Raw genomic sequence first — 144,179 nt, forward strand, 5'->3', positions numbered from 1 at the left:
GGACTTGTAAATTTCGAATCCTGAAAACAATGGAACCAAATAATGAGTCAGCCATGCAATTTATCAAAATCACAATCGTATCCATCATCATCATCATGAGAAGTCATTCGACATTTACTGACCACTGAACGTATTCTTTAGATTTTACCATTTATTAGAGTCTTCAGCTATACACATCCCTGTCGCCCTTGCGAATTTTCTATTGTCTACTAACCACGTTAGGTCTTTTCTTTTTTAATGGAATCCAACAAAGAACTTCCTTGGATCGTATACCATCCTTTAATTAAATTACACTCCCATCTACCGTTATTTGAATTACATTACGATCATAATTACCTGTTCCAGACCAGTCTGTTCTCTGATCAACTAGTTCCATTAATATCCATAATGCATCTTTACATTAGTCTTACTGTGATCCTGTTTTCCAGCAGTATTTTAATTTAAAGTTCATTTACCACTTCGGAATCTTAGTTTAGAAAAAAATTTTGTTTGCCAGAGCGCTCTCACATATTTTGACTCATCTGTTTATTCCTTTAGTTTTCCGTCCAATAAGAAATAAAGAGCTAATAGAAGCACTATCAAAGACATGAGTAGACATACCAGTAGGAAGGACAGATCAGTTGGGAAGTCGCATTCAGGTGATTTCCATTTTTCATCGAGATAAACGCTTATGGTTTTGTTATTTAAGTTCAACAATTATTGTTGAGGCCGTTTGGTTGCACTATTTACTATTTTTCCAACCATTTTCTTACAGCTAGGCAGAGGTTAAAATCGTATACAGCACTGAAGGACATCTTCCCCAAGGAAAAAGTATAGTCCTCATCTTCGATAATCCGTGTCCTCACTTAGTTCATGCAGAAGTGTGGAAGTAACACGAAGGACTTGCTTGCAGAATTGTAGCAACCCCCTGCAATGTTTTGAGACAGCATGCTATTCTTTGTTGTGTCGTGGGGCTGCACTCTCTTCGGAACACAGCAGTTATCTTTCCTCTACTCCGGTCTCGGCACCGCTCGTCGTCGCAGCTTAATTAGGACAAAAGATTTCGTGACAGATCGGTTGGCGTGTGGTCACGAAGGTTAATAACATGCCAGCGATGACGCTGGAGAAGTCTTAACGTGCAGAGCCAACCGAGGTCAACAGCAATGACGTTACGGTGTCCTTCTTTAACTCCTCTGCGTGGGAAATGTCAAATGTTACGAATATAAACAGAAAAACCCCGTTTCATCCTGATTAAGCAGCTTGTAATTACTCTTGTAGTGAAAAATAAAAAGAGACGGCGAATAATACAATATTTCTGGTTGTCGGAGAGTAACAGACTCCAAATTACTGCAACAAATTTCAATTACATTGCTCCTTCACTGAACAGCTCAAAAATAGTTCACCTTACATCTAGAAATTAGGAACAGGAGAGTGTCCTCGAAAAACAACAAACAAGAAACGGATCTGAATGTGACTGTGGTCCTGTATAAAAAGGGGTAGGCGGTGCCACAGGTCTCATGTGCGTTTGTTTGTTTTCTTGGTGTATATCAATGACCTGCTGCCACTAAACATGACAGAAAAATCTTTTTTCTTTTTACAGACGACCAAATCTTATTGAAAGACACGGAATTTAATTTAAATATTCTTGATAATAGGATAGTTGGTAAAACCAGAACATAGCTTTCAGAGAACAGATGAACGCTTAACTGCAATAAACTGCAATGCACACAGTTGTTGCATAGGATTTGGGTTGGTTGTGTTGAATTTTCTGTCTGCTAAGTCAGTCCTTCTAACAATCTCTTATTTACCGATTTCATCACGTTTTTCATGCAGCCAATTCACTTCAGCTTCCCTGCACGTCTTATTTATTTCATTGTGGAAGTTCTGCCAACATGTGGTTCAATTTAACAATTAATTTATTAAACATGAGAATACTTCTGGATAACAAAATAATAATAGATTGCCAATGAAACAATATAGCCTTATTTAGGGCTACAGTTCCCTAATCAGGGTGCAAAACACAACAAAATATCTTCCTCGTAACAAACATAATTAAAACCCAATCTTTGCCCTAAGGCACATAGGCGGGCAAAAATGGTTCAAATGACTGTAAGCACTATGGGACTTAACATCTGAGGTCATCAGTCCCCTAGATTTAGAACTTAAATCTAACTAACCTAAGGACATCACACACATCCATGCGCGAGGCAGGATTCGAACCTGCGACCGTAGCATCCGCGTGGCTGCGTGCACCTAGAACGGCTCGGCCACAGCGGCCGGCTACGGAAAACAACATTAACACTTAACAGTGCATGGCGTAGGCAGTAAACAACAATAATGACGGAAACAATTTCAATACTCAAATGTAAGATGCAAAACAGCTCTCATCATTAGCCAGGATCAACTACATAAGACATAAACACACTTAGGTCTACTACTATCGTTACCAAATGGCCGTCACAATAAGCTGACCACAACGCTCTAACGAATTACCTACCCATGTACATTGTCGAAAAAAGTAGTAGACCTGGAAAGACGACGTCGATTTAGATCCGATGACGGCATATTCTAACTGGGGGACAGTAGATGTACTGGTTCCAACGTCGTCCGCCAATAGATAGCGCAATGGCACAGCTACCACAGTGCCATCTGCGTCTGCTCTTTAATAGAGAATGCTCACAACCAGAAGGCTCGGTGCGGTGCAACGTGTGAAGCAAGCAGGCAAGCAGACCGCGGAGACGCACTCGTGCTTCCTACAGCTAAGTCCGCAACTCGTGGTCTAGTGGCTAGCGTTGCTGTCTTTGGATCACGGGGTCCCGGGTTCGATTACCGGTCGGGTTTGAGATTTTCTCTGCCCGGGACTGGGTGTTTGTGTTATCCTCGTCATCATCATTCGCGACAGTGGCTAGATTGGACTGTGAAAAAATTGGACTGCGTGAACACTGGGACTTTGTACGGGTGTTGATGACCGCGCAGTTAAGCGCCCCACAAGCCAGCCATCATCATCATCATCATCATCATCCTACAACCAACTCAGCGAGTAGTCAAATTCTGGCCTACCGAGTGGCGGGACATTCCGTTCGGAGAGATGGCACACAAGTTTGGCTGTTGCGTCAGTTGTGCAACAAAGCTGGTATCAGTGGTCACGTAAACGTTTTCACACCGGTAGATGAGGTTTTGGAAGTCCACGCAGCACAGACACCCGCCAAGATCGTCGTATTGTAAGGGCAGCAGTGGCAGATCGCACAGCTGCCATAGTACAGATAAGAGGGCTTGTGTCAAACGAATTGTTACAAACTGGTTATTCGCAGTGGGACAACCGTCCCGTCTTTCACTCACGCCACAGTATCGATGACACGGCTCGACTGCTGCTGTCAGAGGATCACCTGGAAGATAGAATGGCGCGCCATGGTCTTCAGCATTAAAACAGATTATACCTGCACGGAAGTGACGGTCCTATGCACGTACGACGTAGACCTGGTGAGCACTGTCTCGTAAAGTGCAATTTTGCAAGACTCACTGGTCCCAAAATGGTTCAAATGGCTCTAAGCACTATGGGACTTAGCATCTGAGGTCATCAGTCCCCTAAACTTAGAACTTCTTAAATCTAACTAACCTAAGAACATCACACATCCATGCCCGAGGCAGGATTCGAACCTGCGACCGTAGCAGCAGCGTGGTTCCGGGCTGAAGCGCCTAGAACCTCTTGGCCACAGCGGCCGGCTGACTGCCCTCATCCAGGCCTTATGGTGTGGTGTGTGATAAGCTACAATTCTCACAATTCTCATTCACCTTTGGTGTTTCTGGAAGGGGCACTAACCAGCACTCGGTACTCACAGAATGTTGTTAGACCCGTTCTTTTGCCGGTTATGCAACAGGAAGGTGATGTTTTGTTCCAACAGCATAATACTCACCCATACACTTCCCGTGAAATTCAACGAGCTCTGCAAGACGTGGAGAAACTTCCCTGCCCAGCACGATGTCTCCAGTCTATATGTCTACGTTTACATAGATTTTCCGCAATGTGTGGCGGAAGGTATCACGTATCACTACTAGTCATTCCCTTCCGTGTACCACTCGCAATTAGAACGAGGGAAAAACGACAATCTGAATGCTTCCGTACGAGTCCTAATTTCTCGTATCTTATCTTCGCGGTCCTTCCGCGCATTGTCTGTTGGCGACAGTAGAATCATTCAGCAGTCAACTTCAAATGTAAGTTCTCTAAATTTTCTCAATAGTGTTCCTCGAAAAGAACGCCACCTTTTCTCCAGGGATTTCCATTTGAGTTCCCGAAGCATCTCTGTAACATTTACGTGTTGTTCGAACATACCGGTAACAAATCTAGCAGCCGGCCTCTGAATTACTCCGATGTCTTCCTTCCATCCTACCTGGTACGGATTCCTAACACTCTAGCAGTATGTAAGAATAGGTCGCACCAGAGTCCTACATGCGGTCTCCATTACATGTGAACCACACTTTTCTAAAATGCTCCCAGTAAGGCGAAGTCGACCATTCCACTTCCCTACCAAAGTTCTCACACGTTCGTTCCATTCCATATCGCTTTGTAACGTTAGCCCAGATATTTAAACGACTTGACTGTGTCAAGCATGGCACTAATAATACTGTATTCGAACATTACAGGTTTGTTCTTCCTACCCATCCACATTAACTTACATTTTTCCACATTTAGAGCCAGCTGCCATTCATCACACCAACTATAAATTTTTTGTATCTTCCTGCAGTCACTCAACTTCGACACCTTACCGTACATCACCGGCATCATCGGCAAAAAGCCGCAGATTGTTGCCCACACTGTCGACCAAATCATTTATGTGTATAAAGAACAACAGCGGTCCTGTCACTCTCCCTGGAGCACTCCTGACGATACTCCTGTCTTGCTTCGGTCCATATTATGTACTTATTAGACTTCTTTCGTTGCAACAGATCCTGTAATTCTCCTTCACTTTCACTGAGGATAGCAATATCACCAGCGAATCTCGCCCTTAATATCTTCTCAAACTGAATTTTATTCTCACTGTTGAATCTTTCCTTCATTTCCGTAATTGCATCTTCGATGTGTAGAATGAATAGCAAGGCCAAAACACTACTATTCATCTAACACCGCTTTTAGTCAGAGAACTTGGTTCGTGGTCTACTAGTATAATTGTTCGTTTTGGTGCTTGTACATATATTATTCGTCTTTCGCTACTGCTCAACCCTATTTTTTGTAGAATTACGACTATCTTGCATCATTTGACATTCTCAAATGTTTTTCTAGGTCGAAAAAACCTATGAAGGTGTCTTCATTTTTCTTCAGCCTTGCTTCCTTTATAAACAGCAATGTTAGAACTCCCTCTCTGGTGCCTTTACCTTTCCTAAAGACAAACTGATCGTCATCTAACAGATTCTCAGTTTTCTTATCCATTCTTCTGTATATTATTATTATCAGCAGCGTGGATACATGAGCTATTTAGTTTCTTGTGCGATAATTCTTGCAATTGTCAGGTATTACTATCTTTGGAATGAGTGGGTGGTTTTTTTCCCTGATAGTATGATGGTATGTCACCAGTTTGGTAGATCTAAAGTGAATAGTCGTTTGTTGTCACATCCTCCAATGATTTGAAAATTCCAATGGAATGTTATCCATTCCTTCTGACTTATTTGCCATTAAATCTTCCAAAGTTCTTTTAAATTACAGTACTGGTCCTCCTATTTCTTCCACGTCTACTCTTGTTTCTTCTTCCACCAAGTTGTCAGATATGTCATCCCTCTGATAGAGGCCTTCAGCATTGAAATGCGGTAGGGAGCTGATGCTGAGTGGAAAGGTACTGAACCATAATGAATTTATTAACGTTTCTAAAAAACACTAATGAATGTATTATTTAAAAGGCAAAAATCCAAGAATAACATTTACTGAAAAGACTAAATTTCAATAACTAACTCATGGCAAACACGACAAAACATTAGCAGTATAAAATGACTTCCTTTTTGTAAAGATTATTAAATGAAGTAAAAAAATAAATACATTTACATTACAAACAGCAAAACATATGATCAAATCAATATGTAACAAATATCAACCATCGACTATTGCCAGGAATTATCAAAACGCCATTGCCTTCGAAGTAGCCAAAATGACTAATTCTTCCTTCTCTACTAACATAGGCGGCAGTTGCCGCTACCACAGTACTAGAAACGTTTATTAAAAATTTCAGTCATGGTACTCAAGCATCATTAACAAGATCATTCACAAGAGATACACTCACCTATCCTGTAACACAGACACAACTCGTTAATTATTTAGTAAAAACATGCCTCAGAAAAAAGGTAGCTAAATTCAACAAGTTTCACTGACTATAAATACAATTCGTAAGTCAGAAGAATTACATCTGCATTCTATACCCCTTAGATTCTAAAATTGTTTTGGAATAGTGACAGCCACAAGCCCACACACATTGACAGAACTGGACTCACGTAGTACCAGGCAAAACCTTCATAAATAACACATTTATATACATAACAACGGGCAACCAGGATACAGAGTCACAACAGCCACCACACGACACCAAGTGACGTGCACACTAATCGGATGCTCACCGTGATTTCCCGGAAAATCCGGCGCCCATTGACAAACGCTTGCTTAGAGAGGGCCGAGAGAAGGATGTAACGAATAATAGTCGCAGTCGGAAACCCACGGGTATCATCTAGCAGACGCCACCGGGTCCAGTACTTGGAAAGGGCAGACCGGACTCCAATCCGGCACCACAATGGACACAAACTGCTTGCAACTTCAATAGCAGAGGACTCTACTGTCCATCCTGCGGAAGTAGCTGTTAACGAGCCATGTTCACGGCTGCGACCTACACTCGATCCCGCCAAACTCGCAGTGAGCAAAAGCACCACTGTTACCAGCGGGCCACTGCAGACCTTGGCCACGACAACGCGCCACCTCACTTGCGCTCTTCGTCGCCCGTGTCACACTCTCCTCTTCTCCCGGTCGCTGCAGCCCTTAACTACCTTCTCCTCCGACCTCCCCTCTACCGGCGACAGTAACGCTCCATGCGCTCTTGTGGCCAGAGGGATTCCAAATCGGCGGGAATTACACGAAATTAAATGCAGGCACACGGCACAAATATACTCTTCCACCTGTCCGTTCTCTTCTGTGCAACAGTGGAATTCTCATTGCACTGTTATTATTACTACCTTTACTTTTAATTCTACCAAAGGTTATTTCGATATTTCTGTGTGCTGAGTCAGTCCTTCCGACCATCAGTTTTTTTCGATTTGTTCAAATTTTTCGTGTGGCCACTTTTCCTTAGCTCCCCCGCACTTCTTATTTATTTCATCCGGGAGTTACTTGTATTTCTGCATTCCTGAATTTCCCTGAACGTTTATGTACTTCCTTCTGTCGTCTATCAGCTGAAGTATTTTTTCTGTGACGCATGATTTCTTCGCATTTGCCTTCCTGGTACCTATGTTTTTCTTTCCAGCATCTATGATTGTCTTTTTTTACAGATGTCCGCTCCTTCTCAACTGATCTGCCTACTGGGCTACTCATTATCGCAGTTGCTATAGTCTCAGAGGACGACAAGCCTTTCACTTCATTCCTTCCCAATTCTTGCGCATTGGTTCTTCCTGTTTAGTCTCTTAAAATTCAGCCTACTCTTCATCATTACTAAATTGCGATCTGAGTCTGTATCTGCTCCTATGTATCCCTTACAATCCAATATCCGATTTCGTAATCTCTGCCTCAACACGATTTAATAGAACTGAAATCTTGGTATATTTCCCGGCATTTTCTGAGCATTCCTTCTCCTCTTGCGATTTTTGAACTGAGTATTTGACATTCCTCGCTGAAGTTTCTTGCACAACTCAGTTAAATTTTCTCCTCTCTCATTCCTAGTACCACGCCCATATTATCCTGTAACCTTACCTTCTACTCCTTCCTCTATAACTACATTAAAATCACTCATGACTATTAGATTTTCGTCTCCTTCTACATACTGAAGTACCCGTTCAGTGTCCTCATATACTTTCGCTATCTCTTCATCTTCTGCAAAAAAAAAAAAAAAAAAAAAAAAAAAAAAAAAAAAAAAAAAAAAAAAAAAAAAAAAAAGTTCAAATGTATGTGAAATCTAATGGGACTTAACTGCTAAGCTCATCAGTCTCTAAGCTTACACACTACTTAACCTAAATTATCCTAACGAATCTAATGGGACTTAACTGCTAAGCTCATCAGTCTCTAAGCTTACACACTACTTAACCTAAATTATCCTAACGACAAACACACACACCCATGGCCGAGGGAGGACTCGAACCTCCGCCGGTTCAAATGGCTCTGAGCACTATGGGACTCAACTGCTGAGGTCATTAGTCCCCTAGAACTTAGAACTAGTTAAACCTAAGGACATCACACACATCCATGCCCGAGGCAGGATTCGAACCTGCGACCGTAGCGGTCTCGCGGTTCCAGACTGCAGCGCCAGATCCGCGCGGCCACTTCGGCCGGCTAACCTCCGCCGGGACCAGCCGGACAGTCCATGACTGCAGTGCCACAGACCGCTCGGCTAGTCCAGCGTGGCTCATCTTCTGCTTGCGTCATTTGCACGTATACCTGAACTACTGTTGTCAGTGTTGGTTTACTATCGATTCTGAGGAGAACAACCGTAGCACTGAACTATTCTCAGTAACTCACTCTTTGTCTTGATTTTCTATTCACAATGAAGCCTGCTCCCGTCACACCATTTTCTGCTGCTGCTGATATTACCCTATACTCGTCCGACTAGAAATTCCTTGTCTTCTTTTCATTTCACTTTACTGACCTCCACCATATCTAGACTGAGCCTTTGCATTTCCTTTTCAGATTTTCTAGCTTCCCTAAGACGTTAAAGCTTCTGAAATTTTGAGTAGATATCATCTTTCAGACGTAGAAAAACTAAGTTTCTTCTACGTTGCACAAATCCTTACTGTTGTTGCGATTTTTTTCCGTCAGTGTGTAATGAAGTAATTTTAATCAGCCTGTCCTACAGAGATGGAAATACTGAAGAACCATGTATGAAGCTTTTGATCAAAGTGTTTATGGTGTAACACTGCCAACATCCCACACTGAAAGAATATTATTTCTGGATCGACTATGCGACAGCAGTGGGTTTGGGCTAGACAACGTCTATTTGGCAAGGTCTTAACAAGCGAAGGGGAGGAACACGCACCGTTTGCTAACATCATAGACGGAAATCATACTGGTATAAGACAAATTCAGAATCCGTGTAATGTCAAGTCGGTGCTCGCGAGTTACCAATACAGCTAGGGAGTAATACAACAGGAAATCTCCATGGCTGAGTTGATCGCAAGAGCAGACGGTGGTAGAGTCAGTCAGCAGCAGCAGGTGGAACCAACAACATCTTCCGGAGGCCAGCGCCGTCGCCACGCTGAAAATGGTGCACAAGCGTGTATGTGTGTGTGTGTGTGTGTGTGTGTGTGTGTGTGTATGTGTGTGTGTGTGGTAAGGTCTTATGGGACCAAACTGCGGAGGTCATCGGTCCCTAAGCCTACACGACACTTAATCTATTAAACTAACTTACGCTAAGGACAACACACACACCCATGCCCGAGGGAGGATCGAACCTCCGACGGGGGCAGCCGCACGGACCGTGACAAGTCGCCCAAGACCGCGCGGCGGAGCAGAAGCCTACGTTACGTCGCTAGGGGCCAGACGGCTGCGGCCAAGGTGTCCGTAACAGCAGGCTGATCATGCAGGTGTTGGGAGAGTAGTCAGTCGCAGCACGGAGACGAATAAACGTGTTCTGGGAAGAGCCAAGAGCGAGACCCTCGAGAAGCTGCTGCATTACGAACGGTCAACTGAACATTCCTACAGTCAGCACGGGGCTTGACCACTATGTGGACACAATAGCCTGGTACAGTCTATGTGCACTGTGTCTGAACACACAGTGCACCGAACACTCCCAGCTGGCGACCCAGTCATGTGTCAATGTTAACGCGATGACATTGGCAACTACTCCTGAAATGGGCATCTGACCATCTGCACTGGGCGCTGGTGCAATGGCGGAGCATTGCATGATCCGATGGATACCGATACCTTCTTCATCACACCGACGGGGGGATGCGAATTCGTTGCTTTCTAGGGGAACAGCTCCTTCACACCTATACTGCAGGACGGAGACAAGCTGGCGACTACTTCATTGTACTCTGGGAAACATTCACGTGGGCACCCATGAGTCCAGTGTATCTCGGGAAGGGCACCATCATGACGATCGAGGAGTATTGTACACTGGTTGCAGACGACGTGTACCCTTCATGACGATCATCTTTCCCGACGCCTGTGGCATTTTTCACCAAGATAATGCGCCATGTCACGAGGTGAAAAGTGTGATGCAGTGGTTCGAAGAACACAGTGGCGAGTTCCAATTGATGTCCTGGATCCCCAACTCTCCAGAACTGAACCCGATCGAACACATCTGAGATGGTGCTGAACGTGGCGTCAGAGCTCACTGCCGCCTCTCAGGAGCTTACGGAAATTAGGTAACATATATGTGCAGACTTTTGGTCAGGTGATTACAGGGTTATAAATACAAAATCAAATAGGGGTAATGCAGGAGTAGGTTTAATAACGAATAAAAAAATAGAAGTACGGGTAAGCTACTACAAACAGCATAGTGAACGCATTATTGTGGCCAAGATAGACACAAAGCCCATGCCTACTACAGTAGTACAAGTTTATATGCCAACTAGCTCTGCAGATGATGAAGAAATTGATGAAATGTATGACGAGATAAAAGAAATTATTCAGGTAGTGAAGGGAGACGAAAATTTAATAGTCATGGGTGACTGGAATTCGTCAGTAGGAAAAGGGAGAGAAGGAAACATAGTAGGTGAATATGGATTGGGGGGAAGAAATGAAAGAGGAAGCCACCTTGTAGAATTTTGCACAGAGCATAACTTAATCATAGCTAACACTTGGTTCAAGAATCATAAAAGAAGGTTGTATACCTGGAAGAATCCTGGAGATACTAAAAGGTATCAAATAGATTACATAATGGTAAGACAGAGATGTAGGAACCAGGTTTTAAATTGTAAGACATTTCCAGGGGCAGATGTGGATTCTGACCACAATCTATTGGTTATGAACTGCAGATTGAAACTGAAGAAACTGCAAAAAGGTGGGAATTTAAGGAGATGGGACCTGGATAAACTGAAAGAACCAGAGCTTGTATAAAGTTTGAGGGAGAGCATAAGGGAACAATTGACAGGAATGGGGGAAAGAAATACAGTAGAAGAAGAATGGGTAGCTCTGAGGGATGAAGTAGTGAAGGCAGCAGACGATCAAGTAGGTAAAAAGACGAGGGCTAGTAGAAATCCTTGGGTAACAGAAGAAATATTGAATTTAATTGATGAAAGGAGAAAATATAAAAATGCAGTAAGTGAAGCAGGCAAAAAGAATACAAACGTCTCAAAAATGAGATCGACAGGAAGTGCAAAATGGCTAAGCAGGGATGGCTAGAGGACAAATGTAAGGATGTAGAGGCTTGTCTCACTAGGGGTAAGATAGATACTGCCTACAGGAAAATTAAAGAGACCTTTGGAGACAAGAGAACCACTTGTATGAATATCAAGAGCTCAGACGGCAACCCAGTTCTAAGCAAAGAAGGGAAGGCAGAAAGTTGGAAGGAGTATATAGAGGGTTTATACAAGGGCGATGTACTCGAGGACAATATTATGGAAATGGAAGAGGATGTAGATGAAGACGAAATGGGAGATAAGATACTGCGCGAAGAGTTTGACAGAGCACTGAAAGACCTGAGTCGAAACAAGGCCCCGGGAATAGACAACATTCCATTAGAACTACTGACAGCCTTGGGAGAGCCAGTCATGACAAAACTCTACCATCTGGTGAGCAAGATGTATGAGACAGGCGAAATACCCTCAGACTTCAAGAAGAATATAATAATTCCAATTCCAAAGTAAGCAGGTGTTGACATATGCGAAAATTACCGAACTATCAGATTAATAAGTCACAGCTGCAAAATACTAACGCGAATTCTTTACAGACGAATGAAAAAACTGGTAGAAGCGGACCTCGGGGAAGATAAGTTTGGATTCCGTAGAAATGTTGGAACACGTGAGGCAATACTAACCTTACGACTTATCTTAGAAGAAAGATTAAGAAACGGCAAACCTACGTTTCTAGCATTTGTAGACTTAGAGAAAGCTTTTGACAATGTTAACTAGAATACTCTCTTTCAAATTCTGAAGGTGGCAGAGGTAAAATACAGGAAGCGAAAGGCTATTTACAAATTGTACAGAAACCAGATGGCAGTTATAAGAGTCGAGAGGCATGAAAGGGAAGCAGTGGTTGGGAAAGGAGTGAGACAGGGTTGTAGCCTGTCCCCAATGTTATTCAATATGTATATTGAGCAAGCAGTAAAGGAAACAAATGAAAAATTCGGAGTAGGTATTAAAATTCATGGAGAAGAAGTAAAAACTTTGAGGTTTGCCGATGACATTGTAATTCTGTCAGAGACAGCAAAGGACTTGGAAGAGCAGTTGAATGGAATGGACAGTGTCTTGAAAGGAGGATATAAGATGAACATCAACAAAAGCAAAACAAGGATAATGGAATGTAGTCAAATTAAATCGGGTGATGCTGAGGGAATTAGATTAGGAAATGAGACACTTAAAGTAGTAAAGGAATTTTGCTATTTAGGGATTAAAATAACTGATGATGGTCGAAGTAGAGAGGATATAAAGTGTAGACTGGCAATGGCAAGGAAATCGTTTCTGAAGAAGAGAAATTTGTTAGCATCGAGTATAGATTTAAATGTCAGGAAGTCGTTTCTGAAAATATTTGTATGGAGTGTAGCCATGTATGGAAGTGAAACATGGACGATAACTAGTTTGGACAAGAAGAGAATAGAAGCTTTCGAAATGTGGTGCTACAGAAGAATGCTGAAGATAAGGTGGGTAGATCACGTAACTAATGAGGAGGTATTGAATAGGATTGGGGAGAAGAGAAGTTTGTGGCACAACTTGACTAGAAACGGAATCGGTTGGTAGGACATGTTTTGAGGCATCAAGGGATCACAAATTTAGCATTGGAGGGCAGCGTGGAGGGTAAAAATCGTAGAGGGAGACCAAGAGATGAATACACTAAGCAAATTCAGAAGGATGTAGGTTGCAGTAGGTACTGGGAGATGAAGAAGCTTGCACAGGATAGAGTAGCATGGAGAGCTGCATCAAACCAGTCTCAGGACTGAAGACCACAACAACAACATATGTGCAGACGTGGTGCCAAGTTCCTCCAGCGACGTACGAAGGCCTCATTGCTTCCATGCCACAACGCATCGCCGCTGTTATCCGTACCGCAGGTGGACATGCCGGATGTTAGGTATAATTAGGTAGATATTATTCTGGATGATCAGTGTTTATGCGTAGGTAGTTTATTACAGTGTTGTGGGTAGCATGTTGTACTAGCCGGCTGGTGACAGTAGTAATACTAGACCTATGAATAGCTATGTGTTATGTAACTGATCCTAGACAATTCTAAGAGTTGTTTTGGCTTCTTGTTTTTGAATGCTGAAGTTTACAGCGTACGGATATTCATTGTAAATTACTAATGTTGTACCCGGGTTATGTATCTTGGAGCAAAGATTGAATTTTAATTCTATTTACTATGCGGAAGAAATTTTGTTGTGCTGATTGTCTTGCGCTTATCCAAAGTATTTTTATGCTTCATAAATTAATATTTAAATTGAGCAACACGTCTGCACAGCCTCCAGCCTGAACCACACTCCATTTAAATCCCACTCAAGATTTGGTAGAAGAGCGCCGTTGTGTGTTGTGCCATTTGAGATGTAGCCTGCCACTGTTAGAACATAGAGAAAAGGTTGTATCTTTCTTTCCTGTGTGGTATTTCAGTCATGTCTGTGAAGGATATGCCGGGCCTGGCGTGGTTTAGGAAAGAAGAGCTCGCTTATGAGGTGACAGTGCAGGGCCACGGTCCTGTGAGTATGGATGCAGAGCTATCTCAGCAGCTTCGACAGGTCAGAAGTGAACCATTGCGGCTGACGGAGGTGCAGTGCAAGAATGTGAGTAAGGCTGTCTGTGTCATTAGTTCACCACTCGCAGAGTTGGAAATAGTGGTTCAATTCTTTCTATGTGAGTCACTTTCACAGGGATAGGTGCGTAAGCGTGAACTATGCATTAAAAGAAAAGAACTGGTGAACTGTAACGAATACTTTGGGAAGATAATAGTTTCATATTAGATGTGTTGTACGAAAGGTCGTCAAGGGCAGGTGTAATAACACCTGAATTTTTAATAGGGTTTCAGTCAAGATAGCCAGACTAACTTGAACATAGTGTGGAACATGAGGTTACACAACTTGAAGTGATTAAGTTACCGATAAACATGATAGTGTTAAGCTACCGATAAGGAAAGACAAAGTGCAGGAGATGCAGTTTTCTAGGGTTCCCCACATGTTAACCGTAACGTTCAATAATAAAGAATTCTCTGTTGATTCCGTAACTGATACTGTGAAGGGCTTGAATAAGATGGTTTCATTGACAGACCACAAGGACGTATTTGGTCTACAGGACGTGGACGTTTTGCAGCTAACGAATCCATATTCTAGGCGTGGTTTGGCAAGAAGGATAGGGGATACTATCCTTCAACAAAGACTATGTAAGAAAGCAGTTCCTGCGTGGGCAATGTGGACGTTAACTGAGTTAAATCACAGATGGGAAAAGGCTATAAATCAGCAGTTGATAGAGAAAATTAAGGGGATTTGCACAGCCGTGCGCATATTTCGTATTCTAGCCATAGAGACGGAGGTGGCGGCTAACACAGATTCAATATTAGAACAACAGACTGGTCCTGGGTGTCGTTCGCCCTGTCCCTTTTTTCATTCACTGGTTTAGAAGATCTAGAGTATCAGATTGAATAGTTTTGGTATTAGGATCAAGGTAGAGAGTGTGAACCTCAAATGAGCGCCCAGAAAAATATTTTGGCTGCCCATGAACAAGGGGCTCAAACTCACAATAAGTTAAGATATCCAAATCCATTGAGGGTAGGGGATCAGGTACACCTTAGAAATTTCGACAAGTTGAGCAGGGGTCAGGTTGACAGAAAAGCTCCTGACACACTTTAGGGCCCTTTCGAGATTATTATATTGTGACTCTATTCTCTGTATTAATTAAAGATGTGTCGACAGCTAAGGAATCCAGAACGCGCGTTTCCCATCTCAAATAATGACCAGTGAGTTATTATTGTGTATTTGTGGCCTTGGTTATCGCTGCCGTGGAAGGAGGCAAGAGATTCGAGAAGGAGAATTGTGCCGTTTCGAGTTTTGTTTTCATCGTCACAAGAGGAGAATCAGCAACATCACCCAGAAGCCAGCGCCATCACTGAGGTGGACGAGCCTGCAGCACGTCACCAGGAGGGCCAAATTGTCGCAACTGGGCAAGTGTTCGTGGGGCCTGAAGGTGTTGGAATAGTCAGCAGCTGTAGGAGACGAACAACCGAGTTCTGAGTGGAGCTAAAAGCGAGGCCCTCGAGAAGCTGGAGCATTACAGATGGCCAGCCAGACGTTACTACAGCCAGCTCGGAGGAGCAGTTTGTGCCCTTTCCTGGCCGGATGGATAGCAGACCCAGTGGTGTTGGAGAGAGTGGCTTCTGCATGCTAAGACGTGCACTACCAGACGGATTTCCAGGCTGACGATTGCAGCCTAGTGGTTTTGTGGTTGTTACAGTGCACAGGTTATCCACCCCTGGTCTACGGGTAGCGTCTTTGATCAGTAATCAAAACGTCCTAGGTACCAGGTTCGAACCTGAGTCCTGGAATCATGATGTTAGAAACTATTAGATATTACTGATTTGGTGATTGTTGAACGTAGGATCAATGCCTGCCAGTATGTGACGACAATGGTAAATCGTCTTGTCATACCCTTCCTGAAAGAGCACGAAATGCTATATTTCATCAGAATAACGCAAGCTGCCACTCTGTAGTTCATATCTCAAACGCTTTGAGGAATGTACGGATTCACCACTGACCTTTGCGGTCCCTGATTTATCACTCATAAAGCATATCGAGTATGTAATGTAAAGACGTACAAAGTCATACCAGCCAGCAGCCTTAAGTCTTAATTAACTTAACATGACATTTGAAAGCCGTTTAACTCCATTCCACAACGAATAAAAATGTATTTGTGCCTGTAGGAGTCACATCTCATACCGCTCTGATGGCGGACCTGTTGCAAATGGATGAAAGTTAAATCAATCTGTACATGCTATGTGATGAATATTTTCAAAAGGGTTGATAAATATCGGACTGGTGTTTCATGGTGTAACGCTTTCCATTTATGTCGGCGTATTTTTATGAAGTCGCAGATACGAGGGAGAGAGAGAGAGATAGTCGTTGGCGTTTGCAGGCGTGCAATGCCGCTCCAGGTTCTACCGGTACGGCGCTATCTCCGTGGCGAGCACGGGGTCCGGACAGTAGCGTGTCGCTCGTCCTTCCCCCCAGGCCTCCCACGGTGACTTGCTACAGATCCCTTTAAGTGGCTGGGCAAACAACGGCCATTCTCGCGTGTGTTTGCAGGACAATTTGTCCGCCGCCGGTTCCCCGCCTCTGCCCACGAGGATAGGGGGACGGCACCCCACCCCACGTGCTCGTGTGCGCGTGTGCTGCTCTCCCATTCACGCAGGCCATGCATACGAGACCCCACATTAGCGGAGAAAGCGCACCGCTGCCCCCCCTCCACTCCCCCTGAGGTTCTCTCCAGACCCACAATCTTGGCAGCAACGTCTCGAATCCATCTCACGCAGGCTCCCAGTGGCCACTCGTATCTTTCTGCAGTGGCAAGAGAAAGTCATGTAATGTGCTGTACGGTACGGTATCTTAGTACAGGGTGTTCAAAAAGCGAGTTGCAGCCAAAAGTGGTCGACCTAAATCGCTTACACTAGACAAGTTTATAGCCATACAAGCATCGTTTCATTGAATGCCACGAAGCCTGTGCGACGTCTGTATAACCAGTCTAGTCTCTCTCTTGGTTCTGCGCAAGTGACTCTGAATTTAGTAAAGTCCGAAGCGACTGGAAGAAACACAGGTGACTCTTGTATATAAGAAGGGTAAAAGAACTGACCTGCGAAATCATAGACCTATAATCTTGCATAGGTTTTCTGCAGAATTCTTGAATGTATTCGCAGTTCAAATAGAATAAATTTCCGTGATGTCGAAAAGCTTCTGTTCGCAAATCAGCATAGATTTAACGAGCATCGCTCGTGCGAAACTCAGCTTGCGCTTTTCTAATATACTGCGAACTGTGGATGAAGGGTAACAGACAAATTCCATATTGCCAGATTTCCGGAAAACTTTTGACACAGTGCCCCACTGGAGACTGTTAACGAATGTGAGGGCATACGGAATGCATGTCAGATATGTGAGTTGCTTAAAGACTTCTTAACTTACAGAAACCAGTATGTTGTTCTCGACAGCGAATGTTCATCAGAGACAAGGGTATCATCAGCAGAGCCCCAGGGAAGTGTCATAGGACCGCTCTTAGTCTCTATATACCTTAATGATCTGACGGACGGGGTGAGCAGCAGTCTGTGACTGTCAGCTGACGACGCTGTGCTGTACGGGAAAGTGTCGTCATTGAGCGACTGTAGGAGGATACAGGATGATTTAGACAAAATTTCTAGTTGGTGTGAATGGTAGCTTGCTCTAAATCTAGAAAAATGTAAATGAATACAAATGAGTAGGAGAAACAATCCCGTGATGTTCGAATACAGCGTTAGTAGTGCGCTGCTTGGCACAGATACGTCGATTAAATATATAGGCATAACGTTTCAAAGCAATGTGAAATGGGACGAGCACGTAAGGACTGTAGTGGGAAGGGCGAGTGGTCGACTTTGGTTTACTGAGAGACTTTTGAAAAAGTGTGGTTCATCTGTAAAGAAGAGCGCTTGTAGAACACTAGTGCTGCTCATTCTTGAGTACTGCTCGATTTTCGGATTAAAGGAAGACACAGGTCATAGAATCAATTCAGAGGTGGGCTACTAAATTTGTTATAGGTAGGTTCGATCAACAAGCAAGAATTACAGCGATGTTTCGTAAAGTCCAATGGAAACCCCCGAAGGGAATACGACGTTATTTCGCGAAACAGTGTTAAGAAGCTGTCTACAGAACAATTCTACTGCCCCTCCCCCCCCCCCCCCCCGCGTACTTTACGACTAAGGAATACGAAGATAAGAGAAATTAGGGTTCCTACCGAGGCATATAAACAGTCGTTTTTCCCTCGCGCTATTTGCGACTGGAACAAGAAAGGAAATGCCTATTAATGGTCCTAGATACCCCCCGCCATGCGCCTGCTGAGTATCGAGGTAGATCTAATGAGGCATCCAAGCGACATTAGTGAGTAGTTATCTGAAGACAGTGGAAAACATCTGACTTTTTTCAGTAGTCCATGTCATCTTTAGTGCCAAATAGTGAAAAACTCTATAATTAGTTTTATTCTTGTGAGTCACGATTACAACTTGATGGATATGTAAATAACAAAATTCATGCACTTGAGATATGGAAAATTGACTGCTCGACATCAGCTGCACTGTCCTTCGTGGTGTAGGGTGTCGAGATGGCAACTGTTTACAAGAATGCAGCAGTCTGTGCTCTTCTTTGAGCGAAAAATGCCGGTGTGGCAGCTGGCGCTGCGTGGGGTGTATCTGGCCAGAGAGAGCAGGCGGATTTCAACAAGGACGAGGTGCGTTATTTACTCTATGGATCCGCTACATAATGGGAGTACCTCACCTCCATCCTCCCCCTCCCTCTCTTTGTGTTCAAGAGTGAAGTGGAAATTTTGAATCAACAGAGAAACTGTGGAAAGACACTATGACACGAAACAGCGAATCTTAAATTATCAATTATTTTCGCAGTTAGCGATATGAAGTAAAAAGAAGTTTCAAAAATAAAAAGACTCCTACTAAAAGGAGTTTCGTACACAATGTAATGGGTATGAGTATAGATATTTTTATTGATGACTGAGGACGATACACTGAACATTACTTCAGTATTTACTTAATTTGCAGACTAATAATTGCAGATTTTAGAAGCAGCATCTTTCTAGGTTGGTTAGTACCTCCAAGCAACTGTGGGAAGAATAAGCCATGAATGCTTATATTCCCCTCGGCAGCAGGTTTGGTGTTGAGGTGTGCACGTATTGCTGCAAAACGGTTAGTCTATACTGAAAGGCGTAGTCCACTTAGGGCGCAGTTCGGACTGTGCAGGAAACATCAGGTCATTATTTGTGGGACGTGTTAGCGGGAAGATTGTTAGATACAGAGAGAAAACAACTAACATGCTGAAGTGGGTACTTATTAATGTACCAATGACCACAGTATCTGCACTTATTCTGATAACACCCTGTATTTTACGAATATTTTGCAGTAAGTCGGCTGTGGTGGCCTGCCATGTAGAGAGACTCCAGGTCTAGGAACCCCGTTTGGTCTCGTGAAGGAGTGAGGAATTTTCCTCTTTTCACGGTTTAAGTGCCATAAACTATCTTTTACATAACAAGTCAGTATTTGCAACAAGGGTAGGTGGATTTCCTTGTGGTACGGAATCTGGTGAACGCCAACTGGATCACTTCAAAATGGTACAGTTAAGTGTGATGATGACCCCAGCCCGACCTCATTCTCGGCTGCGATCTGACAGCAGGAATACGTGCTCTGGGTGCTACATGAGGTTGTCTTAGTACAGCCGAGGCTGAGTAAAAATTACTTAGAACTGTGACAGCACACAAAGGTAAGAATCTAGGATTTGTGGTGTAACAGTCTGCTGCTGTTTATTTACCAGTTTCGTTATATCTAAGATGTTTTTGTGTTGTAGTAAATTTATTTATATCGGCGCTAATAATAAAAATGTAAAACCGTCGCGTCTGTTTGTCTGTTTGAACGTGATAATCCCCAAATCTGCTGGACAAATTTTCATGGGATTTTCACAGGCGGTTTGAACGTAGCTTGGGACAACGTACAGGCTTTGTTTCATCAAAACGAGATCACCAAAAGAAAAAAGATATCGTGATTTAAAGTTTTACATAAATCCATCGCGTCTGTCTGTTTGAACGCAATAATTTCCAAACCCGCTAAACAAATTTTCGTAGGGTTTCCACAGGTAACTTGAGCGTAGCTTGGGGAAACATGTAAGCTTTATTTCATCAAAACCAGACCACGAAAAAAAAAGGTATCGTAATTGAGCCCAAGAACATTAAAGGGGGGGGGGGGGGGGCATGTTACATTGTTACTAAACCATCATAAATTTGACTTCTCTATATTTTACTCACAGCAAGTCATAATTTAAAGTTTATGCAGGAGTTAATTACAAAGTATAAGGTCTGCAGTGGTATGTCACATACAAAATAAGTTCAAAATGTTTGTTTTACGCCCTGTACTGACACTACCAGATTGGAGAGAACTGCGAATTGGTACCAGCTCGAATCGTAAATTTTACGAGGGTTTAGTGATTTAGGATTAAATTTTAGGAATCTGCTTAGCTTAGTAGTTCGGATGTTTACCTTAGTGACGGCGTAGTACACCAAAGAATCAATTGATGGCGCTGTTAGCTTCGTAGTACAACAAAAATGGTTCAAATGGCTCTGAGCACTATGCGACTTAACTTCTGAGGTCATCATCGCCTAGAACTTAGAACTAATTAAACCTAATTAACCTAAGGACATCACATACATCCATGCCCGAGGCAGGATTCGAACCTGCGACCGTAGCGGTCGCTCGGTTCCAGACTGTAGTGCCTAGAACCGCACGACCATTCCGGCCGGCCGTAGTACAACAAAGACCCGATAATGGCGCTGTTAGCTTTAATGTGTTTACCTTACAACGTGTTACGATACAACATGTGCTGCAGACCATGTAACACCGTATTCAATTACGTGAATTGCATATGGAGGCAGCTTTGAACGATTTTTTTACCATAGTCAATATCTCATAAGGTTGCGTTAACTTCTGATCATCCCGTGCTTAGTATCTGAATGGCTCTTGTAGAGCGACAGAGAACTGTTTTCAGATTTTATTGAATCAATTACACATGCAGACCAGCATCGCTTGAGTCATAGACAGTCGGAATGTTACTTCATAGATGAATGGAACGGAAAATTGATTGCAGATTAGGTGAGGACGAGGGGAACTCTAGGAATAGTTTTCGAACTTTATTTAACAATAGATGTCATATTAAGGAGACACAGGGAATCATACAACTCATTGATAGTTTTAGAGAAGGATTTTGATAATTTGGAAGGGAATAAAATGTTTTTCATTCTTAGACAGTGTGGTACCTATTACAGGAGCAGAATGATAATCCCTTCTATTTGTGCGAAGTAGGCAGAACAACAAAGAATGTAAGGCAGGGTAGTTCACTGTCACCACTGATAATTAGTATACTATGGTGGCAATGAGTAAAGCAAAGGCCTATAACGACATCGGAGTTGTTTGTCACGGGCAGAAGATCATCGTTATATAGTTTACTGACTAAGTGAACAGTAACTGACTCGGATGCATAACGAAATGAATCAAATGTTGTCTCACGGCTTAAATGAGCAAATAAATAAAAAGGAAAATGGAAGTAATGGTGCGCGCAGTAAATAAATGGATGGATGGCTATATCTGAACAATTCACTCAGGAAGAGAATTTTGCACTGTATGACATGACATTCCCAGGCTCAAGACGCTGCCCCAATTTGTGCCTTCCAGGAACCTCCAGCAACAGACTGCTCTGTAACAAACAGCACTGGGGGTGCCGTACTTTCACTGTTCGGATAGCACACTCTTCTTGTCGGCTATCGACTGTACCACATCTGCCATGGCGTCTGGCCAAATCCGACCTATTCGGCTGCTCGGTGGTACTCCACGGTTGCCTCTCATGTTATTCGCTAGGTTGTACTCCCATTTTTGTCCGATGTAGCCGTCTGGTCTTGCACATCGACTCGTGCCAGTGTTGGCGTCGCGGCGCCTTCGCTGACAGCAACCTAATGCAATCGCCCTTTAGCAGACCACAACTCTTTTTGCGTGGCTTTTCAAACTGCTGCTGCTGAGTGACGTCTTGTGAGGCATAATGGTCACTGACGTTTTTGAGGCAACTGGGTGACTTATGTCTCTGCGTGATCAATTTGGACTCCAGGCGCCCGTTATAAACAACAGTACAAACCGTGTAGCAGCTTGGTTCACGGCGAATGCAATTAATGGTAGGCGTGAAATGGAGCGAGGATCTGTGGCGTACTTTTCTTTTATTGAAGAGTTAAGCGTTTGTCTGATCGTCGTAGAAGAGCGTGGAAGTTGCCAGGGGAAATGACAAAGGCATGGTGTCCCACAGGTTCAACAGTGATGTGGTTTCGTCATGTTTTGGGCCACTACCATGTGTGGACATCGGACGCCTTTCATCACTATCGAGGGTAATTTGCGAATAGGACCCTTCAGTCAATTGACCTGCCCTATGGTCAGTCTACCTGCCATAGGTTCATTTTTCAATACGATAATGCACGAGCTCACTTTGTCCATCTCGTGAACACCGTCCTTCAAGAGGCAGGAAACAACTATATGAAATGTTCTGCAATATGTACTGATAAGAACCAGCTGAAACTTGCAATATATCTGTGTACCTCACTGGACAACCTTGAAAGGTTGGAACAGGGCTTGAGCAACAAGGTCTCGACCGCATCATGGACATCATGTCCAGGAGCATCGAATATTTTACACAACATGGGTTGGCGCAACACGGTACTAAATGTCATGCAGCAGTAAATTATTATTTAAAAAATGTGACACTTTCGGAGTGGCTGCGTCTGTTTTGGTTTATTTTATGTTCACTCCACAGCAAAGTATCCTTTCAGTTGCAAAAGACTTATTCTTTCATTTCTTACACCCTTTGAATTTCATCCCATTCACACGCATGCAAATGGCGCAAAACATTTTTGGATCAGTTTACGATTGTAAATTAATGAATTGTAAGCTAATGAAAACTTCCCGAAGCGACATATAAACCCAATCCTATTCGTTGAAATAGACAAGGAAAGTTAGAGTAGTACTGGACACTGGATTGTATCGTGCAACAGTTGTTTCTAAGCTCAAGCGACAGTGGGAGCACTTGTTACGCTATTTGTTCATGAACTATGAAGGAACAAACGCAATTATGAATCAAAATAATGTTGCATTTTGGAGTGGTAACAATTTACCTGTTCCTAGTGAGTTTTTCGATGCACAAACTTAAATTTGGAGTGTTGTGTTGTGTGGTATTTATATTGGTTGTGACAATGTCCAGCCAAAAAAATAACAATGGTGTGCCATAAGTTTTTTGGAAATTTTCATTTCTCCTCCTACAGACTTAGCACTCTGGCAATCAAACACAAATCTCTGCTTTTCGTTGGGAAGGGTGCTCGGCGCTTCCCATTATGAAATTCCTCAGAGGTCAGCTCGTTTGTGACCCCGTGCATTTCTTCACAAATAAAGAGATGTCTTTTCGCCTTGTTCCGTCCCCCAATGCTCTTTCTCGAGGTACGCTATCCCAAAATTTGTTTGTCTCACCAGAATTCAAACTCTCATCCACACTGTTTGTGCTACGGGGTTTCCGCAGCCTCCACTGTTGTAATCCGCAGCTTCCTCAGTCTGCTCTCTCTCAGGGCAGTAAATTTCAGCCCTGTATAACAATTCTCTTCCCATTCTCTCTTTACCCGATAGTAGCTTCTGAGGAATGCATAGCAAGCATCACCATTTCAGTCAGTGCTCAGTTCTAATTAACTCGCATACATGTAGTACTACTGACATTGTTAGTACGTGGTGCCAGCCAGCATCAGCCACTGATTAACAATCCAAGTGTGCATTGTAAACATTGAAATATGTACAACATATGTGGATATATATAAATCGAAAAGAATTTATGGAATATTACATATCTACGGCAAAATCTTGCCGCTTTACAATGAACTGAATGCAGCCAGTTGCTGGATGGCCAGGAACGAAGAAGTGGCTGCAGAGCCAGGTAGAGGAAACCTCTACAAGCTGGTAAGCTGCGTAGCTGTGGATGGGACACCACAAACAGTCAGGGTTGAGTGTGGCCGCCGTGTGGACACAACCGCCTGGTGGAATGGATGGTGTATTTTCCCTGGGGAGTGGACAGTGATTCCAGTTGAGGTGCAGAAAGGGGCACTACCCACATGCTTTGGTAGCTGACAGTTGCACCCTACTGTTAAGCCTTATCAAAGAGCGCTCCATGAGCGTGAGCGCTCGACATGGCGCTGATGCCTAGCACTCCAAGTGCAGCGTCAAGTGGGGCCGAGGGTCAAGGAGGGAGAGGAAAATAAAGGCTGCTGTCGGACACCATTAGACAAAAGCATTCGCCATGTCAGCAGTTTGCTAACCAACCTGCGTTAAATTAGATTTAATTTCTGCATTAGTAGTTCTATGCACTTGTCCAAAAAAGAAGAAAATGGAGAAGCCACTCCTTCAATGCCAGATGGGAGTAACCTTACTTTTCGTATCGTTTAAGGGCCAAGAAAGAGGTTTAATATGCCACCGCACTATTGTGAGCTGGTAAAACATATATTGGCAAGTCACTACAACACGTCACAAATATGATACGATCCACTTTTTTTTCTGATTAACAATGGTGAATGCTGGTCAACTGAAGGCGGCCATGAGTGAATAAAACTGAGTTCAGCTTGAGTAGATTGGTGACAAAATCTTTTATTGTCAACATCACATGTTATTTGATTTCTTTAAGTGTTTTAATGAAAGGGAAGAATGATTTGTTAACAGATGTGGTGGACAAGGCTGATGCTATCAAACAAAACTTAATCCTATGGAAAAAAAATCAGCTTCACGTTCATGACATGAAACATTTCCGATAACTCAAGGCAGTCATTTGTGAACTACACATGACTGAGTACATTTAAGTAACAGAAACATTCCATCAAGAGTTCTCAGTGAAATTGCATGACATTGCATGACTGAAGATTAATTTCGATTTGTCAGACGATTTTCGTTTTTCACTGCTAATGTAACACATTATTCCGACTTGAGGTGATAAATTTACAGTGGAGCACCCAGCTCAACGACCTGTTTGTCCATTCCAGGAATTCACAAGACTTTTATAAAATGTCGCACCAAGAGCAATAACCTCGACTGCACAGACAAAATTTTTGTTCTCTTATGAAACTTGAAAGGTCGAAAGCCACTCTCTCACTTTAACTACTCTGTCTGTCAGATTAATATTTATTTTAGTTCATAATCTCTGTGTTCCCCAATATTACATTTGGTGTATATGGCTTATGACTTTGTTACATGAGAAGATTGTGAGCAGAATGTTCTTATAACTGCACATATAGCCTGTAGGGAACTTGTACCTGAGGGGCCGTAGTGATGTGGGCCATTAATGTTGTGTCCAGCCTGTGCTCGTGATTCGGGGAAGCAGCGCTCTGTGAATTGTACCTGCAGAGGGACCTAGGGCTGTGGCACCTCACTCTTCCCGCTTAGGGTCAGAGCAGGAGGATGCCGGCTCGGGAAGCACTTTACCTGGGCCAGGCGACAAATGGCATAAATTGGGTGGAGGAAGCCATATAAGAGAATGCTGCAGTCTGAGCCTTTGTGCAAGCAGTGGGACGGTCATAAAACTATAAGCATTCTCATGTTAGAATCTGGGACGATACAATCAGAACGGCTGATGCACGTGTTTAGTGGAGGCAGGACTTTAATTCCCCTGACGTCAGGAATTCGCCTATATATATATATATATTCAAAGGCATGACTGTCTGGGCAGCTTAATAGCCTTCTTTTATAAATTGGAAATAGTTGGCCCGGAAAGATTAAATCTCTTCGTAAATGAAGGACTGTGGTCTCGTTTTTTGCTGAAACATGGCCATGCTTACCGCGAGAATGACGCCACCCTAGTCTAAAACTTTCTTCTTTCACAAGCTGTGACATGGTCTCGAATTGATGAGTGACCCAAATATAGAATAAATTTCCTTTACTTCACGACTATGGTCACAAATTTTTTGTGATCGAACTACTGGTTTAGATCGATAATGACCATTCTCAGATCTGTTTTATAAAAACATGTCCTAATATACTGGATCCATAGAATTTGACAATGCCTCTATGGCTCCAGTATATTACGGTAACTTTTATAAAACAGATCATTATAGACGGAAACCGGTAGTCTAATGACAAAAAATGTCTGATCATAGACGTGAAGTGAAGGAAATTTACTTCTTTTTTCAGACAAGAGAGATTTTGAGTCGCTGATGGGCTCCCCTCAACATGTGCAATGCAGAGGATTACTTCCCCAGTGTGGGAACCCCGGTGCTGTGTCTGGATTGACTACCACGCCAGCAGAACAGTCAAGAGGGGAGATTCAATGAGGGGAGGATAGTTCGATTGCTTTGTACAACTTGGAGGCGGTTTTTTTCCACCATTTGGCTCCTGTGAGAGGCTTGGTGGAAACTGATTGTGATTCTTTGCTTCTTCAGCTTCTGGTCCTCCCCGAGTCACCACAGGTCACCCTAGTGTGTGACACTTGTGGTATGCAACTTGTGGTGGACTAAGAGCCAGTGGCAGTTTCCAGATGCATCGACAATGGAACTTCTAATCATCTCTGACGTATCGTGTGTCACAAGGGTCAACTTAATCGTCCTGAGTTGGCCGTCTGACGTTTGACAATTCCAGCATGCGCCATCGTACCTGTTAATCATACTGGTTGGCCAGACCAACAAATGGGTGCACCTCACACTGAAATCTGCCGGGATTTCAGGGCTCTGAGAGGGAAGTTCCCCGCGTTCTAATAACGAGAACATCTGTCCGCGTAGTCTGCAAGTTTTCGTGGACGCGTCAGAACACCACAGCTGCTGCCGCGCTCCGACCCTCGCCCACAGCGTGCCTTTTCCTGCTGCCTCTAGAGTCAAACTGAAAGGGTGAAGTATTGCTGCACCGGTGTAGGGTTGTTCAGTGATATTCACAGCTTCCTGTTCTCTGTGAATCATGGTTTGTGATGTGACTGATTGTAGTTGATTCCATTTGAATAGAATTTGGCCTCAAGTGGATTCATGTAAACAAAGTCTGATTGCGTCGCAAAGGTGATTAATTCAGGGGAGAACTTGTATAGTCTCTACCCCAATGAATGATTTGCCAATCAAGCACCGTTCCTTTCCTGATTTATGTTTGTCATTTTTTTTGTAAGATTTATAAGCTCAAATTAGAATTATATATTAATATCTTCAGCTGCTGACGGGCATCGATATACATCAACGGGGATAGGGGAAAATGTGTGCTCCGACCGGGACTCGAACCCGAGATCTCCTGCTTACATGGCAGACGCTCTATCCATCTGAGCCACCGAGGGCAAGAGGATAGTGCGACTGCAGGGACTATCTCGCGCACGCCTCCCGCGAGACCCACATTCTCACCTACTATGTCCACACACTACATTCGTAGTGTCCCACCCCAACACATTCATTATTCGTGGAAGAGATCCTTACCAAGTCCCATAAGAGTTCGGGGAATATGTGTGCATCCGCACAGAAGAAGGTCATGGCCGGTATTGCCAGAACTATAAACTTATATGGGTAGGATGAACAAAAACTTCTCATTATTTTTGCAAACTTAAATATGCCACTGTTCTCATTCATACTACCCCATACATTCACTGTTTTTATTTTATTGCGGTGATTAATGGATACACCAGCAATTCAGAATGCAATCGCACTAAATTAGTTAATCTGATGATTAATTTGAGTTCTGAAAGTGATCGCAGACTAAGGCAACAAAAGTGCCATGAGTAAGTTCACTAATTTCATGTATAAAAATTAAGGGTGTAGCCCACGATTTGAAGATTGTAAAGAAGACAATACTGTTCTATATGTAAAGATAATAACATTTAGCATCAATTGGTCATATATTAATGATAAATCAAGTGATCTCTTCCAAACTGACGAAGTTCCGCCAGCTTTCAATTTTAACACATTGTAATGAGTGTAACTCCATATGTTTGCCGGCCGGTGTGGCCGAGTGGTTCTAGGCGCTTCAGTCTGGAACCGCACGACCGCTATGGTCGCTGGTTCGAATCCTGCCTCGGGCATGGATGTGTGTGATGTCCTTAGGTTAGTTAGGTTTAAGTAGTTCTAATATCTAGCCCGGGTTCCCGGGTTCGATTCCCGGCGGGGTCAGGGATTTTCTCTGCCTCGTGATGGCTGGGTGTTGTGTGCTGTCTTTAGGTTAGTTAGGTTTAAGTAGTTCTAAGTTCTAGGGGACTTATGACCACAGCAGTTGAGTCCCATAGTGCTCAGAGCCATTTTTTTTTTCTAATATCTAGGGGACTGATGACCTCAGATGTTAAGTCCCATAGTGCTCAGAGCCATTTGAACCAACTCCATATGTTTGACTGTCTCATGAACCACAGTTCCAAAATTATTACATATTCTAACATCGACATATGTATCAGTTTATAAACATCAGAATGTAATGTGAGATGCCTGTATATAATATTTTTCGCAGTTCTGTTCACCATATTAGCACCATATAATGTACTAATTTAATCAAATAATGGAAGTAATTACTTTGTCAGAGAAATAAAAAAGTTTAAAATAAATCCACGGGAGAAACATCTGCTCATAAACGTAAGTAAAGAGTAAGTACATAAGTACTCTGAGCACTATGGGACTCAACTGCTGTGGTCATAAGTCCCCTAGAACTTAGAACTACTTAAACCTAACTAACCTAAGGACAGCACACAACACCCAGCCATCACGAGGCAGAGAAAATCCCTGACCCCGCCGGGAATCGAACCCGGGAACCCGCGCGTGGGAAGCGAGAACGCTACCGCACGACCACGAGATGCGGGCCCCGTAAGTACAGAAAGAGAAACTTCTCTTAGAAGTAGATGCACTGTGTTGCCAACATGTATTCCTAATCTTCCCACGTGTGCAGCCTTTGGCATACAGGCGTCTCACTCAGACACCTGCTTGTATTAGGGCAGTGGAGTGTTGAGCAGACTCGACTGCACTCTCAGAGCGTGAACGCGCTCCAGCGACGCAAATGTTGGCCAAGTCTGTGTTAAGCGATTCACTAGAGTATGCAGCGTTGACTACAAGCAGTCCGTTGAACGTACTGGTTAGCAAGCAAGGAATAACGCACTTGGAGGTCCAAGGCTATTCTATGACAAGTACTGCTTGTTGATGGCGCAATGTGCTTGCAAGTGTGTTTGTTCCGAATTTTGATTTTGCTAACAAACACACTGTGAACATGATGATTGTATTATACAGGAAGTGGTGATGTTTGTATTACGCTGTGAGTGAGCCTGAGTTGATAACGCTGTTTGTGCAAAGAAAGTCATCTTGTTATTTTCTGCATACCAATGTTCAATTTCAATGTTTTAGTGTACAGGGGTTTATTGAGGTATATGCGTAGGTAATTTTGTAAAGAGTTGGTTATGGGTTGTCATAGTAGCTAGTTGGTGATGGTAGTAATAGAAGACCAATATTTAGTTACGTGCTATCTTAATTAGGCGTAAGAGTTGTTTTAGTGCCTTATGGTTAGTTGCAGGAGTTACATGCATTGTATTTCCCATCTGTGACCAAAGGGCCTTATGTAGTAATTGTTACTGTTGCTGCCTGATTCGGTGTGCTGTGACAATGGTTTGACTTTAATTATCTTTATTTGTATTCTTTGTTTGAGCCCTGCTTTCAGAAACTATAAGAAGAATATTATGTTCAATAAATTAATTGTTAAACTGTGTTCACACATAAGCAACCCCCCAGCCTAAATCCGATTCCACTGAAATCCTGCCCGACAATAGGAAGGTTAAAGTATCACAATGGTACGTTCTGTTTATGTCGGACCTAGAATTCAGGTTGTACCGGACAAAACAAATACCATGATAACATAAATTTTTACTATTCATTTTCCTTAACAGAAGAGGGTGCAGAAGTCAGGACACAAATGGGATGAAAATAACACGAAAGAAGCTGTAGGAAAGTGCAGACGCTTTGATATAACAAACAGAGAAGGAAGTGAGAAATATTTAGTTCCAAGAAGTAAATTAGTTCATAGAGATAAGGAAAAACAATGAGGTGGATTTGAAAGCGTGATTAGAAAATAATGTTATTCTCAGAAAATACGGTGCTATACCAGAAACAGTACTGTACGATCACGTAGAAACTTGAGTTAGCCAGCTTACACATATTAGTTCTTAAATTTTGTGTATTAAATGTACAGAGAAACAGAAAATAAAACTGGGCAGGTATGAGTGGGACTCGCGCACAGAAGGTTCCGTACAAAATTAATGATGTATGTAGACGGTTCATCCATTCCAGAAATCGAGAATATCGGCGATTTTTGTCTGTTATCGACATTGATACTGGCAAGATATTGGTTCCAGGGATTCCAAGACTTTCGAGAATGTTTTAATTTGAAGTTCTACGTCAAGGGGAAGTACCCTATAGGTTTTAACGAGTGAGTTTGCGAGTATAAAAATATGTGACATAAATGACCATATGTTTTGACTGAATTGACTTAGAAGTTTCACATATTTACATCTCCAAGGGACCGTAGACCTTAATACGTGACATAAATTTCAACTTCGTGCGTTTACTGGTTCCTGAGAAACAGGGTTCTCAACAGCCGGACACTCAGACGGACTGTCAGACAGAGGGATAACATACTGATCCTACAAGGGTTCCGTTTTCAAGGATTGAGGTACGCAACCATAAAAACTAAAGCGTGGAAAGAGTGCCACAGTGGTTTTATGAAAATACGTAAGGCTTAAGGCTGAGGGCAACGAGTTTGCAGCAAGCAGCATGTTTCAGGAAGGAACAGTTTGACATAATATTTAACAAATTAAGTGAACCGATGAACAAGTTCAAGTTTATGACCGTTTACGTTATAATTAAAACTTTTTTGTAACAAAAGTGATTTTTTTGCTCATTACACATTCACATGCTGTGAATTTCAACGACCAAATTGCAAATGGTGAAAAAATATTTAAAAGATTTATGTGTGCCTAGTTCCGGTCCGCGCCATAGACTTTTCGCGAAAACTTCGAATTAAAATAGTAAGAAGTGTTTCGTACTAAAATGTAATTTAATTATCTATCTTTCTAATAAAATGGTTACACAGAGTAGTAAAATTATTAAAGAATACATAAACCATAAGTTTGGTGCACGCCCGATTTGCCAGCTACGTAATCTCTTTTCGCAATTTTTTCGTTTCTTTTCCGACACTGCCATACCTCTTTAATTCGCTCGGCACTGTCATTCTAAGGCTTTTTGGTTTCATTTCGGCGCGAGCCTTCTTGTGACCTGTTTTATGTATTTGTCATTTGAGGCAACATCTATTGTTATGTTGAAATTTTTAGTTCAAAATGGTTCAAATGGCTCTGAGCACTATGGGACTTAACATCTACTGGACTCACATTCGGGAGGATGACGGTTCAATCCCGCGTCCGGCCATCCTGATTTAGGTTTTCCGTGATTGCCCTAAATCGCTCCAGGCAAATGCCGGGATGGTTCCTTTGAAAGGGCACGGCCGACTTCCATCCCCGTCCTTACCTAATCCGATGAGATCGATGACCTCGCTGTTTCGTCTCTTCCCCCAACCAACCAACCAACCAAAGTAACATCTGAGGTCATCTGTCGCCTAGACATAGAACTACTTAAACCTAACTAACCTAAGGACATCACACACAGCAATGCCCGAGGCAGGATTCGAACCGGCGACCGTAGCAGCAGCGCGGTTCCGGATTGAAGCGCCTAGAACTGCTCGGTCACAGCGGCCGGCCAACTTATTAGTTAAAATGTCGTTTTTCATTTATATTCCAACGAATACATTTAGTGTCTCACTTTGGGACCTAGTATTACTCCGCAAGCTCTTTACAGCAGATGATGACGATGATGTTTGGTTTGTACGGCGCTCAACTGCGAGATCATCAGCGTCCGTACAAAGTCCCAATTGTTGTCCAATTTTTACACAATCCAATCTAGCCACTGTCACGAATGATGATGATGATGATGAAATGATGAGGACAACACAAACACCCAGTCCCCGGGCAGAGAAAATTCCCAACCCGTCCTGGAATGGAAACCAGGAAATCGTGATCCAGAGGCAGCAACACTAGCCACTAGCTAAAGACGTTTCCACGGTACACCAATTTATTATAACGTTTTACAAAGATAATTCGTAACAATGATGTCGCAGGCAAAACAAAAACTGCTCGACAAACACGTACACACTGGAGCCATATGTTGTGGGATCAACCTTTGTTTACGTAGGCCTGTTATTATTCCAGTATTTATTACCAATTCAGGACTGACTCTATTTTATCAACAAAGAAAGTTTGTTCGACGAACGAAAAGCCGTTTTCACGTCAGAATCGACGAACTTATATTCTTATGACATGGAGCTTTATAATTCTGTTAAGTAATGTTACATGATATTTTTAGTGCAAGTATAACCTTCATAAAATATTACATTTAAGTGTTCGATACTATCCGAAATTTCCCTAGCTGAAGAATCACCTGCTACAAGAGACGGGAGTTGGATGTGCTTATGAGAAGCAGCCTGGCTTTAGGAGCTACAAACAGGTCACGAAAGCGAGTAGATTAATAAGTAAATTAATACGCGGCTGCATTATCTGAGCTCCGCGTGGCGGAAGCCCATGCTTGGGAGGCTGCAGGATGGCAGTTAGCGGGGCCGCAGCCATTCAGTCGCCCTCTTTCTCAGGCTCCCCCCTCCCTCCCTATCCCCCCCCCCCCCCCCCGCCTGACGGCCTCTTTCCAGACCTGCAATTACACGCAGTGCGCACGCGACGCCGCCTCAATGCCGGAGACGTATGGTATCTTCTTCCCATTGAGGGCCATCGCTGCGGGCACGCGACCCGCCGCATCCTCCACTCGGCTGCCTCACGCTCGACCGCAGCTCTAACGAGCCTCGCCTCCCTGGCTCATACCCGTGATTGCCTACATTTCGCCTATGAAATTATGTGCTGTCACCTTACACCTGAGTCGCTACGAAAACTCCAGTGGCATACTGAGAATGTAGCTTCACCCCACACGTCTAATTGGTGGCTGATGCTAAAAGTAAAAAACATGTTGATCTAACAGTTCTCCTCCCCCCCCCCTTCCCCACCGCTCCACATCCCCCCCCCTCCCTGCCATCAGGACGCCGAATAGACTAATCGTTGGCGCCAATATTGATGAAGAACGCTCGTTTGCTGTTTACGAGGTGCATTAAAATTGTCAGGTGGGTACGCAAGTTCGTAGTGTTTTTTCCATAAGTTTAAAGAAGACAACACGTACACAAAACAGAGACATTAGTCATCAAAGATATCCTTTAATACACTACTGGCCATTAAAATTGCTGCACGAAGAAGAAAATGGTTCAAATGGCTCTGAGCACTATGGGACTTAACTTCTGAGGTAATCAGTCGCCTAGAACTTAGAACTACTTAAACCTAACTAACCATGACCGAGGCAGGATTCGAACCTGCGACCGTAGCGGTCGCGCGGTTCCAGACTGTAGCGCCTAGAACCGCTCGGCCACTCAGGCCGGCACACCAAGAAGAAATGCAGATGATAAACGGGTATTCATTGGACAAATATATTATACTAGAACTGACATGTGGTTACATTTTCACTCAGTTTGGGTGCATAGATCCTGAGAAAGCAGTACCCACAACAACCACCTCTGGCCGTAATAACGGCCTTGAAACGCCTGGGGATTGAGTCAAACAGAGCTTGGATGGAGTGTACCGGTACAACTGCCCATGCAGCTTCAACACGATACCACAGTTCACCAAGAGTAGTGACTGGCATATTGTGACGAGCCAGTTGCTCGGCTACCATTGACCAGACGTTTTCAATTGGTGGGAGATCTGGAGAATGTGCTGGCCAGGGCAGCAGTCGAACATTTTCCGTATCCAGAAAGGCCCGTACAGGACCTGCATTATGAGGTCGTTCATTATCCTGCTGAAATGTAGGGTTTCGCAGGGATCGAATGAAGGGTAGAGCCACGGGTCGTAACACATCTGAAATGTAACGTCCACTGTTCAAAGTGCCGTCAATGCGAACAAGAGGCGACTGAGACGTGTAACCAATGGCACCCCATACCATCACGCCGGGTAATACGCCAGTATGGCGATGACGAATACACGCTTCCAATGTGCGTTCACCGCGATGTCGCCAAACACGGATGCGACCATCATGATGCTATAAACAGAACCTGGATTCATCCGAAAAAATGAGGTTTTGTCATTCGTGCACCCAGGTTCGTCGTTGACTACACCATCGCACGCGCTCCTGTCTGTGATGCAGCGTCAAGGGAAACCGCAGCCATGGTCTCCGAGCTGATAGTCCATGCTGCTGCAAACGTCGTCGAACTGTTCGTGCAGATGATTGTTGTCTTGCAAACGTCCCCATCTGTTGACTCAGGGATCGAGACGTGGCTGCACGATCCGTTACAGCCATGCGGATAAGATGCCTGACATCTCGACTGCTAGTGATACGAGGCCGTTGGGATCCAGCACGGCGTTCCGTATTACCCTCCTGAACCCACAGATTCGATATTCTGCTGACAGTCATTGGATCTCGACCAACGCGAGCAGCAATGTCACGATACGATAAAGCGCAATCGCGATAGGCTACAATCCGACCTTTATCAAAGTCGGAAACGTGATGGTACGCATTTCTACTCCTTACACGAGGCAGCACAACAACGTTTCACCAGGCAACGCCGGTCAACTGCTATTTGTGTATGAGAAATCGGTTGGAAATTTTCTTTCCTCATGTCAGCACGTTGTAGGTGTCACCACCGACGCCAACCTTGTGTGAATGCTCTGAATGCTAATCATTTGCATATCACAGCATCTTCTTCCTGTCGGTTAAATTTCGCGTGTGTAACACGTTATCTACGTGGTGTAGCAATTTTAATGGCCAGTAATGTATTTACAGCAGTCTGCCAACGCTGGGATAATTTTTCGATTCCGCGACTGCAGAAATCACTTGGTTTTGAGGCAAAGAACTCGCCGAGCCACGTTCGGAGCGGAATTTCTTCCGGGAAGGAAGTTCCTTGAAGACTGTATGACAAAGAGAGGGAAAGGTGAAAATCTGAGGGCACGAGAACAGGTTAATAAGATAGCTGCGAAGTGACTTACCAACCCAATTCGTGTACAGTGTTTTTTTGTCACTCTAGCAGAAGGCGGGCGGGTGTGCGTCATCGTGGAGTAGCATCACTTTACATTGTCTTCCTGGTCACTGTTCTTCGACTGCGGCTGTAAGACGTTTCAGATGTTCACAGTAAACGTCAGAAGCGATGGTTACACCTAGGGGAGCTATTCGTAGTACACCACACTGTCGCTGTTCCACAAGATGCATTACATTATCATTTGTGGATGCGCGTTAGGTTTCGTACGGAGACTTGGAGACTCAACTATTCCTTTCTTTTCCTTGTATTAGCATAAAAACGCAATTTCTCGTTACCAGTAACGATACAGGATAGGAATGGCGAGCAAGCAGAGATGCAGATGTGATCACCCACTGATTTGTGTTATTTTGGCTTAGATCATGCAGTACCCATACATCGGATTTTTGAACCTTCCCCATTGGTTACAAACATCGCTCGCCGGTGGAATAACCACAGTTCGTCACATCTATCAGTTCTCGAGCACACAGCTGTGGATCATTGTGGATTAATGCGTTTTAACGATCTTCGTCAAATCCCGAAGGTCTTCCTGAGCGAGGAGAGTCACTAACCTAAAAAAAAAATCCTCCTTAAAACGTGAAAAATATTTCCTTGCCATGCTTTATGCAATGGCATTATCTCCATATATGGCGCAAATGTTTCTGGGTGCCTCCACTGCTGTCACCCCTCTACTAAACTCAAACAGAAGAACATGTCGGAAATGTTCCGATTTATTCACTTGGCTCTCCGTTGCCTAGCGTTCACAGTTCCACTCACTATCTCCAAATGGCAAAATGACAGTATTTAAACTCGAACAGTGAACTACAAATAAAAAATGATAATCGATAAACAAAGCCTTATCAACCAGAATAGCAACATGCAAAACAGAAACGCTACGAACTTACGCACCAACCTAATATAACACCCCCGACTATTCCATCAGGACTGACAACAAAGCAAGACAGCCTCATCCTCGCACCAACCGGTCTGAGGACATTATCGAGCGAGTAGAGAAAGTAGTTTTGGAGGATCACTGAATAAGTGTGGAACACATCGCATAGAGAGTTGGCATTTCCCTCTCTTTACATCGATTGTGACAATGAGTGAGACACGGATGTCAGTTTTCAATCCTGAAACGAAGTGCCAGTGAGTGCAATGGAAGCACAAACACCGTCAGAAAAAATTTTCAGGTAGCTGCCAGCGTTGAAAAAATAATGGTTTCCAAGAGGCGCTAAGGTGACAGGTGCAGCTACCAATACGTTTCAAAGAACAAACTTCCTTCAGTGTTGCGCGAAAAACGGCCGGAAAAGGCTGCACATGTGCTCTTTCATCAACGCAACGCACCATTGCACACGGCGTACGCGAAGCTGCAGTTACTTCGTGACAACTGTGAGGTGATTTATCATGTTCCCTAATCTCATCACCTGGCTCTTACCAACTTTTTGCTGTTTCCAACGAAGAAAGACACTCTCCGTGGTCGCACATTCACTAGCTGTGCCGCTGTTGTATCAGCGATTTTTCGGTGGTCAAACCAGACTCCTAAAGAAGCGTTAGCAGTAACGTTGGGAAAAATGTGTACGGTTGCAGAGTGTGAGACAGGAGAAGAGACACAAGTTTCACAGTTTTCGTGTCATTAGTTTGTTACAAAAAGCCTCGGCGTTGTTATAACTTGAATGCACCTCACATTTATGCGAATGTAAACCGGGTGACAAAACTAACGAGCCCATCAAATGTGAGGATCGTAGCCTAAAACGGTTTATGACAGCAAAAAGAGATCCGTTCTGTCGAAATTTGCATACGGATAATCGAAGTTTATAGAACTGTAGCGACTGAAGCTTCAGTTTGAAAATGGAAAATTCGGAGTTCGATATAAGATAGGTCAGTAATGTGGACTAAAATTACAGCCCACAATGGAAAGTTCACAGTTCGATCAACAATTGTCATCGAAAGCACGGTACTTTAGCAAGTCTCTAGTTTCACTTATTTAGGCAATGACGTAAGTCTGAACATATACAAAAATGCAGAAAAAACAAATCAATTCAACTGATATCTGGAATTTTAAACAGTAATTTAAAAAATAAAATAAGAAATGTCACAAAATCGAAACTATATAAAAGGAAACCAGTGCCTGCACTACTTTACGACACCATTCCTGGACTAAGAAAAAAAAAAGAGGTAAATATAACATATGGTAAGCAGAAATGAGATTTTTAAGAACCGCGAAAGGTTTCTCATAGGGACCACGTAAAAAATGAGAACACTCGGGCAGAATTGGGAATTTATAATTTAAATGTGAAAGTTGGAGAATACAAGGAAGGGACAACGTATGACCCGGAGGGACGATTTCAGAATTTCAGTCATTGTAAACAAGTATACGCCCTCAGCAAGAAGAGATATAGCAAAAGAAAGAGATGGCGCTCATTATGTGAAGTCGGAACGGGAGTGTTGCCTAAGACTTGAAGAGCGGAAGAAGATGCAACGTTTTTCGACGTATTTCATTAAAGAAATATGACACAAGCAAATACAAGAATAAAAAGAGAAGCAATCATGCGAAATCTTTGCGAGTGGATGTTGTTTCATGTACACAGCCTCTAACTACGACACGTTTATTTGCTCTATGTGACCACCTGTCAGAAACCGGAATAATTCCTTTATACGGTGTGGACCGGTGCGAGACGTGCAGGAAGAGTGTCATTAGGGTTCTGAAAGGTACCGACAGGGCTGTGGAGCCATGCCGACTCCAGTGCTGAGGCCAGCTGCATTGGGTTTCTCGGTTGAAGACGCATGGCACGGACAGACCGATCGAAGTAGTCTCACAGAGTCTTGATTGGGCTTAACTCCGGGGAGTTTGATGGCCAGGGGAGTACGGTAAACTCATTCTGGTGCTCTTCGAACTACGCATGTACACTGCAGGCTTGTGACAGATTGACTTTCCCTGTTGGTAGATGCCGTTGTGCTGAGGAAAGACAAAATGTATGTAGGGGTGCACATGGTCCTCAAGGATAAATGCATACTTGTGTTTGTACAGTCTCCCCTACATAATGAGAGATTCACCCAGACCACAACGCTCCGTCCTCGGACCTGGAACCTTCCGATGATTATTGCAGGGTGTTTGCTTTCAGTCCGATGAGGCATAAAACGTGATTCCACTCAAAAGGTCACCTTTCGCCTTTCAGTGTGTGTCCAGTTGCAGTATTGGCGTGTAAATTCCATCTTTCGTCGCTGATGTACAGCAGTCAGCATGGGTGCGTGAAGAAGGCGCCTGCTGCGGAGGCTCATACGCAGCAACTTTCGTTGAACGCTCGTTGAGGATACATTGTTGGTAGCCCCTTGGTTCGTAAGGGGCACTCAGCTGCTTAATACTTGCAATTCTGTCCGTCAGTACACATCTCCGCAGTCGTCGTTAACCCCTCCAAGCCTCGCGGCGTGGCCGTGCAGTTAGAGATGCCATGTCACGGACTGCCGCGGCCCCTCCCGCCGGATGTTCGAGTCCTCCCTCGGGCATAGGTGTGTGTATTGTTGTTAGCATACGTTAGTTTAATTTAGTTAACGTAGTGTGTAAGTCTAGGGACTGATGAATTCAGCAGTTTGGTTCCTTAGGAATTCACATTTGAACACTTTTTGATCTCCTGTATGGTCCTTGGTACACGATAGTTGCCCCTGGTCCGGTTTTGGGTAGCGCCTTTTTGCCATGGACACTATACTTTACCACGACGGCATTGCACGCGAACAGTTGACAAACTCTTGCCGTTTCGGAAACGTGTCCACTCTTGGTCCGAAAGCCAATGATCATGCCCTTTTAGACACCAGACAAATCGCTTCATTCCGGCATTACGCCTGCACCGTTTACCGGGTCCCCCGTCATGTTTTATGTACCCTCCACTGCTAGTGGTGCCACCTGCCTTCTGTGAGTGGTTATTACACATTGACACCGACCATGGGCCGTGGTCACATTAATGTGACTAGTCCGTGTATAGCGGACAAATCACCTAAAACTTGCAACGCAGATATTGTGTAAATGGGAAGTGGAACTGATATGCAATTTTCACAGAATGGGTTGGTAGTCAGGCGCTCGCATTTTTAACCTTTGAACAGAGTCTAATATTACTTAGAAGTGTATTTTTTGTGTAAAGCATACATTAAAGAACAACACAAGTGCATAAACTAGTTATTTCGATTCTGACAAGTAATGAAACTATTGACGATCATAGGTTGTGTTCCAGATTACCACCGGCAGCGGCAATACATGCTTTGGGCCTAATATGGAACGACTGTCGCACAGCTGCTAGGATCTCAGATGAGATGTCCGAGCAGACTGCAGTAATACGTCATTGCATTTCATCGGTTGTAGTTGGTACGTCCTCGTAGACAGCGCTTTCAGTATTCCCTACAGAAAAGTCATGAGAAGTCAAATTCGGGAACGGGCCGGCCAAGGTATAGGTTCTCTGTTCCAATCCAACGATATGGAGCCACTTCGTGAAGACCTCCTCTAGACTTCGTGCACTATTGGCTGGACAGCCGTCATGTTGGTACTAAGGTAACTCCCAGTTTCCAGAGAAACGTCTTCTAGCATCCGTGGAAGATGATCTGTTAGGACAATGCGATACTTGTGTGCGCTCAGTGTTCCCTCTATGAAAAACCGGCCTATGAGCCGATGGTTCATTACCCCACACCATACATTTACGCTACATCGACGCTGACGCTCCATCTGACAAGCCAACAGGGATTGTCATGAGACAAATAGTGCATGTTTTGGCGGTTTACCTGGCCTTGATTGGTAAATGGAATAGCGTATGAGTGGTTTAAGTCATACCTACAGAACTGGAAACAAAAAGTTTCTTTATATGGGTCAAGTGATTTAAATAAGTTTTCCACTTCATCTAACTACGGTGAAATTACATTACGTGTTCCACAGGGTTCAATTATGAGTCCACATCTGATCTTGATATATGTGAACGACCTCCCTTCTTATCTGAAACAAGAAGCTGAACTGACACAGTTTGCTTATGATATAGGCATCATTATTAATCCAGTAAAAGAAACTCCAATTGAAAAATGATACAAATAAGGTCTTTGGAAAAGTCATTAATTGGTTATCTGCAAATGGGCTTGCTCTAAACTTTGAAAAAACACAGTACATCCAATTTTCTGCTGCAAAAAGTACAGTTCCTTCAATAAATATAACACATCAACAGAAGCCAGTAGACAGGGTAGAGCACACTAAGTTTCTGGGTGTACATATAGATGAGAATCTTAACTGGAAAATTCATATTTTGGATCTTCTAAAGCGACTAGGCTAAAAAATGGCTTTGAGCACTAGGGGACTTAACTTCTGAGGTCATCAGTCCCCTAGAACTTGGAACTACTTAAATCTAACTAACCTAAGGACATCGCACACATCCATGCCCGAGGCAGGATTCGAACCTGCGACCGTAGCGGTCGCGCGGTGCCAGACTGTAACGCCTAGAACCGCTCGGCCACTTCGGCCGGCTAAAGCGACTAGGTTCAGCAACTTTTGCAATCAGAATAATTGCCAATTTTGAGGATATGGAAATTAGTAAGCTAACATACTTTGCATACTTTCACTCTCTGTTGGCATACGGAATAATATTTTGGGGTAACTCGACACTTAGACAAAAGTATTCACTGCTTAAAAGAAAGTGATTAGAATAATGTGTGGGGTTCATAGTCGCACGTCTTGTAGGCATCTTTTTAAAAGTTTGAGAATTCCTAAAACAGCCTCACAGTAAATTTACTCAATAATGAAATTTGTTCTGAACAACATGGACCAGTTTAAAAACAACATTGACATTCATGAGTATAATACCAGAATAAAGAAAGACTTACACTGTCCGTTACTCAGCCTATCTTCGGCACAGAAAGGGGTAAAATATGCTGCTATAAAAACTTTTGACGAATTACCAGGTGAAATAAAATGTCTGACAGACTGCAGTCATAGTTTCAAAAATAAATTGTAATCATATCCTCTTGACAACTCCTTCTATACCATAGATGAATTCTTGAATAGGAATAAATAAATCTATTAATTTAGTATATGCATGTTGTGCCATTTAAGGGAATGGCGTAAATAATAGAAATATTAATGTTTAACACTGTACTGTAATATATATATATATATATATATATATATATATATATATATATATATATATTAAAAAATCTTGTATCATATGTGCATTTCTTGTGCACTTGACACATCATAACGGCTTCCATACCTTGCGACTGATCAATGGAGCACGCAACCAACCAACCAAGAAACTAAATGTAGCTTCAGCACTAAACAAGATACATGATACATCTGGGATATCCTGTCTCAACCAATATGTACAAAAGTTAAGATGATTTTCATAATCATTTCAATTCAGCTCTTCATGGAGAGAGTTGTGATAGGAATGTGGAACCTATAGAGATGGGAATGCTTAGTACCTTTTCCTGACTCATTGCAATTCCGCGTGCGATTGCGCAGGAGTTAACTTTCGGATCAACTGCAACAGCAGCAAGAACAGTAATTTCCCTCTCTTCTGTCGTCCCTTATTTCCTTCCGTTAAAGTGTCCAGGTGTTACACTACCACTTTCACATAACTCTGGTTGAAGAGGTGGATAACGAACTGCCCAGATGGTTGACGTCTATTGGGACATCTTGTCGCATACACCCTACAAGAACGACCTTCATTCTTCCTAAACTCTCCATACACCATGAGCACGTCGACTTTATTCTGCATGGTAATCTCATCGTCCACTCACGACCTACTGCTTAGACTGTCACACACTAACTTACTAGCAAGTCGCAGTGCACTCAATGGACACACACGCACACTGTAAGCAAACGTAACATCTTATCTAGCAACAACGCAGGTTGAATGGCACAAACAAATGTCGGTGTGCAAGCTCCTCGAAGTATGATATATAGTAAACGACATGCATTATAGTCTTGCAATACACACCACTGAAATTCTAATTCATCCTAATTTTAGTTTGTTAAATTCAGTCGGAATGGTTCCGTTTAAAAAGCGTATGTTTGCACAAAAATATACTTTCTAAGTATTATTACAATCTGTTTATTGTTTAACAGTACGACCATCTGACTACCAACCCACTCTATGAAAACCCTACATAAATGGCACTTTCCATTTCCGTAATATTTTCGGTTCAGGTTTTATGTGATTCGCCCTGTGCACAGGGTGAGTCACTAACTATTGTCACCAAGAGTAACACCGAAAGTATGACAGGAGCTAAAAGTTTGTGTGACAAAAGTTGCATGGGACAACGGGGGCCGTAATATGACGTTGGTCTATTCGGCATGTTGTTGGGACCATCTGCACCGCGCTGCATGGTGTCGTGGTTGCAAAGGCAGACCTCGCCATGGACGTCGGTAGTGAAGTTGCGCATCATGCAGCCTATTGCGCCCAGTTTGAGTAGTAACACGACGTCCTGTGACTGCACGAAAAGCATTATTCAACATGGTGGCGTTGCTGTCAGGGTTCCTCCGAGCCATAATCCATAGGTAGCGGTCATTCACTGCAGTAGTAGCCCTTGGGCGGCCTGAGCGAGACATGCCATCGACAGTTCCTGTCTCTCTGTATCCCCCCCCCATGGCCGAACAACATCGCTTTGGTTCACTCCGAGACACCTGGACACTTCCCATGTTGAGAACCCTTCCTGACACAAAGTGACGATGCGGACGCGTTCGAACCACGGTATTGACCGTCTAGGCATGGTTGAACTACAGACAATACGAGCCGTGTACCTCCTTCCTGGTGGAATGACTGGAACTGATCGGCATTCGGACCCCCTCAGACAAATAGGCGCTTCTCATGCATGGTTGTTTACATCCTTGGGCGATTTTAGTGACGTCTCTGAATAGTCAAAGGGACGTGTCTGAGATACAAAATCCACAGTCAACATCTGTCTTCAGGAGTTCTGGGAACCGGGGTGATGCAAAACTTTCTTTGATTTGTCAGTTAATGAAGTGTATGAAATAAAATTGTTATAACTTCTGAACAGTTTGCGTTAGGACGTTCAAAATATACTGTTGGCCAAGGGGAATGATAGGAATTAGTAATTAGTATGCGCATGCATGGTTTGGTCTAGCGACGAAGCCCACTTTTGTTTGGATACGTTTGTCAATAAGAAAAATTGGTGCCTTTGGGGGACTGAGAACCCACATTTCGCGATCGAGAAGTCTCTTCACACTCACTGGCTGACTGTGTAGTGTGCAGTGTCCAGTCACGGAATAATCGGTGTGATATTCCTTGATGGCATGGTGACTATCAGACGGTACGTGAAGGTTTTGGAAGCTTGTTTCATCCCCATTACCCTGATTTCGACAAGAAGTGGTTCATGCAAGACGGAGCTCGACCCCATCGAAGCAGGAGAGTGTTTGATGTTCTGGAGGAGCACTTCGGGGACTCCATTCTCGCTCTGGGGTATCCAGAGGCCACTGGCTTGAGCCTCGATTGGCCGCCATATTTTTCGGATCTGAAAAATGTAAATGTCGTGTGACTAACGCCTATCGTCGGGTAGACTGTTCGCCGGGTGCAAGTCTTTCAATTTGACACTATTTCGGCGACTTGCGAATCGATGGGGATGAAATGATGGTAATTAGGACAACACAACACCCAGTCACTGAGAGGAGAAAATCTCCGACCCAGCCGGGAATCAAACCCGGGCTCTTAGGATTGACATTCTGTCTTGCTGACCACTCAGCTGGGGGCGGACTCTTCGGATCTAAACACATGCGACTCCTTCCTGTGGGGCTGTATTAAAGAGAAGGTGTACAGCAATAACACCAAAAGCATTGCTGAGCTGAAAACAGCCATTTAGGAGCTCTTCGACAGCATCGATGTTCCGACACTTCAGCGGATCATGCAGAGTTTCACTATTCGTCTGCGCCACGTGATGGCGAATGATGGCAGACATATTGAACATATGATAACCTAAATCCGAATATCTGTAGTGACGTGTACAAGTTGAACAAAGGGGGGTGCATGTAGCAGTTTGTAACTAATTTTTTTCATATAGTTCAATGACTGTCACACTGTATATATTCCCCCCCCCCCCTCTCTCTGTCTCTCTCTCTCTCTCTCTCTATCTCTCACTCTCTCTCTCTCTGTGTGTGTGTGTGTGTTTTAGAAAGACGGATTATGATATTGGAATAACAAACTGCTGCCCCTGAACATTGTAATATATAGATATACATAAATGATATGACACATAGGGTGAGCAGTACGTTAAAAAAGCTTAACCGCGTACAGCACATGACCGGAACCGCCATCGTAGGGCAGAGGAATCGACGCAATTTCGACCCAAGAATGTCACAACCAAACAGGTCTATGTTGTGTTCACAACCATACTCTGCAAACCACTGTGCAGTGCTCGGCTGTGGTTGCTAGATTGTATCTATTATTAGGCCTTTTCCCAGTTCCATACACGTAGGGGCCGCGGGAAGAATGAGTGCTTAAATGCCTCTGTGCACGCTGCAATTATCTAATCTTGTCGTCCAGATCCCTGTGAGAGCGATACGTAGGGGGTTGTAGTGTATTCCTGAACTCGTCACTTAAAGACGGTTCTTGAAACATTGTAAGTACTCTTTCTCGGGACAGTTTGCGTCTATCTTTAAGCGACCGCCAACTGAGTTTTTTCATCCTGACACTCTCGCATGGGTCAAACAAACCAGTGACAATTCGTGCTGTCTTCCTCTGTATATCTTCAATATTCCCTTTAGTCCTATTTCGTGTGGGTCCCACAAATGTGAGTAATGCTCTAGGAAGCGACGCACCATTGCTTTGTAAGCAATGTCGTTTGTAGACTGATTGCGTGATCCTAGTACTCAGCAATGTTTCGAAGTCTGTGTTACCTAGAATTGAGCCTATGTGATCGTCAATTTCGTAGCCCTACAAAGTTTTACGCCTAGGTATTTGTATCAGTTGGCAGATTCCAGTTGTGATTCGTTGATAATATAGCCATAGGACACTACAGGGTGATTCAGAAAGAAAGAACAGATTTCAGATTTTATTACAGACAAAGTAAGAAAGATAGGAATACATGTCACAGGATAGAATTAGGTTGAAAGTTTTATCTTCACATAGACGGTATACCATACATTCCACATGAGCATCATGCGTTGCGCGAGAAACATCGAAATGGCAATCCATTTCATTCCACAAACGAATCAGCGGATCCCTGCTTACTGAATCGACAGCTTCAACAATTCGATTTCTCAGCTCTTGAAGAGTAGCTCCATAGGTGAATGACCTGGGAGGCCAAAAGCATTGGACAAGATCTTGTCGTCCACTTCTTCCAACGTTGTGGAATGGTGTTGTTAAGATAACACCGCACCTGAAGGTGAAAGTGAGCGGGGTGCGGGATGCCGTCGTGCATAGAGATGAAATCAGTTGGAATCTTCGTGAAGTTGATGGAACAACCATGTCGAAGTATGACATTCCTGTCACAGTTCGCTCCGCAGAAAAGAAAGGTGAGCAGAAATGGCACAAAATAGAGTCAGTTTCAACGACGACGACGCCAGTTTTATGACCCCAAACTCTCACCTTATGGCGGTTTATTTTACCCAATAGACGAAACGTCGTTTCGTCCGAAAAAGTGAGTCGTTCGGAAAAAGTGTTCTCTGCCGTATCCTGGCGAACTGAACTGCAAAATTCGTACCTTTCGCTATGGTCACCGGGACCCAATTGCTGCAGTAGCTTCAACTAGTAAGGCTTCATGTTCAAGCGTAGTTTCGGAACAAGCCACACCGTTGTTTTAGGAAGCTGTAGTTCCTGGCCTGCCCGCCTTGTAAACTTACGAGGACTTCGTGTGAACGCACCTCGAATATGCTCGACGTTAACATCAGACTTGCGTGACCGACCAATAGTCTTCCCTTTGCGTATGCAACCAGTTTCCAAGAATTTTGTATGCCAATCACAAATCTTCTTGTTCAATGGCGGCTTCTTGCTTGATCAACGGGAAGTGCATGTTGTACTTGAAAAGTGGATTAATTTCACGCAAATTCCAACACATTATAGGCCCTTTGCTGTTCCTTATCTATATACACGATTTGTGAGACAACCTGAGTAGCCTAGGTTGTTTGCAGATGACGCTTTTATCGAATAGTAAAGTCATTAGAAGATCAAAATAAATTGGAAAACGATTTAGAATAGATATATATGTGGTGCGAAAATTTTCAATTGACCCAAAATAACGAAAAGTGTGAGGTCATCCACATGAGTGCTGAAAGGATTCCGTTAAACTTCGGTTACACGATAAATCAGTCAAATCTAAAGGCCGTAAATTCAACTAAAACCTAGGAAGTACAATTACGAACAACTTAAATTAGAAGGAACACAAAGAAAATATTGTGGGGAAGGCCAACAAAAGACTGCGTTTTAGTGGCAGAACGCTTAGGAAATGTAGCAGATTTGCTAAGGAGACTGCCTACACTACGCTTGTCCATCCTCTTTTCGAATACTGCTGTGCGATATGGGATCCTTACCAGTTAGGATTGACGGACTACATCTAAAAATTTCAAAGAGGGCAGCACGTTCTGTATTATCGTGAAATAGGGGTGGGAGTGTCACTGAAATGATACAGGATTGAGGAGTTTTTCGGTGCGGAGGAATCTTCTCACGAAATTCCAATCATCAACTTTCTTCTCTGAATGCGAAAATATTTTTTTGACGCCTACCTACATAGGGAGAAACGATCGCCTTAATAAAATAAGGGAAATAAAAGCTCGCACCGAGAGATATAGGTGTTCGTTTTTTCTGTGCGCTGTACGAGATTGGAATAACAGAGAATTTTTGTGAAGGTGATTCGATTAACTCTCTGCCAGGCACTTAAATGTGATTTGCAGAGTATCCATGTAGATGTAGATGTAGACACAAAGTGATTACTCTTGTGATGTTGTCGCCACGTTGCTACAAAGAAACGTAGCCCAGCTGTGTCAAAATCTGGAACCTTCCTCTATGCAGCGTCTTTCCCAATGGGTTTCTATATTTTATAGTTTTAACATTTTAATCTGTTCTTTCTTGTTGAATCACCCTGTACTGTTTTCTTTTTATCAGGGGCGTATTTTACATTTCTGAACATTTAAAGCAAGTTACGAATCTTTTCTTTTTATCAGGGGCGTATTTTACATTTCTGAACATTTAAAGCAAGTTACGAATCTTTGCACAGTTGTAAATCTTCTCAGGACCTGAATGAATACGTTTGCAGCTTCTTTCAGGTAATACTTCATTATCGATAACCGCATTATCTGCAGATAGTTTGAGGTTGCTATTACATTGCCTGAAAATTCATTAACATACAGGATCCCAACACACTTCCCTGGGCTCAAATGTAGCAATATGCACCTCTGTCGATGACGCTTCATCCAAGATAAGGTGCTGCGAAGATATCGTCGATCCAATCGCAAACTTTGCTTGATACTCCATGCGGTCATGGTTTTGATAATAGGCGTAGGTGTGATCTCGAGTCAAATGCTTGTCGGAAATCGGGAAATACTGCGTCTGCATAATGGCCTTGATCTATGGTTTTTAGGATGTGTTGTGAGAACAGTATAAATTTGGTTTCACATGATAGATGTTTACGGAATCGTTGGCGTGGAGAAGTCATTCTGTTCGAGATACCTCGTTACATTCGAGTTCAGAATATGTTCAGAGATTCTACAACAAATGGATATCAAAGATGTTAGACAGGTGTTTTGTTAATCACTTGTGCTACTCTTCTTCTAGACGGGTGTCACTTATATTTTTTTCTAACTACTGAGCACCGTTTTTGTACGAGGTATCTACGGTTTATTATAGTTGAAAGATAGTCTAGCTCAGCCACAAATTCAGTATAGAATCTGATTGAGATTCAGTCGGGGACTGGTGCTTTGTTCAGTTTTCCTCGTAGCAACAATGCTAAATTTTCCGTTCGTGTGTAACAGGAGACAATAATTACTAGAAATAGGTAATCAATGAAATAGATTCCAGAGCGTTGTATTTAACGTCGGTTGTTCATCGGAAACAAAGATATCGTCAGGAGTGCTTCGGGGAAGTGTAAGATACATAAAAGATATGACGAATGCGGTGAGCAGCAGTCTTCTTCTGTTTGGTGATGATGTTAGAGTGTGCGGCACTGCACTGTCATTGAGTGACTGAAGGAGGACACGGGACGAGTTCCACAGAATTGCTATTTGGTCTGATGAATATCGTCGACGATGAGGTCCCATACTCCGGGGACGATGCGGGAGACCTGCACCGCCGTACTAGGCAAGGTCCTATTGGAGGTGGTTTACCATTGCCTTCCCCCGAGCGTAATAGGGTGAATGATGATAATGCAAACGACACAACAACACCCAGTCATCTCGAGGCAGGAATAATCCCTGACCCCGCCGGGAATCGAACCCGGGACCCTATACGCAGGAAGTGAGAAAGCTACCGCAAGACCACGAGCTACGGACTGATGAATATCAGGTTGATCTAAATGTATGAAAACATAAGCTAATGCAGATGAGTAGGAAAATAATCTTGTAATATAGGAATACAATATCAGTGGTGTACTGCTTGACACACTCACGATGATTAAATGTCGAGGCGAAACATTGCAAAGCGTATGCAATGGAACGAGCGCATGAGGTCGGTTGTAGGAAAGGCGAATGGTCAGTTTAGTGGATGAATTTTAGAAAAGTTTAGCTCATCTATAAAGGAGACTTCGGGAGGCCGACGATTCAAATCCCCGTTCAGCCATCGACACTTTAGTTTTACTTCCTTAAACTGCTCTAGAGAATTGCCGCGATGGTTCCTTTGAAAATGTCATTAGCGATTTCCTTTCCCATCCTTCCATATTCCTACTCGTGCTCTCTCTCTGTGACATTAAACGCTGATCTTCCTTCCTCCTTTTTTTAACACGTTTTTATTAGGTCTTTTCTTGTCTGTTCGGCATAAATTTTACAATTGATTTTAAACTAACTTTCCGATGAACTAGAGACATAAAGCTTTCAGAATAGCTCATAACTAGATGAATATGGAATATTAATTCGCTTCTTTGTCTGTATTTTGTATCTCACTTCCATTTCTACCTTTTACTGGGACAGTCGTGAATGTTTCGCGGTAGAAACTATTGGTGGTAAGACCAGTGTAAGCTCGATTCTCTCTAATTTTTATCTTCGCATCCTTTTCGCGAAATATACATAGAAGTGAGGAAGCCATTCGTTAAGTGAGTGATAGAGAAACTGAAATGAACCTGAAATTTACTGCTTGTGTCTGTTGTAATTTCATCAAAATGTCTGAAATCAATTGAAATATTTGACACACTGAGGACTGAAAATCAAAAATTAATTGTTAAAAGAAATTTTTTAGTATAACCGTTTTCTAAAAGGGACTAAAGGGTATAAGATAATTTCTCCGACCCCATACAGATTTCTAAAACCACACAGAGACTCCTGAAAATCTGTGCTTGTAAATTTTTAATAGCTGTGACAATACTTACAAAATTTGAAATGAAAAACGTGTGGCAAGTACGATAAATAACAGCAAGGAACGCGGAGAATAGCTGTCACTGACAAAAATCACTTAACAGTTCATATCATTTGCAGTGCAATAAAACTGTTAACGACTTAGGAGAACATTTCGTGCACCAATGATCTATTGTAAGCGCCCCAAGTTTTTCCTTTTAAATTTTACATGTACTCATGGCTATTAAAAATGACATGGACAAATTTTCCAGACTGTCTGTATGGTGTTTTACGAATCTATATGTGGCTATGAGAAAATATTAGATACCTTTTAGCACATTTAAAAAAATGCTATATTAAAAAGTGTTTTATTTATATAATTTTTTTATAAAAGAGACCGTGTATAGGACATTTGTGTGACCCAACCTGGAGTGCGGCTCGAGTGCTTGGGATACGCTAAAGTCGGATTAAAGGAAGACGTCGAAGCAAATCAGAGGCGTGGTGCTGGATTTGTTACCGGTAGGTTCGATAAATACCCAAGTATCACGGAAATGCTCCGCGGACTGAAATGTGAGTCGTCGTTCTTTTCGCTAAACGCCTTTGAGAAAAAAAAAAAAAAAATAGGTGTGAAGCCCTAAGGGACCAAACTTCTGAGGTCATCGGTGCCTAGACTTACGCACTACTTAAAATAACTTAACGCTAAGGACAACACTCACACCCATGCCCGAGGGAGGACTGGAATCTCCGGCGGGAGGGGCCGCACGATTAGTGACATGGCGCCTCTAACCGCTCGGCGAGATAATTTAGTGAAACGACATTCGCAACAGATTGCTGAACAACTCTAGTGCCATCAACATACATCTCGCGAAAGGACATCGAAGGTAAAGTAAATCAGGTACAGAAGCATATAGACAGCCGTTTACGCCTCGCTAGCAGTGGCACAATGTACAGTCCACCTTGCACCGTATCGTGATTTTCGGAGAGTATATGCAGTTGTAGATCGACAGACAGATCGTGAGGCGGAGCACCTGGTGCCGCAACTAACATTTCACTTTAGATTCGCATAACCGAGCACACATCATTGCCGAAGCAGCCAAGGGAAACATAATTTCCCGTCAAGAATGTGACAACCGAACAAACGTAAGTTGCGTGGGATCGTTGGAGCCACCGTTTTCTTTTTTCTTTAACAGTGCTAAATATTAAATTTCTGCTCAACAGTTTCCAGGGGAGGACAAGTGCCTTCGTTTGTTCCTTCCTTCCCCTTCTGCCCTTCACCCTTCCCGAGTGGACGCCTATGAACCCCCTCGATCCATAGGTCTCGGAGACACGCAGTATATACTTTTTGAACCGTTTACGACGCAATGAATGTCATAGACAACGGCGGGAGGAATAAAGAAGACGAACGGCTGTGTGTTCTCACAGACGTGGAGAGCGCACAGCCCTCGAGGTCACAATAGGCCTCTCCCAAAGCTTCCGCACGGGTCGCGGTGCGGAACCAGCTCTCGGGCTTAGCCGGCGGCGGTGCCGGAAAAAGAAATGTTAGGCAACAGCACGACTCCGGTGACTGCAAAGGGTTAAGCCCTTCTCGAGGAAGCCCTGCAGTGCTCGGCGGGAATAAAGACTGCACGCGCTTTCGCCGGTCGCGCGGCCGGCCCGCCAGTCAACCGAACCAGGGCGTTATTCATGAGGGCTCCCGCCGCCGGCTTAGCAGCCGTATGTTTATGCCTGCATACAGAATCGAGCTGTAAGCTCTCGAATGCGAGCGGCAGCGCCACCCTATTTGCATTGAGCACCCAGACGCTCCTTTCTGCAGGGACGCCACAGCTTCTACTCTCTAAACGTAATATTCGAGATGTGCAGACAATAAACGCGTGATCTGTTCATCACTTTCTGACTGTGGCTCACGGATATTTTATCTAAATCTACATTTAACTCCACAAGCAACCTTGCGCTGTGTGCCTCTTCTCCCCTTGTCTTATTCTGTAAGGAATATCAGACCAGCTGTGCAGCTGGACTGAAGAGGGAACGAACGAACAGTTTGTGCAACTAACAATTAAATCGTCCTTCTGCTTAACACCGCAGTGTCTGGACAGTTAAATATTTCATCTCTGCACCCGCCCACCCACTGCAAAAGATCTCTAAAGAAGTGGCACAGCCGGCCGGTGTGGCAGAGCGGTTCTAGGCGCTTCAGTCCGGTACCGCGCTGCTGCTACGGTCGCAGGTTTGAATCCTGCCTCGGGCATGGATGTGTGTCATGTCCTTAGGTTAGTTAGGTTTAAGTAGTTCTAAGTCTAGGGGACTGATGACCTCAGATGTTAAGTCCCTATTGCTTAGAGCCATTTTTGAAGCGGTACATTTAATCTTAAATGGGGGCAGCAAAAGGAAAGTGAAATAAGGAGAGCTCACTTTGAGAAGAATACAAGGCCGATCCTTTACAGGTAGCCTACGCCAGTAGACGGCAAATTCGTTAATCAACAAAGCTAAATATCAACAGTACAACGACTGAAATTTCTTTTGAGAGAGAAATTTTTAAAACTATGTAGGTGGGTACATTGTTATTTGCTTAATTAGGATATTCCCAAGCTGCTGTTTGTTAAAAACGTCCTCAGTCTGATTGAGGTACGTTACCTGAGGTCCACCCCATTCTAACTTTGCCAGCCTTGCTCATCTTGTATCGCTGTTTCGTATGTCCCCTTTCATTCGTCCTCTATATGTCCAAACCACCTCAGCACACTTTTCTCAATATTCGTAATTTCGTCATCTTCACAAAACTCCCTAAATTAAATTTTATTTATTGATAAAATTAAATTGTAACGTATCCATAAAATTAAGTCAAGACAATGATTGAAAACACTAATACGAGCAATGACCTTGGAGCTTTTTCGAAAGTTTGGGTAAGTCAGGTCTGTATGTTTTTCTCAAGTTTAGGCACGGCCGTCTTCTCAGCTGAATGGTCAGTGCGTCAGATGCCATGCGAGGGGCACTGTTCGGTTCCCGCTCGGGTCGGAGACTTTCTCCACTCGGGAACTGGGTTGTGTTGTCCTCTTCATCGACACGCAAGTCACCGAAGTGACGTCGACTAGAAACACTTGCACCAGGCTTCCTGTATACCTGACGGGAGTCCCTAGCCTCACGCACATTTCATTTCAACTTCCAGGTTCTCATCAATAAGACGACTTCTCAATTTGCTCTTAATAAGATTTGTACTTGAAAACAATTTTTTTTGCGTGAATAAATAGACCAAAATAAGGCAAGGCAGCAAATACTAGTTTAATCAGTTGGCTACATGAGTCAGGAATCCTATTCCAGATTTAAAAATGTTGCCTCTGTAGATCTTTCAAAGCAGACCACTTGCTCTTTGACCTAAGTTCACATTGTTTCTCTAATATTTACGTATCAGCACAAAGACGTTCAAATTTATTTGTTTTTTAAACCCAACAACTCTGTTTGAAGTTGCAGACTGTAGCGCCTAGAACCGCTCGGTCATACCGGCCGGCTGTTGTTTCAAGTACGCTACAAAAGCTTTCCTGTAAAGCCCTTACACATCATCCATACAGTTCTGAACTCTCCCCATAGGATTTCCATATTTTTGGAGACCTGAAGGAAGACATCCGTGGCTGTAGGTTTGCTTCCGACGAAAAGGTCCACGTCTAGTTACAATCATGGTTCCGTAGGCATCTGGAAACGTATGTTCCTTTCTTCCAGGAATGCTAGTTCTGCAAGGTTCGCAGAACAGTTTCTGTGAAGTTTTGAACGGAGGAGACGAGGTACTGGCAGAATTGAAACTATCTTGTCTCACAGTACGATAAATGCACCAACAGTTACGGATATCACTTTTGAAATAATAAACACTTTAATTACTTTTTCCCATCTGTCTCGTTTTCATCTGACTGCCTCTGCTTATGGTAAGTCTCTAGCGAAGCGATCTAGTGGCAGTAGGAGCACTGTAGAACATTGCTGTCATTGTCTATAAAGAGCCCCAAAGTCTACATTGTGGCTCTGATTCATAGTTACACCGATGTGCCATGACATTACTGCCACCTGCCTAATAATACACTCTGAGAAAAAAAAAAAAAAAAAAAAAGAAGACGCACTACGAAGTAGTTATCTGGATTGTGGCGGGGGAGGGGGCGGGGGTCGGAATCGGTAGATCTGATGTACACGTACAGACAAAAAAGGGTTACAATTGCAGAAAAACTGGATGATTTATTCAAGAGAAAGAGCTTCACCAACTCAGCAAATCAATAACGAGTTGGTCCATCTCTGGCTCATACGCAATCAGTAATTCGCCTTGGCATTGATTGACCCTCCTCCCGAGGGTACTCGCACCACATTCTGTCCAATTGTCGCGTTAGACCGTCAAAATCCCGAGTTAGGACCTGCCCATCATACTCCAAACGTTCTCAACTGGGGAGAGATCCGAAGACGTCGCTGGCCAAGGTAGGGTATGACAAGCAAGAGAGCAAGCAATAGAAAGTCTAGCCGTATACGAGCGGGCATTATATTGCTGACATGTAAGCCCAGGGTCGCTTACCATGAAGGGTAAGAAAACCAGGCATAGAATATCGTCGACGTACTACTGTGCTGACATTCTATCGCTATGATTGACATCTTTATGGGTAATTTAGAAACGATATGTTGACACTCTGCACTCTGTCGTCGCTCTTTCCTGCTAGCGCTACGAAGTGATATAAAATGTGTAAAAACCATTGAGATCAATTTCTAACTCATTTATAATCTCAAAAGACTTATTTCAGCAGCCTTTGTACAATTTTGAGATCAAAATTGTACAAAAGATGCTGAAATTAGTCTTTTTAGATTAGAAATAAATGGTTGAAAATAAATATAACTGGTTGTAAGAGGTGTGTATGGGTCAACGCGTGTGAATCACATCTTTATAAATAGCAATGACAATGTTACTAAATTATGAAACGCAACTTCAACCATAATGGCAGCCTGTAATACCAGCGGATATTAAGCCTTTTCTCCTAACAAGAACGTCTGAGATTTAAATTAGCACGTTGTAGCCTGTTGTCAATGCAGCTGTCTTCTGAACTGCGTTGGCGGACAAAAGAACTGCAGCGCCATGAAATATACATCATAAAAGCATAAAAAGTATGCCATATGCTGTTAATGGTGCTAAAAAATAAAAATAGTAGCAGTTTTATATTAATTCAAGGTGTGCAGGCTTCCGGTGCCATAGTGAGTTAACATAAAATTTTGCTGGGTATGGAAACGAGATCCCATACCGAGTAAACTTTTATATTAGCTTTTATGTTTCCATATTAGTAATTTAGGGCAGTGTGCATCAGTAAATTCAACTTCGTGCTATCTTCGATACAAACTATACCCTCACATGTACGGTTCATGCATCATACTCAGATACTCCAATTACGTGTTATCATAATGTCTGGGACACCACCAGAGGTGACATAACATTCCTAATCCTTTTATTATTTATTAGTTATTTGAGACAACAGATATCTGATTGGTTAAATAGCCTGCCACGAATTCCTCTCTTGCGCCAACCTCTTCATCTCAGAGCAGCACTTTCAACCCGATGTCTTAAATTGTTTGTTGGGTCTACGAATATTTCAATAACTATCATCGAGGGAAATGACTCAGTGGTTAGCCCGTAGGACTCGAATTCATGAGAATGATGGTTCAAATCCCCGTCCAGCCATCTAAATTTAGGTTTTCCATGATTTCCCTAAATTGCTCCAGGTAAACTCTGGGACGGGTCCTTTGTAAAGAGCGCCGCCCATCTCCTTACCATCCTTGCGGGTTTGTGCTCTGTCTCTAATGACCGCTCTGTCAAGCGGCCGTTAAACTCCAGTCTTCCTTCCTTCAAAATCTGTCTTCCCCTGCTATTTTTACTTTTCACAGCTCCCTCTAGTAGCATGGAAGTTATTCCCTGATGTCTTAATGCATGTTCTGTCACCACGTCATTTCTCTTGGCGTTGTTTTACGTATGTTTCTTTCTTACAGGAATGCTGGTTCTGCAAGGTTCGCAGAAGAGCTTCTCTGAAGTTTGGAACGTAGGAGACGAGGTACTGGCAGAAGTGAAGCTGTGAGGACGGGCAGTGAGTCGTACTTGGGTAGCTCTGTTCGTAGAGCACTTGCCTGCGAAAGGCATAGGGCACAAGTTCGAGTCTCGGTCCGGCACACAGTTTTAACCTTACAGGACAGGAAGTTTCGTATCAGTGCACACTCCGCTGCAGAGTGAAAATCACTTTCTGGTATGTTCCTTTCTTCGCTAATTCTGCAGAGAACCTCTGCATTCCTTATCTGTCCACCTCATTTCCAAGATCTTTTCATAGCATCACATGCGAAACACTTCGATTCTCCTTTTGCCAGTTTTCACATAGCCCATTATTCACTTCCATGCAACACTGTGCTTCAAATTCTCAGAAATTTCTTCCTCAAGGCCAGTGTTTCATACCAGCAGACTTCTTTGGGACAGTAATCTCCTATTTGCCTGTGATAGTCTGCCGTTTGTGTCCATGTTTCGTCTGTCACTTGTTGTTTTTCTTCAAGGTAGCAGAATTTCTTTATTTAACCTACTTCGTGGTCACCAGTTTTGATATTACGTTTATCGCTAATCTTATTAATGCTACTCCTCATTACTTTGGTTCGTTTCTTTGATTTACTCTGAATTTATAGCGTGTTCTCATTAGCTGTTAATTCCATTGAGCGGGTCCTGGAATTGCTTCTCACTTTCGTTGATGAGAGTAATGACACCAGGTGAATTTGTCACTAATATGCTTGTAGCTTCAATTTTAAACCTCCTCCTGAACCCATATTTTATTTTCGTCACTGCTTCTTCGTGGTACAGATTGAAGGGGGGACAAAAGTCTGCTCTCTGTCTTAAACCGTGTTTAAGCGGAGGTTCAAGTTAGATATGGTGGGAATTAGTGAAGTTCGGTGGCAGGATGAACAAGACTTCTGGTCAGGTGAATACAGGGTCATAAATACAAAATCAAATAGGGGTAATGCAGGAGTAGGTTCAATAATGAATAAAAAAGTAGGAATGCGGGTAAGCTACTACAAACAGCATAGTGAACGCATTATTGTGGCCAAGATAGATACGAAGCCCACGCCTACCACAGTAGTACAAGTTTATATGCCAACTAGCTCCGCAGATGACGAAGAGATTGATGAAATGTATGATGAGATAAAAGAAATTATTCAGATAGTGAAGGGAGACGAAAATTTAATAGTCATTGGTGACTGGAATTCGATAGTAGGAAAAGGAAGCGAAGGAAACGTAGTAGGTGAATATGGCATGGGGTTAAGGAATGAAAGAGGAAGCCGCCTGGTAGAATTTTGCGCAGAGCATAACTTAATCATAGCTAACACTTGGTTCAAGAATCATAAAAGAAGGCTGTATACATGGAAGAAGCCTGGAGATACCCGAAGGTGTCAGATAGATTATATAGAGACATTTCCAGGGGCAGATGTGGACTCTGAACACACTCTATTGGTTATGAACTGTAGATTAAAACTGAAGAAACTGCAAAAAGATGGGAATTTAAGGAGATGGGACCTGGATGAACTGAAAGAACCAGAGGATGTAGAGAGTTTCAGGGAGAGCATTAGGGAACGATTCACAAGAATGGGGGAAAGAAATACAGTTGAAGAAGAATGGGTAGCATTGAGAGATGAAATAGTGAAAGCAGCAGAGGATCGAGTAGGTAAAAAGACGTGGGCTAATAGAAATCCTTGGGTAACAGAAGAGATATTGAATTTAATTGATGAAAGGAGAAAATATAAAATGCAGTAAATGAAGCAAGCAAAAAGGAATACAACCGTCTCAAAAATGAGATCGACAGGAAGTGCAAAATGGCTAAGCAGGATTGGCTAGAGGACAAATGTAAGGATGTAGAAGCATGTATCACTAGGGGTAAGATAGATACTGCCTACAGGAAAAATAAAGAGACCTTTGGAGAAAAAAGAACCACTTGTATGAATATCAAGAGCTCAGATGGAAACCCAGTTCTAAGCAAAGAAGGGAAGGCAGAAAGGTGGAAGGAGTATATAGAGGGTTTATACAAGAGTGATGTTCTTGAGGACAATACTATGGAAATTGAAGAGGAGGTAGTGTGGTGTCACCGCCAGACACCACACTTGCTAGGTGGTAGCCTTTAAATCGGCCGCGGTCCGATAGTATATGTCGGACCTGCGTGTCGCCACTATCAGTGATAGCAGACCGAGCGCCGCCTCACGGCAGGTCTAGTCTAGAGAGACTCCCTCGCACTCGCCCCAGTTGTACAGCCGATTTTGCTAGCGATGGTTCACTGACTACATACGCTCTCATTTGCCGAGACGACAGTTTAGCATAGCCTTCAGCTACGTCATTTGCTACGACCTAGCAAGGCGCCATATTCAGTTACTAGTCTTCTGAACAGATAATATTGTGACTCATGAACCGTCAAGAGCGACGTTCATCATTAATGGATTAAAGTTAAGTATCAAACTAATTACGTCCGCTTTCTGAATTCTATTTCCTTGTCATGTTCCAGACGTCACGTCAGTATAGTCCTTCCGTCCTCACGCCAGCCTGCGTGAGCTAAAACGCGTGCATTTCGACCTCCAATAGTAACACGGTGTTGGCTCTTATGCCAACACAACAGGTAGAAGAAGATGAAATGGAAGATATGATACTGCCTGAAGAGTTTGACAGAGCACTGAAAGACCTAAGTTGAAACAAGGCCCCGGGAGTTGACAACATTCCATTACAACTACTGATAGCCTTGGGAGAGCCAGTCCTGACAAAACTCTACCATCTGGTGAGCAAGATGTATGAGACAGGCGAAACACCCTCAGACTTCAAGAGGAATATAATAATTCCAATCCCAAAGAAAGCAGGGGTTGACAGATGTGAAAATTACCGAACTATCGGTTTAATAAGCCACGGCTGCAAAATACTAACACGAATTCTTAGCAGACGAATGGAAAAACTGGTAGAAGCCGACCTCGGGGAAGATCAGTTTGGATTCCGTAGAAATGTTGGAACACGTGAGGCAATACTGACCCTACGACTTATCTTTGAGACTAGATTAAGGAAAGGCAAGCCTACGTTTCTAGCATTTATAGACTTAGAGAAAGCTTTTGACAACGTTGATTGGAATACTCTCTTTCATATTCTGAAGGTGGAAAGGGTAAAATACAGGGAGCGAAAGGCTATACAAATTGCACAGAAACCAGATGGCAGTTATAAGATTCTATGGACATGAAAGGGAAGCAGTGGTTGGGAAGGGAGTGAGACAGGGTTGTAGCCTATCCCCGATGTTATTCAATCTGTATATTGAGCAAGCAGTAAAGGAAACAGAAGAAAAATTCGGAGTAGGAATTAAAGTCCGTGGAGAAGAAATAAAAACTTTGAGGTTCGCCGATGACATTGTAATTGTGTCAGAGACAGCAAAGGACCTGGAAGAGCAGCTGAACGGAATGTACAGTGTCTTGAAAGGAGGATATAAGATGAACATCAACAAAAGCAAAACGAGGATAATGGAATGTAGTCGAATTAAGTCGGGTGATGCTGAGGGTATTAGATTAGGAAGTGAGACCCTAAAAGTAGTAAAGGAGTTTGGCTATTTGGGGAGCAAAATAACTGATGATGGTCGAAGTAGAGAAGATATAAAATGTAGACTGGCAATGGCAAGGAAAGCGTTTCTGAAGAAGAGAAATTTGTTAACATCGAGTATAGATTTAAATGTCGAATTAAAGGCGTTTCTGAAAGTATTTATGTGAAGTGTAGCCATGTATGAAAATGAAATATGGACGATAAATAGTTTGTACAAGATGAGAGTAGAAGCTTTCGAAATGTGGTACAACAGAAGAATGCTGAAGATTAGAAGAGAAATTTGTGGCACAACTTGACTAGAAGAAGGGACCAGTTGGTAGGACATGTTCTGAGGCATCAAGGAATTGGATGGCAGCGTGGAGGGTAAAAATCGTAGAGGGAGACCAAGTGATGAATACACTAAGCAGATTCAGAAGGATGTAGGTTGCAGTAGGTACTGGGAGATGAAAAAGCTTGCACAGGATAGAGTAGCATGGAGAGCTGCATCAAACCAGTCTCTGGACTGAAGACCACAACAACAACAACAACAAGCGGAGCACGTCATTACTGACCTCCCATTGTTATAGGTCCCTCTTTGTTCTTTTGCCATTTTACATTCTCGAGCGCTTTTTGTAGCCCGACAAATCATGTGAACGTGCTTTGACTTTTCTTCGGTCTTTCTTTCATTATCAAGCGCAACATTAGAACTGGCCCTCTCAAGCCCTTGACTTTCCTAATGCCAATATGATTTTCATGTGACAGAAACTCAATTTTGTTTCCATTCTTCTGATTATTATCGTTGTCAGCAACTTCGATGCAAGACGTATTAAGCAGATGGTGCTATACTTCTCACACGTACCTGCACTTGCTTTGTTCGGGATTGTGTGAACGATATTTTTCGGAAATAATATATCTCCAGAATCATGGAGCGTACATACCAACATGAATAGTCAAACTGGTTGCCACTTTCCCCATGATTCCCCCAATGAGTTTAGAAATTACGAAAGAATGTTATCTGTCTCTTATAGAGTGTACCCTAAACGCCTATACTTTTAATTTCACCGATAGCTATTTTGACTTTTCTATATGGTGAAATAGTCCTTCCGATGGTCATATACTTTTCGATTTCTTCATATTTTCCCTACAGTCATTCGCTTTAGTTTTTTCATTTTTCGTTTATAGTGATGTATTCCTGTTTTTCCGCACACCGATACGTCAGCAACATGGTATGTTATTCATATTTGTCTGTCCTTAGGTTAGTTAGGTTTAAGTAGCTGTAAATTCTAGGGGACTGATGACCATAGATGTTAAGTCCCATAGTGCTCAGAGCGATTTGAACCATATTTGTCTTTTAAGTGCATCACTCCTTTCTATGAAATATTTATCGCCTTTGCCAACGCGACATTAACATTACCCGCCGCCGCATACGTCAAAGTCATGGCGTATAAGTGCAGCGTGTTCTGTTTTGGTAAATATGGTAAAGAGGTGCGATACATATCAGAAATTCGGCTGAACTTCCCTGCTAAAGACTCATACGAGGCGGTCCGTCCTCGCATTTTCCGTGTGTCTTCCATACAGCGATACGTCAGCAACGAGATATGTTATTCATATATGTCTTCTAAGTGCATCACAACTTCCTATGAAATATTTATCACCTTTGCCAACGCGACATTAACATTACCCGCCGCCGCATACATCGAAGACATGGCGCATAAGTGCAGCGTGTTCTGTTTTGGTAAATATGGTAAAGAGGCGCGATAGATATCAGAAATTCAGGAGAACCACCCTAGTAGAGACTCATAAATTAGGAGGCGAATGTTCTGGAAGGCCGCGGTGCTAGATTATCGTATCCGGTTTCGAGGAGGCTCCGCGGGCTTTTTGTTGCTCCTCTGCCACGCTACCGATACGGGCGGAGCCGACTGCTGTGAATTAAAAGCCTCTCTTGAATCGAGAGCGCCTATCTGCTGGCCGCGGACCTCGGCTCACCTCACATCACCTCTACGAGTGCGCGTCCTGAAACCGGTCCCGTACCAAACCCTGGGGCGTGTGGCGATCCGACAACACGTCCCACGCGTATGCAGAGTCCGATAGAGTCACAATATTCCGGCTCCTTTTTGTTATACGATGCGACAGCGGCGCCCAAAGCGGACAGAAAGCTACACTTCTGAACACATCTGATCAGTGTGAATAAAACCACTTATACTGATTTGTACAATAGTTTTTACAATAGGGAGCATATCTAGTGCCATAAAAGTCAGAGATAACTAAATTGTGACACAGCATTATCTTCTGAGGTGACAAATGTCATGGGGCAGCGATATGCACATATACAGATAGTGGTAGTACCATGTGCACAAGGTACACTACTGGCCATTAAAATTGCTACACCACGAATATGACGTGCTACAGACGCGAAATTTAACCGACAGGAAGAAGATGCTGTGATATGTAAATGATTAGCTTTTCAGACCACTCACATAAGGCTGGCGCCGGTGGCGACACCTACAACGTGTTGACATGAGGAAAGTTTCCAACCGATTTCTCATACGCAAACAGCAGTTGACCGGCGTTGCCTGGTGAAACGTTGTTGTGATGCCTCGTGTAAGGAGGAGAAATGCGTACCATCACGTTTCTGACTTTGATAAAGGTCGGATCGTAGCCTATCGCGATTGCGGTTTATCGTATCGCGACTTTGCTGCTCGCGTTGGTCGAGATCCATTGACTGTTAGCAGAATATGGAATCGGTGGGTTCAGGAGGGTAATACGGAACGCCGTGATGGATCCCAACTGCCTTGTATAACTAGCAGTCGAGATGACAGGCATCTTATCCGCATGTGTGTAACGGATCGTGCAGCCACGTCTCGATCCATGAGTTAACAGATGAGGACGTTTGCAAGACAACAACCATCTGCACGAACAGTTCGACGACGTTTGCAGGAGCATGGACCATCAGGTCGGAGACCATGGCTGCGGTTTCCCTTGACGCTGAATCACAGACAGGAGCGGCTGCGATGGTGTACTCGACGACGAACCTGGTTGCGCGAATGGCAAAACGTCATTTTTCCGGTGGATCCAGGTTCTGTTTACAGCATCGTGATGGTCGCATCCACGTTTGGCGAAATCGCGGTGAACGCACATTGGAAGCGTGTATTCGTCATCGCCATACTGACGTATCATCCGGCTATGGTGGTGGTATGGGGTGCCATTGGTTACACGTCTCGGTCACCTCTTGTTCGCATTGACGGCACTTTGAACAGTGGTCATTACATTTCAGATGTGTTACGACCCGTGGCTCTACCTTCATTCGATCCCTGCGAAACCCTACATTTCAACAGTATAAAGCACGACAGCACGTTGCAGGTCCTGTACGGGCCTTTCTGGATACAGAAAATGTTCGACGGCTGCCCTGGCCAGCACATTCTCCAGATCTCTCACCAATTGAAAACGTCTTGTCAATGGTGGCCGAGCAACTGGCTCGTCACAATACGCCGTCACTACTCTTGATGAACTGTAGTTGATGAACTGTGGTATCGTGTTGAAGCTGCATGGGCAGCTGTACCTGTACACGCCATCCAAGCTCTGATTGAGTCAATGTCCAGGCGCATCAAGGCCTTTATTACTGCCAGATGTGGTTGTTCTGGGTACTGATTTCTCAGAATCTATGCACCCAAAATGCGTGAAAATGTAATCACAAAATGGTTCAAATGGCTCTGAGCACTATGGGACTTAACTGCTGAGGTCATCAGTCCCCTAGAACTTAGAACTACTTAAACCTAACTAACCTAAGGACATCACACACATCCATGCCCGAGGCAGGATTCGAACCTGCGACCGCAGTGGTCGCGCGTTTCCAGACTGTAACGCTTAGAACCGCTCGGCCACTCCGGCCGGCTGTAATCACATGTCAGTTCTAGTATAATATATTTGTCCAATGGATACCCGTTTATCATCTGCATTTCTTCTTGATGTAGCAATTTTAATGGCCAGTAGTGTATATAAAATGGCGTTTCATTGGTGGAGCTGACGTTTGTGCTCAAGGTGGTACATGGAAGGGATGTCCAACGTGACTATGGTCACACGACACTGAATGCGGAATGATGGGTGGAGCTAGACACGTGGAACGTACTATTTCGGAAATCGTCAGGAAATTCAGTGTTCCGAGATCCACAGTGTCAAGAGTGTGCCGAGAATAGCAAATTTCGGGCGTTACTACGGACAACTCAGTGGCCGACGGACTTTAACGACCAAGAGCAGCGGCATTCGCACAGAGATGTCAGTGGTGACGGGCAAGCAACACTGCGTGAAATAACCGCAGAAATCAAAGTGGCACGCACGACGAACTTATCTGTAAGACAGAGCACCGAAATGAGCAATGGCAGCAGACGACCGACGCGAATGCCTTTGCTACCAGCACGCATCGCCTGAGCGCCTCTCGTGTGCTCGTGACCGTATCGGTTGGACCCTAGACTATGGAAAACCGTGGCCTGGTTAGACGAATCCCAGTTTCAGCCGATAACAGCGCAAGAAAGCGTTCCAGTGTGGCGCAGACCCCACGAAGATATACGCCCAAGTTGTCCACGAAGAACTGTGCAGGCTAGTGGTGGCTCCATATGGTGTGGACTGTGTTTACAGGGAATGGAATGGGTCCTCTGGTCCAGTTGAACCGGTCACTAACTCTAAATGGTTATATTCCGCTACTTGGAGATCATTTGCAGCCATTAATTGACTTCATTTTTCCAAACATGCCAAAAGATCACAATTGCTCACGACTGGTTTGAAGGAAGTTCTGGACAATTCGAGCGAATAATTTGGCCAGCCACATCGCCCGACACGAATAGCATCGAATATTTATGGGACACAATCGAGAGGCCAGCTTGTGTACAAAATCATGCACCAGCAGCACTTCCGCAATAATGGGCGGTTATAGAAGAAGCACGGCTCAGTATTTCTGCAGGGAACTTCCAACGATTTGTTGAGTCCATGCCACGTCGAACTGTTGCACTACATCAGAAAAAGGAAGGTCCGACTCGATTTTAGAAGGTATCCCATGACCTTTGTTCCCTCAGTGTTTATTACGTTGAAATCGATGCGTTGCACAACGCTGAAAGAAGATTTACGTTCGCGTATTATTATCTTCCTAGAGAAGGAAAACTTTGTATCCTCTCTCTCCCCCCAGGTTTGCCGCGTTGCTGCAGGTCCGACACGTTGTTGGAAAGTATCCATCGATTTTTGTCTCTTCAGTGTTGTTTCCTAAGGACCCTGGAAAGTATGAAACGCCACATTACACGATATGTTTTTTACAGTTCTCTTGTAGAGGCAGATGTTTACTGAAGGATGTCGTTTTCTTTTAAGAACAAAAAAACTTCTAGTAAACAACCGAAGACCTGATCGTTCGCAGAAAGACGTAGCAAATCCACTCAGCAACGTTAGGCTTTTTCAGTACACTTCCTGTCAAATCAATGAATGTGGAAGTAGGAAACTTGTGTGGAATGCAATACCTACATTATTTAAGGTGCCAAATAAGCCACCACAACTGTAGCCGAAAGGAAAACCACACAGACTTGATAATAAAACTTAAAAAGCAGTGAAACCTGTTTCCCAACACAGAAGCAAGCAATACCACAATAGTCGCTACATCTCAGCCACAACATCTCTTCAACAGACCCCACTTTTCAAGCAAAAAATAATTACATTTACAAAAGTCGAAATTCCAGTGAAGAGTAAGAATGTGCGAATCATTAGACTCCATAGAAAATCGTTAGCTGTCAAGCAAGTGACCATCATAATAAGAGCAGACAGCAACAGAAATATGTGCTTCTCATGCATGAATATGTAGAAACGAGGGCTGTCCAGAAAGTAAGTTCCGATTGATCGCGAAATGGAAACCACAGTGAAAATCAGAAATGTTTTATCTATAACAGTTAACTACACCTTCCAGCTACTTCTCTACGTAGTCCCCGTTCTGACTTAGACATTTGTCGTACCGTTGTACCAACTTTCCAATACCCTCATCATAGAAGGCAGCCGCCAGTGCTTTCTGCCAATTCTCTACGCTGGCCTATAGCTCGTTGTCTGTGCGAAAATGTTGCATTCATAGTCAGCGGTTCATGTGAGCAGAGATGAAACTCAGAGGGAGACAATTACGGGCTATCTTGTGGGTAATCAAACATTTCCAATTGAAAACGATGCAGGAGCATCTTCATTGCCCCTGCAGAATGCCACTGAAAATTCTCTTGAAGAAGAAACCGCACGACAGTTATGTAATGTTCGCTGCGTAGCTTCAGGAGGAATTTCTGACTAGTAACTCGTACTTGGCGGGAGACACTATTTTTTAGACATCTTTAGGCACTCATTTTGAGCTCAGAAATGAGAAGAGCGACGTAATGCTGTCTAGGGTCATACTAGAGACACTGCCCGACACATCTGTGCAAAGTTTATCGGATTTTCATAGTTGTTTCCATTTCGCGACCGATCGGAACTTACTTTCTTCACACCCCTCGTATATTCTCTAGCTTTCAGCGGAGTAAGCTGCAGTTATGCCCATATTCGAAAGTATTTATTCACGAATAAGTTGTGTCATTTCAATGAATCAGTGAGTTCCGGCTGTTTTAACATATATTTCGCGATTATTCGTATGATTTTATATTTTTTTGACGCTTGTAACGTAGAAATACGTTAACTACTCTGCTAATTAACTTAAAATATAATTAAAAAGAAATATTAATCTTACGGGTGACATTCTCGCCTCTAATGGCGTTAGTTTCGGGAGAACATAGTTACCTCAGCACTGGTCTACCACTTCCAATCCAACAATTGCGGGAAAGCACTGTCTAACTTTTCTGTGGTATCAACTGCAACGTATGGTGGGGCATCGTCTTGCTGAACCATAATTGTTCCTAACTTTAAAGGTAGACGTCCTCAAATATACCCAATACTATTACTCCGAGAAAGATTTGTAATTTTATCCACCGAACGTGTTAGGCAAAAGATACGGCCCAGTCAAATGGTTATTAACAATACCAGCCCACATATTTATGATAAATGTCTGTAGATGGTGAAACACAAGAGTTGCCTTAGGATTTTCTAACCCCGAGACATCGGTGATGTAACTGTTGAACACTCTTTCCCTAGTACAGGCAGCCTCGATGGTAAACAAAACACACATTTGGAAGCGAGGGATGTTTACAATTTGTTGCAGATACCATACGCAGAATTCCACGCGCTGGGGAGAGTTTTTTTTTTTTTTTGTCATCAGTCTACTGACTGGTTTGATGCGGGCCGACACGAATTCCTTTCCTGTGCTAACCTCTTCATCTCAGAGTAGCACTTGTAACCTACGTCCTCAATTATTTGCTTGACGTATTCCAATCTCTGTCTTCCTCTACAGTTTTTGCCCTCTACAGCTCCCTCTAGTACCGTGGAAGTCATTCCCTCATGTCTTAGCGTATGTCCTATCGTCCTGTCCCTTCTCCTTATCAGTGTTTTCCACATATTCCTTTCCTCTCCGATTCTGCGTAGAACCTCCTCATTCCTTACCTTATCAGTCCACCTAATTTTCAACATTCGTCTATAGCACCACATCTCAAATGCTTCGATTTTATATTGTCGAACGCTTTTTCCAGGTCGACAAATCCTATGAAAGTGTCTTGATTTTTCTTTAGCCTTGCTTCCATTATTAGCCGTAACGTCAGAATTGCCTCTCTTGTCCCTTTACTGTTCCTAAAGCCAAACTGATCGCCACCTAGCGCATTCTCAATTTCCTTTTCCATTCTTCTGTATATTATTCTTGTAAGCAGCTTCGATGCATGAGCTGTTAAGCTGATTGTGCGATAATTCTCGCACTTGTCAGCTCTTGCCGTCTTCAGAATTGTGTGGATGATGATTTTCCGAAAGTCAGATGGTATATCGCCAGACTCATATATTCTACACACCAACGTGAATAGTCCTTTTGTTGCCACTTCCCCCAATGATTTTAGAAATTCTGATGGAATGTTATCCATCCCTTCTGCCTTATTTGACCGTAAGTCCACCAAAGCTCTTTAAAATTCCGATTCTAATACTGGATCCCCTATCTCTTCTAAATAGACTCCTGTTTCTTCTTCTATCACATCAGACAAATCTTCACCGTCATAGAGGCTTTCAATGTATTCTTTCCACCTATCTGCTCTCTCCTCTGCATTTAACAGTGGAATTCCCGTTGCACTCTTAATGGTACCACCGTTGCTTTTAATGTCACCAAAGGTTGTTTTGACTTTCCTGTATGCTGAGTTTGTCCTTCCGACAATCATATCTTTTTCGATGTCTTCACATTTTTCCTGCAGCCATTTCGTCTTAACTTCCCTGCACTTCCTATTTATTTCATTCCTCAGCGACTTGTATTTCTGTATTCCTGATTTTCCCGGAACATGTTTGTACTTCCTTCTTTCATCAATCAACTGAAGTATTTCTTCCGTTACCAATGCTTTCTTTGCAGCTACCTTCTTTGTATCTATGTTTTCCTTCCCAGCTTCTGTGATGGCCGTTTTTAGAGATGTATATTCCTCTTCAACTGTACTGCCTATTGCGCTATTCCTTATTGCTGTATTTATAGCTTTAGAGAACTTCAAACGTATCTTGTCATTCCTTAGTACTTCTTTGCGTATTGATTCTTCCTGACTAATGTCTTGAACTTCAGCCTACTCTTTATCACTACTATATTGTGATCTGAGTCTATATCTGCTCCTGGGTACGCCTTACAATCCAGTATCTGATTTCGGAATCTCTGTCTGACCATGATGTAATCTAATTGAAATCTTCCCGTATCTCCCGGCCTTTTCCAAGTATACCTCCTCCTCTTGTGATTCTTGAACAGGGTATTCGCTATTACTAGCTGAAACTTGTTACAGAACTCAATTAGTCTTTCTTCTCTTTCATTCCTTGTCCCAAGCCCATATTCTCCTGTAACCTTTTCTTCTACTCCTTCCCCTAAGACTGCATTCCAGTCGCCCATGACTATTAGATTTTCGTACCCCTTTACATCCTGCATTACCCTTTCAATATCCTCATACACTTTCTCTATCTGTTCACCTTCAGCTTGCGACGTCGGCATGTATACCTGAACTATCGTTGTCGGTGTTGGTCTGCTGTCGATTCTGATTAGAACAACCCAGTCACTGAACTGTTCACAGTAACACACCCTCTGCCCTACCTTCCTATTCATAACGAATCCTACACCTGTTATACCGTTTTCTGCTGCTGTTGATATTACCCGATACTCATCTGACCAGAAATCCTTGTCTTCCTTCCACTTCACTTCACTGACCCCTACTATATCTAGATTGAGTCTTTGCATTTCCCTTTTCAGATTTTCTAGTTTCCCTACCACGTTCAAGCTTCTGACATTCCACGCCCCGACTCGTAGAACGTTATCCTTTCGTAGATTATTCAATCTTTTTCTCATGGTAACCTCCCCCTTGGCAGTCCCATTCCGGAGATCCGAATGGGGGACTATTCCGGAATCTTTTGCCAATGAAGAGATCATCATGACACTTCTTCAGTTACAGGCCACATGTCCTGTGGATACACGTTACGTGTCTTTAATGCAGTGGTTTCCATTGCATTCTGCATCCTCATGTCGTTGATCATTGCTGATTCTTCCGCCTTTAGGGGCAATTTCCCACCCCTAGGACAAGAGAGTGCCCTGAACCTCTATCCGCACCTCCGCCCTCTTTGACAAGGCCGTTGGCAGAATGAGTCTGACTTCTTATGCCGGAAGTCTTCGGCCGCCAATGCTGACTATTTATCAAAATTTAGACAGTGGCGGGGATCGAACCCGGGACCGAAGACGTTTTGATTATGAATCAAAGACGCTACCCCTAGACCACTGGAAAGTTATCAGATGGCAAATCTTGTACTTTCTGAAACTTGCCTGGATGTATTCCTGTCTCGTGCAGGAGGTTCCATACATTGTCGTTGGAGGTATTTAGTTCATTGGCTAAGAATCGTGTGCTGATGACGGGGTTGCCCTCAATTCACTATAACGCAACTTCCTCAAACGGAGCCATTCGCACAGTGCAGGGTTTACCCGTTTCCCATCGGTCTGGTCTAAAGGATTTTATTTCACGGATACGGCCATTAAGTCTTTTAAATGTGGCTTGATTTGCTAACCTCTTTCCTGAGAATCGTTCTGCTTACAGGCACCTTGATGCTCTTATGTTACATCGTGCCTCCCCTAAATGAGGAGCCAGCCAGCGTGGCCGAGCGGTTATGGGCGCTTCAGTCTGGAACCGCGCGACCGCTACGGTGTGCGATGTCCTTAGGTTAGTTAGGTTTAAGTATTTCTAAGTTCTAGAGGACTGATGACCTCAGATGTTGAGTCCCATAGTGCTCAGAGCCATCTGAATTTTGAACCCTAAATGAGATGTGTGTCGGGAGATTAATTAGCCATCGTGAACATGTGAGCATCAAAAGAAACTTTTACGTAAACGCAGCGCAAAATAAACAATAATAATGTGTTCACAACGTATTGCATACGAAGCAGTCAAAAGAACTGTAAAAGTGTATCTAAGGGAAATCCAGTAGCAAACCCTTCAAGGACGTTTGTATGACATATAAAATTTGTTTCTTTTTATTTGCTCTAATAAATCTACTAATTTGTATTCTTAGTTCCTTTACGCCCTGTGTAGTTCTGATAGGATGAACCATTACTTTAAGGGGCTCAGACTAAGAATCCCCCGTTAGTGTCCGGCAATTGCATGAAGCACCTCACTCAACAGCTGAACTGAAAACTGGAATTCCGTAGGATGAGCTACTGTTCTAGCTTGTAGGTGACTATCAAGAGTCTTCATTTTAATACTGCAAATGCACGTGTTAAAAGCACCCATTTCACTTCAGTTCTCTCGTGCTCCTTAAAATACAAAATCAATATGGAGATAAACGTACTAATCCATCCTTTATTACAAATACAAGAACTACGCCTCGTTTTATTGCCTAACCTTCAGAATATGAAGCAGTAATTCAAAAAAGTTCTAGCTCGGTGCAGCCAAGAACGTTAGTCCAGCTCGAATGGCTGGCTCTGAGCACTATGCGACTTAACTTCTGAGGTCATCAGTCGCCTAGAACTTAGAACTAATTAAACCTAACTAACCTAAGGACATCACACAGATCCATGCCCGAGGCAGGATTCGAACCTGCGACCGCAGCGGTCACGCGGTTCCAGACTGAGGCGCCTTTAACCGCACGGCCACACCGGCCGGCTCCAGCTCGAATACAAAAATTTCAAATGTGTGTGAAATCTTATGGGACTTAACTGCTAAGGTCATCAGTCCCTAAGTTTACACAGTACTTAACTTAAATTATCCTAAGGACAGACACCCACCCATGCCCGAGGGGGGGGCAGCTGCACAGTCCATGACTGCAGCGCCCAGACCGCTCGGCTAATCCCGCGCGGCGAATATAAATCGAGGACTGGCTTTATTACAGTGTGAAGTTAATTTTCATTCTTTAAAACATCTTGTGACTATGGAGGTTGCCTCATCGTGCTCTGTGCCCAGTCTTCTTGGTCTCTGTCGCTTCCACATCAGTTTTGCGAATACTCCGGATGACGGCTCAGATGGACTTCGCTACCCAATAATACGAACATAACGTGACTCCTCCACAGGCCTTGGCGGGCCCATCGCTACAGACAGACTGCCGTGTCGTCCTTCGCCAACGGCATCATTGGGTGCGGTATAGAGGAGCGTGGGCTCACCTGGTCGTTGTGTGTTTCGTGACCTGCGGTCGCTACTACTCGGTCAAGTAGCTCCTAAATGTCCGCCTCGTTAACTGCGGAATGAGTGTGAGTGGATGTCGACCGGAGGGGCTCTGGTTAGATTCTCGTCTGGGTCGGGGTGTTGTGTTGTCCTCATCATCATTTCATCATCACCAACGTGCAAGCCGCGTAAATGGTGTCAACTGAAAAGACTTACACCCAGCGGCGAATCGCCGCGCGACAGAGAGAGATAGCTCATGAGTTGGCATCGCGGGGTTGAGTGCTCCCCGTTCCAGTTTTCCCATTAAGGAAAAATTCCTGGTAGTACCGGGGATCGAACCCGTGACCCTGCATGACAGTCAGCCAGTCTGACCACTCAGCTCCAGAGGCGGACTCAATAACATAAACATACTTTAATTTGAAACATAAAGGGAATTTTTCCATTTGATCCCCTTTTCCTATTACTCAACAACAGATCCTGCGTTTTACACCATATTTATTCAAAAATTTATATTTTAGGACGTATAAAAGAAGCAGTTATAACTGCACCGTTTCAACGTGTAAGGCGACATACTTTCTGCATATCTTCGGAGCATCAGGGGTCTTTTTAAACCGTCGAGAGCTTCACGGAAAACTAGAAACTTACAGTGTGTTTCAGACTGAACAGTAAATATTTTTTTGGTGGTGACAGTATAGATTAATTCCAATAAAATACTCCATATAACATTCGCTCAAATTTTATTGGTTACAGAGATGCACCATTGGTCATCAGGGCTCAGTTCGCTCACTTGGCTCAGTTTGAAGTGAGACTCATCACTGAAGATATTTCTGCTCCAATGAGATTCCAGTCCGAAGAAGTGTCTAGAGACGCTTTGGACAGCAGTGGAATACCAACCTGTCACCCGCCATACACCAGGAGTGACGGCCTGGGGTGCCATTTCATTTATTTGTGGGACCCTTTGGTTGTCATCCGCGCACCCTTACATCTCAGCGGTACGTCGATGATAATCTCCGTCTCATTATCTTGCCCTTCATGGCAAGCCATTTTGGGCTTACATTTAAACAAGATAATGCCCAATAGCGGACACCGAGACATCCTGAAGAAGATCCCAGCAGAGGGGCCGAAACGTCAAATATTTTAGAGGGAAATATAACGCGGTCTATCAATGCAGAAGATGTTACCTTACGATAATGCCCCCCTGCACACGTCGAGAGTTTCTACCGCTTGTCTACGTGCTTGGCAATCCCTACCTTCGCCAGCAATGTCGCCGGATACATCCCAGTTGAGAACGTTTGCAGCATAATGAGTAGGGCCCTCCAACCATCTTGGGATTCTGACGATCTAATGCTCCACTTGATCAGAATTTGGTACCATATCCCGCAGGAGGACATCCAACAACTCTCTTAATCAATACCAAGCCGAATAACTGCTTGCGTAAGGGGCAGAGGTGGAACAGGGCGTTACTGAGTTGCTCAATTTGTAAAGCTGTTTCTCTTGAATAGATCATCCAACTTTTCTGATATTGTAATCATTTGTTTTTCTCTGCATTTATATCGCATCTATCAATTTCCGCCCCATTTGGGTAATTTCTTTATGGTGCGTCGCTTTTTTGTCTTAGTGTGTAAAAGCAACACACTTAAACGGTCGGAGAGAAGTAGCCACCGAATCATAGTCACAGTCACAGTTAATAATTAAGTCATGAATCTGCCTGTTGACCTGCATCCGTAGTTCGTAGAATTTCATGTGTGGGAAAGGCGATCTGTGTGTGTCGGAAGATCAAAGCTTTCTAAATTCACAGTGATTTTTTGATAGAAACATTAATATGAGCTTAGAATGCGCTCAAGAATCAAGCAATTCTATGGTTAGCCGCAGAAAACCGTAATGACGATAGCCTCGATATTCGGAGAGTTTGTTGTCATGGCCGGTTCACCCCGCTACGGGAGAGGAGTCGTTTCACCTCGAAGCCGCCCGATTTAATCGAGTTGTTGGGGTCGAAATGACGTAGCATTTGTGAAGAAACGCATTATTGTCCTCAGCGCTGGACGAGACAACCTTTTGTTGGCGGCGCGTGACGGCGCACTTGGATCGTTCATATTTCTGTAGAGCATAGCATGGTACCGCAGTCTTCATGTACCGTAGGTTAAGAGAAATGTTCCGCATAATCAGGCGTTCATGATGGTATGCAATGCCGTAACATTTTTGTCGAAAGAGGTAAATGACGAAGCAAACATCTCATGAAAACTGTAGTTGGTTGCAGGAACCACTAGCCATTTCAGGACTTCAATAGAGAGAGTGGAAAATCAGTGGGAAAACGTAGCCACATGCAATTTTGAAGGCTTTACTACTTCCGAATAAATGGAGGATAAAGATAAGAAAATATTATTTTCAGATAACATATCTGAATATCTTGTCAGGGGACTGACACAAAAATTTACAGGTGACACCTATCCTTATTTTGCACTGTCAGTCTCCTAGTAAGTGATATTGTCTGCTGTTGATGTGGCAACAGTAGCACAACTTTTTTGAAGTCATAAATGGAACAACAGCCATCTTGTAATATAACAAAAAAAAATGTCTAGGTTGAAAATGTTTTTATTTTTCTGATAACCGGCTTGAGTCTTAGATAGACCATCCTCAGTCCAGTTTGTATCTCCATTAGTGATGCACTGAGTCGATGCACGGAGCTGTTGTATGTGATAAGAGGCATCTGAAAATGACGCAGTTCTGTAAGAGTGGAGTACATCGCTAAATATTCTTTACAAAACGCTGGTAAACTGCAGATCAGTGCCTGGTGCAAAAACTGGAAGCCGACTTTAAATATAAATAAATGTATTGCGATGTATCTAGAGAAACGTTCTGTATCATGAAGAGATGTATTGTCTTCGCAGGTCTCATCTGAAGGTGTGCCCACAAGAAACATTGTGCCTGGTAATGAACGGTAATTGTCTCCAACCCCAGATCATCACTGAATTTCAGTACGTAGGGAAAATACCTAGATTACGTTGTAAATAATAATTCAGTTACTTGTTTATGTTTGATAAGTTGTGCGTAACCTGTTTAATTTATTATTATATGCAATATAGTTTTCTATATTCATCCACATTACTGCATAAAATAAGCACCAACCGTGTTCATCATCTCAGACTCTTCCTGTGTCTTAATTGTTAAAAGGAGTTGGTGTTCTTATTGTTATAAAATTAGTTACAGTATGACTGTACATAATGTAATATCTGTCACACTCTTCGTATTACTGCATAGGCTTTCACGTACACGATTTACTAGTAGAAACATGTCTTTGACTTTTCCACTATATGAGACAAAAAGTTATGACCACTACCGACCACTAGACGGAATGCCACGTGGTGTAAGCAGAACAGAGCAGAACGGAGGCAATAATTCTAGCTACAATAAGGGCCAGAAATTGGGAAATCCACTGACATAAGCGACTTCAACAAGGGGAAGATTGTTATGACCTGGTGCCTGGGGACGGGCGTTACCGTAAGGGAATACTTCGGTCCTGAGCATTTATGGAAATGTTTGAAGGACTTTGACACCGCATTTAGGGGATAAAATGTTGGACGTGCGTACTTGACACTTGGTCAGAGTCGAACTACAGCGGTTCAAGGAGCGTGACAGTGACCTCACGTTGCTCTCTTGGCCACAAAATTCGTCTGATCTGAACCCAGTGGAGCACATCTGGTACGCTATTGGGCGGCAGCTCACCCCCCACAAACTGTCGGCCCGCAATTTACCTGAACTGTGTGATTCGTGCGTGGACATCCGCTGAAACATACCTTCAGGAAACTACCAAGGACTTTTAAAGTACATGCCACTCAGAAACGCTGCTGTATTAAGATCCAAGGATGGCTCAACACGTTACTAAACAGTGGTCATAACGTTCTGCTCCATCGATGTATGTATCAATTCGCTACAGTTAAATTATTTGGTGACAAAAGTATAAACCGTACACAGATGGAGACCTTCTGTCAGTTGTAGTGTTCAGCACACACTAGTGGAATAGGAGGGGCTGTTGCAGTTTTGAGGATAAAATGTATAAAGAGAGCGAGCAAGGAGAGTTTGGAAAATCAGATTACGCAGCAGATGGGTATGAATTACAGAAGCTACTTTCAAAACGATATGATGATACAGGTACGGTTTTTGAATATAACAGAGGCATGAAAGTAGTAGGCTTACACGGTAAGATTGTAGGTGCTGCACAGTACGTTCAGAGATGACTGTCAAGGCGTATCAGCGAATATATATTTGATGATAAGGCGGTCGCTTTTGAAATAATAAACAGCTTTTTTCCCACCTGCCACGTTTTAGATTGACGTCCCTTCGAACATCCCAGATGTGCCCACATATAAAACAAAAATACTCGCAAAATACTCTCTTGTTGGTACGACACGCCACTGGAGCAAGGTGCCGTGTGCTCTACGCACAATTAAACACACAATTACCTGAAGACGAATCTGAAATACTACCATCTGTCATACTCATGACGTTTACCCCAAAATTAACGTATAGTCTAATTATCTCCGTGTGTAAGTGTGAGGTAAATGCTCCTATGTTTTCCCAGTTACACTTTCCTCTCTTTTCATTTCTATCTGACGTCACTTTCTTCTTCATCACCTGTGTTTTTTTAAGTTCCTCTTCCTTTCCTTCTCCTAATCCTCAAGCTCATTCCTGCCAGAGTTCATAGTTTGCCTATATTTCTGCAATTTGAACTTATTGTTGTACTTCTCATAAACGAATTTGAACTGTGTATTCATCTTGTGATGGTTATCTGTGACAAGGAGCACTGAATTTCGAGATCAGGCGTCTGAGATACGTGTTCCGGAATAACGGCTATGGTGAACGAGATATTAAGTTACCCGTCTCTAAGAAAGAAAAACACAGAGATCATCATCAGACGATGTTCAGCCTATAGCATTCCTTCATTTCTTAGGAACTATAACAAATAAAATAGGCAGTTTTTGGGCAGACACTGTATTAAGTTCATTTTGACAAAAAAATTAAACAAATGGAGTGCACAGTAAAAGACATCCTTAGTTTCAGTGCTTCTGGAATTTCTAAAAATTCGTTTCGAATATGGTAGCAGTAGCATTGGTCAGTCAGTACGAACGATTTCAGAACCCTGCACAGTGCACATACACCTCATTAAATATCGTCATTTCGACAACTCTGCTGTTGGTCAACACAGCCTTATCAACAAGCACACGCCGTCAGTCCAGAAAGTTCTTGGACTGATTTCATTCCTGGCGTACAAGTGACGTCGCGTACAAGGGACGTCAGCGCAGCTTGAAACAGCAGCTGTAAACAACGGATACGAATTCGACCAGACAGTTGTGAACAGATAGTGTTAAGTACTGGACGTGCGGCTGTTGAAAGTCGCCGTTTTTGTGTTAAGAATTTCAATGGAGCTATATCTCTAAATGAAGTTTTGAAGATATGCTCCAGAATGTTCTGAAAGAGAGAAAATTATGTATTAAGTTTATCCCGAACACATTCACTACCGAAAAAGAACAACGACACTAGGACGCCTGCCGCATCTTGATTGGCATGCAAAATGTGGACAGTTCTTTTATGGAAAAAATAGTGATGGGTGACGAGGCTTCCTGTTATCAATACGAAACTACCACAAAATGAGAAAGTGTAGCAATTCACATGAAAGGCCAATGCTTTGACGACGTAACTGACATTCATCGAATGTGACATGCGAGTTGAACAACATCCAAAGAAGGACTTTTCTGACAGTTTCACACGGTTGTATAAACGTTCTGTGCGTTGTACACAAGTATAGAAAGACTATGTGTAACACCTGAAGCATTAAGAGCACCATCTTAACTGTTATTTATTTCTTTAAATTAATTTACTCTTGGAACTTTCTGAACTGACGGGATATAATTTCGTTTGATTGTGGTTCAAATGGCTCTAAGAGCTATGGGACTTAACATATGTCATCAGTCCCGTAGACTTAAGAACTACTTAAACCTCACTAACCTAAGGACATCACACACAGCCATGTAAGAGGCAGGATTCGAACCTGCGACCGTAGAAGCGCCTAGAACCGCTGGGACACAGCGACCGGCTTCGGTTAGTTAAATGTAAATATTATCCCATGTACCCACCTACCGGGATTCTGTCATCAAAGAAGCCGTCCAACAACAACACTAAGCAGAAGAGTGGCTATACTCTTAACGGAGCTTTGAAACGGGTGCTTGACGCTGAAAGCTTACACAGAAATAAGCGAAATCAACATTGTTGCCAATATTCTTCCGTCATAGTTACCGATAAGGAAAGGGCACAGGTCATCCCCGTTTTCAAGAAGGGACGTCGAACAGATATGTAGAACTATAGACCTGTATCTCTAACGTCGATCAGTTGTAGAATTTTGGAACATGTATTATGTTCGAGTATGATGACTTTTCTGGAGACTAGAAATCTACTCTGTAGGAATCAGCATGAGTTTCGAAAAAGACGATCGTGTGAAACCCAGCTCGCGCTATTCGTCCACGAGACTCAGAGGCCCATAGACACGGGTTCCCAGGTAGATGTCGTGTTTCTTGAAAGGCGCAAGGCGTTTGATACAGTTCCCCACAGTCGTTTAATGAAAAAAGTAAGAGCATATGGACTATCAGACCAATTCTGTGATTGGATTGAAGAGTTCCTAGATAACAGAAGGCAGCATGTCATTCTCAATGGAGAGAAGTCTTCCGAAGTAAGAGTGGTTTAAGGTGTGCCGCAGGGGAGTGTCGTAGGACCGGTGCTATTCACAATATATATAAATGACCTTGTGGATAACATCAGAAGTTCACTGCGGCTTTTTGACGATGATGCTGTAGTATATCGAGAGGTTTTAACAATGGAAAATTGTACTGAAATGCACGGGGATCTGCAACGAATTGACACATGCTGCATGGAATGGCAATTGAATCTCAATGTAGACAAGTTAATGTGCTGCGAATACATAGAAAGAATGATCCTTTATCATTTTGCTACAATGTAGCAGGTCAGCAACTGGAAGCAGTTAATTCCATAAATTATCTGGGAGTAGGCATTAGGAGTGATTTAAAATGGAATGATCATATAAAATTAATCGTCGGTAAAGCAGATGCCAGACTGAGATTCATTGGAAGAATCCTAAGGAAATGCAATCCGAAAACAAAGGAAGTAGGTTACAGTACACTTGTTCGCCCACTGCTTGAATACTGCTCACCGGTGTCGGATTCGTACCAAATAGGGTTGAAAGAGGACGTAGAGAATATCCAACGGAGAGCAGCGCGCTTCGTTACAGGATCATTTAGTAATCGCGAAAGCGTTACGGAGATGATAGATAAACTCCAGTGGAAGACTCTGCAAAAGAGATGCTCAGTAGCTCGGTACGGGCTTTTGTTGAAGTTTCGAGAACATACCTTCACCGAGGAGTCAAGCAGTATGTTGCTCTCTCCTACATATATCTCTCGAAGAGACCATGAGGATAGAAGCAGAGAGATCAGAGCCCACACAGAGGCATACCGACAATCTTTCTTTCCACGAACAATACGAGACTGGAATAGAAGGGAGAACCAATAGAGGTACCCAAAGTACCCTCCGCCACACACCGTCAGGTGGCTTGCGGAGTATCGATCTAGATGTAGATGTATTCTCTCTGGTAGTACGAGGGCAGTTCAATAAGTAATGCAACACTTTTTTTTTCTCGGCCAATTTTGGTTGAAAAAACCGGAAATTTCTTGTGGAATATTTTAAAACATTCCCGCTTCGTCTCGTATAGTTTCATTGACTTCCGACAGGTGGCAGCGCTGTACGGAGCTGTTGAAATGGCGTCTGTAACTGATGTGCGTTGCAAACAACGGGCAGTGATCGAGTTTCTTTTGGCGGAAAACCAGGGCATCTCAGATATTCATAGGCGCTTGCAGAATGTCTACGGTGATCTGGCAGTGGACAAAAGCACGGTGAGTCGTTGGGCAAAGCGTGTGTCATCATCGCCGCAAGGTCAAGCAAGACTGTCTGATCTCCCGCGTGCGGGCCGGCCGTGCACTGCTGTGACTCCTGCAATGGCGGAGCGTGCGAACACACTCGTTCGAGATGATCGACGGATCACCATCAAACAACTCAGTGCTCAACTTGACATCTCTGTTGGTAGTGCTGTCACAATTGTTCACCAGTTGGGATATTCAAAGGTTTGTTCCCGCTGGGTCCCTCGTTGTCTAACCGAACACCATAAAGAGCAAAGGAGAACCATCTGTGCGGAATTGCTGGCTCGTCATGTGGCTGAGGGTGACAATTTCTTGTCAAAGATTGTTACAGGCGATGAAACATGGGTTCATCACTTCGAACCTGAAACCAAACGGCAGTCAATGGAGTGGCGCCACACCCACTCCCCTACCAAGAAAAAGTTTAAAGCCATACCCTCAGCCGGTAAAGTCATGGTTACAGTCTTCTGGGACGCTGAAGGGGTTATTCTGTTCGATGTCCTTCCCCATGGTCAAACGAGCAACTCTGAAGTGTATTGTGCTACTCTTCAGAAATTGAAGAAACGACTTCAGCGTGTTGGTAGGCACAAAAATCTGAACGAACTTCTCCTTCTTCATGACAACGCAAGACCTCACACAAGTCTTCGCTCCCGAGGGGAGCTCACAAAACTTCAGTGGACTGTTCTTCCTCATGCACCCTACAGCCCCGATCTCGCACCGTCGGATTTCCATATGTTTGGCCCAATGAAGGACGCAATCCGTGGGAGTCACTACGCGGATGATGAAGAAGTTATTGATGCAGTACGACGTTGGCTCCGACATCGACCAGTGGAATGGTACCGTGCAGGCATACAGGCCCTCATTTCAAGGTGGCGTAAGGCCGTAGCATTGAATGGAGATTACGTTGAAAAATAGTGTTGTGTAGCTAAAAGATTGGGGAATAACCTGGTGTATTTCAATGCTGAATAAAACAACCCCTGTTTCAGAAAAAAAATGTGTTGCATTACTTATTGAACTGCCCTCGTATATAGACGCGACTTCTTGACGTTTGCATCACATAGTCGGCTATTTAAATAAAGTTCACCGTGTCTTACAAATAACTCCCTACGATGACGACGGAGGAAGTCGTCGAAAATTTAAGAATGCACAGAAATCCGACACGGAAATAGCTCCGTGTGTCGTTTATTTGTGCTTATGTTCCTGGGCGACTTTTTACAGCTGTAGTCATTTGGTAGCGGAGGGCAGACGGAGCGAGCGAGCAGCTGCGAGCGGAGGCGGCGGCACAGGAAGCGGCCAGCGGAAGGTTTCATTCCGCGGAGGCGTGAGCGGAGATAGCGCTGCCCCTGCCGCCGCCGCCGCCGCCGCCGCTGCCACTGTGCGCGTGCGCGTGTGCGCGGCCTTGGGGCCACGACCCGCAGCACCGCGCCGGGCCAAGCCGCGCCGAGCCGCGCCGTTCCGCTTCCACTGCTCTGCGTCGCGGACGGCCTACTCGCCGCTCTGCAGGCGCTCCCCACCTCACTCCATGCACACTCATTCTGTGACATTACATTTATCCGTGTTACGTGGATATGACCGTTTACGAATTTTATGAACAACGCACTACTCTGCAAAACACAACTTTTTTATTTACATTTGCGATAGCAAATAACGCAATGTTACTGATTGTGTGTATACAGCTGACAGAGAAAAGAAGGAAATTTCCCTACCTATGTGGCGTTTGTAGATTCAGAGAATGCCTTCGATTAGGCAGGCATGAACTATGGGATGTAATGGCTAAACACATATAAAAATTACACATAATAATTTGCATAAAAATAAGTTGCTACAGACACAATTTATGTAATTACAGTGCGGGAAATATTGTTGTCAATTAGACAAGGGCACCTATTATTGCCATGCTTTTTGACATTTATACATACGATATCCTACACAGATGGATGAATCAGACACCACTTGGAATTAACTTAGGAAGGACCACTTTAAATGTGCTAGCATATGCTGTTTACTTGGTTATGCAAAGCACTGAAGATACCCATCAAAGAGCTATTTATTTACTACATAAGGTTTCTAAAGAATATAAATTTCTACTTCGGAATGAGTAACTGTAACATTACAGGGCAAACACCCAATGAGAGCGAAGACTGTTTTGGATGACCCAATTTTAGAACAGGTTTAACATTTTAAATATTTGGGCCGTAATATCTCCTGTGATTCGGTGGAGATATAAATAATAAATTAGGAAGATACCAGGCAATAAGCAGCACTATTCTAAGAACACTGAAAACAGCGCGGACCAAAACCTAGCTGAAGCCGTGTAAGATAGTGGCAATGCCAATTATTCTGTAGGGAAGTGAACCGTGGACATTAAGACAGGAAGACCACAGCCACATTTAAACCACAGAAGTGAAATTCATTTCTGCACTACTGGGACACCCACTTGATAAAGTAAGAAACCAGGGTAAACCGAAACAGTTATGAATACGAAGGCGTGCTGAAAAAGTAATGCCTCTGAAATTGCCTGTGAAAATTTTTAAGGCTTTTTAAATAAAACAAACCTTATTAACATTTTATATCTTTATTATTCATGTCTACATATTTGTTTCCCAACATAGTCACCTCGGCGACGAACACATTTCTCATCTACATCTACATATCTACATATATACTCCGCTAGTCACCAAGCGGTGTGTGGCGGAGGGCAACTATTCGTGCCAAAGTCATATTTCCACCTCTCTCTGTTCCAGTCGTGGATCGCGTGAGGGAAAAACGACTGTCTGAACGCCTCAGTACGAGCTCTTATTTCCCCATCTTTGAATGGTGGTCATTGCGCGATTTGAAAGTTGGTGGTAATAATATATGCTCTACATCCTCTGCGAAGGTCGGATTTTGGATTTAGTGAGAAGCCCCTTCCGTTTAGTGAGTCCTCTATCTGCAAGTGTGTCCCACTTCAAACTTTCTATGAGATTTGTAACGCTCTCGCGATGGCTAAATGTACCAGTCACGATCTTGCCGCTCTTCTATGGACCTTCTCAACCTGTTGAATCAGACCCAACTGGTAAGGGTCCCACACGGAAGAACAATACTCCAAGACTGGTATCTAGAGCCTGTTGTACATCATGCACAAAGAGGGCCAACTGCGTCTCGCATGACCACGAGGGACCAGTTTCTTGATCCCGTCACTGTATATTGTTTGACTTCGTTGACGGGGGCACAACCTCACCTCTGCTTGCACCACTTCATCATTATCCTCAGAGGTATTCTTTAAGTCCTGGAAACATATGAAAATCGGATGGGGCCAGGTCGGGACTGTATGTAGGATGATCGGTGACAGTGAACCAGAGGCGTCGGTTTTGTCGCAGGGCTCGTGTGTAGTTTAGTATTCTCATGCTGAAGGAGGGGATTCCCCTTGTGTAGACGAACTCTGAATTCATTGTTTTAGTCTTCTGAGGGTTTTCTCCGCACCGAAACAGTTACGTTTCACACTGCCACATTACGCGCTCAATTCGCAGTCCTCTAGCGGCAGAGGGTTACAACTTGCGTCAACGAAGCGAGAAAGATGACCAAGTAATGTGCATGTATGTAATACCTCAGTCGGTACAGGGAATAGAATAAAAATTCGGAGTCATTGCATTTCATCAGGCCATCGTCTTTGCAATATGAAATAACGTGGACGAATGTAAAATTAAGTGGAAGAGCTTTTAGAAAGAACGGACAATACAAGCGTTTCGAAAATGACGCTGCGCTACAGGAATATTGGCCTAAGAGACCCAGGAACACCGAGGCAAAGATGGATTGATGTCAGAATAGGCAGAAGGCCCTAATCCCTGAAAGGATGATGATGATGATGATGATGGTGATGACGTATGTATGCATAGTGTAGAGAGAGAAGAATGCATGATTACATTAGTAGGTAAAACTTGCAAGTTTAGTATACAGAGTTTCCACAGTTGGCAGTAATAGAGGCTCCAACATTGATGTAAATGGAGATGGCTGTAAATCGAGACGAACTCGGCTGTCATTTCAGGACAGTTCTGCAGAGATCAGAAATCGTAGCGACGAATGGTGGTGTGCCAGTCTCTCACGGAATACATTCTCAGGTATTTTCAATGGCTGAGAGATCTGGAGAGCACAATGGCCAGTGATACAGTCGAACACACCCACTTTACAGAGGCAGTTGAGGACACCAGGGGCCAAATGCGCTCTTGTGTTATCTTCCTGAAAGACAGTGTCGTGAAGATTTTTCTCTCCTTTTCTTCCTGGATCATCACTCTTATGACTGGTTTGATGAGGCCTGCCAACCAACCTCTTCATCTGAGAGCAGCACTTGCCACCAATGTCCTCAATTGTTTGTTGGGTGTATTGCAGTCTGTCTACCCTCTCAGCTATCTCCAGTACCTTGTAAGTTATCTCCTAAAGTCTTCACATGTTCTGTCACCTGACCCTTCTTCCTGACGACGTTTTCCATATATTCCTCTCCCTGTCGATTCTGAGGGGAACCTTCTTATTTCTTATCAGTCTACCGAATTTCCAACATCCTCGCACAGCACCACATCTGAAATATTTTGATTCTTTTCTGTTCTGGTTTTCCCAAGCAATGCTGTGCTCCAAACGTACATTCTCAGAATTTTCTATCTCAGATGTCTGAAATGGATTCCACTACTGATTCCATTATCAAGTGCAACGTGAGAACTACATCTGTTCTGCCTTTGACTTTCCTAAGGCCAAACCGTTCGTTATTGAACTGGTCTTATTTCCCATTATTCTCCATCTTAATCTTGTTATTGACTTGGATGTGTGAACTGTTAACCTGATAGTTCTCTCACCTATTAGCCGTTGCTTTCCTCAAGTTCTTTCGATGACATTTTTTCTGAAGTCTGATGGTAAGTCCCCGGACTCATACATTCTTCAAACCAGCTTGAATAGTCGGTAGGGTGCTACTTCCATAATTTATTTCGGAATGTCCGAAAAAATGTAACGTCTATCGTCGGAAGTACCGGCTATGCGAGCTAGAAGTGACCCTGTTGTGTGTCCGGTGATTCTCCATACTATAACGTCAAGTGGTGGACCTTATGACGATGACGAATACAGTCTGATTTCATTCGTCCTCCGCTATGCCTCCACACAGGGATACACCCATCGTAATACTGCACGCAGAACCAGGTGTCTCGACAGATGACAACTCCTGTGTCCAGTCGTTTCGTTGTGCGCACCACTGTCATTACGCCTCTCTCTGTTGCATCGTCAAAGAAAATCGCGAGAATAATACCTGTGTTGGTAGTCCTTAGTGCTCCAGACGCCGCTGCACTGTTCGGGTGAATACTTGTACCCATTTCTTGCATCAAGGTATGTGACCCACTGTACGCAATCGCGTATGTGCTCTCGGGCGCTAGCTGTGTGAGGTCATTGAGATGGCCCTCTTGAACCCATAGCTTCTGTATTCGTATGACAGTCGTAGGATCCCGACCAACGTGAGCAGCAATATGCCGGAATGATAAACTGCAGCCACAATAGGCCACGATGTTGTCATTATCTAATTCTGACAATTGTTGATTGACGCTTCTCCTTCCTACACAAGGCGTAACACACTCACAAATAACCACTATCAAATTAATTTCTGCATAAGAAACCCACTGCGTAATTTTTTCTTTTATAAATAATGTAAACGGCGTTGCTCCTTCCAACTTTTTTGGTTGCGCTGAAATGCTAATCATTTACCTTTAAAAGCATTTAAAACACAATATAACAATTTAACTTTTTGGTATTTCCACTTACACAGTTTTAACCACTATACATGTTGGCTACACACAGACACCATTTAGTGACTAACACATCACGTAATTTATCTAATTACATTTGTCAAATAGGATATATTTTTTACTGGTACACCCAACAATGACAAAAGAATTACACTGACGGGAAAATTAATCTCACAAAATAATATGTAATTAGTAGACGACGGTAGCATACAGACGAAGAGCACTCTGTCAAACTAAAAATTGCTGTTGAAGTGAGACTGAAGCAGAATAGCGTCTTGTTCATGCAGTCTGTGACAACATTGCAGCCACAGAGATACGCACGTTCTGGAGTTCTGATGACTGAGGAAACATTAATGGCTGTGTCCTCTACACGGCCACGATATTTCTTGTAATTGAAAACTGTCCACTGTGTCCTTTTTTGTTACAAGCCTTTTACCTGTGGCTTCATCCGCGTGCACTTAAGGAACATATATTGCTCCCAACTATACCTTTCCCGTCCCTGCTCAGCTCCTTCTCCCCATTTCTCTATCTGTCTTTTCTCCACCTCTCTCAGTCCATGTAATCATCCCACCATATCTCTGTTCATCTTCTCCTCACACCTCTCTGTTGGTCTATCTCATCCTCTGCCTTTCTCTGTCCACCTAATCCTCTCACTATTACTATCCTTCTCACCTCTCTTTGTGCTTAGCCATGGCCATCTGCTCTTATAGCCCCTGGAACACATTCCAATATTACTGCCCAGCACTCCTATTGTTCAGGGTAGCCTAGATGTTAGAGGATACCAATGCTCCTCAACCTTCCCCTACCCTCGCCTATGGGAGCTAGGAGATTCTTAATCCCACAGTATGTCTTCTCACACAATGAGTAGTATGTGCTTCAAATTTGGTTGAAATCGATCCAGTGATTTAGGAGGAGATCTGGAACACACACATACATACATATGTACATCTGTACATACATAGATTTTTATGTAAGTGTCTGGTGACACCCATTATCCACTACTAATGGATGTAATAATGAATTAGAAGTGTATAATGGGTATAACAGAAGACTACATAGTATTATGGTTAATTTACAAGACGTGAAGGAAGTTGTAAAATGGAGCAATGAATACGAATTATTATTCTAGAGTCAGGCTTGATGGTCTAGTGGCAAAGCATGTGCCAGGAAACCAGAAGGCCATGGGATTGAATCCTGTTCGATCATGGAATGTCTCAGCCTGCCTTCAACCTAAACTCCCAATGATGTAAAGGTTCGCCGGTAACTACACGTGGTTCGTGTTTCTCGTGGTATTGTTGAGCCATTTACCCCTCTAGTATTACTGGGTTAATACGATATTGCAGTGCCTGTGTTATTCTGTTTACGATGCAAAGTTTCTTTGTACGTGCATGCCTGTCCAAAGGAACAGGCACTGCAGGAACTACAGCCGTTATGAAATACAGTAAATGTATCCGCAGTTTCGAATAATGACAAGCATCAGCTGTAGAATGGAATGACGACAATGAAAATTCGTGCCGGACAGGGACTCGAATCCTGTATTCCCGCTTATCGCTAACGGTCGCCTTACCATTTGGCTATCTAAGCACGACTCACGGCCAGGCCCAAACTTCCTTATGACGTCAATCATGCGTCTACATGTATGCGTGTCCAAAGGAACTTTGCATCGTAATCAGAATATCACAGGCACTGCAATATCGTATTTCTCTGGCGATACCAGGCAAGCGACTCTCAATGTACAACTTCTGACCTGTAGCGCAATATACATAGTGGATGTTCGAGTCCAGGCTGTAGAAGCATGGTTTACGACGTATGAAATTTTGTGGCTAGCCGTGAGTTGTGCACGGATAGCCAAATGGTAAGGCGACCGGTCGTGATAAGCGGGAAATCCGGGATCGAGTCCCGGTGCGGCGGAGATTTTCACTGTCGTCATTCCATTCGACGGCTGATGGTTCGTCATTATTCGCAATTACGAATATATTTAATGTATTACTGGGTTAGGTTAAGGACATACCAGTCAGCGAAGTGGCGCCCAATTGAAACTTGCACCGGGACGTTGAGCCATATGGAAATGTTAGATCGGATAAACACCGGAGATCCAGAGGAATGTAAAGAATATTCACTGTGCAATGTTGTGATTCTGGTAGTTTTTGTTTTGTTTCGGCTATGCGAGAGTGCCACATACGTTATGGGAGATGCAACAAAAAAGGAAACTCTTTAACAAAATTCTCAGATTGAAAATTGCGTTCTCCTGCGGCATTTCGACTTTTCGTCCATTGTTGTTGGCAAAAATATGAATGACTTGCCACTCAGACTTAGTAAAGAAATGATTCTTCCCTTAACTGCAGACAGCTGACGTCAGTTTGTTGCTAGTATGCATGCCACTGTATTTCTTGGTATTCTTTTTTTGCTAGTTACAGCTTCTTTCCGCACGAAACTGCACTTTAGGCTTTGTAAAAGCAATTGAAGCTTCTGGATAAGTTGCATAATTAATGAAAACGATGTTGCACCTGACAGAACATATTTTTAATACTCTGAGAATCAACAGCTCTATTCAAATCCCTCTTATGTGATTAATTTCAAGAACCAGATAATGATGTACTGCTACATTTTAACAAAAGCGATTTTACATACAATCATAGCCACAGATACATCGTTCACGAGGCAAAATATCTCACCCAAAGCGAAAAACTGATTTGAAATGAGTTATTAAAATTTAAATAACACTGAAAACTTGAGATGTTTCTTGTCCAGTGAAAAAAAAGTAACGGCGCTGAAAAAAGAAAAATAAGCATGAAAATATTGTAGGAAGGAACACAACGCATCAGAGTGACCAGTTTTGTTGTGTTTCATTCTCAGATGGATCACACATATTGATCACGACGGAGAAATTCTAGAATAAGCGCAAGACTGAGGCAATTCGTTCTAACCTTTTGACAGACGTCATCGTCACCTTTGACTGTTAAAAAGTATTTGTTTATAAATTGCTGTTTTGTCCTTCAGCACATATCAAACATTTAAAGATCTTAGACGTGCGTGTCTCATCATACATGACTCACACTCGGTCTATGAATGTGATGATTACATATACACATATGCGACACTTCTAAACTTTTAGCATGTCCTGAAGCAGAACACATATTCCGTATTCCACTTGAAAATGGCTGAATGGGTTAAACTGCAGTACCGAATAATGTAAATAAATAATTTTTAATAGCCAAGACAATGGTGACGTCTCTCAAAAAGTTTTATGACTGTGAACCCCAGCCACTATGCTATCCACGAACGAATTAGTAACAGAGGCTATGAATAAGGAAGATAATACAAGTTCAGTAAGCCCCTCCTTCGTTCAGGGCATGGTGACATGCCGATGTAGGTGTACATGTTGATAAAGGATTGTGAAGAAAAGTTGAAATGACCCATTGATGTCATGCAGTCAAAGAGGGTATTCCTCGCTGAAACAAGTCTACTAGTCTCGAACATCAGCTGAGTGTAATATAATATAATGAGATACAAACGTCTGAAATTTTAAAAGTTTTGTATGTGCTGAAAGATAAAATTTTCACAGCACTCTACTTCAAAAATTTGAGCAGAAATTGCAGAGAACGTACATTTGGAGCACAGCATTGCATGGGAAAACCCGAAAACAAGAGAATCGAAGCGTTCCACATGTGGTCCTATACAAAGACGTTGAAAATTAGGAAATTAGGTGGACATAAAAAATGGTGACGTTGTTCACAGGAAACCAATGACAAAAAAAAAGGGACAGGGTGGGAGGACACGTTTTAAGACATCAGGGAATAACTTCTTTTCTACTTGAGGGAACTGTAGGAGTCGAAAATGTGTTAGAAGACAGAGGTTGGCATATATCAAAGAGCTAATCGAGGACGTTGGGTGCAAGTCCTACTGTGAGAACAAGAGGTTGCAAAGGTGAGGAAGCCGATGTGGACCACATCAAACATGTCAGAAGACGACAAAAATCAACCAATATTCGCAGAAAAATATCAATTTCTTCTGAGTGCCTGCGTCACTGGCTCTGTCTGGTGCGGCTGTAGAGGAGATGGCCAACGGTGGAGGCAGCGGGGGGCGGGGGTGCTGGGCGTGGGCGTGTCTTGTTAGGAGAGGTCTTTCGTCAGGGATGGTTTGTGGAGCCCACTTTATAATGAGTTGCTTGAATGCCCAAGCAAGGCGAATGGGCGGTCGCGTCTAAATAAATGCCCTGAATGGAGGGCGTTGCGGCTCTGCCCAGGAAGGAATTACTTATTAATGCGACAAATAATTTAAATGCCCCACCGCGCTGTCGCGGCCGGAGAGGCAGAAAACCTCCCATTGTCGGCGGGCATGCCCTGCCCTGCCCTGCCAGCCGCATTCGTGACGCCGCGGCAGGTGAGTCTGTGAATGAGGCGTGAGTCACCAGGGAGGATCAAATCGTTCGCACACTTGTATGGGATAGACTGTACGATTACGGGCTTAATTCGTATCTGATACACTCAACGTAGCATTACATGACACTGCGTTACGCTGGTCGCATTTCGTGGATCCCAGGTAGAATGATATCTGGGATGTGGCAAGAATTAAGTGCAGTACACAAAAATGACATAAAATGACCGAAGACTACTATATCAGAGTGATAATTCTAACTATAAAACAACCTGTAATAGTGATAATTCTAACTATAAAACAACCTGTAATATTAAATTTTAGATAAGATATTGCAGTGCCTATGTTATTCCGAATTACGATGCGATGTTCCTCTGGACATGCATGCACGTAATTATCCACCAACGATGGGCAAGCGACTTTCAAGTAAACTGTCTCGCCTGTACGGGAATATACCTAGGGGCCTAATGGCTGTACGAATACGGGTTGTGGCCACAAGGATGACGACACATCGAAGTTTGGGTCTGGCCGTGGGTCGGTGAGTCGTGTTCGGATAGTCTAAGGCCGTGTCCTACTCGAGCGACAGAAATGACCGGCAGCGAGCGACTTCTGGATATGCGACACTCCAGCGACGAGCAGCAGCATCGGGCGAAGTGCTCGGGTGTCCTGCGTGCGAGCAACCATGTCGCGCTACAAGATGGCTGCTAAGAGCCAAACAGCTGTTGCTATAAAACGGCGCCCCTAAACTATAGAATACTGTAGTTGGAGAGTAAGGCTACAAAATTAGGTTTACTTAAAAAAATAAAGCGACACGGAATGCTGTGCGCGAAGTTTACAAAGGGAGGAATCTCGATGGAGAATTTCATAAATATCATCAAATACGAAAATCACCAGACAAATTCTTCGAATGCACGTGAATGAGCAGAGGGGTGTCCGACTATCTCATCAAAAAAATAAATGCGAATGTTTTTATATGATCAAGAACTTTTAACAGCCAATAAATGCGGAAGAATGACTGTTTGCATGACTAACTACCCTAAATACACTTATAAACACGACAATTGAGAGTTGGCAGTAAGAGATGGCTATGGTGTAGCGGTAGCGTAACAGTGCATGAAAACGGCTTTCAAAAACGTCCTCGGTTCGATTCAAAGTTCTTCGTACATTTTAACTGACTCACTTACAATTCTGTATACTAAGTTTTATGTATACTGTTTACACTGCATAGCTAAGTATATTTTTAACGTCTTGCCAAAGAACTTGATCTTTAAGTGTATACACACGTACCCAGTATATCACACACATTAAATTACTAATAAATTACAATGAACCACGAAATTTTACAGATATTTGATGTTGTGAACGTAATTCATCAGCAGTCAGTGTTAAGGCCAAGCGTTTCAATTAATCTAAACAGTCTGTAACAGTAAAAGCATTCAAAATTTTTGAAAAGGAAGTCAACCGTTTTGTGTAATGATTTGTCTAAAAGTATGAAATAAAAAATATTAGGGAAACGTTTGGTGTACCTCATTTTCTGTTCATGATTTCCAGTATCATTCAAAGGACGTAGAACGTTTCTCTGATCCACTTATTTCTTTTACACAAATCATTTCATAAAATATTTGATTGCTTTCTTTCATTTTTTATTTTCAAGTTTTGTTCAGAAAGCATGATCTTGCTGACTCCTCGTTTGCCATCCTAACGTACTTGATTCAAAGGAAGCCTTTTTGACATTTAAATACCACACCAATGTATCTTTTTATGTGCAAATCTTTAGGCCTTGAACAGGTGAAATTTTTGACATTTCATTTACATAGCATGGCAGCAGCAATTAGTGAAATATTTCAATTTCTCCTCAAATCATTAATTAAGTTATCGTTAATTACCCTGATTACTTTCAAGCAGTTAAATATTTTCATGGAAAACCAGGCCTCACGCTGGTCACTTTGACAACCCGTTTACCTGTTTCTCTCCCTTCGTTTGGCTATGAAAATTCGGACAAAACCTCATCCTGTAGTTTATAGAGAGTGTTGTTTTCACTCTGCTCACGCGTTTACAACAACGTATCGAGTATTAATCATACGATAAAATAATCCTTTCCGCGTGCTGTCATTGCCAAAAGTCGTTGTTTCGATATCTTGAACCGTTTATGAGATATGACGATTTTTACGACCACTTGATTCTCGAGACACAGGAAAGGTTCGGACGCACCGCAAGCGACCCGTCCGCGGTCATCATAACTAATATCTCAAGAATGAAGAGAGATATCATTCCGGTCTTAACTATAAATACAATTTATATATACTGGCTACATTTCATACACAGTAATGTATGGCCTTAAATGAACCATACGGAAAGTCTACGCAATGTGATTTTACCTCTGCAAATTCTTAAAAATTTCGTGCACCCAATAACCTAATTTCGTGCAGTACATTAACTATGACGAATAACGAAAATAAATTCAGACCTTTGTCACTTAAAGATATCAAGCTATAAAATGTGGAAGAATCAAATTTTTTTACCTAATAGTTTTCTTAAAGTCGGATGATAAGTATTTCATAGCTGCTGTCGTGTCTGCTCCACTGCTTTGCCGCGAAGACGCATGGCTGTCGCTCTCTGTCGGGCGTGCTGCAGCGACAAGATTCAAATACGTTTGAATCCAAACGTCGCCAGTTGCAGCTGGAGATAAGCAGCGACACAGATGTCGCCCACATAGGACGCTTCCTTAACTATACCTGCGGTAAGCTGTCGCGCGCTATCGCTCGCTTCTGTCGCTCACGCAGGACACGGCCTAAGGGTTAGGCGACCGCTCGCGATAAGCGGGAAATTCGGGTTCGAGACCAGATGCAGCACAAATTTTCATTGTCGTCATTCCATTATACAGCTAATGGTTGTCCATAGTGTAATTACGAATACATTTCATGTATTAAATTTTAGAGTTTATCTGCAAACTAGTCATTAGCAGAAACATATTTGCAAGAAAATTTCCTTAAATGTATTTAATTGTGGGTGGTGCCAGAGTTGTTAGTTCCAGCAACAGAGGAGCTGGTGAATGTCTTTGTTTTATGCGTGGACACAGCTAGAATAATAGATAAGTGTGACTGAACGTCTGTAATGTGAGGCAACGTGGTGCCGATAAACTGAGGCGTAATGAAGTAGACATAGCGTATGGTAGTCACACGACTTGTCTGGCCGCTATCACCAGCACCGGCAATGTGAAATACTGATATGGTAGCGTAGACAAATGCCTTCCATTCTTATGTCTGATTCACGCTTATGTCCCATCTCTCATACACTGTAAAGTTTTAACAAAAATATTCCGACGGGATCGTTTGTAAATTCTCTGGTTGAAGTTCACCAGAGTACGAGAACTGGGTGGAAATTTTTCCAGAAATGTTGTCCACCTCAATTCTCGATATTATGATTGCTCGCTATCGTTTCAAATATCATAGAAAGTCTCATGCACTTTGTGTGGTGTCACCGCCAGACACCACACTTGCTAGGTGGTAGCCTTTAAATCGGCCGCGGTCCAGTAGTATACGTCGGACCCGCGTGTCGCCACTATCAGTGATTGCAGACGGAGCGCCGCCACACGGCAGGTCTAGAGAGACTTCCTAGCACTCGCCCCAGTTGTACAGCCGACTTTGGTAGCGATGGTTCACTGCCTACTTACGTTCTCATTTGCCGAGACGATAGTTTAGCATAGCCTTCAGCTATGTCAATTGCTACGACCTAGCAAGGCGCCATATTCAGTTACTATTGATATTGTGAATCATGTACCGTCAAGAGCGACGTTCATCATTAATGGATTAAAGTTAAGTATTCCACCAGCTACGTCCGTTTTTCTAAATTCTAATTTCCTTGGCCTGTTCCAGACCTCACGCCAGCTTGCGTGAGCTAAAACGCTTGCATTTCGGCCTCCTCTAGTAACACGGTGTTGGCTCTCCTGCCAACCACAACACTTTGAATCGCGATTACTACCTAAAAACTGTTTATGGAGACTAATACGAGGGCTATTCGGAGAGAAAGGTCTGATCGGTCGTGAAATGGAAACCAGAGTGAAAATCAAAAATGCTTCATTGGAACAGTTGCAGATGACTCTGAGCACTATGGGACTTAACATCTGAGGTCATGTCCCCTAGACTTAGAACTACTTAAACATAACTAACCTAAGGACATCACACACGTCAATGCCCGAGGCAGGATTCGAACCTGCGACCATAGCAGCAGCGCGGTTCCGTACTGAAGCACCTAGGACCACTCGGCCACATCGGCCGGCTGGAACAGTTTGCTACACCCTCCAGCTACCTCTCTACATAGTCGCCGCTCCGACGTAGTCGTATGTCGTAGTAGGCAGCGGCCTGTGCTTTCCGCCACGCTGGTCTGTATTTCGTTTTCTGTGCAGGAATGTTGTCTGCATATCCAGCGGTTCATGTGAGCAGAGATGAACATCAGTGGGAGCCAAGGGCAGGCTGTACGGTAGGTGATTAAACACCTCCCGTCGAAAGCTCTGCATAGGCGGCCTCATTGCCCCTGCAGTGCGCAACTGAGAATTATCATTAAGAAGGAAACGCATGACAGGTGCGTTATGTGAGGCTGCATGGAATTCGGCGCAACCTTGCAGAGGGCACACATATTTGGCGGGAGACGCTGTTATTCTAGGCATCTTTACGTGTTCACAGTGTGCTCAGCACTGAGAAAAGCAGCATGACGCGATCAACAGGTATACTAGAGACGTTACCCAACACATCTGTGCAGCACGTCATCGGATTTTCACTCTCGCTTCGCTCTCCGAATAGTCCTCGTCATTAAAAGTCTCTAGTTAAGAAAGACTGTGCGTGGGTTTTGGACTAGTAAAATGCAAATCTATTGAAATCAAATACTGGAAATTAATCAATACCAAATGATTATTCAGATTAAAAATCAAGTAAAATAATTCAATGTCAAAAGCTATTCCTTGAAAATTAATTGTATGCAACAAAGGCATTCATTTGTATTTCCGCACCAATTGTTACAGCAATGAAAACTTACAGTTATTTCTGTTTACAGTACACAAATATTACCTACTATACATTTCCCTATACCTGTTTTTAAATCTGTGAAATTGAACCATTTCTAAAATTTTTTTTGACTATGAAATGTAATGTTAATACACTACTGGCCATTAAAATTGCTACACCACAAAGATGACATGCTACAGACGCGCAATTTAACCGACAGGAAGAAGATGCTGTGATATGCAAATGATTAGCTTTTCACACAAGGTTGGCGCCGGTGGCGACACCTACAACGTGTTGATACGAGGAAAGTTTCCAACCGGTTTCTCATACACAAACATCAGTTGACCGGCGTTGCCTGGTGAAACGTTGTTTTGATGCCCCGTGTAAGGAGGAGAAATGCGTACCATCACGTTTCCTACTTTGATAAAGGTCGGATTGTAGCCTATCGCGATTGCGGTTTATCGTATCGCGACATTGATGCTCGCGTTGGTGGATATCCAATGACTGTTAGCAGAGTATGGAATGGATGGGTTCAGGATGGTAATACGGAACGCCGTGCTGGATCCCAACGGCCTCGTATCACTAGCAGTCGAGAACAGGCATCTTATCCGCATGGCTGTAACGGATCGTGCAGACATGTCTCGATCCCTGAGTCAACAGATGGGGACGTTTGCAAGACAACAACCATCTGCACGAACAGTTCTACGACGTTTGCAGCAGCATGGACTATCAGCTCGGAGACCATGGCTGCGGTTACCCTTGACGCTGCATCACAGACAGGAGCGCCTGCGATGGTGTGCTCAATGACGAACCTGGGTGCACAAATGGCAAAACGTCATTTTTTCGGATGAATCCAGGTTCTATTTACAGCATCATGATGGTCGCATCCGTGTTCGGCTACATCGCGGTGAACGCACATTGGAAGCGTGTATTCGTCATCGCCATACTGGGGTATCACTCGGCGTAATGGTTTGGAGTGCCACTGGTTACACGTCTCGGTCACCTCTTGTTCGCATTGACGGCACTTTGAACAGTGGACGTTACATTTCAGATGTGTTACGACCCGTGGCACTACCCTTCATTCGATCCCTGCGAAACCGTACATTTCGGCAGGATAATGCACGACAGCATGTTGCAAGTCCTGTACGGGCCTTTCTGGATACAGAAAATGTTCGACTGCTGCACTGGCCAGCACATTCTCCAGATCTCTCACCAATTGAAAACGTCTGGTCAATGGTAGCCGAGCAACTGGCTCCTCACAATACGCTAGTCACTATTCTTGATGAACTGTGGTATCGTGTTGAAGCTGCATGGGGAGCTGTACCTGTACACGCCATTCAAGCTCTGTTTGACTCAATGCCCAGGCGTATCAAAGCCATTATTACGGCCAGAGGTGGTTGTTTTGGGTACTAATTTCTCAGGATCTATGCACCCAAATTGCGTGAAAATGTAATCACATGTCAGTTCTAGTATAATATATTAATCCAATGAATACCCGTTTATCATCTACATTTCTTCTTGGTGTAGCAACTTTAATGGCCAGTAGTGTATTTACCAAACGATCTTTTAAGTTTCTTAACAACCGCATAGGCACGAAATTTTATACTTCTAAATGACCATAAATGACCATGACAATCGTGGTGATTGAAATTTAAGTTATGGTCGAGAATAAATATTTTACTACACGTCTGTTGGCATTTTATTTTCAATTACATGCATAGTTTACTTCGATAAAGACCCATACTTCAAGAACTATAAGACCGGACGGGATTTCTTCCAAGCTACTGTCGTTACTAAAAATGCAGCCCCAACCACAATCGAATAAATGCTCGATAGTATTCAAGTTATTGCAAAGACATTAATACAGTATTCGAAGCCAAAGCTAACAGTGATGCACAGAAGGAAACTGAATAACCTGAGTTTCTCCAACTTCGGTCTCCAGTCTTGGACATGGGTGTTAACAGTAACCGATAAAATAAACAACCAATCAGTTGTCAGAAGTGTATTTATTTAAATGTGACGTAGTACTCAATATTACTATGAGTATCTTCCTCTGAAGTACGTGCTGTTATATTGGTTACATTAAAACATGTTATACAATCGCGAGCTAACTAGCTCAAGTCACATGTAAGAACTATAATTAAAATGTACAGTGAAGGCGTAAAAGTGAGATAAGCATGGCTGTTGAACAGAGGCAAACCTGGCTCTGTTTAACAGTCTCACTTTTAAAACTTCACGTCGGTTTCTGTTCTAAGATTATATATGCACATTAGTACGAAAGGACAGAGTGGATAAAACATTTTTGTATTATTGATTGATATTACTTGATTACTATTTCGACAAATTAGTCGTGGACATGTCCATCTGCTTAGATGTGTGGTAACGTCCTTGCCTACCATGAACAGGACTGGGTTCGATTCCTGGCCGGATTGGAGATTCTTTCCGCCCGTGGACTGAGTGTTGTGTTGTCCTCATCATCACCTCATCATCACCCACGCGCAAGTCGCCCATTGTGGTGTCACCTGAAATAAGGCTTGCGCCCGGCGGCCGAACTTCCCCAGACGGGGCCACCCGCCCTTCAATGCCACACAATCATCTAAATAGTGGACATTTTGATTATAGTTACTGCATGAGACTGGACCTAGTTGGCTCGTGATTCTGTAACATGTTTCAAAGTAATGTAACAGCACGTACTTCTGAAGGACACATTCAAAATGGTATCGAAAACTCGGCCAAGTTCATTTACACTTTAAGAGAGAAAAAAAGAAAGGAAGCAAGGAAAAAGTAATATGAAGGAATTATCCAAATGGTACGGAAATTGGTAGGTGTGATGTTCATGTGCAGACAAACAAGTGAATACAGTGTCAGAAAACTTGGAAGATGATTCAAGAGACAGAGCTTCACAAATAACGCGTTGATACACCTCTGGCCCCCATGCAAGCAGTTACTCTGCTTGGCACTGACAGGGTTGTTCGATATCCTCCTGAGGTAAACTGTGCCAAATTCTGTCTAATTGGTGCGTTAGACCATGAAAATCCCAAGTTGATTGCAGGGCCATGCTTATAATGCTCCAGACGATCTCAATTGGAGAGAGATCCGGCGACCTTGCTGGCAAAGATGGGTTGTGGAAAGCACGAAAACAAGCAGCAGAAACCCTCACTGTGGGAAAGCGGCCATTATCTTGCTGAAATGTAAACCCAGGATGGCTTGACATGAAGGTTGGCATCTCAACCTGTCCTCGGCGTCTCCGGAAATGTCTTTTCTGGTCACTGGGGCTCAATTGGAAGCAGGGCTCTCCAGTCAACGATATTCCAGTCTGAAGGCTGTCTGGAGACTCTCTGGACAGCTGTAAAATACCAACGTGACTGTCGTCCACCTATGGCCCGACAACCAGGGACGATGGTCTGGGATGGCAGTTGTTTTCATATGAGGACCCCTTTGGTCGTCCGCGGTACACTTACAGCACAGCGATACCTCGACGATGTTCTACGCCCCTTTTTGTTACCCTTTACGGCAAGCCATCGTGGGCATTATCAGTAAGATAATGCCCGCCCGCACAAGGTCAGAATTTCCACTGCTTGTCTTCATGCTTGCCAAAACCTACTTTGGCCAGCAAGGTCGCCGGATCTCTCCCTAATTGAGACAGTTTGGAGCACTGAGGACAGGGCGATCCAACCACGATTTTGACGATCGAAAACGGTAATTGGACAGAATCTGGCACGGTATCACTAAGGAGGACATCGGAAAATTCTATCAATCAATGCGAAGACGAATAACTGCTTGTATAAGGGCCAGGGGCAATACTGACCCTACGACTTATCTTAGAAGATAGCTTAAGGAAAGGCAAACCTACGTTTCTAGCATTTGTAGACTTAGAGAATGCTTCTGACAATGTTGACTGGAATACTATCTTTCAAATTCTGAAGGTGGTACGTGTAAAATATAAAGAGCAAAAGGCTACTTACAATTTGTACAGAAACCAGATGGCAGTTATAACACTCGAGGGGCATAAAAGGGTAGCAGTGGTTGGGAAGGGAGTGAGACAGGGTTGTGGCCTATCCCCGATGTTATTCAAACTGTATATCGAGCAAACAGTAAACGAAACAAAAGAAAAATTCGGAGTGGGAATTAAAATCCATCGAGAAGAAATAAAAACTTCGAGGTTCACCGATGACATTGTAATTCTGACAGAGACAGCAAAAGGCCTTGAAGAGCAATTAAATGGAATGGACAGTGTCTTGAAAGGAGGATATAAGATGGATATCAACAAAAGCAAACGGAGGATAATGGAATGTAGTCGAATTAAATCGGGTGATGCTGAGGGAATTAGATTAGGAGGAGGAGGAGATTACTGTTTAACGTCCCGTCGACAACGAGGTCATTAGAGACGGAGCACAAGCTCGGATTACGAAAGGATGGGGAAGGAAATCGGCCGTGTCCTTTCTAAGGAACCATCCCGGCATTTGCCTGAAGCGATTTAGGGAAATCACGGAAAACCTAAATCAGGATGGCCGGACGCGGGATTGAACCGTCGTTCTCCCGAATGCGAGTCCACTGTTAGATTAGGAAATGAGACGCTTAAAGTAGTATATGAGTTTTGCTATTTGGGGAGCAAAATACTGACGATGGTCGAAGTAGAGAGGATATAAAATGTAGACTGGCAATGGCAAAGAAAGCGTTTCTGAAGAAGAGAAATTTGTTAACAACGAGTATACATTTAAGCGTCAGGAAGTCGTTCCTGAAAGTATTTGTATGGAGTGTTGCCATGTATGGACGTTAGACGTGGAGGATAAATGGTTTAGACAAGAAGAGAATAGAAGCTTTCGAATTGTGCTACAGAAGAATGCTTAAGATTAGATGGGTAGATCACATAACTAATGAGGAGGTATTGAAAAGAACTGCGTAGAAGAAAAATTTGTGGCACAACTTGACTAGAAGAAGGGATCGGTTGGTAGGACGTGTTCTGAGACATCAAGGGATCACCAATTTAGTATTTGGAGGGCAGCGTGGAGGATAAAAATCGTAGAGGGAGACCAAGAGATGAATATACTAAGCAGATTGAGAAGGATGTAGGTTGCAGTAGGTACTGGGAGATGAAGAAGCTTGCACAGGGTAGAGTAGCGTGGAGAGCTGCATCAAACCAGTCTCTGGACTGAAGACGACAACAACAACAAGGGCCGGAGATGGAGAAACGTGTTATTGAGTTGTTCAGTTTGTGAACTTGTATAATCATTTGTTTGCGTGTACATGTACATCACATCTTTTGATTTCTGTCTGATACGGATAATTCCTTCTTGGTGCATCGTTGTTTTATGTCTTAGAGTGTATTTAAACTTCTGGCAACTGACTGACTGCAAATTTTATCAACTGATGTCAGTTTACATTATATCAGATACAGCCGACTGGTTCAGTAGGAGAGTTCAATGACTTCGAACATGAATTGTTCTTTGGAAGCCACCTAAGCAGAAAATTCATCAGGGACATTTCAACCTTTCTAAAGCTATCCAAATCGACTGTTGATGATGTGACTGAAGCGGAAACGTGATGGAAAACCACTGCTGGATTAATCTCGAGGCACCATTTATTCACTGATAGAAACCGAGCACTGCCGAGAGTGATTGTAAATAACCACTTGAAATCAATGGAAGGAATCACTTGTGATTTCCAAAGCGCTACCAGCAGTCCAACTAGCACAATTATTATGCTTAGGGAGTTAAAAACACTGGTGGCGCACTGGTAGAGCAGCTCTTCATAAGCCACAATTTCTGCAGTCTGTGCTAAGCCGCTCTTGAGCTGATGATGCCGCGCGAGGTAGCCGCTCGGTCTTGGGCGCCTTGTCACGGTTCGTACGGCTTCCCCCGTCGGAGGTTCGAGTCCTCCCTCGGACATGGGTGTGTGTGTTGTCCACAGCTTAAGTTAGTTAGAATAAGTAGTGTGTAGGCTTAGGGACCGATGACCTCAGCAGTTTGGTCCCATAAGACCTTACCACAAATTTCCAAACTTGAGCTGATGTAAGGAGCGACGTCACTGGACATGGGTGACTAGAAACGAGTGATTTGGAGTGATAAATCACGCTACACTACGATGGAGGCGTTAGGGTTTGGGGAACTCCAGGATAACGTTACCTACCGTCGTGGAGGTGGCAACAGTGAAGTGAAATGGACCGGCCTGACCAGAGTCCCGACCTGAAACCAATGGTGCAGCTTTGAGATGAGATAAAACGTCGACTCTGCTGCAGACCTCAGTGTCCAACTCACTGCCTTCTTTCGTTTTGGTTCCTTTAAGAAAAATGGGCTGCCATATCTCCACAGACATTGAACGTTTTCCCAAGCAGTAACAAAGGCACATTAATGTCGACAGGTGTCCACATACTGCTGGCCAGATAGTATACGTTGCATAACTTTAAAGACGAATCTTTCACTCTGCGGCGATGGGTGCACTGACAAATTAAAAGCGTGTCACGGCAGAATTGAAATTATGAGGACGAATTAAGAGTCGCGCCTGGATACCTTAGTCCTGACTGAGATGCTTATTAACCAAATATGGGCTAGTCCAGTTGCTCTTTTTACATTGTTTCATAACAGTACAATTTTCAGATTCACTTCATAATGGCCTGGACGTGAAGGCCGAACCGCTCTTAAAACTGGGGTTGTGTTTGTGTTTTTTTTCCTTTCTTTTTAATCGGGCTACTACTTTTCAAATAAAATTTCCTCTGTGAAATGGTAAGAGTTGTCCGGAAGAAATGATTTTAGGTTAGATTTAAAACTTGCGTTACTACCTGTCAGCCATTTTATGTTATGGGGCAAATGAGCAGAATGTTTTGTTAATGAATACTGATATCCTTTCTGATCCACTGGTAGCTTTAATTAAATGTAATAAAGGTCATTTATCCTAGTGTTGTAAGTAAGGACATCGCTGTCTTAAATTTTGAGAGATTATTTATGGCGAGTTCCTATAGCGATTACTACATTCTGAAGGCGCAGTTAAAGTAGCCAACTACTTGTAAGAGGTACCTGAAGACTGCTGCGGGTGAACAACATCTATATTGCTCTTAAAAAGGCAAAATAATGTAAACGGTGGTAGTAGTGGGATGGTTGTATTTGACGGTCAACAATGCAGGTAAGGCATGTGTTGTGCTGGACTGTGCGTGTTCAGGACTAGGCATGAGTGTAGGTTGTTTACGAGTAGTACACACTGTGTATTGGGATGCAGAGGCCGAGGTCGACGTTCAGTGGAAGGTCTAACAGAGTTCCAAGGAGGGCAGATTATGGGGGCCCGATTAGCTGGAGCATCAGTAGCCAAGACAGTCAACTTATTGAATGTTTCAAGAGCAACTGTTTCAAGTCGTGACAACCTACACAAAAAATGGAAAGACATCGTCGTGAAACCGTAATAAGGGGCGCAAATCAATTGTAAGTGACAGAGATCGTCGTACGCTAATTATAATTGTGTGAAAACATCGCAAAACTACGGCGGCTAAACTAAAGTGACTGCAGAGCTCAATAGACATCTTCGAGACCCCGTATCTATCGACACTGTCCACAGAGAACTCCCTAAAGCGGATATTCACGAACGAGTTGCTGTACGGAAACCATAAATCCGGGACGGCTGATCAGTGGAAACACGTCATATGGTCCGCTGAGTCAACGTTTTCGTTTTTTCCAACATCGAGTCAGGTTTACTTCTGCAGTGCGCCAAAACAAGTCTACAGTCCTGACGGCTTGATTCCATCGGTTAATGGAGCTGTAAATGTGATGGTGTGGGCAGCCATATCATGGTATTCTGCTGGTCCCATCGTTACACTCAAAGACCGTGTTACAGTCAACGAAGATGAGAGCAGGCACACTCGTCGTGAAGGTTCCGATCGGCCAAGTCTGATCACCACAAGGAAGGATCACTATACTGTGCACCACTTCATCCAGGTGGAGGCCTGCAATCCGAGATGATTCTCTGTTATCCGATGCAGTTGATCTTAAACTAGCAACAGGTATATAAGGACATTAGAATCTCATGCGTAAGCTGCCGTTAACACCACAGCACAGTCGGCTGCGTTTGGAGTGATAGTGCGACTGGAAAGAAAGGACTATTGATGAATAAGATCACATTGTTTTCAGTCAAAAATTTCGGTTGCGTGCTACCCCGGATGACCATGGTCCAACCTTTTTGATGGGCACAGCGTTATTACTTACGGCGTTATGGTGTGGGGAGCCATCTATTATGATCCCAGGTCATGGCTAGTTGTGACTGAGGGAATTCTGACTGCACAGTGGTACGTCAAGTGAGGCGTCAGAAGCTTTCGACACCACGTCAGTGGATTCACTGTGCGTGGTGCTTGGAACCTTTCCAACGGACGGACATAATCATTTGGTATCAGGCTTCAATTTGGTGGCTGAGGAGGGGTAGATAGGACAAGGTAATCGATTGAGTAATCACTGAAATAACGTCTCATACCCTCATAATCCGCAAAGTTCATTTAGTTTTCCTCCTGGTGCTTCACTTTTTTTTTTTGGTCATCAGTCTACTGACCGGTTTGATGCGGCCCGCCACGAATTCCTTTCCTGTGCTAACCTTTTCATCTCAGAGTAGCACTTGCAACCGACGTCCTCAATTATTTACTTGACGTACTCCAATCTCTGTCTTCCTCTACAGTTTTTGCCCTCTACAGCTCCCTCTAGTACCATGGAAGTCATTCCCCCATGTCTTAGCAGATGTCCTATCATCCTGTCCCTTCTCCTTATCAGTGTTTTCCACATATTCGTTTCCTCTCCGATTCTGCGTAGAACCTCCTCATTCCTTACCTTATCAGTCCACCTAATTTTCAACATTCGTCTATAGCACCACATCTCAAATGCTTCGATTCTCTTCTGTTCCGGTTTTCCCACAGTCCATGTTTCACTACCATACAATGCTGTACTCCAGACGTACATCCTCAGAAATTTCTTCCTCAAATTAAGGCCGGTATTTGATATTAGTAGACTTCTCTTGGCCAGAAACGCCTTTTTTGCCATAGTGAGTCTGCTTTTGATGTCCTCCTTGCTCCGTCCGTCATTGGTTATTTTACTGCCTAGGTAGCAAAATTCCTTAACTTCATTGACTTCGTGACCATCAATCCTGATGTTAAGTTTCTCGCTGTTCTCATTTCAACTACTTCTCATTACCTTCGTCTTTCTCCGATTTACTCTCAAACCATACTGTGTACTCATTAGACTGATCATTCCGTTCAGCAGATCATTTAATTCTTCTTCACTTTCACTCAAGATAGCAATCTCATCAGCGAATCGTATCATTGATATCCTTTCACCTTGTATTTTAATTCCACTCCTGAACCTTTCTTTTATTTCCATCATTGTTTCCTCGATGTACAGATTGGAGAGTAGGGGCGAAAGGCTACAGCCTTGTCTTACACCCTTCTTAATACGAGCACTTCGTTCTTGATCCTCCACTCTTATTATTCCCTCTTGGTTGTTGTACATATTGTGCATGACCCGTCTCTCCCTATAGCTTACCCCTACTTTTTCAGAAACTCGAACAGCTTGCACCATTTTATATTGTCGAAAGCTGTTTGCAGGTCGACAAGTCCTATGAAAGTGTCTTGATTTTTCTTTAGCCTTGCTTCCATTATTAGCCGTAAAGTCAGAATTGCCTCTCTCGTCCCTTTACTTTTCCTAAAGCCAAACTGATCGTCACCTACCACATTCTCAATTTTCTTTTCCATTCTTCTGTATATTACTCTTGTAAGCAGCTTCGATGCATGAGCTGTTAAGCTGATTGTGCGATAATTCTCGCACTTGTCAGCTCTTGCCGTCTTCGGAATTGTGTGGATGATGCTTTTCCGAAAGTCAGATGGTATATCGCCAGACTCATATATTCTACACACCAACGTGAATTGTCGTTTTGTTGCCACCTCCCCCAATGATTTTAGAAATTCTGATGGAATGTTATCCATCCCTTCTGCCTTATTTGACCGTAAGTCCTCCAAAGCTCTTTAAAATTCCGATTCTAATACTGGATCCCCTATCTCTTCTAAATCGACTCCTGTTTCTTCTTCTATCACATCAGACAAATCTTCTCCCTCATAGAGGCTTTCAATGTATTCTTTCCACCTATCTGCTCTCTCCTCTGCATTTAACAGTGGAATACCCGTTGCACTCTTAATGTTACCACCGTTGCTTTTAATGTCACTAAAGGTTGTTTTGACTTTCCTGTATGCCGAGTCTGTCCTTCCGACAATCATATCTTTTTCGATGTCTTCACATTTTTCCTGCAGCCATTTCGTCTTAGCTTCCCTGCACTTCCTATTTATTTCATTCCTCAGCGACTTGTATTTCTGTATTCCTAATTTTCCCGGAACATTTTTGTACTTCCTCCTTTCATCAAGTATTTCTTCCGTTAACCATGGTTTCTTGGCTCTGAGCACTATGGGACTCAACTGCTGAGGTCATTAGTCCCCTAGAACTTAGAACTAGTTAAACCTAACTAACCTAAGGACATCACACACATCCATGCCCGAGGCAGGATTCGAACCTGCGACCGTAGCGGTCTCGCGGTTCCAGACTGCAGCGCCAGAACCGCGCGGCCGCTTCGGCCGGCATGGTTTCTTCGCAGCTACCTTCTTTGTACCTATGTTTTCCTTCCCAACTTCTGTGATGGCCCTTTTTAGAGATGTCCATTCCTCTTCAACTGTACTGCCTATTGCGCTATTCCTTATTGCTGTATCTATAGCGTTAGAGAACTTCAAACGTATCTCGTCATTCCTTAGTTCTTCCGTATCCCACTTCTTTGCGTATTGATTCTTCCTGACTAATGTCTTGAACTTCAGCCTACTCTTCATCACTACTATATTGTGATCTGAGTCTATATCTGCTCCTGGGTACGCCTTACAATCCAGTATCTGATTGCGGTATCTCTGTTTGACCATGATGTAATCTAATTGAAATCTTCCCGTATCTCCCGGCCTCTTCCAAGTATACCTCCTCCTCTTGTGATTCTTGAACAGGGTATTCGCTATTACTAGCTGAAACTTGTTACAGAACTCAATTAGTCTTTCTTCTCTTTCATTCCTTGTCCCAAGCCCATATTCTCCTGTAACCTTTTCTTCTACTCCTTCCCATACGACTGCATTCCAGTCGCCCATGACTATTAGATTTTCGTCCCCCTTTACATACTGCATTACCCTTTCAATACCCTCATACACTTTCTCTATCTGTTCATCTTCAGCTTGCGACGTCGGCATGTATACCTGAACTATCGTTGTCGGTGTTGGTCTGCTGTCGATTCTTCACTTTTTAGTCAGTGTATGTTAGGAAATTGATTCGCTACTTTACTAGCCTAGAAATTACACGAACAGGCTGAACGTCGCTGCGACTTGGTATTATTCACAATAGGAGACATTGCAAAAGTGAAACAATCGAAAAGTGTGAGTCATAGGACCGAGATGGGATTCAACCTCGAAGCTCTGAATTAGTGGTCTGCTACTCACGTACTTCGCCACCGAGCCAGACTACTATGTCCACAAGTTGTTACTGGTAAGGAACAACACTCCAAGGTCATCCAGGGTCGTACCCTGAAAATGCGCGTGATTCCACAGCGTCTGGCAAGTTAACCGATCCCCACAGTGGCTTCCCGCGAAAAGCGACCTATCGCCAGGGCGGCCCGGGCCGTGACGTGGCAACATGGCCGCGGACGTGTCGTGTCGCTTAGCTATTTTCGAGTCTCCCCGCGCTTCTCCTTCTCTCCTCTTCCTCCTCCTTCTCCTCCTCCTCCTTCCAGTTCGACATGCGCTGCGCACTGCGCGTTGTTTCTTCCGGAGCGCTGTACGCTGTAGCTTTCGGCGCGCCGGCCACGGCAGGGTTTATTTTATTTTTGTTGGCGTGCGCCTCGCCCGGGCTGCCCGCGCCGGCGGTGGTGGCTGGGGGGGGGGGGGGGGCGGCCGAGAGTTTGATCCTAACCACAGGCGAGGCCTGTTTGACGAGGTCGTTGCCCTCGGAGCACGCCACGCAACGCAACGCTGCGCGTCTTGCGTAGCCGCGGCGTGCCCTTCCTCTCCGTCGAGAGGACACGCCACGGCGAGCTTCCTCCGCCCATCCGCCGCCTCCGCCGCCCCCCGCCAAGTCCGCCGCCTCCCTGGCCGAGATGCCATCGCCTTCCGTGCTCTCCGGGGCTGCCTAGCTCCCAGGCGGAAGCGGTGGCGCGCCCAATGATCGCCGATTACTCGTCACCTAGATTAGGCGGCTGCAGCAAAGTTGCTACTGCTGCTGCGATTCTGTCTATAGAAGGAACAGAGTTTATATCGGTACGCTGCTAGTCATTAAAACTGCAACCCGATTCAAGGTTATCTGTTGAGAAACCATCGTCCAACTGTGTCACGAATCAGTACGGAAATCATTACACACCAGCTGGCGAAAAATGTGTGATTTATTTGACACACTTTGTTTCCGAACTACATTATCTCTTCGTCAAGTTCTAGAAAACAAAGAAACACAACTCATTACTACACTTTGCTATGTGTACAAACACAACCGCGCGGGGTAACCGTGCGGTCTAGGGCACCTTGTAGCAGTTCGCGCGGCTCCCCCCGTCGGAGGTTCGAGTCCTCCCTCGGGCGTGGGTGTGTGTGTTGTCCATAGCATAAGTTAGTTTAAGTTAGATTAAGTAGTGAGTAAGCCTAGGGACCGATGACCACAGCAGTCCTTACGACAAATTTCCAATTCACAAATACACATCTAGTGTAAATCGTCTATATTGCTCTTCAATATTGTTAATATGCCATTAGGCACATAACCAAGCAGCAAACATTTACTGTGAAGCACATAAGACTTTTCCTCGGACATCTCATAATGGTGCATGACGTTCTCAAAAAGCTCAGTTTATTAACTAACGTCAACAGCCCATGTGATAGAAAGATCCGTATTTCACCAATCTGTATCACTTCGAAACTGAAAATCTACTTAAGTATGGAATCGTGTTCGACCAATGACGCACACGACATCACATTTTAGATGACATTAACAAAACCATTTTATGTCCTCAGGAGTTCAATTAGACTGCTTGACAGTTGCTAAGGAACAGAGACATTGTTAACAGGGATGATCATAGGCAATTATGGATGACATAACAGAGGGGTGGTGTGGTATATTTATAACGAAAAACGCTTGGAAAAGCAGGGTAACAGACGTAAATACGTTCATGTTTGATTCAGGTCAGACTTTCAATATAAAGTCTCTGTTGGTCCACCATGGCCAGGGGACATCGGCTGGTTAAGTAATTTTCAATGTCAATAAAATTCACCAACTGCCGTGTACTTTAAGATATTATTTCATTTTATTGTGAAGGCAACCAGTTTGGGCATTCATTATGTCATCTTCAGGCCCCAGACGCATCTATCCAAATAAACGGACTTGTCGTATAGCGCCATAAGCAGTGGACAGCTTATATTTCAACTATTAATCTTATACAAGAACTGATGTATATGGATTAACGAAACGAATGGGTACCCATGGTGTAATGGTGATATTGGTTGTAAGATTTTCTGCCATCCTAATAAGTAGTGATTAAGCATGTCATTGGATGTAACTACCCTAGTCAACCTTTGATTAAATTACATTTACAATACGAGTGTTATACGCTGTACACTTAACTGTATGTCTTCGTTCTGGTGTTTATTAGAGGAACAGCAAATATTTTACAGGTGTGACGAATTGTTTCGACTGTCAATACCTAGTTACTTCTTTTGGAGTATTGCTATGAACTTGATCGTTCTATTGACCATGTAAGCATACTAGAATTACACTACTTGTGATCAAGGTTACTGCTGTAGATGAGACAAAGACGTTGAAAAAAGATTTTTCAGCGGCATGTTAACTTACATTTTTATTCGAATGAGTAGGTTTTAGATGGATTAGTATGTATTTTACACCACAGACTACCTTTCATTAACTAGGTTCCATACTCGTTTTCCGTTTTCTTATTATTCGTTTTGCGACGTTATGATTGACGTGGCTTCAGTAACTTGCTTCACTGTCACTTTAGTATAATGCACTGTTATGCAAACATAACTCTATTTCTACCTTTTCTGCCCTTTACTATTCTTTAATAATGGATCTTACCCTATACATGTCAGATTAGCTCTGTATATTCTTCTTAGCACTGTTTATTATCCGTAAGCGCAACGGCTTGTCACCCAGATTTTTTATGTGTACTCCAATTTCATTTAATGTTTGACATTGATCTGTAATAAAACGATCATGTATACATAATTGCATTTGTACTTATTGGTACTATGTAAATTGTTAATTTCCAGAATGACTGCATTTAATGAAAACGGCCAAATTGTAATTAAATTTATTGAATTCGTCCATTATGTAATATGTCTATAATACATTTGTTTACATAATAACTCATAGATTAGTGATGTCACATTAGTTGTTGTATGTATGGTATATTTTATAGGGCCTGAAGATGACGTTGTTACAACGTTAACACTAGTTGCCAAAATAAAATCGACACCTTAAATACAGCTGGAGGAATTTCTTCATTTTTAATATAAATCTCTGGATATCCTGAATTCAAACGTTACATTCGAAGACGTGATGATCAGCACAAAATCGCATGTTGCCCTTGCTGATGTATCTCGGTACAGAGGGTGTTCTACTTTTGCACTGGACACAGACAACTTCTGATCATACACTATGTCATCAAAAGTATCCGGACACCTGGCCGAAAATGACGTACATGTTCGTGGCGCCCTCCATCGGTAATGTTGGAATTCAGTATGGTGTTGGCCCACCGTTAGTATTGATGACAGCATCCACTCTCGCACGCATACTTTGAATCAGGTGCTGGAAGGATTCTTGGGGAATGGCTACCCATTCTTCACGGAGTGCTGCACGGAGGAGAGGTATCGATGTCGGTCGGTGAGGCCTGGCACGAAGTCGGCGTTCCAAAACATCCCATATGTGTTCTACAGGATTCAGGTCAGGACTCTGTGCAGGCCAGTACAATACAGGGATGTTATTGTCGTGTAACCAATCCGCCACAGGCCGTGCGTTAGGAACAGGTGCTCGATCATGTTGAAAGATGAAGTCACCATCCCCGAATTGCTCTTCAACTGTGGGAAGCAGGGAGGTGCTTAAAGCATCAATGTAGGCCTCAGCTGTGATAGTGCCACGCTAAACGCGAAAACACGACCGCACTATAATACCACCGCCTCCGAATTTCACTGTTGGCACTACACACACTGGCAGATGACGTTCACCGGGCATTCGCCACACCCACACCCCGCTATCTGATCGCCAAATTGTGTACCGTGATTCGTCACTCCACACAACAGTGTTCAGTTGTACAGTGTTTACGCTCCTTACACCATGCGAGGCGTCCTTTGGAATTTACCGGCGTGATGTGGGACTTATGAGCAGCCGCTCGACCATGAAATCCAGGTTTTCTTACCTCCCGTCTAACAGTCATAGTACTTGCAGTGGATCGTGATGCAGTTTGAAACTCCTGTGTGATGGTCTAGATAGGTGTCTGCCTATTACTCATTACGACACTCTTCAACTGTCGGCGGTCTCTGTCAGTCAACAGACGAGGTCGGCCTGTACGCTTTTGTGCTGTAAGTGTCCCTTCACGTTTCCACTTCACTTCGGAAACAGTGGACCTAGGGATTTTTAGGAGTGTGAAAATCTCGCGTACAGACGCATGACACAAGTGACACCCAATCACTTGACCACGTTCGAAGTCCGTGAGTTCCGCGGAGCGCCCCATTCTGCTCTCTCACGATGTCTAATGACTAATGGAGTACATGGAAGTAGGTAGCAGCACAATGGACCTAATATGAAAAAAAACTGTGTTTTTGGGGGTGTTCGGATACTTTTGATCATATACTGTAGTTTGCCGGAGACAGTCACTCCCCGACTAGCTATCCACTGCGAGTGATGAATTCTGGCAACGTGAACAACATTTGTCATCCAAGATCAGTGCGACACCATACCCTGCGAGGTTAGAGCCATTCTTGTTGCCATAGTTAGAACTTATGTGTACTGAGCATTCTTACTACTATACTGCACACGCACAATGAGTAAAATTTCTTTATTTGCTATCCTTCTAGTTGCTGCAATTGCAGCGTCCAGAAGCGTATTCGTTTGTAAATTCCAGATTCTTTCTTTTTCCACTGCGCTTTATTGATCGTGGTGAACCAGACAATACGTACAACGTACACACACACACACACACACACACACACACACACACACACACAGGTAGAGCATTATACATCAAGAGTAGTATGATTTTAGAAGACGAAGGGGAATAAGAGATGGAAGAACGGTACGATGCAGGTACGTGGAGAAGACAGAAGTTTGTGCTGTATGCCTCAACTTGGAAAAATCGTTTGATAGAATACAATGAGACAATATACCACACATTTTGAGAGAAAAGGAAGAAGATTAGAAGGAAAAGAGGCTAATTAATAACATATTCGTGGCGTAGAAATACGAAGATTCAGATTGGAGAAGAGGTTGTTACACGACCGTGTAACGTATGGAAATTCATGAAGAAAGACCCAGCTGATTGGAATACTTAATTGATGCCAAGGAATGTAATAAACGGCGGTACTAGTAACTGACTAACGTAACCTTACTCTTAATTTTTTCTTTATTCGGATTTGATGCCTTGTAGAAGCGAGAAAATGTTGAAAGCATTGTGGACAGCGCAGGGACAGCAATAGTCGACCGCAAACTCTACAGCCATTTCACAGAAGGTATTCCAAGGGAGAGGCGAAGGTCAGCTGTGAGACATGTAGTCTCGTGGATAAATAGAAATAATATCTCTTACGTTGCAAGCCCTTGGGGAAAACATTTTACAACCTGCGAGTGGAGTGAGAGGGAACACTTTTTAGCATAAGGCACTATTGTGCTCAAAGAAAACTGACTTGATCTCCAGACAATACCGGATGCCACAGATAAAGAACAGCTTTGAACCTCTGAAAATGTGAGACACCGCTCGACATACTGACTTCAGAAAAACAAATGTCTTCACGACGTAAGAAACACAGCGGTTGGCAAACGTAAGTAAGCTACAGGTTAGACAAAGAAGTTCAGTCGTGCCGACAAAGAGCGCTTTATTGGTCGCAGAGGGGGGACACAGAGAGAGTGAGCGATTTTTTGCTGTGTAAGATGGCAGCGTGAACGTTATTAGTTAACCAAATAGATGAGAGCAAAGGAAGGGGACTAGCGTGTGCTAAGGGGCAGTTGTATCAGTCGGCGCTTGGAAAATCTGGAGCCCAGCCAATCTGAATTCAGTAAGAAATGCAAAATGCATGAATGCAAGGTTTCCTTGTAGAAAACTTTCCATCCAGAATAGCTTCATCTGAATTTTCAGGTGTCTTCATTGCTACAACACGCCTCCGACGGCCTGCTGTCGCTAGAGCTGATGTATCGAGGGACATAGAGAAATTTCAGGCTGATTTGAACTTTGCCCCTGGATTGGTTCCACCAATAGCCGATTTTGCAGTCACTTCAACCTTGCATTATTATTAACATCTTTCTCCTTGACCCCATGTCAACTATCCCAAGGCCTTATTATATTAACGTTGCCACTATCGTTTGTCGATAATTTTACGAGACTAAATCGAAGTAATTGTGATTCATGTCTCATCTCTTATTCTGGAAGGCACACTGATATATTGCGATGCCTGCCAGTCTTACAATCTGTTGAATCCAAGGAACCTTGCTAGACCACAGATGAAAGCCTAGTAGGCAGAGGGTTCAGATGAGGATGCTGTCTCTCCTCATCTTGTTCAATGGACAGGGAGTTTCAGAATGATTCATCCGATTTCACAAATCTTGTGAATGAATGAGGATAGAAACTTGGGGTCTGTTCTAATTTACACACCAGTTGATAGGTCATGCGATCGCTGGTCTCCCTGGCGCAACTGGCTCGCTCACTCGCTCGTTACTTAATGTATGCTGATTCAATACGGGACAAAACAGCAACAAAAAGCGTTTGGCCTTTTCTGTTTCAACAGGTGCAATAGAGAGTGTATCGCTACACCTCCTACGACTATGAAGTGTGTACAGATCTTGCGTACCATTGGTCTCCAAGATAACCTGAACATGTGGTATTTGATTTTTTTTATGCAGGCTTTTGTGAAAGACTCCGAGTAGGTGCTTCTCATTCCAACAAGCTCGACTGAGCTACAACACCGCATAGCAGCAACAGTTAATGCGCAAACTCCATTGACGCACACAAAATCATAGGATGAGTTTCACTACCGTACCTACAGCCACATAGACACATTGAAGATTTATTAAAGGTAAATGCAAACTTTGATCCTAAAGCTAATTGTAATAATTTACCGCAGAGGGTGTATGTGCATTCATGTAAAATAAACACCTTTATAAAATGGAATGGTTCTTTTTAAAATAAAAAGTTTACATTCTGTGTGAGCCGTGCATGGCTCGCCGTCCCACCCTGTTTTAACGTATTTCCATCTCACCACGTTGATTTAAGTTACTGGCGTTACTGAGTTGCTGTTTTGCCTGACCGTCATCGGCGCTAGTAGCGCGTATCGATATATCCCCTCTGATAGGATCTTTGCTCGGCTGCTATTACTTCCCGGTTGTCATCTGCCGAGGAGTCAGTCGGAACGTGCGAGGAGGAGAGTTCACGGTGGCAGTTCGGGTCGTGAGTTGGGCCCTGGCAGTCCGTTGCAACGCGTCTGGGGCGCAGCCCGGGCCAGCCAGTCACCGGCTTGCAGCAGCAGTGAGCCCTCCGTGGACATCGCCCGCCCGACCGCTGCCGCCACGCTTCACTTAAGACTTTTGGTGGATTGTTGGTCGGTCGGTTCGTCCGAGGACCTCTCCGTGCGGGGTAGTCGACTGCGCCGCGGGCGGTCTCTGTGCAGTGTCGGAGTCTGTCTGGAGCTGTCCGATCGTTACGAGCATAGTAGCTCACCGACACAGGACGTGAAGGTGAAGTGGTTTTGAGCATTACGTTGTTGGTTCCGACGTTGCTGTTGTGGAGGTTTTTCTGTGAGCAACAACGAGTGAAGTGTTCGAAATAGGCGCCGTCAGGTGGAACTGATAAATTAATTTATCCATAGTTCAGTGCGCCAGCGGAATTTTCTGCCTTGTGGCCTTTAGCATTCTGGTTACCTGCCCTGGCCGTTAACGTAATTTTTAGGCAGTTTCTTCACCGGTTGTTGCTGCCCGACATGGTATGTAGTTTTGGCAGCTCTGTTCACATACGCGTTTGTTAGGGGATAGTGATACTTGTACTTTTTTGGGGTCTTGAATTCTCGTGTACTCCGTCGTGGCAAGCAAGTGGTTGATCGGTCGGTCCGTGACTGTCCCTTGCTTGGGTTCGGACGAATCGAGGTAGATGGGCTCACCGCCTGTCTCGCCTAAATGAAGGAGGGCAGACCTATCCCCTGGAGGTTCCTGAGTGCTGTTCCCTTAATTATTCTTTGGCAGTGTTAACGTTGTTGTAATTTATTTTAAAAGTTTTTTTGAGGCTTTACTTTATTTTATATTTTCAATTGGGCAAGGTTAACTGAGGGCCTACAGCCCTGGAAACAGGTTCTGAGACTTTCCTTCAAGTCCAAACATTATTGCCTTCTGCTCTTAAAAGGTTATTGTAATTTCCTCCGATTTTACAAGTTATTGTGGGTCTTCCGCCGTTGGTGTTACAAAAGAAAATTTGTAAACTTAATGAATTGTTTTACCAACTATTGCAATATACATGGTGAAAAGTATTTAAACCGACAAACTCTGGAAGGTTGTAGGGGACATCAAAACAAATATTTTTGCCTAATGCCATTTTTTCCTATGAGGAATATTTAAACCGGTGGAGAGGGAATAACGCTCTTCAGTTGTTAGAGGCCCTATTACGATCTTCAGTTGTTAGCGGGCGTATTACGTTCTCCAGTTGTAGGCAACTACTTTCCATCAGTGTAGTAGTGCATTGTTTCTGTTTACTAATGGAGCGATACACCTGGAGTGAGTACACCGATATGGTTAGTGCGTACTACGTAGCGCACCACAACGGACGAGCTGCACAGCGAGTTTATCAACAACAACATCCTAATCGCCGTATCCCGCGTCATACGACCTTTGCTGCTCTGTACCAATGTCTGCGTGAGACCGGGTCATTTAGCAGATTACCTGGACAGGGACGCCGTCGCACGGTAAGAGCGTCGCAATTTGAGGAAGCTGTCTTGTACCATGTGGAGCGGGATGCTTCAATCAGCACTCGTGCAATTGCTCGTAACATGGGGACGAATCAGACGAATGTAAGAGCAGTCCTTCGAGAGCAATTGTTACGTCCATTTCACTTACAGCGTGCCCACAACCTGGAATCAGTTGTTTATCCACCCAGAGCACAGTTTACGCAGTGGTACCTGGAACAGTGTGAAATGCATCCTACATTTCTATCCTCTATGTTGTTTACCGATGAAGCAACGTTCGGGCGTGATGGAGTCTTCAACATGCACAATTCGCATGTTTGGAGTGATGGTAACCCACATGCCACAGTTACTAGCGCTCACCAAATGCCGTTCTTCGTTAATGTGTGGGTCGGTGTTGTTGGAGACTGTTTAATTGGGCCGTATTTGCTACCTAGGCCATTAAATGGCAAGCACTGTTACAATTTTCTCGACAGAGCATTGCCAGAATTGCTGGAAGACGTCCCGCTCCCTACAAGACAACGCATGTGGTACAACATGAAGGGGTGCCGGCACATTTCAGTCGTTGTTTGCGTCGATTCCTGGACCGACGGTTCCCAGAAACGTGGATTGGCAGAGGTGGTCCTGTACCATGGCCGGCTCGATCCACAGATATGTCGCATCAGGATTTTTTTTGTGTGGGGAGAGATGGACAACCTTGTTTACGCAACACCTCTTGAATCAGAAGAGGATCTGGTTGCACGGATAGTAGCAGCAGCAGGAACAATTCAGGATACTCTTGGGGTTTTTGACCGTGTCAGACAGAACATGATCCGACGGTGTAACCTTTGTTTACGTGTCAATGGAGAATTTTTGAAAATCTACTGTAATTGAAATTGGATTATGTTAATGTGTTGTCTCTTGGTCATAAAAATGGAAAAGTGTTTGTTGGTTTAATTAATTTGGTGCCATAGAAATCTTCCTCTACCGGTTTAAATACTCTTCATAGGAAAAAATGACATTAGAGAAAAATATTTGTTTTGATGTTCCCTACAATCTCCCAGTTTGTCGGTTTAAATACTTTTCATCCTGTATATATATCTCCTTAATTTTCAGAATTTAACCTTGCGGCGTTCAGCCATCTTACTGCGTTTGTTTATATCTTTCTGTGCACCTTGCGGGCCATCAGCCCTTTTAGCATCTTTAAACATTGTGACCTTCTGCCTTCAGTAATCATGATAGTATATTTGGAATTTTGAAGATTTTATCCGGCGGCCTTCAGCCGCTCTGCATGCAGATCAGATTTATCTTATTCGTAAATTTAACTGTGTGTTCAAATTGAACTTATTCTAAAGCATCTGTTTGGAGGCCTTCAGCCACGAAGCAAATTTAATTTTTTTAAAAGTGTATAAATGATAATAAATTACAATTGTGGAATGAATCCGAGCGCAACTCCCTTGGCCATTTCCACACCCATAAATACCTGTTAGCACTGCGTGATTTAGCGGGCGTTTCACTGTGTGTAAGTAAATTTTCTCCAAGTTTCTGTCTTACTTTTTAAATACCCAATACATACGGAGAAAATTCTAAGACATTTTGATCTGAGTATGGGTTTATCAGTCTGTGGGAAAAGGATATAATGTCTAAAATTCGCTGAAGATCTGCTGCATTTGCTAAAGGCGGACTGCCATGGCTGTTGAATTTTGTTAATGTAAGAAGTGGCATTTCTGCAAGGAAAGGAGTGAAACTTGACAATCCGCTGAAGAAGCGGTGGTGTTATAATGGCTAGGCAAGGGCAACACCGTCGGGCACCAAGGCAACTAGTAGACGCTGGCATAGAGACAGAATGTTCGAGAACCTTCCGGAACGTCCTGGGAGAATCTTTAGGAATATCTTCGGAAGAGTCAGGAAAAACATCTCTATGGGAGAAGCTCGCACAGAAGTCCCTGAAAAGCAAGTATATAAACGACCAGTACAGGGGGCCAAGGTGGTGGTTACGGGAAGCAACTAGGAGCAGCGCAACAGCCACATCATCGGGAGCAGTAACTATAGAGGGACACTTGATGCTGACGCAATAAAAACTGCGAGTAGGGTTATTGTGCGGTTCGGCCCCCGGTGGACCCCCCAGGGAACGTCTCACACCAGACGAGTGTAACCCCTGTTTGTGTGGTAGAGTAATGGTGGTGCGCAGCAATCTCAGACATAGTGTAACTGAGGCGGAATAAGGTGAACCAGCCCGCATTCACCGAGGCAGATGGAAAACCGCCTAAAAACCATCCACAGAGTGGCCGGTTCACCGGCTGGGCGGATTCGTGCCAGGGACCAGGCGCTCCTTCCCGCCCGGAAAGCCGTGCGTTAGACCGCACGGCCAACCGGGCGGGTAACAGCCAAGTACTCACAGTTCATCTTCCCGCCAGCTTCATTGTATTCCTCTTTAAACTTTCTTATCATATGACTCAGACCATATTCATCTTCTGCTAGTAGAGTCTGGTCATCTGCAAAATACAGGCTAAATATCTTACTGTCGTCTACTGCCACTCCCATAACCTGGCATTTTATACGCCAAGTCTGCAGGATTACTCAGCAGCTTGAAGAGGGTCGTTGAGAGCCCATATCCCTGCGGCAGACCCTTATTCACTTCGGATTCTTCTTTCCAGCTATTCCCAATGCCTACTCTCGCTGTGTTATCTTCATATAATTTCATGACAGCCTTTAGAAACCTTTGATCTAACTCTACCTATTTCATCTAGTTTGTTGGTGGGTACATCATCATATGCTTTCTCTAGGTCAGTCAATGCAATATGCGTCTGCAGTTCAACCTTTGTGCGCTTTTAAAATACATGTTAGTTTCATTATGAAATCTGATCTTACGGTTATTCCTTCATTCCCGTAATCAGTCCTGTAACTGGTTTCACGCCGCCCACCAAGAATTCCTCTCCTTTGCCGATCCTTTCATGATAGCACAGCATTTGCACCCTACTTCCACGTTACAGGGGTTGGACAAAAACATGGAAACGTCGCGAGACATGCATGCTTGAACATGACTGCCGATGCTGGCCAAGCCTGCAGGTTGCGCTGTGGTATTTGACCACGAACGACACCTGTGTAGTGTCCTTAACACGTTGCAAGTCTCGATCGTGGTCAGAACTGTGTTCTGTGTAGTTGTGAGTGTGTTATGTAGGAGCTAAGGGAACTGGAAAATGGGTAAGTTCAAGCGACACCATACAACCTATAGGTAAAGCGGAAAAACATCATCCGCTAAGTCACAGCGCACACGAAGTTCTGTGTTGAGTGATCGTGACACGCGGTCATTGAGGAGGACAACAGCTGCAAAAGTCACTGCAGAACTGAATGTCGCACTTGCGAATCCTAACGCTAAAAACAACACAAAGGGAGCACCATAAGCAGGAAATTGCGGGGCGTGCTGGAAGCCAAAACCACTCATCAGTGATGCAGATACCCGTAACCTGGACTGTGGGATAATGGAAGAAAGTCATTTGCTCGGATGGGTCTTGTTGCACACTGTTCAACTTCTGGCAGAGTTTGCATCAAAAGAGTGAAACATGGCGAGGGGTTCGGTGATGATTTGAGAAGCTATGTAATGGTACTCCACTGGCCCCATGGTTACTCGGCAACGCAGCCTTATGCCAAGGACCACGCGATCATTTTATGGCTGAGCGGGTCCATCCCATGAAACAATGTTTGTCCGCCAATCATCTTGCTGTGCTGCAAGACGACAGGGTCCCTGTTCACACAGCTCGCCTTGTCCAGGACTGGTTTTGTGAGCACGAGGATGAATTGTCACATCTTCCGTGGCCACCACAGTCACCAGATCTCAATATTATTGAGCCTTCGTGGTCTACTTTGGAGAGAAGGATGCGTGATCGCTATCCACCCAATCACCGTTACCTGAACGTGCCGCTATTTTGAAGGAAGAGTGGTATACGATTCCCTTTAAAATACTGTAGGACTTGTATTTATCCACTCCGTGAGGAGTAGAAGCTGTTTTGAGTGTTAGCGGGTTTACTACACAGTATAAGCATGGTAATGTGTCGTGATATTAGTATTTCTATAATTCTGTCCACGCCCTGTATGTCTTGGATATATTCCCGTCTCTGTCTTCCCCTACAACTTTTACCCTATAAAGCTCCCTCTAGTAATGTAGAAGTTATTCCATGATGTCTAGACACATGTTTTTTATCTAGTCTTATGTTCGCTTCCCTCGGTGATTCTGCGGAGAACCTCATTTCTTACTAGTCCACCAAATTTCCAGCAGCTCATCACTTCACCTCATCTCAAACATTCCGATTCGGTTCTTTTCTGGTTTTCCCACAGTTCATCCACAACTTAATTCCAAAAATATTCTCAGAAATTTACTCTTCAAATTAAGGCCGACTTTTGATATCAGTAGACTTCTTCTGGCCACTTCGCCTTTGCTAGCCTTCTTTGTTTCGTCCATCGCGGTTTATTTTGCATCCAATTTAACAGAATGCCTAACCTGTGTCTATTTCGTGGTCACCGATTTTGAAGTTATGTCCATCACTGATCTCATTTCTGCCACTCCTCGTTATTTTAATCTTTCTTCACTTACTCCCACTCCACACCTATTACTTATTAGAACATACATTCCATTCAACAGGTCCTGTAGGATAACAATGTCATCAGAGAACCTTTTCTTTTATATCCTCCCACCCTGAATTTTAATCCCACTTCCGAACTTTCTGACCTGTCTCTGATTTACAGACTGAATAGTAGAGGCGAAAGACTGCATCGATATCTTATTCCCTTGGTCTTCCATTCTTATTTTACGCTTTTGGTTCTTGTACATACTGTGTATAGCCCGTCTTTCCCTGTAGCTTCGCCGGCCGCGGTGGTCTAGCGGTTATAGGCGCTCAGTCCGGAACCGCGCGACTGCTACGGTCGCAGGTTCGAATCCTACCTCGGGCATGGATGTGTGTGATGTCCTTAGGTTAGTTAGGTTTAAGTAGTTCTAAGTTCTAGGGGACTGATGACCACAGATGTTTAGTCCCATAGTGCTCAGAGCCATTTGAACCATAGCCCTGTAGCTTCCACCCATTTTTCTGACTTTCTCGAAAACTATTTTACACTGTCGAAAAATACTACACTTGCTTTCATTGTCAAGTGCAACGCCAGAATTGGGTCTCTGGTTACTTTAACTTAGCTATAGGCAAATTCAACTGACAGGTCCTTAGTTTTCTTTTCAATCTTTCGGTTAATTATTCTTGTCATCAGTCACCAATTTCGCTGCATTATCTGCATGTTGCCTGTGCGGTAGTTCTGTCCTTCCTGTCTTCAAGATAGAGTGGTTGATATTTTTCCGGATGTCAGATGATATGTCTCCAATCTCACACATTTTACACACCCGCTTGGACAGTCGTTTGGTTGTTTCTTCCTCCAATAATTTTAGAAACTGAGCAGAAATATCACATATGTCTTCCATCCTATTTTATTGCAAGTTTCCAAATCTCTTATAACCCCGACTCCTAGATTCCCAATATCTTCCACATATATTCCTATTTCTCCTTTTCTCATAGAGGCTTTTACCGTACTCTTTCCACCTATCCGTTCTCGTCTCTGCGTTAAAAATGGAATTGCTCTTGCGTAGGGTTATCCATTTTATTGTCATTCGTCACCTTGTGCATCTTTCCCTGGATAATACGCGTTTGATGCCTGGTGACACTTTTTCTTTCTGTTTATTGCTTGCTTAGCCATTGCATATCTGATTTTTAGTTCTTCGGCGTGTGTCATATCCTGCTTTATTAAGGTGCCTCGGTATTAGACTTTTTTTTATTTGTTCGGTTCATTCCTGTCCTAATCTTGTGATTGTCACCTTTTTCTTTGTATCACTGACCACACTCTCGAGTGAAGTAGACTGTGGTAGTCGTCGTGGGGTTGTGGACCACTGCGGCTGCGGCGGGGACGGAGCCTCTCCGTCGTTTCTAGGTCCCCGGTTAACATACAATACAATACAATACAATGCTTGGCTGTTGGGACAGAAAAAGTACATAATTTGTTAGGTTTGGAAAAGGCAAAATATTTCTTGGGGTATTATTTAATAAGCAGAGCACAAACAATGATGACATCAGCAGCAGAATTAATAAAGTACGAGCTATAACAATAGCATGAACAAAAAAATAAGAACAACGAAGAATAGCACGTATAAGACAATAGGCCGGAGTATAGTTTTGTATGGAGCAGAAGAGACTGCTTGCTGTTGAAATGGATTACTTAAGACGAAGTTCAAGCTATACTAGGATGGACAGGATAAGAAATGACGTAATCCGATAAAGGATGAAAGTGGATAGGGGTAACTGGGGCGATGTACAACAAAAACAGCTGATGTGTTTTGGCCATGTGAACAGGATGAATGAAGACAGGATACCAAACAGGACACAGTGATGGATACCATCATAACGGAAGAAAAGGGTTTGCCCACGAAGCAACTGACAAAATGATGTGGAGTGGGCAATGGATGCAAGGAATGTGAACGTTGAGGAAAGTCAAGAGAGAAGATGATGGCTACTGTGGACGGAGAAGCGGTGCCAGCGTAAATAATCGGCAAGAAGAAGATCATAGTTAAGAAGAGTCGGCGAGGAAAGTTCCACGAACCATTCCGAAGTTCTGCAGTGCACCATGTTAAGGAAATACTGCGAGTGTATCAGTTGTGGGAAATCCCGGCCGCCGGCCGCCAGAGTCGGCGGCTACAGAAAATCAACTATCGAAATCAGGGGTCGCCGACGGCTGTCACTGATTGCAACAGCAAACAGACGGACCACAGTCCAGCAGACAAGCAGTCAGTTCGGTGCGGTTGGATGTGGGCGCCGATAAGAGAAAAACTATCCGCGTCCGCTAGTGCCTTATAAGCGTCCATAGCCGAATCAGCAAGACTGTTATCTACTTCCACCGTATTGCAGTTTTGTAAAACAATTTATTCTTATGTGTGGCAAAGCTCTGAAGACAGGCTGGAACGCGAACTTAATTGTAGTTTCGCGAAGTTGAACCTCCATAGGGGCTAATCGTTTCCACATGTAAATACCTCATAATTAAAATTTTCGTTACAGTTGTACAAAATTTTTATTTTGAAGTCTAACACAAAACTGGGTCTCTTCCACACCTGTAAATTAAAAATGAAACCATAAGTCTGAACAGTAAGGGCCATGAAAAAGATGCCAGTATTATAAAAGCAAATAAAGTCAAAAAAGATATAGACAACAATGAACATACCTAAAATCAGTAAAAAGTGTACGTGTCCAAGTTAAGTTACAAGGTAATACATCTGCAGCGCATGGCTCATCAGAAGGAGTGTGGAGAAGTGACCACACTAAAACCACTTCCAAGCGTACCTGACGTTATGGTTCAAATGGCTCTGAGTACTATGGAACAACATCTGATGTCATCAGTCCCCTAGACTTAGAACTCCTTAAACCTAACTTACACATCACACACATCCATGCCCGAGGCAGGATTCGAACCTGCGACAGTAGCAGCAGCGCGTTTCCGGACTGAAGCGCCTAGAACCGCTCGGCCACAACGGCTGGCACCTGACGTTAACTCAGCCGTATGTTGCAAGCGCCGGAGGAGCCTAGAGTAAATAAACCCAATTATAGACGGATTAGAGACTGTACGAAAGGCCAGGAGCTACAAAGTAAGGCTTCAAGTAAGCCGTAAGTAGCTACACTTACGGAAGACCAAGTTTGCACAGCGCTTTCATTGATAGCACTGAAACCGACATAACTGTAACGAACGAAAACGCTATTCAAGTATCCGTAACTAAAAACGCCTGAAAAACTACGCGGCCACAACGCCTGCCAATACCAACTACTCGTAGGAAGTGTCTACCAGGGGAACGGGGAACGAGTAATGTGGATATAAGCAGCACTAAAATAAAAATGGCTGAGGAGCGCCACATCGGAGCAAAAGGGAAACTAAGATAAAGTTCAAAGCGACAAACATAGTAATAAGCAGCTGAGGGTAACGCCACATGTACGAGAGATGAACACCCCACGAAAAACACAGTGTAACAAGTCCAAAGTGACTACTGTAGAAAAAGTGTTAAAAAAATCAGTAAACACAAAACTTACACAGATCACATCAAACGCCAAACCAGAGCACTGTACAAGATGCACATAGAAGTCAAATAAATAACTGTTACAGTAACAGCACAGAAGCAATTGTAATAATAACCCTACAGGCCAAAAGCATTCAAAATATAAACTTCGACAGAAGCATATATAATATAACGCTGAATAAACCACTAGGTCAAATAACTGAAACATAATAGAGATCAGTAAGATAGCTGCCAAAACCTTGCCATAAAAAGTACTAATTATGTAGTGTAAAACGACATGCAGCAGTACAAAAAACTAAAAATTGCGCTGAGTAACCAAACCGGTATGGGCGCAACCAGACATTAAACGGCCAACCAACATAAAAATAGATAAAGACCACTAGTAATTATTTGCATTATACCACTGGTAGCTTTTTTATGGGTCTTACTGGTCACTCATATATGATTTCAGTTTTAATTTACAGTTGCAACGGCCATGCTGCAGTGGTAACACCGGTTTCCGTAACTCGTATCACCGAAGTTAAGCGCTGTCGGGCAGGGCTAGCACTTGGATGGGTGACCATCCTGTCTGCCGAGCGCTGTTGTCAAGCGGGGTGCAGTCAGCCCTTGTGAGGCAAACTGAGGAGATATTTGATTCAGAAGTAGCGGCTCCGGTCTCGGAAACTGACATGCGGCCGGGAGAACTGTATGTTGACAACATGCCCTTCCATATCCGCATCCGGTGACACCTGTGGGCTGAGGATGACACGGCAGCCGGTCGGTGCCGTTGGGCTTTCATGACCTGTTCGGGTGGAGTTCTTTTTTTTTTTTTCATTTGCAGCTGAAGATGGGGCTACGACCCCTAAGCCGGGCTGTGTAGCACTTCTGTAATAAATGTTTCGTATAATTGTAGCCAAAGTTTCAATTATGAACAATTTACATGACAGTTTTTGATATCTCACTAACAGAAATTTACTTGTAAATACACCATAGTCTGCCATAACTTAGGTACGTCCCAAAAGTTACAAATTTCTGTGGCAAATACTGAACCCCTGTTATGTAATTATTAGCGAAACAATTCAGGAAGTCGAATGAAGTCGTGATCCACATTATCACATCTTGTATACTGCTAAATGCTACTCATGTACACTAAGGTGACAACAGTTATAGGATAGCGATATGTCCATATACAGACGGCGGTCGTATCGCGTACACAATGTATAAAAGGGCAGTGCATTGACGGAATTATCCCCGCCCCCCCCCCCTTAGCAGTCATCTCCCTCCTTTGGTTCACCCCCTTTCGTTTTTCCTCTCCTCCCTCCTTGTTTTCCCCCTCATCTTCCCCCCCCCCTCTCCGCCCCATCTGGCCTTGGCTATGGTGTGTCCTCTTTGGGCCGACATTTTAGTGCAGTCTTTACAGTGAGTGTTCAGTGTTGTGTGTCTATTCCGAAGTGTTGCGAACGGACATCATACTGTCGCTGGGTGTGATTTTATATCTCATGCGAACAGAAACCAGACTGTCGCCATGTTTTTTAATTGTCTGTCTACTATGTTACCTGTCTGCTTCTTATGTATTTTATTCGCTTTGCCAACCATTTGTTTTGTGTTTTAACTTTCCACAATTTTCCGCCGTTTTACAATTTAAGTCACCGTTTCATGGCCTGCTTTTATTGTTTCTTATCTTCTTCTTACGTTTTAAAAAGTCTGTAGGCCGCACCGCAGAGCAGCGTAATAAGCTGCTGCCAGCCCTTCCCCTTCGTGGGGAATCGAAATTCAATAAAGGAAAAAAAAAGCGGAATTGTCATTTGTACTCAGATGATTCATGTGAAAAGGTTTCGTATCTGATTACGGCCGCACGGTCCGCAGCTCGTGGTAGCGTTCTCGCATCCTGCGCACGGGGTCCCGGGTTCGATTCCCGCCGGGGTCAGGGATTTTCTCTGCCTCGAGATGACTGGGTGTTGTGTGTCTTTCATCATCATTTCATCATCGTTGACTCGCAAGCCGCTGAAGTGGCGTCGTCTAAAAAGGACTTCCACATTCAGGAGGCCGAACACCCCGCATGGGGTCTCCCGGCCAACAATGCCGTGCAATCATTTTATTTCACGCCCGCACGACGGGAATTAACAGACGTTGAAAGCAGAATGGTAGTTTGAGATGAACGCATCGGACATGCCATTTCGTAAATTCAATATTCCGAGATCCACAGTGACAAAAGTGTGCCGAGAATACCAAATTTCAGCCATCACCTCTCATAGCGAACAACGCAGTGGCCGACGGCCTGCAATAATCGCCCGAGAGCAGCGGCGTTTGCGTAAAAATGTCAGTGCTAACAGACAAGTAACACTGTGTGAAATAACTGCAGAAATGTGTGTGGCACGGACGACAAATGTATCCGTTAGTACAGTGCGGCGAAATTTGGTGTTAATGGGCTAGGGCAACAGACGAACGACGCGAGTGCCTTTGCTAACAACATAACAGGCCAGCCGCTGTGCCCGAGCGGTTCTGGGACCGCGCTATCGCTACGGTCGCAGGTTCGAATCCTGCCTCGGGAATGCATGTGTGTGATGTCCTTAGGTTAGCTAGGTTTAAGTAGCTCTAAGTTCTAGTGGACCGATGACCTCAGATGTTAAGTCCCGTAGTGCTCAGATCCATTTGAACCATTTGAACAACACAACATCGCTTGCAGCGCATCTCCAGTGCTCGTGGCGATGTCGGTTGGACTCTAGACAACTAGAAAACCGTGTCCTGGTCATATGAGTCCTGATTTCAGGTGGTAAGAGCCGATGGAAGGGTTTGAGTGTGGCGCAGGCTCCACGAAGCCATAGACCTAGTGTCTCAACAAAGCGTTGTGAAAGCTGATGGTGGCTCCATAATGGTAAGGGTTCTCTGCGTTCTCTGTCCCTCGGAACCGATCATTAACTGGCTATGTTCTACTATTAGAGACCATTTACAGCCATTCAAGGGCATCATACTGTATTCCCAAACAACGATGTAGTTTTTATGGATGACAATGCGCCGTATCACCGGGCCACAATTGTTCAGGATTGTTTTGGAGACAATTCTGGACAAACGGAGAGAATGATTTCGCTACCCAGAATGCCCGACATGGGTCTCACCGTTATTTAAAGGATGTAAACGAGATGCCAGTTCGTCCACAATATCCTGCACCGGCAATACTTTGGCAATTATGGACGGCTTTAGAGGTAGCATGGTTCACTATTTCTGCAGGGACTTCCGACGACCTGTTGTGTCCATGCTTCGTTGAGCTGCTGTACTATCCCCGGCAGAAGGAGGTCCGACACGATATTAGGAGTTGCTCCCCTTCTAACAGCCACGTACCCCAAGTCTCTAGAGGAACGGAAGGTTCAAAATGATTGGAAAAGAGCACAGGTAGTTCCAGTTTTCAAGAAGGGTCGTCAAGCGGATGCGCAAAACTATAGGCCTATATCTCTGACATCGATCTGTTACAGAATTTTAGAACGTATTTTTTGCTCGCGTGTAATTTCATTTCTGGAAACCCAGAATCTACTCTGTAGGAATCAATATGGATTCCGGAAAAAGCGATCGTGTGAGACCCAACTCGCTTTATTTATTCATGAGACCCAGAAAATATTAGATACAGGCTCCCTGGTAGATGCCATTTTCCTTGACTTCCGGAAGGCATTCGATACAGTTCCGCACTGTCTCCTGATAAACAATGTAAGAGCCTACGGAATATCAGACTAGCTGTGTGGCCGGATTGAACAATTTTTAGCAAACAGAACACAGCAAGTTGTTCTCAATGGAGACACGTCTACAGACGTTAAAGTAACCTCTGGCGTACCACAGGGGAGTGTTATGGGACCATTGCTTTTCACAATATATATAAATGACCTAGTAGATAGTGTGGGAAGTTCCATGAGGCTTTTCGCGGATGATGCTGTAGTATACAGAGAAGTTGCAGCATTAGAAAATTGTAGCGAAATGCAGGAAGATCTGCAGCGGATAGATACTTGGTGCAGGGAGTGGCAACTGACCTTTAACATAGACAAATGTAATGTATTGCGAATACATAGAAAGAAGGATCCTTTAATGTATGATTATATGATAGCGGAACAAACACTGGTAGCAGTTACTTCTGTAAAATATCTGGGAGTATGCGTACGGAACGAAAGAAAAAAAAAAATAGCTCTGAGCACTATTGGACTTAACTTCTGAGGTCATCAGTCCCCTAGAACTTAGAACTACTTAGACCTAACTAACCTAAGGACATCACACACTCCCATGCCCGAGCCAGGATTCGAACCTGCGACCGTATCGGTCTCGTGGTTCCAGACTGTAGCGCGTTGAACCGCTCGGCCACCCCGGCCGGCCGTACGGAACGATTTGAAGTGGAATGATCATATAAAATTAATTATTGGTTAGGCAGGTGCCAGTTTGAGATTCATTGGGAGAGTCCTTAGAAAATGTAGTCTATCAACAAAGGAGGTGGCTTACGATACACTCGTTCGACCTATACTTGAGTATTGCTCATCAGTGTGGGGTCCGCAGCAGGACGGGTTGACAGAGGAGATAGAGAAGATCCAAAGAAGAGCGGCGCGTTTCGTCACAGGGTTATTTGGTAAGCGTGATAGCATTACGGAGATGTTTAGGAAACTCAAGTGGCAGACTCTGCAAGAGAGGCGCTCTGCATCGCGGTGTAGCTTGCTGTCCAGGTTTCTGGATGAGGTATCGAATATATTGCTTCCCCCTACTTATACCTCCCGAGGAGATCACGAATGTAATATTTGAGAGATTCGAGCGCGAACGGAGGCTTTCCGGCAGTCGTTCTTCCCGCGAACCATAGGCACTGGAACAGGAAAGGGAGGTAATGTCAGTGGCACGTAAAGTGCCCTCCACCACACACCGTTGGGTGGCTTGCGGAGTATAAATGTAGATGTAGATGTAGACTTTGTTACCTTAGTGTAATTAGTTAATGTACAATAATTCATCGCGATGTTAAACAATAAACTTCAATCTACCAGGTATAGAATGGGATAGTCACACAATCAGAGCTGGAGCCAGGGACAGAGACTCTTGTGACATTATCCTGACTGCCTTGTCCGAGAATTACTTCGAGCAGATAGTTAGAGAACCAACTCGTGAAGCTAACGTTTTAGACCTCATAGCAACAAATAGACCGGAACTTTTCGACTCCGTGAATGTAGAAGAGGGTATCAGTGATCATAAGTCAGTGGTTGCATCAATGACTACAAGTGTAATAAGAAATGCCAAGAAAGGAAGGAAAATATATTTGCTTAACAAGAGTGATAGGGCACAAATCGCAGAATATCTGAGTGACCACCATCAAACGTTCATTTCTGAGGAAGAGGATGTGGAACAAAAATGGAAAAAATTCAGAAACATCGTCCAGTACGCCTTAGATAAGTTCGTACCGACTAAGGTCCAAAGCGAGGGGAAAGATCCACCGTGGTATAACAATCATGTACGAAAGGTACTACGGAAACAAAGAAAGCTTCATCATAGGTTTAAGAGTAGTCGAATCATAGCTGATAAGGAAAAGCTGAACGAAGCGAAAAAGAGCGTAAAGAGAGCAATGAGAGAAGCATTCAACGAATTCGAACATAAAACATTGGCAAACAATCTAAACAAGAACCCTAAAAAGTTTTGGTCATATGTAAAATCGGTAAGCGGATCTAAATCCCCTATTCAGTCACTCGTTGACCACGATGGCACCGAAACAGAGGACGACCGAAGAAAGGCAGAAATACTGAATTCAGTGTTCCGAAACTGTTTCACTGCGGAAAATCGTAACACGGTCCCTGACTTCAGCCGTCGCACGGACGCCAAAATGGAAAATATTGAAATAAACGATATCGGAATTGAAAAACAACTGCTATCACTTAGTAGCGGAAAAGCATCCGGACCAGACGAGATACCCTTAAGATTCTACAGTGATTATGCTAAAGAACTTGCCCCCTTTCTATCAGCAATTTATCGTAGATCGCTGGAAGAACGTAAAGTACCTAGCGACTGGAAGAAAGCGCAGGTCGTTCCCATTTTCAAGAAGGGTCATAAATCAGATGCGAATAATTATAGGCCTATTTCGCTTACGTCAATCTGTTGTAGAATAATGGAACATGTTTTGTGTTCTCGTATTATGACGTTCTTAGATAATACAAATCTCCTTCATCATAACCAACATGGATTCCGCAAACAGAGATCATGTGAAACTCAGCTCGCCCTATTTGCCCAAGAAATTCACAGTGCCGTAGACACTGGCGAGCAGATTGATGCCGTATTCCTGGACTTCAGGAAGGCATTTGATACGGTTCCGCACTTACGTTTAGTGAAAAAAATACGAGCTTACGGAATATCGGACCAGGTTTGTGATTGGATTCAGGATTTCCTAGAAGAAAGAACACAACATGTCATTCTTAACGGTTCAAAATCTGCAGATGTAGAGGTAATTTCGGGAGTACCGCAGGGAAGCGTGATAGGACCTTTATTGTTTACAATATACATAAATGACTTAGTTGACAACATCGGTAGCTCCGTGAGGCTATTTGCAGATGACACGGTTGTCTACAAGAAAGTAGCAACATCAGAAGACTCGTACGTACTCCAGGAGGACCTGCAGAGGATTAATGCATGGTGCGACAGCTGGCAGCTTTCCCTAAACGTAGATAAATGTAATATAATGCGCATACATAGGGGCAGAAATCCATTCCAGTACGATTATGCCATAGGTGGTAAATCATTGGAAGCGGTAACGACCGTAAAATACTTAGGAGTTACTATCCGGAGCGATCTGAAGTGGAATGATCACATAAAACAAATAGTGGGAAAAGCAGGCGCCAGGTTGAGATTCATAGGAAGAATTCTAAGAAAATGTGACTCATCGACGAAAGAAGTAGCTTACAAAACGCTTGTTCGTCCGATTCTTGAGTATTGCTCATCAGTATGGGACCCTTACCAGGTTGGATTAATAGAAGAGATAGACATGATCCAGCGAAAAGCAGCGCGATTCGTCATGGGGACATTTAGTCAGCGCGAGAGCGTTACGGAGATGCTGAACAAGCTCCAGTGGCGGACACTTCAAGAAAGGCGTTACGCAATACGGAGAGGTTTATTATCGAAATTACGAGAGAGCACATTCCGGGAAGAGATGGGCAACATATTACTACCGCCCACATATATCTCGCGTAATGATCACAACGAAAAGATCCGAGAAATTAGAGCAAATACGGAGACTTACAAGCAGTCGTTCTTCCCACGCACAATTCGTGAATGGAACAGGGAAGGGGGGATCAGATAGTGGTACAGTAAGTACCCTCCGCCACACACCGTAAGGTGGCTCGCGGAGTATAGATGTAGATGTAGATGTATAAACGATGTGCAATTCTCAGTGTCATTAAAAAGTCGTCCGGTACCGATGAACTTGTCAATCTGAATGTCTCCTAAGGAGGGTGTAATGAGGTGGGCGTGTAGAGGATACCCTATATTTCTCGTTCTTCTCCAGCAGCGGACGGTAGTGAGCTCAGGAAGAAAATGCTAAGCTAGAGGCGGCGGCAGCAGCAGCTGTCGCGGTTCCAGAAACTAATTTTACCCGCCGGCCGCCAGTTCCAGTCAGCGCCGCTGCCGCTGCCGCAGCCGCTTCCAGAGATCTGGGCCAATGGTCTAATTTAAGGCGTGTTGTTCTCTACCTGCAGCGCGCGTCGCATTGCACCTTCCCTTCCTCACCCGTTGAAAGCAGCCGCTCGCCACCCTTCTCGGAGTCCCTTTGTAATCTTCGTTACATAGCGAGGAGGCAAACGTTCGGAAGCGAGCCGGACAGAAGATACTTTGTCTGCTTTTTTAGAAAACTGACTGCTGCGACGAATAGGGTTGCGGTTGGTTTCCCAAAGGCTACCTCCTTCTCTTTCATTTTTTTCCCTTTTTAGGGGTAGAGGGACTGAATTTCATTGATGATGGTGTTACAGCTCAACTGATATAACGAAATTCATTTACAAGGTGAAATGACGTAAAAGTGAAGCAACACACTTTATATTGTGGGCAACTGTAGCTGTAAGAGTGCATCCTTGACAAAAAAAAACCGTAGCAGCTGTTGAATCATACTTTATTAACACAACCGGTTTCGCAGCCTTAAGTTGCATAATCAGGAACATCTGAGTAGGAAAAACAGAGATCGGATGAAAAATGAAAATTTTTGACAGGAGGCCAAGTGAAAACAATATATAACTTAAATAATCATTAGAAACTAAAACGAAATGAACAACAACCCCCAAGAGAATCGGGTTTACAATGAGCAGAATACTCAGATTCAAATGTTTTACTATGAAACATAGAGATTATTGGACGTCCCCCTCATTCTCAGTCAATATGTATTTAAACGTCCTTAAAAGGAACAGTAGTCAAAATACGAGTGGCAGAAAGAAGGAGACGGCAGTGGTAAATACCTCAAATTCCAGAAAGAAACATGGAGAGCAATACAGTGAAAGTATATCAACCGGACCCAGGAATGGACCAAACCTCGTAAAAGTGTTGTATCACGCCCACCCGCAGGAAAATGACTATTATTGTGTAGGGCAATGAAATGGACAGTACTATAAAAGTCCCAAAATCGACTAAACTGTAGTGAAATACATGATACGAAATTATCATATTATTTTCATAACCTTTCACACAAAAATGCAGTAAATGAAGCAGGCAAAAAGGAATACAAACGTCTCAAAAATGAGATCGACAGGAAGTGAAAATGGCTAAGTAGGGATGGCTAGAGGACAAATGTAAGGATGTAGAGGCGTATATCACTGGGGGTAAGATAGATACTGCCTTTAGGAAAATTAAAGAGACCTTTGGAGAAAGGAGAACCACTTGTATGAATATCAAGAGCTCAGATGGAAACCCAGTTCTAAGCAGAAAAGGGAAAGCAAAAAATAGGAAGGAGTATATAGAGGGTCTATAAAAGGGTGATGTTCTTGAGGACAATATTATGGAAATGGAAGAGGATGTAGATGTAGATGAAATGGGAGATATGATACTGCGTGAAGAGTTTGACAGGGCACTGAAAGACCTAAGTCGAAACAAGGCCCCGGGAGTAGACAACATTTCATTAGAACTACTGACAGCCTTGGGAGAGCCAGTCCTGACAAAAGTCTACCATCTGATGAGCAAGATGTATGAGACAGGCGAAATTCCCTCAGACTTCAAGAAGAATATAATAATTCCAATCCCAAAGAAAGCAGGTGTTGACAGATGTGAAAATTACCGAACTATCAGTTTAATAAGTCACAGCTGCAAAACACTAACGCGAATTCTTTACAGACGAATGGAAAAACTGGTAGAAGCCGACCTCGGGGAAGATCAGTTTGGATTCCGTAGGAATGTTGGAACACGTGAGGCAATACTGACCCTACGACTTATCTTAGAAGAAAGATTAAGCAAAGGCAAACCTACATTTGTAGTATTTGTGGACTTAGAGAAAGCTTTTGACAATGTTGACTGGAATACTCTGTTTCAAATTCTGAAGGTGGCAGGGGTAAAATACAGGGAGCGAAAGGCTATTTACAATTTGTACAGAAACCAGATGGCAGTTATAAGAGTCGAGGGACATGAAAGGGACGCAGTGGTTGGGAAGGGAGTGAGACAGGGTTGTAGTCTCTCCCGAATGCTATTCAATCTGTTTATTGAGCAAGCAGTAAAGGAAATAAAAGAAAATGTCGGAGTAGGATTAAAACCCACGGAGAAAGAACTTTGAGGTTCACCGATGACATTGTAATTCTGTCAGAGACAGCAAAGGACTTGGAAGAGCAGTTGAACGGAATGGATAGTGTCTTGAAAGGAGGATATAAGATGAGCATCAACAAAAGCATAATGAGGATAATGGAATGTAGTCGAGTTAACTCGGGTGATGCTGAGGGAATTAGATTAGGAAATGAGACACTTAAAGTAGTAAAGGAGTTTTGCTATTTAGGGAGCAAAATAACTGATGATGGTCGAAGTAGAGAGGATATAAAATGTAGACTGTCAATGGCAAGGAAAGCATTTCTGAAGAAGAGAAATTTATTAACATCGAGTATTGATTTAAGTGTCAGGAAGTCGTTTCTGAAAGTATTTGTATGGAGTGTAGCCATGTATGGAAATAAAACATGGACGATAAATAGTTTAGATAAGAAGAGAATAGAAGCTGTCGAAATCTAGTGCTACAGAAGAATGCTGAAGGTTAGATGGGTAGATCACATAACTAATGAGGAAGTATTGAACAGAATTGGGGAGAAGAGGAGTTTGTGGCACAACTTGACTAGAAGAAGGGATCGGTTGGTAGGACATGTTCTGAGGCATCAAGGGATCACCAATTCAGTACTGGAGGCAGTGTGGAAGGTAAAAATCGTAGAGGGAGACCAAGAGATGAATACACTAAGCAGATTCAGAAGGATGTAGGTTGCAGTAGGTACTGGGAGATGAAGAACCTTGCACAGGATAGAGTAGCGTGGAGAGCTGCACCAAACCAGTCTCAGAACTGAAGACCACAACAACAACAACAACCTTTCATTGCATTTTTAATATAACGCTAAGGGTGTAAGGACGCGTCCCAGCATTTTTATTTAGTTTTTACACACATCAAAAAAAGTTTTGCATCACCCGGTTTCCAGAAATCCTGAAGATAGACGTTGACTATGGATATTGTGTCACAGACACAGTTCCTTTGACTGTTCAGAGATGTCACTAAATCCACCCAAAGATGTAAACAGCCATGCATGAGCAGCGCCTACTAGAAGGAGCGGGTCCAAATGTTCTAATGTGTGTGAAATCTTATGGGACTTAACTGCTAAGGTCATCGTCCCTAAGCTTACACACTACTTACCCTAAATTATCCTAAGGACAAACACACACACCCATGCCCGAAGGAGGACTCGAACCTCCGCCGGTACCAGCCGCACAGTCTATGACTGCAGCGCTCCAGACCTCTCGGCTAATCCCGCGCGGCGGAGCGGGTCCGACAGCCGATCAGTTCCACTCATTCCACCAGGAAGGAGGTACACGGCTAGTGTTGTCTGTAGTTCAACCATGCCTATATGGTCAATACTGCGGTTCGATCGCTCCCACATTGTTACTTTGTGCCAGAAAGGGCTCTCAACAAGGGAAGTGTCCAGGCGCCTCAGAGTGAAACAAAGCGATGTTGTTCGGACATGAAGGAGATACAGAGAGACAGGAACTGTCGATGACATGCCTCGCTCTGGCCACCCAAGGGCTGCCAGTGCAGTGATTGACATCTACCTACGGATTATGACTCGGGGGAACCCTGCCAGCAACGCCACCATATTGAATAATGTTTTTCGTGCAGCCACAGGACGTCGTGTTACGACTCGAACTGTGTGCAATAGGCCGCATGATGCGCAACTTCACTCCCGACGTCCATGGCAAGGTCGATCTTTGCAACCACGACACCATGCAGCGAGGTACAGATGGGCCCAATAACATGCCGAATGGCCCTCTCAGAACTGGCATCACGGTCTCTTCACCGATGAGTGTCGCATGTGCCTTCAACCACACAATCGTTGGAGACGTGTTTGGAGACAACCCGGTCAGGCCGAACGCCTTAGACACACTGTCCAGCGAGTGCAGCAAGGTGGAGGTTTCCTGTTGTTTTGGGGTGGCATTATGTGGGACCGACGTAAGCCGCTGGTGGTCATGGAAGGCGCAGTAACGGCTGTACGATACGTGCATGCCATCCTCCGACTGAAAGTGCAACCATATCTGCAGCATAATGGTGAGGCATTCGTCTTAATGGACACAATTTGCGCCCCCATCATGCACATCTTGTGAATGACTTGCTTCAGGATAACGACATCGCTCAACAAGAGTGGCCAGCATGTCTTCCAGATATGAACCGTATCGAACATGCTGATGAAAGATCGGGTAGAGCTGTTTATGGACGATGTAACCCACCAACCACTCTGAGGTATCTACGCCGAATCACCGTTGAGGAGTGGGACAATCTGTACCAACAGTGCCTTGATGAGCTTGTGGATAGTATGCTAGGACGAATACAAGCAAGCATCAGTGTAAGAGAACGTGCTACTGGTCATTAGAGGTACCGCTGTGTACAGCAGTCCGGACCATCACTTCTGAAGGTCTCGCTGTAAGGTGGTAGAACATGCAATGAGTGGTTTTCATGAGCAGTAAAAAGGGCGGAAGTGATATTTATGTTGATCTCTATTGCAGTTCTCTGTACGGGTTTCGGAACTCTCGGAACCGAGGTGTTGCAAACTTTTTTTGGTGTGGGTATTATTTGTTGCATTTAGCCGCGCCGCTTCACCCCGCCTATTTTCGGGTCTGCTTCGCGCGTCCCTGTCAACTTGACACTTGACCGTGCGCTCAGTATTAAATTCCTATCATCCCCTTGCTTGTACTCGTACGGTAAGGCCCAGGATTTTTTATACTCCTGTTTGTTTTGTTTTCCTTTCCACTCTTTTTAGGTTCTGCCGGTCTTATTTATGTTGTGGATTCATAACTTTCGCTATAGTTTACACAGTTTAGTACTTTTAGAGTACCGTGAACCTGGTATCCTTTTAGCGCCTTGGGGTCTTTGACCAGTCGTACACCAAAAGTCGTACAGCACGCTGTTGGCCCCGAGTTCGTGGGATGGCTCTGAGTTTGGCGGTTCTATGGTTTGGTGATAAAGTTCCATGTATATACAATAGATGGCACCATGTAGTGCTGATTTTCTTGTCAAATGTTGGTGAACTAATAGCAATTTATAACTGTAAACGTAGAAGTTTGTTAAAATCCGATAATGCAGAAACCACCGATATCGTTTAACAGCAAAACCATCGATGTTTGAAACTATATCACGTATGTTACTCGATTAATTCTCGAATCAGATCACTGATTAGTTTTTTGATCACATATTACGATTTTTGAGGTTGTTCTTGTTGTTGTGGTCTTCAGTCCAGAGACTGGTTTGATGTAGCTCTCCATGCTACTCTATCCTGTGCAAGCTTCTTCATCTCCCAGTACCTACTGCAACCTACATCCTTCTGAATGTATTTAGTGCATTCATCTCTTAGTCTCCCTCTACGATTTTTACCCTCCGCGCTGCCCTCCAATACTAAATTGGTGATCCCTTGATGCCTCAGAACACGTTCTACCAACCGACCCCTTCTTCTAATCAAGTTGTACCACAAATTTCTCTTCTCCCCAATCCTATTCAATACCTCGTCATTAGTTATGTGATCTACCCATCTAATCTTCAGCATTCTTCTGTAGCACCACAGTTCGAAAGCTTCTATTCTCCTTTTGTCCAAACTATTTATCGTCCACGTTTCACTTCCATACAAATACTTTCAGAAACGACTTCCTGACACTTAAATCTATACTCGATGTTAACAAATATCTCTTCTTCAGAAACGCTTTCCTTGCCACTGCTAGTCCACATTTTATATCCTCTCTACTTCGACCATCAGCAGTTATTTTTCTCCCCAAATAGCAAAATTCCTTTACTACTTTAAGTGTCTCATTTCCTAATCTAATTCCCTCAGCATCACCCGACTTAATTCGACTACATTCCATCATCCTCGTTTTGCTTTTGTTTATGTTCATCTTATATTCTCCTTTCAAGATACTGTCCATTCCGTTCAGCTGCTCTTCCAGGTCCTTTGCTGTCTCTGACAGAATTACATCCGGCCGCTGTGGCCGAGCGGTTCTAGGTGCTTCACTCTGGAAATACGCGACCACTACGATCGCAGGTACGAATCCTGCCTCGGGCATGGATGTGTGTGGCGTCCTCTGGTTAGTTAGGTTTAAGTAGTTCTAACTTCTAGGAGACTGATGTCCTCTGATGTTAAATCCCATAGTGCTCAGAACCATTTACACCATTTGAACAGAATTACAATGTCATCGGTGAACCTCAAAGTTTTAATTTCTCATCGATGAATTTTAATTCCTACTCCGAATTGTTCTTTTGCTTCCTTTACTGCTTGCTCAATATACGCACTGAATGACATCGGGGATAGGGTACAACCCTGTCTCACTCCCTTCCCAACCACTGCTTCCCTTTCAAGCCCCTCGACTATTATAACTGTAAATAGCCTTTCGCTGCTTGTATTTTTACCCCTGCCACCTTCAGAATTTGAAACAGAGTATTACAGTCAACATTGTCGAAAGCTTTCTCTAAGTCTACAAATGCTAGAAACATAGGTTTACCTTTCTTTAATCTATTTTCTAAGATAAGTCATAGGGTCAGTATTGCCTCACGTGTTCCAGCATTTCTACGGAATCCGAACTGATCTTCTCCGACGTCGGATTCTACCAGTTTTTCCATTCGTCTGTAAAGAATTCGCGTTAGTATTTTGCAGTCGTGACTTATTAAACTGATAGTTCGGTAATTTTCACATATGTCAACGCCTGCTTCCTTTGGGACTGGAATTATATTCTTCTTGAAGTCTGAGTGTATTTCGCCTGTCTCATTCATCTTGCTCACCAGATGGTAGAGTTTTGTCAGAGTTGGCTCTCCCAAGGTTATCAGTGTCCTAATGGAATGCTGTCTACTGTTTCGACTTAGGTCTTTCAGTGCTCTGTCAAACTCTTCAAGCAGTATCATATCTCCCATTTCATCTTCATCTGCATCCTCTTCCATTTCCATAATATTGTCCTCAAGAACATCACCCTTGTATAGACCCTCTATATACTCCTTCCACTTTTCTGCTTTCCCTTCTCTGCTTAGAACTAGGTTTCCATCTGAGCTCTTGATATTCATACAAGTGGTTCTCCTTTCTCCAAAGGTCTCTTTAATTTTGCTGTAGGCAGTATCTACCTTACCCCTACTGATATAAGCCTCTATATCCTTACATTTGTCCTCTAGCCATCCCTGCTTAGCCATTTTGCACTTCCTATCGATCTCATTTTTGAGATGGTTGTATTCCTTTTTGCCTGCTTCATTTACTGCATTTTTATATTTTCTCCTTTCATCAATTAAATCTCTTCTGTTACCCAAGGATTTCTACTAGCCCTCGTCTTTTAACTACTTGATCCTCTGCTGCCTTCACTTTTTCATCTCTCAAAGCTACCCATTCTCCTTCTACTTTATTTCTTTCCCCCATTCTTGTCAATCGTTCCCTAATGATCTCCCTGAAACTCTCTACAACCTCTGGTTCTGTCAGTTTATCCTGTTCCCATCTCCATAAATTCCCACCTTTTTGCAGTTTCTTTAATTTTAATGTACAGTTCATAACCTATAGATTGTGGTCAGAGTCCACATCTGCCCCTGGAAATGTCTTATAATTTAAAACCTGGTTCCTAAATCTCTGTCTTAACACAATATAATCTGACACCTGTCAGTATCTCCAGGCTTCTTCCATGTATACAACCTTTTTTTATGATTCTTGAAGCAAGTGTTAGCTATGATTATGATATGCTCTGTGCAAAATTCTACCAGGCGGCTTCCTCTTTCATTCGTCACCCCCATTGCATTTTCACCTACTACGTTTCCTTCTCTTATTTTTCCTACTATCGAATTCCAGTCACCCATGACTATTAAATTTTCGTCTCCCTTCACTGACTGAATAATTTCTTTTATCTCTCATACATTTCTACAATCTCTTCATCATCTACGGAGCTAGTCGGCATATAAACTTGTACTACGTTGTAGGCGTGGGCTTCGTATCTATCTTGGCCACAATAATGGGTTTACTATGCTGTTTATAGTAGCTTACCCGCATTCCTGTTTTTTTTTTTTTTTTATTCATTATTAAACCTACTGCTGCATTACCCCCATTTGATTTTGTATTTATAACCTTGTATTCACCTGACCAGAAGTCTTGTTCCTCCTGCCACCGAACTTCACTAATTCCCACTATATCTAACTTTAACCTATCCATTTCCCTTTTTAAATTTTCTAACCTACCTGCCCGATTAAGGGATCTGATATTCCACGCTCCGATCCGTAGAACGCCAGTTGTCTTTCTCCTGATAACAACGTCCTCCTGAGTAGTCCCCGCCCGGAGATCAGAATGGGGGACTATTTTACCTCCGAAATATTTTACCCAAGAGGACGCCATCATCATTTAACCATACAGTAAAGCTGCATGCCCTCGTGAAAAATTACGGCTGTAGTTTCCTCTTGGTTTCAGCCGTTCGCAGTACCAGCACAGCAAGGCCGTTTTGTTTAGTGTTACAAGGCCAGATCAGTCAATCATCCAGACTGTTGCTCCTGCAACTACTGAAAAGGCTGCTGCCCCTCTTCAGGAACCACACGTTTGTCTGACCTCTCAACAGATACCCCTCCGTTGTGGTTGCATCTGTATCGTTGAGGCACGCAAACCTCCCCACCAACGGGGAGGTCCATGGTTCATGGAAGGGGGGAGGGGATTTTTGAGGTAATATGTATGATTTCTCTGTTTTGGGGTTACTTTCCACGCTGGTCCTTGCTACCCCAGGATTACAGACATGCAATTTATTGAACAATGTTGATGCAAATGAGAGTTTGAAACTAAGGAATACAACCATTAACCACTGATATATGGACGAAGACTGATTTGGAATTGTTGATGTGGCTACAACTAAGAAACCCAAATTTTGATACCCGCCTGACACACCATGTTTGTTGTTTGAAATAGTACTCTTAATGAAGTTTCTCTCCTTCCCTGCCGGCCGGAGTGGCCTAGCGGTGCTAGGCACTACAGTCTGGAACCGAGCGACCGCTACGGTCGCAGGTTCGAATCCTGCCTCGGGCATGGATGTGTGTGATGTCCTTAGGTTAGTTAGGTTTAAGTAGTTCTAAGTCTAGGGGACTGATGACCTCAGATGTTAAGTCCCTATTGCTTAGAGCCATTTGAACCATAGTGCTTAGCAAACTGGTGGATGTTGTGGTTCAGGGATAACATATAAAGTCAAATATCTCCCGAAACAAGAAATGAAGTTCATTTGGCCTTAAGTGCCAGATATTGACTCAATAAATAAAGAACAGGTAACATTATTTCAAAGTGCACAGGATTATTTGAAACTGGGATTTAGATTAAAGGTGGATTAAATTGAGGGTGTTACGTTCAACTAAATTTTGAAGTATGTGTGTGCCACTCCATCCTAGGACCGTTTATCAAATTTGTAATGCCGCACGGCGTAGCCGGGTGGTCTTAGGCGTCTGGTCATGGTCCGCGCGGCTCCCCCCGTCAGAGGTTCGAGTCCTCTCTCGGGCATGGGTGTGTGTATGTTGTCCATAGCATAAGTTAGTTAAAGTTAGATGAAGTAGTGTGTAAGCTTAGGGACCGATGACCTAAGCAGTTTGGTCCCATAAGATATTACCACAAATTTACAAAATTTACATATTTGTAATTTTGCCGGCTGCTGTGGCCAAACGGTTGTAGGCGCTTCAGTCCGGAACTGCGCTGTTGCTACGGTCGCAGGTTTGAATCCTGCCTCTGGCATGGATGTGTATCATGTGCTTAGGTTAGTTAGGTTTAAGTAGTTCTAAATCTAGGTGACTGATGGCCTCAGATGTTAAGTCCCATAGTGCACAGAGCCATTTGAACCATTTTGTAATTTTGATTATGTATCACATTGTTTCATTTATGTACAATATGAGGGTTTTTAAAACACTTACGAAAACTTTAAATCGATGTATTTATTTCTGGGTGGTCAAAGTTTCACTGTGTTTTTGAAAGTGGAAGTAAAGGCCAGTCAATGCATCCCAAAATCAATACTAACTTAGACCGCCTACAGTTTTTTCCTTTACGTCCTTTCAATTTTAGAAAATGCATTGTACTAATTAGTATGTATTCCTTTCATATAAGCCCCTATGTTCACAAACATAAATATCATAGAATTAAAAATCCGTCATGATAGTAACATAGCCACTTTACGTTACAGTCAGTTTCATGGCCCTACACGATAACATGGTTGTTTTGCTCCTGGTGGGCATGAAACAACAGACTTTTACAAGTTTTTATTCATTCCTTGGTCCTATTGATTGCGATATTTCATGTTTATTTCTAAAACTTGAGGCATCTACCATGGCCATCTCCTTCATTCCGATAGTCGCATTTTGACTACGGTCCCTTTTAAGGGTGTTTTAATACAACTTGACTGAGAGTGATGGGGTCGCCCAATAGTCTTTCACTATAATTGATTTGAATATGAGTATTCTGCTTACTGGGTACCCGATTCTCTTCATAGTTGTCGTTCATTTTGTGTCTTTACTATCTTAACATCACTGCAGTTACATATTGATTTCACTGGATCTCTTGCCGAAAGTTTTAATTTTTGTTCTAATCTCTTTTTTTTCTATTCAGATGAACCTGAAGACGCAACTTCATGTAGCAAAACCGGTTTTACTAATAAAGAAATATATAACAGCTGCTGTGGTTTTGTTTAACAAGAATAAAATGTGCAGGACCGCAGTGGTGAAGGGCACTTTTAAGCTAAAAACTGAAACGTCCCTTAGAAAAATTATACAGGACTGTCCTTAAACTGACACACAATATTTTTAGCGCAACACAGTCTGACTTTCAAAAATCCCTACAAAAGAATGGCCCTGACTAACATTAACCTATACGTTTCACAAATCACTTACCTCACAAAAATCTTGGTTACTCGAACTACTGCAATATAGCGAGCGCCACTACTGCCAGCTAAATAAAAGATTCAAACTACGGAAGGCATTAACTGCTGATAGGCATAGTTAGCAAATGAAAGATTTTAATAGAGAACAAACAATGTATTTACCTTAATAGTCATCAAAAGTCATAATATATATAGCAGTTCATGACATCCAGTATTACAAATTTCAAAACTCCGCCATTTCTCTCCCCACATCCACCACTGCTGGCGGCTCACCTCCAACTGCGCCACGCTACGCGCTGTTAACATCCAGCTGCCCAACACTACAATGGCGAGTATTACAACAATGCCAACCAGCCACTGACTGCACACAGCACAGCCAGTGATTTTCATCATAGCGCTACATGGCGTTACCAATATAAAAAACCTAAACAGCCTACTTACGTAGCCCCCATGCTCCCCACAAAAAATTTTACAAATTGTTTTGGGCAGTGGCCAATACAGATTTGAAAAAAATTTTTCATAATTACAATAACAAATAAATCAAATGCACACACTTATTGATACAATGTTGGTCAAAAGCTAAAATTTTCTCACAGTCCATAAAGACAGTCCTGATCGTTCATTACAGTAAAATAGCAGTGTTTTTCTCAAAGTCTGAGCAGTAAAAGAAAATGCACACGGAAGTAGCGGATTTCCATGCAGTCTTGAAGAAGTAGTGTTGTCCTTCCAACGGACAGACAGTGCTGACTCTTGACATCCAGACATGGAATGGGCCACAACAGAGCAAACCCACAGCAGAGTCAGTCGAAGTTTTGAAGAATATTGGTAGGTAGGTCATCACAGAGCAGACACACTGTAGTCCTGGAAGAGAGTATGGTATTGGTGGGCCACCAGAGGTGCAGACCCACTTCAGTCCTTGTAGAAATAATGGTACAGGTAGGCCATCAAAGATGCAGACCCACTGTAGTCCTTGTAGAGACGGCCAGCAGCCATCTGTTGCGACTGTGCAGGTGCCACAATCACCATCGAAGAGTCTTGTGGACAATATAGCAAGTCCATGAATCACCACTTGTGCACTCACAAAAAATTTTTTGAAATGTTCTTAGAACCAGCAATGCTGTTATCAAGTCCCTTGCAGAATTATTAACACACGTGCAAATACTAACAGTCCCTACTTCTCACATATTGTCCATATACTATGACCAACAGAAACGTGTGCAGTGAAATGGAACTTACAAGTTAATAATATGATGAACTGGAGTCAATTACAATTTTATAACATAAGAATACAATTACAAAGGTACAAAATACATCATTAAAGAACATAACAATAGAGATAACATTTGTAGTACAGGCTTTCCAAAAGAATCGAAATAACATATACATCAGTGTTACAGGAATTATGACATAAGCACATACATAAAAGATCAGAATAAATTTCGAAACATCAACTTCACACATGAACATTAAAACAGAACAGAATAAATAATGTCTAAACATCTTTACAAAGAAAATAACATTATCAGAAAAATTCTACAACGTAACTCTTATTAGCTAAACACATTAAGACAGGAAAAAGACAAATTCACATAGTGTAATAACACAAAAATACAGGACAGGGTATGTTTTCAGTGTGACATTTGGTACTGCAGTCCACCCCAAAACTTCATTCCATATATCTTTCCTCTTATTTCAACATTTGTTTCCACCAAAAAAAATTCTATCCAAGCATGCTTTCTGTATTTATGTGTTCACACATTCCTTACCTCATTATTTATTTTCCATTATCTTACCTCATCTTTATTTCCAAGAAAATCCTACCTAAACCTATTGTCCCTAAACCCTACTTTTTTGTTCATATCCTCTTTCAAAATACTTTTTTGGCCAAACCATTTTCTTATAGCTTCTCAATGCATTCCTTCCAATTCATCGCAACTCATTCTCTTATATAGTCTACCACCTCTTAACCTAACTTAAATCTACTGAGCTCAGATGCTAAACTAAGGGATGAGGCAATGCAGCATCACAAAACAATTAACACAAACAGCAATGACAAAAAAATGGAAATTGGCAAAGCAAGTAGCATAAATTAGCAAAGCAAATGCAATATTACAACTAATATAAGGCAATGCACAGCAAACAGGAAAAATAAATTCGTAGTAAAACTGGCTTAACAGAGTAATACAAAGTCAAATTCAGTAACATTATGCCTGGCAAACAGCAGCAGCAAATGCAATAACTTATATCAAAATTTGACAAAGCTCAAGCAAAAAAAAATATTACAGTAAAAGTGGCCATGTTTAATACCTATGTCACATCTTAACACTAGGGTGATGCATCACCTTAACTTACACTACTAAATAAGTTACCGAGTCATTGACAAAAATTATGTACGCAATTCCTGTGAGGGGAAATGTCTTTTTGTGCTCCCTCATTTTTTTGGAATAGATTATAAAGTTATTATTGACTGGATCTGTAGGCATAAAATAACTATATAAGTACATCTATTAAATTTTATTTTAACCAATGCTGCAGTGCAGCTAGAAACTAGATATTAAACAAAATGAGTAAATAAATACATAAAGCAAGCCATATGGCATTTCTCTCAACTAGCAAGACAATAGCTGTGAAATGTTTCTCATCGTTTCATTAGGCATTTTAGTAAATATCATAAATTAACAGCTCCACAGTATAATCATATGTTTTCAAGTTTGAGCGTGTCGCATTTGCGATCCTTTCTACAAAGGAATGTCAATAGCGAGGATAATGGCCTCCTTTTTTTTTTTCTCCACCTGTGCCTCTGAAAGGCACACACTAATGGCTTTTTTTCCAGGCGACTGTTGCGCAGCTGGGTGCCCACGACGCATTACGTGCAGGTGGTCACTTAACTTTCTTACCGAAATATTTACGACACCAGTTTGCACTACAGTGACAGTCTCATATAAAAATTTCACTGGTTGAGAATTTGCGTTTCAAGTCTGTAGAAACAAAATCCTGTAAATATAACAGTGTCCAAAAAATTTTCACCAGCATAGTGATACATTCATGCATATACACACATTTCATAACTCTTAAAGTACAATTCTCGGTTTCCAACATCCTTTTTCACAAACCAGAGTCCCTAACTTCTATTCATTATTCATATACATATAAACACGTAATCACATTCCTCATATAGCATCAGCTTATTGATCATAAACATACCTCAACAGCATAATACACATTGTCATCGTAATAATAACATCATAAAAACTCAGACAAATCTTAAAATCGTCGTAGCTTTCTGCAATAATTTCAAACCATAAAAAATATTCTCTGCTCATTTCAATAGTGTCATCTACCTCGAACG

Source organism: Schistocerca serialis, chromosome 7 (genome assembly GCF_023864345.2).
Source record: "Schistocerca serialis cubense isolate TAMUIC-IGC-003099 chromosome 7, iqSchSeri2.2, whole genome shotgun sequence".
In the NCBI taxonomy this organism is placed as follows: Eukaryota; Metazoa; Arthropoda; class Insecta; order Orthoptera; family Acrididae; genus Schistocerca; species Schistocerca serialis.